Here is a 137,115-nt window from a genome sequence, read left to right as displayed (position 1 = left end):
ATTCAGCCTTATTTGAGGGTTTTCTAGCATGAACCGCCTTTTTAAGGTCATGCCACAACATCTCAATAGGATTCAGGTCAGGACTTTGACTAGGCCACTCCAAAGTCTTCATTTTGTTTTTCTTCAGCCATTCAGAGGTGGATTTGCTGGTGTGTTTTGGGTCATTGTCCTGCTGCAGCACCCAAGATCGCTTCAGCTTGAGTTGACGAACAGATGGCCGGACATTCTCCTTCAGGATTTTTTGATAGACAGTAGAATTCATGGTTCCATCTATCACAGCAAGCCTTCCAGGTCCTAAAGCAGCAAAACAACCCCAGACCATCATACTACCACCACCATATTTTACTGTTGGTATGATGTTCTTTTTCTGAAATGCTGTGTTATTTTTACGCCAGATGTAACGGGACACGCACCTTCAACTTTTGTCTCGTCGGTCCACAAGGTATTTTCCCAAAAGTCTTGGCAATCATTGACATGTTTTTAGCAAAATTGAGACGAGCCTTAATGTTCTTTTTGCTTAAAAGTGGTTTCGCCTTGGAAATCTGCCATGCAGGCCGTTTTTGCCCAGTCTCTTTCTTATGGTGGAGTCATAAACACTGACCTTAATTGAGGCAAGTGAGGCCTGCAGTTCTTTAGATGTTGTCCTGGGGTCTTTTGTGGCCTCTCGGATGAGTTGTTTCTGCGCTCTTGGGGTAATTTTGGTCGGCCGGCCACTCCTGGGAAGGTTCACCACTGTTCCATGTTTTTGCTCTCACTGTGGTTCGCTGGAGTCCCAAAGCTTTAGAAATGGCTTTAGAAATATACAGTTAGTACACAGTGAAACGAAACAACTTTCCTCCAGGACCAAGGTGCTACATGCAACATAAATTTACAACATAAATTAACATAGACACTAAACTAGCTAACCAAGAGGCCTAGTTAGCTGGCTAGCAGAGACAGGACAGGGAGACCTAACATAAATTACAAAATAAATTAACAAAAACTAACTAGCTAAGTATAACATTTTTATAGACAACATAAAGTGCACGTGCAAATGTGCAAACAAGAGCAACAACAAAGTGACAGTGAGCAACCACGACATAACAGAACATAAAATATGGTGTTGAGGTAGTGGGTTTTGCGGTCCGATAAGGCACAATTCCCAAACCAGACAGTGATGCAGCCGCTCAGGATGCTTTCGATAGTTCCTTTATAGAAGGTGGTCAGGATCGGTGGTGGAAGCTGGGCCTTCCTCAGTCTTCTCAGAGAGAAGAGACGCTGTTGGGCTTTCTTGTGTAGGGAGCTGGTGTTGAGGGACCAGCTGAGGTCCTTCTCTAGGTGGACACCCAGGAATTTGGTTTATTCACGAGGTCGCTAATTAATCTGACTGTGTTTCACTGCAGTAATTAGCAGCTGCCCAAAGTGTGAGAATAAGTATTGGAAATATTTATAACCATGAAAAGGGATATTAAAAGAATAGAAAGAGGAAAGTGACAAATTGGAGAAAAGTGTTAAGCTAATTTGTTTAATTCGGAAAAGGCTAGCTAGTGTTTTTAATGCCCTTGCTGTTAGTGAACCAACAGCTCTAAGGCATAAAATATTGATTTGGCTTGGAAAAAAAGCGTATTTTAAAATTAAAACCCCTTTAATTTTCTAAATGGAAAGTGAAATGGAGGGATAATGTGGGTCACTTGATTGTCGGTGCTGTTATTTCCACATGGTGTTTTTTTTGTGTGTGCTTTGAAGTAAACTAGTTATGTTTTGTTGCTTTTTTTTCTATAATAGTCATAATAATAATACAGTGTTCCGCAAGTTCCACAAGACGAGCAAAGATTTTTAATAAATTTCGACTTAAAAAACGAACATTGTCTTGGTTCACACATACTCTCTGGTCTTTAGTGTGTGTGTGTGTGTGTGTGTGTGAAGCACCCCCTCACACAAACACTCTGATCTACACAGAAACACTGCTCTGTCGCGATTTTTTTTTTTTGCAAATATTTTATTGAAAAAAGGAAAACAATACAGTACTTGCAGATACAGACATACAATTGACCTCTTCATTTTTTTAAATAAATTAATAATAATAATATATAAAAAAAAAAAACTAAACAAAAACACTCAACAAAACACAAAACACCCCTTTCCAAGGATTCATTAAACACAGATAAAAGCAATGGTGCCAGTTTACCAATAAATGTTTTATAAAATTCAATTGGAACCCCTTTTGGGCCTGGGGCTTTATTAGACTGCATAGCTGTAACAGCATTTGATACTTCTTTTTTCTTTATATATATATATATATATATATATATATTTTTTTTTTTCAATTTTCTCCCCTAATTTAGTCGTAGCCAATTCCTCCCCATCACTAGGGGGCTTCCACATTAAGGCTGCTACTACCACTCAGCCGGGAGGGCCGAAGACTATCCCGTGTTTCCTCCGAACCGTGTGACGACAGCCGACCGCATCTTTTTGAACTTCTTGCTCACGCACCATTAGGGGCATAGTAACACACTATGAGGAAAGTGCTAGCCGCTCCTTCCGCGTGCGCGAGCTCACAGACTCCCCTGATAGACATGGCTGTAGAGCCGTGATTAATGTGGGAGCGCAAGTACCTCTCATCCCTCCCCCCTGAGAGAGCTCGGCCAATCAGCTCTCTTTGTACCGCCGGCTGTGAGAGGAAAACAGCATCAACCGGGGCTCGAACCAGTGCTCCCCGGATCATAGGGCGAGCACTTTACCACTGCGCCACTCGGAGGCAATTTGATACTTTTTCAACGAAAAATGGGGAGTCCAATTGCCAGGCAATATTAGTATCAATAAGAGGGTTTAAAAGATTATGAAGAAATTCGTTCAGTTTAGCTTTGTCCATAGGAAATTCTGACTTATATAACGAAGCGTAAAATGCTTTAAGGGTAGAATTAATTTCCAAGGGATCTGTGGTAATCGTGTCATAAGTGTTTTTAATACTAGGTATTTACTGCGAAGTGGCTTGTCATCGTAGCTGATGTGCCAACAAGCGACTCGCCTTGTCGCCATATTCATAATATGAGCCACGACTGCATAGTAACAAGCACTCTGCCTATTTGGTTGACATTAGATTAAATTCTGCTTGCAAATCAAGACTTCACTGCTTCAGTAATTCTGGAGAAGGGTTGAGTGCATAACTTTGATCAAGGTAACTAATCGCAGATGTAAGTTCTTTAAGCCTGGCATTAATCTTTTTATTAGCAAGAACAGAATAAGTAATTTGACCTCTTAGGTAGCATTTAAGTGTCTCCCATAGCAGAAAATATGAGACTGAATCGTTTCGATTGAAGGACAAGAACTCTGTACAGCTGTTTTATGCGCAGTCTGTTGCGCTTGAGGACACGGTCAACAGTAGAGAGACTGACACTGTCGATACCCTCAAAATGCACATGGTCCTCAATGATCCTCTGCTGAATTTCACGCAGTTTAATGGTGTTGTTCTCACAGACCATGTCGACAATTAGGGTCTCTTGGTGTGGGAGAACATAGATGTCCTGCCACCCCCATGTGGCAGTCTTTCAATTCTACAAAAAGAGAACATGCACTTACAAAAATACATAGATGGAATAGGCCCACAAACAATCAGACCAACCCTTCATTACAATACTACAGTACACTGGCACAGTGATGTACTGAAACATGTTTACTGTGGTACAGTATATAGTACAGTCATTGCACACATGTAATTGTTGTCAACATTTACATACTATAATGTCAAAAAAAGGTAACTACCTGTTCTCTTCTCTAAATCTTCGGATTGTGGTTGACACAGTGAATCTACTGATGTTTGGTTGTACCCTTAGTCTGTCCTGCTTCATTGTCACACCATGGACAAGGACATGGTCAATCACAGTAGCTCTCGTTTCATCTGATATTACTGTTCTTTGTCCTTGCTGACCACCTCGACCTGCTCGACCTCCTCTCACACGAACTCCTCTTCTTAGATTTCTATGGTGGTGCCTCACAAACCAGTGCTCTGGCTTATATGTCCCCTTACATCATTAGCCACAAGTGTTATAAATTTTGAGATGTTGTGTTCAACCGGTGACACCTAAGCTTTAATTGTGTTTGACTTTTGCCATCTGTGCTCACCATTATGCAACACAAGTGCATCACAATGACAATGTGTTGACAAGATGTGTCTAAACAGGTGAAAAGTGCTTATGGTTTTGCCATAAGAGTGACCGATTCAATAAGTGGGTTCAGGCTACTGAAAAATTGGTCCAGACAATAGGGTTTAGTGTTTTAGCAATCAAGAAAAACTGTTATACTTGCTAAAAAATCTACTGTGATGATGAAGATGTAAGTCGCTCTGGATAAGAGCATCTGCCAAATGCCTAAATGTAAATGTAAATGTAAGATGACTGAGCTTGTAACACTCTCTGTCACTCCTGTCTCAATGACCATTGTCCTGTTGCACTCACATCCATCATCATCAAGTGCTCTGAGCGGTTAGTCATGAGACACTTTAAGACCCAGTTGCCTTCAAAATTAGACCCATTGCAGTTGTCAGTTCAGCATTCAATACAGCTCCTCCGAGGAGATTGACCTCACTTGGTCCTTCAACACCAGCTCCTTGCACAAAAAAATCCCCAAAACGTCTTCTCTTCCTGAGAAGGCTGGGGAAAACCCAGCTTCCACCAGCGATCCTTACACTCTAAACAGTCACGTGTGTAATCCCTATTTATTATTAATGTGACAAAATGTATTTTTCAGAAATGTATTTTACTTAACGATGTACACGCGTTGCAAGAGCTCCGAAATGGCACAATTCCCAAACTAGACAGTGATGCAGCTGCCCAGGATGCTCTTGATAGTCCCTCAGGATAGTGGAAAGGATCGGTTGTGGAAGCTGGGCTTTCCTCAGCCTTCTCAAGAAGAGAAGACGTTTTTGAGCTTCTTTTGTGCAAGAAGCTGGTGTTGAGGGACCAGGTGAGGTCTACACAGAGGAGCCGTTGATGTTTAGCGGAGAGTGGTCGCTCTGTGTCCTCCTGACGTCAACAACCATCTCTTTTGTCTTAGCAACGTTCATGGCCACGGTCATGTCATCAGCAAACTTGATGATGTAGTTGAACCTTGTGTGTCGCTACACAGTCGTAGGTCAGCTTGGTGTTGGTAGGTGTAGGTGTTGGTGTGGGAGATGCTGTTTGCTATCAGCACTGACTGAGGGCTTCTGGTCAGAAAGTCCAGGATCTAGTTACAGAGGGATGCATTCAGGCCCAAAAGACTCAGCCTTCCGGACAGGTGTTGGGGGACGATACTGATACTTGTGGGAGTATTGACAACTGACAACTGCAATGGGTCTAATGTGGAGGGCAACAGGGTCTTAAGATGTCTCATGACTAACTGCTCAAAGCACTAGATGATGATGGATGTAAGTACAACAGGACGGAGAAAACTTCTTTGGAACGGGAATGATGGTGGTAGACTTGGAGCACATGGGAACTACGGCACAATCCTAGCCGTAGAAGAATATTGTTTGATGACTTTTTTCCTGGGATTAAATCGAGACGATGACGAGACCTCATGCATATCAATAAAGTGACAGTGACGGAATCAGCATGCAACATTGTTGACGGAAAAAGACGAGACTACCTTGTAATTTAAAAGAGAAAAACTAATAAAACATTTGTCTTTATTTTCATCAGCATTTAATTTTCGGGCCAATCCGCTGTGATATGGTGTTTATTCATTATGGCACAAGCAGTAGTGTTTCTGAGTCACGGCGCGCGGCCTATCAGGATTAGTTTGCGCGCACAGTGAGCTTTACAAGCTAAGCCCTCTTTATCATCACAATAGATTTTTTTAGCAAGTATTACTATAACTAAAAATAATAGATGATATTTGAGGCCATTTTTATAAGGCGCCATATACGGCTTAAATCAAACTTCACTCAAACACACACACAAACTGTGTGCACAGAGAGTTTGTGTGTGCGCCTCATAGGTGTGTGTTTCATGGGTTTTATGTGTGTGCATGAGTAAAGTTTGATTTAAGCCGTATACAGCGCCTCATCTCTTCCTTATATTGAACCAGAGATAAAAAGCAGATGTGTAGTAATAGAGGGTACACAGTGTGGGCACACAAGGAGGAGACGCATCAAGGTATACCATAAAAATTACCCAGTTTCACAGCCTCTCTGTGGTAATTATGTCACCACATGATAACATAATGTTATGTATTTTATTTGATTTTATAGGTAAATCAATGCTAAAATCATTATTCTAATAAGTAAGCAAATGGCTGTGACCTATAGGAGCTACAACAGTCCAAGTGTGTAAATTCATAAAAAATAAAAAAAAAGGTTTTCAAATCACTGTTCAACCTGCTCCTATTGTTTTGTAGTTAAAAAAACATGGACATGCAGCAGTTGTTGTGACAGTTAAAAAGAAACATAGTTAGCTGTAAACATTAGATGAAAAGATACATTTTAAAATGTTAAGCTAATTATTTTGTGAAAAAGCTTTAAAATAGGCTTTTGGCTAAACTAGATTGACTGTAGGATTAATTAATAATAATCTTATTGTTAATTAGCTCATTGACTAAAACTAGACTAAAATACTTATGGGGTGCTCTGACTGAAACTAGACTAAAATGTCCAGACTTTTAGTCAACTAAAACTTAACTAAATAAAAATAGGATAAGATTGACTAAATATGATAAAAACTATCAGGGACATTTATCTCGGGACTAAGACTAAAATTGAAAATAGCTGACAAAATTAATACTACTCTACATAGAGTTGTCCTCACATCAACTGTGGTGAGACACAGCACCTGGTCTTTGGGAGAAGGGTAGGTCTTCCTTGCCGTCACGTCGTTCTGCATGTCGAACCGAGGGTAGAAGCCTTTCGGCGCATCTGGAAGGGAGCCATTAATGTAGGTGATGATGTCTTGTAGTTGGTGATGGCTTGTATGCCTTGCCACATGTTGTATGTCACCGCTGTCCCTGAAGTGGTTGAGGATTCTCTGGGCGTGTGTGCGTTTCGCCTCTCTGAAGGCCCAGAAACGTTTGGCCCATGCTTTTCTTAGGGCCACCTTGTTTCTCGCTCTGATGGCGGTGTCTTGGGTCTTCAGAAGTGCATGAACCTCTGCAGTAATCTACGGTTTCTGGTTGGTCGTGAGATGATGTTCGTAGAGACACGGATGCCATCGGTGCACTTGAAGTAGCTGGTCGCTGATAATATGTAGTCCTTCAAGTCAGTGAAGTCGCCTAAACATTTTCCTGTCAGTGTTCTCAACATTTCTCAATGGCTACATTGTGCCATTGAAGATACAACGATTTGGTTTTGGTTGGGAACTGCCGGTCACTCCCCTGTCGATTAAGATAAACACCTCCTCATGTTTACTTAAGCTAGTCCTGTGCAGCACGCTGGCGGGTCCACCACCAGCAACATCACGATGGAAACTCCGCATGCACTGTCAGGCATAGCAGACTTGTGGGACCCAGGCCGGCAAATATTATACAATGGGGGCTGGTTGTCCTTCAGTGACCTCTCTAAAGATGAAAGCCAAAAAGTGGGCCCTGCGGCCATTTATGATGAAAACAAGATGAGCGGGCCCAAGCACCCGTGCCATCGCCACTTGGGCGCACCTCACAACAGCACGCTTAGACCTCTTAAACAAATATGACAAAGTTTAAAGCATCATCATGGAAGGAAATTTTTTTTGGTGCACCATTGATAGTTGTCACTCAATGTAGGCCAGGTTTGGTGGAGACTGAAATTTTGTAGGTGCTTTAGCAGGTCATTGTATTTGTAGTGTGTGTGTGTGTCTGTGTGTTCAGGATGTATGTTTATTTCTGGAACTGTCAGATTATCGCTGCTGTCTGACTTATGCAACCTTTACTAGGAGCAGAAGGAAATTAATTAACATCCAATCTCTTATATCCTGCACACATTGCTCAACTAGTAAACTGTTTTTTCTCATCTGGTTTTGCTGAAACGTATACTCGTGTGTCATCAGCATAACAATGAAAACTAATACCATGTTTACGAATTATGTTGCCCAGAGAAAGCAGGTAAAGGGAAAAAAGCAGTGGGCCTAAAACAGAACCCTGTGGAACACCAAACTCAACTTGAGAACATGAGGAATGGTCACCATCTAAATCTACAAATTGATAACGATTAGTCAAATAGGATCTAAGCCATAAGAGGGCCATTTCCTTAATTCCTACTAAATTTTCTAATCTGTGAAGGAGAATACTATGATCAATAGTGTCAAATGCTGCACTGAGGTCGAGTAACACAAGTATAGGAATGCAACCCTGATTAGAGGCCACTAGGAGGTCATTTACTACTTTAACAAGTGCTGTCTCTGTGCTGTGATAAGGCCTAAATCCTGACTGATACAGTTTGTTTATGCTATTTCTATGTGGATATGAACATAGCTGCTGTGATAATACCTTTTCCAGAATTTAAATTTTCAAAAGCTGACAGGGGTCAAGGTCAGGATTCTTGATTAGTGGTTTAATAACTGCTAATTTAAGGGATTTAGGAACATACCCATTGCTAAGTGAACAGTTAATTACTTTCAACAGGGGTTCTGTTATTGCTGGAACTATCTGCTTGAGAAAACGTGTCGGTATAGGATCTAATTCACAGGTTGACGATTTTAAAGAAGAGATGAGTGAAATTAGTTCTCTCGCTTCAAGGGGAGTAAAGTACTCTATGTTCTGATGTGATGTGATTAATTTCTCATCTGTATCACTTAAATTGTCTGGTTTAAAAGCCTGAATGTTTTGCCTAATATTTATGATTTTGTTATTGAAAAAGTTCATGAAATTCTCACTACTGTATGTTGTTGTTGTGGAGATTTCTGCAGTGGTCTTGTTTTTAGTTAATTTATCTATGGTATTAAAAAAAATCTAGGATTATTTTTGTTATTTTCTATAAGAGAGGAGAGATTCATTGATCTACAGTAGCAGCACTGAGAGCTTTTCTATAGTTCAGGATGCTCTCCTTCCATTCTATTTGGAATACTAACAATTTAGTTTGATGCCATTTGCATTCTAATTTCCGAGCGGTTTGTTTTGGAGTGCATGTGTGGTCATTATACCAAGGAGCGGGTTTCTTATCTCTAATAATTTTTCTTTTAACTGGAGCTACATTATCTAAGCTATAACGAAGTGTTGACTCTAGATATTCAGTCACTTGATTGAGTTCTGTGGAGTCAGATGGTGATCCAATCAAAGTTGATAACTCTGGAAGATTATTGATAAAGCTCTGTGTGGTATTTGACGTGAACATACGTTTAAGGCGGTAGCGCGGTGCTGTGCATACTGTACATTATTACTATGACACACTTTAATCGAGACAAGAGATAGCTTCAGACTGTAATTATGTTTCTTATACTTAATCCGAAGGATAATATTAAGTCCAAAGTGTGACCTGCTTTATGAGTGGGTCCTACTACAAACTGATTTACTCCTACTGAGTCCAGTATGGACATAAATTCTGTTCTCCGAGGGTCTTCTGGACTCTCAAAATGAATATTAAAATCTCCAGTAATTAACGCTTTGTCTACAGAAACGACAAGTTTTGAGAGGAAATCTGCAAATTCACAGAGAGTACGGCCCTGGGGGTCTGTAAATGATGAATAGCGAAATCGTCTGAGCTGGCTTTATATTACTATAGAGAATTTCAAATGCATTACATTTAAATCTGTGTTTTTGTACGCCAGATTATCGTTGTAAATAACTGCGACGCCTCCTCCTCTACCAGTTAGCCGAGGCTGATGTATGTAGCTGTATCCAGGAGGACTAGCTTCATTTAGAGCTACATACTTGTTCTCTTCAATCCAAGTTTCTGTTAAACATAATATATCAAACTCCTTGTCTGTGATAGTTTCGTTAACAGAAATCTAATATTTAACAGTCCCAGCTTCAGATCAGTGGTGCCGGCTGCGCATTTAGTATGATCCGAGTTTGTGGTATCTATGTTAATTAAATTACTAAAACAGACGTTCTGAGCCTTTCTAAATTTGTGATTAGTCCGGGGAACAGACACAGTCTCAATATAGTGAACCCTGAGTGACGACTCTATGCAGCTAGCAGATGGTTGGTTTAGCCTGTCTGTCTGCTCCTTAGCCTGGACCCTGGATTGTCACAGATTAACTATGCCTCCTCTGAGCTATAAGCTATACTACAAGAAATGAGAGCAGCACCTTCCTGAGTGGGATGGACACCGTCCTGCCCTAACAGGCCAGTTTTGCCCTCAAAGGTCTTCCAATTATCTATGAAGCCCATGTTGTTTTCAGAGCACCACCCGGACATCCAGCGGTTCAGCGACCATAACCTGCTGTAAGTTATGTCACCACGTCTCATTGGGATGGGACCAGAGCATACTACTCCATCGGACATCGCCTTCGCTAATTTAAACACCTCTATAAAGTTATTCTTACTAACCTCTGACTGACGAAGGCGTATATCGTTAGCTCCAGCATGTACTACTATCTTGGAGAACCTGTGCTGTCCTAGAGCCCTAAGATTACCTGCTATGTCCGGTGCTCTGGCTCCCGGGATACACCTAACCACTGCCGCTGGCGCCCCTAAAGGTCTAGCTAATTTCACGTGTCTCATTATAGAGTCTCCTATAACCAGAGCTCTTTCAGGTTTCTCAGTGGGTGCATCACTGAGGAGAGCAAACCTGTTGGACACGTGAAGCGCAGAAGAGGTGTGCTCCGGTGGGCTAGCCTTAGCGTTAGCTTTGGCTGAACGAGTATGCCGCCGAGTCGTCACCCACTCGCCCCGCTGTGAGGGCTCTAATGCCGGAGTCGGGGGCTGGTTATCTCCGCCTGCGGCACCCAGACTGTCCGCTACAGGAATAACGCTGCTCTCACACTCTCTAACCCTCTCTAAAGTCTGGATGCGCTCCTCTAACGCTGATATCTTCTCCGTCAGAGTGCTCACTAACACACACCTATCACAAATAAAATTATTACTAACGACGGAGGAAGAATGTCTAAACATCCTGCACTCTACACACTGAACAAGCTGAATATTGGACATGATAACGTACCTGAGTCGGAGTTGTTTGGAGCTGAATTCCGTTTGTTGTTTTTAGACAAAGAAACTCGCGCGTTCTCCAAAAAGCGCAGAAAAAGGCGAAGCCAAATAGTGTGAGATGTAAAAACTAGTTGCTATTAATATTATTATTGTATAAATGAAAAAAAAATAATTTCCAGTGCTAATAATTTCCAGTAATTATCCTAGCGCTCAATCTTGACCCTACCGTGTCTGCTGAATTAATAAACATAGCTTTCTTGAAAGACTTACCCTCCTGTGTCAGTCCGATTCTGTTACAGACTCATTAATCCTGGAGAGAACAAACTGATGCCTGAGGCGTCAGTCTATAGTTATATAGCGCCAATCAGCGTTAAAACCAACAAATGCACAAACCCAAATGCTGTCCCTGTTCGCCGCGACGGTAAAAGTAACATACCGCTTGTCCACCTACTGTATTTGGCAGATGTAAAGCATACATGTCTGTTTTTTGCGTTAGTCCATTTTTATTTTATTTTATTATTATTATTATAACAGCTCAACGAGCAACATGTTTGTGCACTTTTTAAACATTTTAGTTCTGTTTTCGAATAAAGAGTTGAAAATCAACGCTTTTCGGGTTTTATACGATTAATCGGGAAAGAATAATCAACATATTAATCAATTATTAAAATTATCGTTAGTTGCAGCCATAGTTTCCATGTTCCATTCAGTTTAATTTCATGTTGGTTTGTCATATATTGCATTTTTTTTTTGCGACCTCTATTAACTAAATGTCCCAGAATCACTGAGACATTTAGTTAATACAGGCCCTGTATTAACAGTATGAATTGAGATCAAAGTTTATTTAGGACTGAAAATATTTCTAGGTCAGAGTAGGATCTACTATAAAAGTTGTTCAGGAAACTTCCTACTTTTTTTTCTTTTTGCGAGGAGTACGACTGTGCCAAGGAAAGCATGTAACGTCACTTTTTTATGACACTGAGAGGAGCAAAATAGGCTGCACATTATAGTGGGTGTTGTAATTTTTACAGGTTTTTGTAGTTTTAAATAGTGAAAAACAACTCCAGTTGTGTAAAGGCACACATACACTAAATATAGATGCGTGATTTGACATCTTGATGTTGTCCTAATTAGACCGCTCCAATCACAGCTGTTTTAAGACCCTATTAAAACTGTGTAGGACTGTCATATTCTGATCAAAATGATTTCAAAAAGAAAGCAGGTGGAGGCAAACGTTTTGCTTGCGGAGGAGGCAATACAATGTAAAGAAGTATTTAAAGCAAAATTTTGTCCTATTCTTACCTCTAAATATAAAAAGTGAGTGGATGGCAATTTGTGAAATTAAATTAAATTAAATTTTATTTGTATAGCGCTTTTAACAATTGTCATTGTTGCAAAACAGCTTTACACGATAACAAAAAAATTATTTAAGTTTGTATGGAATGTGAATGTGTATGAATCAAAATGGTCAGATAGTCCCTGGTAAGCAAGCCAAAGGCGACGGGTGGCAAGGAAAAACTCCCTGAGATGGTAGTAGGACGAAACCTTGAGAGGAACCAGACTCAACAGGGAACCCATCCTCATTTGGGTGAAACAGAAAGCAGTAAATGATCTGCATTTATACAGTGTGTTAGGTGGCAGACAGTTCAGCTATAACAGTTGATGTTAATTGATGTTAATATGGAGTCCAGGTAGTTATTGGAGACTCAGGTAGACTTGTAGGAAATTCCAGCCCTGAACTATCGAGCAATTGGTCCACGTCGGTTTGTTTCGGAAACCAGGTTTCCAGTAATCTGCAGAACGCACACTCCGATGGACTGTTTATTGTCGCTGGAGATTTCAACCATGCACGGTGGTTTAGTGGTTAGCACTGTCACATTGCACGTCCAGGGTCCTGGTTCGATTCCCGGCCAGGCTTGATTCCCATCTCTGTGTGCATGGAGTTTGCATGGAGTTGTTTCTCCCCGTGCTTGGTGGGTTTCCTTCGAGTACTCCGGTTTCCACCCACAGTCCAAAGATATACAGGTTAAACTAATTGGCATTCCCAAATTGCTTGTGGTGAGTGTGTGTGTGTGTGTGCCCTGCGATGGATTGGCACCCTGTCCAGGGTGTACCCTGCCTCGTGCCCTAAGCCTCCTGGGATAGGCTCCAGGTCCCTGTGACCCTGAATACAGGATGAAGTTGTACAGTATAGAAGTGAGTGAGTTCTACGATTCACTGTTGTATTAGATTAAATCACATATGTGTTGGAATCATTTGTTATATGAAATAGATTCTGTGTTTGCTTCATTTGTCTGTAGAATTGATTCACTAATATGTCAGCTTGATGGGTTAGTGTACTTAATTGAATCTCGCTTGTATTGGTTTAATTTCCTTATGTATGCTCATTTTGATTTATACACATTCACATTTCATAAAAAATCATTCTTTTGATTGTGTAAAGCTGCTTTGCAATAATGTTAATTGTTAAAAGCGCTATACAAATAAAATTGAATTGAATTATGTATTGAATGCAATCATTTTTGTGGATTTTGATTTACTGTATCTTCTCTTAAATTGATTCACGAGCATATTAGAGTGAGTAATTTGGGAAAATTCTGTAGTGAACAGGGTTGAGTCCTCTTCAGTGTATCACCTTGTCACTGATTATTTTCCAAAAACTACACAACCACAACAAACAAGGGTTGTTGTGAATATGAACCCAAATCGAGAGGTCATTGCTGCTAACTTGTGTTTATCAGCTTCATCATCTGAGGAGAACCAAATCAGTTGCTAATGTCAGACTAAAAACCTTTTATCTTTGTCACTTGTCTGGAATGAAGCTCATCTTGCCAGGACACCACTTTCACCTCTCTCTGGTCTGCAGGATACACTCTGGGGCACTGTAGTTGTATGCAGAGTCTGTGTTGTGTACGTGTTGTCCTGAGCGTTGGTCTAAAGCCAGAATCAGTACAAAAATCAACATCACTGAAAAAAATTGTTTAGTTAATGATGACACATGCATTGATACAGAGTCATGTGGCTCTTTTTATGACAACATAAAAATAACTGGACTTTGCATGCACAAATATTTCATTTTTTGTTCGATTTGCAATCTAAGTTGTATTTACTGCAGTTAGCCAGAGTGTTGTGAGCTTGCTGTTTTTTGAGCTTGCTGGTGGTTTTACACAGTTTATGCTCATGTGACTTGCTAAATTTTTTAAATTAAAATATTAATTCACATTTTTTTTAACACAACAACTTGTTCTGTGTTTTCCAAAAGCTAATTTTGCATATGCAGTTATATTACAGTTACAGTAATTTTATGCTTTGTTAATAATTAGTTTTTTTGTATGATGCACCTCCAAGGAGGTTTCCCTGCATGTGCGTGTGTGTCGTACCTGATGAAATGGCACCCTCTCCAGGGTTTATCCTGCTCTGTGCCTGAAGTCTCCAGGCCTCCCATGACCCTGTACAAGCGGTTTAGAGAATTATTTAATAAATTAATTGCTAGTGCATGTACAGTCCATCTGGAAAGTATTCACAGCGCATCACTTTTTCCACATTTTGTTATGTCACAGTCTTAGTCTAAAAGGGATTAAATTCATTTTTCTCCCTCAGAATTCTACCTACAACACCCCATAATGACAACATGAAAAAAGTTTACTTGACATTTTTGCAAATTTATTAAAAATAAAAGAATTGAGAAAGCACATGTACATAAGTATTCACAGCCTTTCGCCATGAAGCTCAAAATTAAACTCAGGCGCATCCGGTTTCCCCTGATCCCCTGATTCTGCATCATTCATTCATTTATCTCATTATTATCTAGACACATTTTTCTCACACATACACATTTTCATAAATTTTCTTTTTTAAATGTTTTGAGACAATGACCATTGTTAAAAGCGCTATATAAATCAAATCGAATTGATTAAATTTGCAAATAATAAACAATGTACAGTACAGTCTTGAAAATTTTTTGGTAAGAAAACTAGTAAGAAGTAATTTACATAGGCTTTCTGACATTTAACCTAACTGTTTAAAACTCACCTGGAGAACGTCTAACAGGACGTGACATGGGTGAGAGTTGTGAATAATAATAATAATAATAATAAAAAAATAAGAATAATGTTCTCTTCATAAAGCACCTTTTCTTACCCCCAAGGTAAGTGTGCACTATGAAAAAAAATTCTGACAGGAAAAACTTGCAGGTAGAAGTAAGGGGAAAGTGTTTAAGGAAGAGATGTTTAAGAGGAACAGGAGGGTGAATGCAGCCATGAATGTCTTGAGTTATGGAAAATTTTTGTGTGATGCAGATTTTGGCTTTATTTTCTGGGCGTATTCCTAAAGCAAAGATTCACGACTTATTTAAGAAACTGTGGGTGTGAAGTGTCCCACTGCAATGTCGAAGGAGAGAAAAAAAGGGAGGGAGTTAGAGGGAGGAGGAAGGGAGAGAGGATGTGAGAGGAAGTCTAGAGAAAGGCATGTGGATCTCCGAGAGCTGGGAGTCTTGACACATAGGTTAAAAAGGCAGTATGTGTTTCCTCTGTAGTTCTGATTCCCTTACACTCAACAACAGTACAGCTGCCTGTCTGCTCTCCTTATTTAGAGAGAGTGGAATGCTATAATCAGGATGCTCTCTCCATGTTCCTGAAGCTTTACTAGCTTTGGGATGCAAAACCTCTTCATGTTTCTCAGAGAATGCTGAGTTCACTGGAAACTTAACGGATGAGACGTTAAAGTGTGCAGCTCCGTGCAGCTGTATCAGCTGAGAGCCACTTCTTCCTGTCAGTTTTGATCAATTTCCTATCATTTTTGCAGAGTAACTGCATCCTTTCTGGAATCACCCTTGGCCAAGTCATTTGGTTCACATATGATGCAGCTAAAACACACATTTTAACATAAGTTTTTTGACAACATAAGTGTCACTTCACCACATTGATCATAGACTCCATATTAGGAGTAGAACACACTGCACCATGCCCCTATAGAGAAATAATTGTCTGCAAGATGATGTGATAAAGCAGCATTCCTGTTACCACTCCAAAGTTGCATAGTTTCATTTTATTGCATGTCCCAAAATTTTTTTAATCCTCTTATAACACAGCAGTTTACCACCGTTGCATTTTTATTTATAAATTAAGTGAGATGTCAGTTTAATCAATTAATTGGTTACTTAATTAACTTTAAGTAACTTAAAGCTACTTTTGATGTTAAGAAGCTAGTTATGTTCTAAAAGCTTCATCTCTTTTTTTTTCTTTTACAAAGCTGAGATACTGGAGACTCCTTTTTTAATATTAAATAAAGGTTTAATTGCTTTTAGAAAACCTCACCATATAAACAATTTCACACTTGTTAAACATTCTTTTACATGACGTATGAGTCCCTGTGAGTGAGCTGTTACTATAGATGTAATCAAGCGTGTTATTATAAAAGTGTTGTTGTTTGTCAGCACTATTGTCAGCTCTTTCTGACCAATCAGAGTCTAAGCTTCAACAGTGATACTACTATAAATCTAATCAACATACCATTTTGATCGTTTGATAGGTAATTGGTTTTAGAGATCTGAAATTTGTGTGTCTTGCTAAATGAGCACGATGCTGCTGTTGTCATAGCAACGGTACAAATCAAGTGGGTGTAGGTTACATTTGGCATGACGTTTCAGCAGTCTTGGATGGAGAAAGATTTGGATCTGGCTGTTCAGACTGAGAGGACGTTATCAGGCACTCTGTCTTTCTAACTAATAACTTGATCACTGACAGCAGTTTTCTTCTTTGCAGGTGTTGATGGATCCAGTTGTTCTGTAGGTCTGTAGACGTGATTGCAATGGCGGAGGCAAGCAGCAGTAACATCGGAGGTTCCCACACTGGGTGGGTGACATTCAATGACGAGCCACTGCACACAGGTATGTGACTAGTCGGTAGATACATGCTAAAGAGGCTACAACACAAGCTGGTGTTAATTTATGATTATAAATTAACTTGTGAGTGAATGAGTGAGTGTAAGCAAGTAAGCAGTCCTTGTCTGAAAATTTTGTGAAAATTCAACATTAGCTCATGTTTAGGCCTGCATAAGTGTTTAATTGTGAATCATTCTCACAGCATCTCTGTGCTGTGTAGACCCATGGGATCACTTAGCTTAGCAGTTAGCTTTCTTCTCAGCAAAGAATAAACATTTGATTAAGACAGTTAAATATTTGTTAACCGTAACAATATTTGCCTGCCCCAATTTTGAGTGTTTGATGGAATAAAACCTTCCACATTGTCTAAGGATTTCTAAATCTTTTAGCATTAAAGCATCAACCTAATATTGTGTTTATAATATAAAAACTGTGAAAAATGATTCTGCTGAGAAGTGTTGTACTGAACAGATATTTTATTACAGGTGCAATTATGCAAAGTAAACTTCATTAAATATGAAGAAAGAAATAAAACACTTCTGGTAATGCAGTTAGGAAGAAAATAACTTCTGGCATGATTATTAGCATAAAAGTGAGGTGACAGCTACCAACCAGTGATGGTAAAGGCTATGAAGATGCCTGACGCCAATCTGATGCTCACTTACATCATTAAAGGTGATATAAAACACTTGGAGAATAGTACCTGCTAGTATTTGCTTAGCCCTACAGGCAGCCAGCATTAGCATGTCCAGTCAGCTTGTGAGGAGGAGAATGTGCTTTTGTGATTAATCATTAATCAACACCCTCAGATCAATCAGAATCAGAAGGGTAAAAGGCAAAAGTCACAAAAATGAGCTTCAGTCTTGAGTAGCTGCATCTGTGCAGTTTAATATATATTTGTGAGTCTCGTCAGCTTGCTGTGAGATTTCTGCTGTCTGAGCTCACTGCTCTGTCGAGGCAGAACCATGTGGGAACTCCTGCTAGACCTAACAGCAAACTTCAGTTTCCTGTTTACTTTAACCTCTATATAGGGCTGGGCGATTAATCGAAAAGTAATCGAAATCGACAATTAGAACCTATAATCGATTAAATTTTCCCAGGTCGATTATTTCGGTCACTTTCCCTTTAAAAACATTACCGCGTGTGGAGTCACGTGACCCCGCTCCGTTACGTTATTTCGCCAACACGTCGAGCATGGAGAGCTTAAACACAGACAACTGAGCAACAAGAGCAGCTTGTACCAAAGAAAAATGCAGTCTCCGTTATTTGGACACATTTTGGCTTTAGTAAGGATGACACTGAACAAAATGAAGTCAGAGTACATACTGTAGAAAAACAGTTTGACGCCCACAGTCACGTGTTATGAGGGCAAAAAAATAAATAAAATAATCGTTTATTAATCGTAATTGAGTTAAAATGGTTAATTAATCGAGATTTTGATTTTAGGCCAAATCGCCCAGCCCTACCTCTATATATTTGTTTGTGTGTGTGTGTCCTGCTCCCCAGGCAATCACAGCAGCATGCGAGTGGCTGGTAAAACTCAGCCCTTAGCTGATTCCCATTGGGAAATCTCTGTCGCTGGCCCAGTGATGCAGCACAGTAGCTGGGTCCAGTTTGATGAGAAACCCTGGACCTCATCTTCTCCTCCTCATCATCCTCCTCTTCCTCACCCACCATCACAGGTGAAAGGTATGACATGTCTGTGTACAGCACTGGACTTCTGTTTTGTATATATTATAATGTGCACTATTTCACTAGCTTTCATGCAAAGTAATTTCAAAACACACGATTTTGTCAGTCTTGGGTATATGGTTAATATCAAAACACATGCTCATGTGAAGCTAGGAGATCATATTATAATGGTAATATCTATATATTGCTTCTCTCAGATGACATGAAATTTATATTAAAAACAAAGTTGGGCTGTATTCCTGTTTATTTGTTTTTTGTTTAATTCTTTAAATATATTTTATTTAAAACAATATCAAGGTGAGCAATATGGAAGACTCTAAGACAAAACAGCAAGAAATCACAAAGCACAATGCTTGAAAATCATGCAAAAATAGTGACGGTTCTAAAAAGCTAACACTAGAGCCTCGTTTTAGGATGGTTAACTAAACACGGAAATCTACCAGTACAGACACACACAAGGGTTATTCTGAAAGCACAAGCATCTTGATTTGTCTCAGGTGACTAAATATATAACATGAAAAGGATTGATTTGTTCTTAAAGGTCCTACACATCCCATTTTTCATTAAATGTTAATATGATCTTTAGGGTTCTAATGAAAAGTTTGTATTATACGTTAATAAAAAATTCAAAAGGATTGTGTAAAAAAAACACTACTTTTAACTGGTAAAAACTAGCTCTGTTCTCAGCAACCTGTTTCAGTACATGCTCCTTTAAATGCTTATGATCTCTGCTGAGCCCGCCCCCCCCAGTTCTGTGGGGCGTGTCTTCACAACACACCTGGGGTATAGCCACGGAAGTGTAGTCCAGTGCGGGCAATGCTTTGGACTGCATTACCCACAAAGCATTGCCCACAACACAGTGCTTTGTGGGTAATGCAGTCCAAACTGGAAAACGCTGGATTATGGAGCCTGAGCCTGTATTCTTCAGGCGTTTTTGGTTTGATTTAAGTACGGAACCTACGCGGAAGTTTGTAATATCGCCTGACAACGCAGAAATTAAAAGAATGGACATGCATCGACTCGATTTGTCTTTCTCATTACTGCATGGGCATGAATTAACGGGCTGTTGCGCTGCCGCGAGCAACAACAACAAAAGCGGAGAAACTTACTGAGAGAGATACGGACGCGATATGTTTACTGATGTGTTTACATGACTTCTTAATCTTCGACAGACATCGTTATAAACCATCTAACGTAACAAAGGTAAGCATAATATAGTTTTCCGACTACGTACACAGTTTGCAACTAGACAATCACCTTAATTCATTGTTTATTATAAACGGGCGATTAGGGATTATATAGAGACGGCTGTACATAGAGAAGATGACATAACCATGTTCTATGAGAGTGTAAGTTAACTTACACTCCGCATTCATCGGGATTATTAGAAAAGGCGATCTGCAAAGAGTCATAGTAAAAGGAATTACTTACCGAGCCTGGTGAAGATGAAGCAGGAACATGAAGCGTTAGTACAGATCCATTTTTCAGGAGCAGCTTCCTAGTAAAACCTGCTTTATATTGAGCCGCGTTTATAAAACAATCTGGTGAAAAATGATTATCGCAAAAATGAACGCATTTAGGTAATCAGCGGGGACGTTAGCTTCAAAAACTAAATTCAGCCACTGTGTCCTCAGTGGCTCACATACCTAACCCTAGCTAGGTACCTTAGGTCACTAACCCTAGGTAGTGAATGACGACTGCTGTGTTCGCTATTATACCCAACAACTGTACACAACACTCGCTTAGGCGCCATTTTGCTCCAGCGACGAAAAACAATGGCCGACAGCTTCTTCTCACTCGGGGCGGGTCTTTGCTAAAACACCAGTGTCAATCAACTAGTGTAGGAGCGGCCTCTTGTGGTGTGGCGTCATACGGCAAGGCATTTGTGATTGGCCTGATTTCAGAAGGGACATGTTATTGTAATAAATGAAAAGAAAACCACTGGGCGGCTCTTTATCATCGTAGAGTGGTTGTGTACGCACTCTCCTAACACACAGTTCAGTCCAAACGGCTTAAAAAAGTGCATGTAGGCCTGTATGACCCCTTTAAGGACCAAGCGCACATTACATCTATTACAGTATATATTTATATATATATCATGAAGCAGTTAAAAAAAATAAATAATTTAGCACACTCATGCTCTGTCGTCCAGTAGCTTGTCAAGAGTAATGCTCTTAAGCTTTTCCCTCAGGCAGTTTAGAAACGACTGCAGACGGAGGAATAAACTTAGCATGGCGTTAATGTGAACGCTTTGACTGCCTCAGCAATACTGAGCTCTCTGAACAACTTGGCAGCCTGGAGGAGCACCACGGCTTCCTCTGACGCACCAGAACAGCCTCTGTCACTTAAAATAATATTCATAAAATAAAATAACATTTAAAAATCATTTGTTAAAAAAAAAAAAAATTATATATTGTTTTTTTATTTTTTCAGAAAATAGTTTTGGGTCGCTAAGTTAGACATTTAAATTTTTTAAAACATTTATAGTTTTCAAAATTTATTTTGCATTTAATATTTTAGCTTACAGCATTTACATTTTCTAATGTATTACGGTTATTAGAGCTATATTTTCCAAAGACTGAACCGAGTAGGGCTTGTAGAGCACTGTGTAGACCCTATGAAACCATTTTGTATCTTATTTAGCGATCAGAAAAGCAGTTATGAAACTGTTGGTGCATGCATTCCACAACATCACAAAATACAAGTAAAATAAAGAATAAAAAAAGGTATTTTAATGAATTGGCTCTGCTTTTGTGATGTATTTCTTTCAGAATTGTATTGGTGTCAGATAATTTTTTTTTGTTGTGTAAAAACATACTAAAAATCATCGGATCGTAGCAGGTCTCAGGATTAGGCAAATACAACTTTAGACGAACAACAAATAAGTTTTTTTTCGCTTAATTTAACCATTATTTATTGAATTAAAGTCTTTTTTATTATTGGAAATTTAAACAAGTTAGCTGACTTTTAAGTTCACTGTCAGTCGGAACACTTTTGTCCGGTTCTAACAACTTGATATAATGGCCCCCTCGGTGGCTCATTGTGTCCTCTCTGCGGGGTCCATGATACAGTAGAGTAGCTATCAGGGTTTTTGTGGCTAACTTTGATAGATGCTCGGCGAGGCATGAATATATGTCTCATACAATATGTGTTGTACGGAGTGAATTGACTGAAAGGGAACAAATAATTATGACTATAACCTCTGTTCCCTAAAGGAGAGGAATGAGGTACAACACATTGCTGCCCCGCCTCACAGTTACGCTCGACGAAGAGCAGCTGTCGAACTGAAAGTCAACTGTGGTGACGATGGTTTATAGGTGTAGGCGGGGCTACACCACAGGTTTGCCTGCATTTACGGCGTGAATAAAGGTAGCTTTAGCCAGGGTACGAGAGGGTGTGATATCCCATACAATATGTTTTGTACCTTGTTCCTCTCCTTCAGGGAACAGAGGTTATAGTCATAACCATTCGTTTTCAAAGTGGCTCATAAATGGTTTGCAGACATTAAAAAAATCCCTTTATGGAATAGTGAATATTTTTTAGATGAATAAAATACAAGACCTCTTTTTTTCAGTAAGCACCCACTGGTGGCAATGCTCCCTTCCACTTAAACAGGATCACTCACCTAGCGAGAAAAGAGCTAAAGGCTATCATAGGCATGGGAATCATTCATGTGAGCACCACTGGAGTTAACACCAAAAGTGCAATGAATGGAGATGGTTCTAATAGTATTTGGCATATTTTTGACGAAGTATCAAAAATAAAACTTAGATAATTTATAAATATTTATATATAAATTATATAACTATATGTTCCAGAACATATGCTGGTTCCTGCTTACATCAGTCACATGTGGGATCACATGGATGTTTTTTATTCCAAATAAAAGTAGAAATTTAACTACTTATGTTATTTAGCAGAAAAAGAACTAAAAGGAAATATATTAAATAAAAAAATAATAACACATCAAACTAAAAAATTATCTGCAATTATCTGACATTATACTTCGTCCAGAATAACATTGCCCTAAAATTGAATTTAAGTAAAAAAAAAAAAAAAAAATACAATAAATAGAAGTAAAAATAACATTCAATATAGCACACAGTTACACATTGCAATGAAAATAATTTATATACTGATATTGCACTTGGACTGTAGTGTAAGACAATAGAAAGAATATTGCACAAATGTACTGGTAGTCAGATATTGCACTTGGAACTTATCTTGAGTTGTGGGAACAGTAGTGTCATACAGTATTTTGAACAGTAACTACTGACAGTCCCTATCCCATAGTAAAAATGTTACAGAGATGATTTATACAATTTAATCACCATTGGGAAAACACCTGGTCATGATCGGAAATTGCTCCTCTGGTCGGAGAGAACACTGTACAGTATAGCGGGTGAGAAGGATTGTTGAAGATTGTGTGTATTTTGGACAGAATCCAGCTCTATGCCCAGGACAGATCCGACCCTTGTAATGACATTGTCCAGTCTGTTTTTGTTTGCTGCTTTCATGTTGCAGCCCCAATAGACCACAGCATAGAAAACGACACTCGCCACAACAAAGTCGTAAAACATCCGAAGAATGGTATTGCAGATGTTAAAAGATGTGAGCCTTCTCAGAAAGTACAACCTGCTCTGTCCTTTCTTGTAGAGTGCCAATGTGTTAACTGACCAGGGCCCGGTTTCTCGATAACGCACACTATTCGCGTGCTAAGAAGACTCTTAAGATATATCTTACGTTAAGTGATAACTTTTCTAAGTGTATTTCTCGAGCTGTCTCCTAGGAGTCTTCTTAAGTCACTGCCTCTTACGTCCGACATTACAAGGAGCTGTCTACAGTGAAGGTCCTGAATTGGCTGACATCGATTGCTCAGGAATCGATTTTTGACTCCTTTTGCATGACAGCGTTAAGAAAGACGGCAAAAAAAAAAAAAAAAATGGCTGTGAATGATGATAGAACAGCTACACATACACTCTGCTATGTGTTATCTGTGATACTGACAGGCCGGGGAAAAAAAAAAAAAAAAAAAAAAAAAGACATCACTTTCTATGCAAATTAAACATTGCACTAAATTCTTTTAATAGCGTTTATTTCGACATGGGTTAACTTATCAATAGCATGCGATAATAGACAAATATATAAATTAAATCACCAAACTGTCGCTTATATTTTCATGTAACCTATGGCGGTGAAACGAACCGAGTATACAGTACAACCATAGTTGATTGACAAACAGCTGACAACACTCTTCTCCAGCTTCAGAAACAATGTGAAGCATGTCAATTGTTGGAGTTTTATAGAACACTATGGAATGAATACGATGAGATGACAGAGTGGAGGTTAATACCCCTATCTCACCTACACGGTTTAGCAACATGTTTAACATGCGAAAGCTCGCGGACCTTGCAGATCTTCGCGGAACGTCAGGTGGTCACTAGAGGCGGCTCACGGTGCCTAATACCCCTATCTCACCTACTGTATGTGGCTTGACTCACGATGAGATGCGATGTTAGGCACCGTGAGCTGCCGTGATTGCTCGCCAACGCTCCGCGAAATTCTGCAAGGTCCGGAAACTTCCGCGAGGACCGACAAAAAATTAAACATGTTTAATTAAACGGATATAAAATAAAATAAAATTCATAAACAGGTCTAAAGTATATTCCATCATTAATACAACTTTGATAACGTTCCATAATGTGCTTCCATACGCCGCTGATTTATAAAGACTGCTGCTCAGGGCCGGCGACTAACGTCTTGAGCTGAAACTACGCTAAAAATGAGTTATGGTTGGTCCAGACCACCCTTACGAACGTGTGACTTAGCTAAGAGATTAAGAACGTAAGAGCGTTTCGGGAAATGCGCCATAACGTTAAGAGAGAGGTTAAGGTACAACTTAAGAACTACTTAGCGATAAGAAGCTTTCGAGAAACCGGGCCCAGTCCAGTATGTTATCCAGATGCACTCCCAGGTATTTATACTTAGAGACCATGTCCACTGTCTCTCCCTGGACAGATATAGGAGTCAGAGGGTTTCCACTTTTTTTAAAGTCGACCGGCAGGTCCTTCGTTTTCTTGATGTTCAGTTGTAGGTGGTTACGATGTATAGAGGGTGAAAAGAAATGGAGACAAAACAGTCCCCTAAAGAGCACTAGTGCTGCAGATCACTGTGTCGAACACACACTTTTGTAATTGGACATACTGAGGATGGCATGTCAGATAGTCCATGATCCATGTGACCAAGAGAGTGTCAATTTGCGTGATCCTTAGTTTTTCCCCCACTACTGCCGGTCGTATGGTGTTGGAGGCACTAATAAAGTCAAAGAACATAATTATAACTCTGGTTCCAGGTTTTTGGAGGTGAGAGTAGGTTCGGTGGAGCAGATGTATAATGGCATCATCTACTCCCAGGAATGCCTGATAGGCCAACTGAGGGCAAGAGAGGACTTAATCTGGGGACGAAGTGTATCCAGGATAAATCTCTCAAACACCTTCATAATATGTGATGTTAGAGCGACGGGCCTGTAGTTGTTCTGGGCAGAGGGTCGTGGTATCTTGGGGACAAGCAAAATGCAGGATGTTTTCCAAAGGGCAGGGTCTTTCTGTAGAGACTCAGGCTGAAGAGGTGCCGTAGGACCCAACGGAAAAACCCAATGGCCATTCTTCCATTATGCACGCTATGCCTTTCCTCTGGCCGCTTTTCTCCAGTTTTAAATTCATGTCAGTTCAGTCACCTAGGATTGGGGGCACAGGACGGTCAGGGATTACACTGGTTCTAAGCTTGTATTTACTCAGGTCTCCAGTAGAACCTGAGTAAATACAAGGTTTTTAGACCAATTCAGGTCTTTGACCACGATTCTGCACCACTGATTTGCGTGCCAGTATTACCAGGCTTTCGGTGTCGATTAACGCGACACTCTATTAATTTTAACCCAGCGTGTGGGAGGCAGTTCGGTGCTGGCTGGTGAGGGAGCCTCTAATTTTCTCTTTTTCTGGCTTTAAAAGCACAGAAGCCTATTCTTTTGCGAAGTGGGGATGGAAGCGGGATTTTTCTATTTTCCTGTCTCAACTAAAGCGTGTTTAATGAGCACTTCAGCACGCTCACCATTTCTTGCATGTTCGAGGCTGACTCATGCCCACATGACTTATGCTGTTCGTTCCTCATTTGGCAGCACTCTGAGCACATACTCCATCATCACATTTACATTTACATTTAGGCATTTGGCAGACGCTCTTATCCAGAGCGACTTACATTTTTATCTCATTTATACCCTCATCTATATATCTATAGCAGTTGAGGGTTAAGGGCCTTGCTCAAGGGCCCAACAGTGGCAACTTGGTGGTTGTGGGGTTTGAACCTGGGATCTTCCGAACCGTAGTCCAATGCCTTAACCACTGAGCTACCCCTGTCACCCGCTCAGCCACCTCGAATGGCATGAGGCACTGCAGCTAAATCCACCTGAGTCAGTCCAGTCCCGACCTGGGCGCGACCTGTAGGTTTCTAGGTCCATTGTAGGTCCACTTGTGCAACTCCAAAGCAGCTTGTTTACTTGAAAGCCCATGTGTCATGGCATGGAGGGTAACCTCTTGCGCTAAGAGATGTTAGAGGTGGGAAAGCTTGGTTGCTGTAGCCTGCAAACTTTGCGAGAGCTGTTATAAATTCAATTCAATTCAATTTTATTTGTATAGCGCTTTTAACGATTTACATCATCACAAAGCAGCTTTACACAATCAAAAGAACTAAGTTTGTATGAAATGTGAATGTGTATGAATCAAAATGATATGATTGTCCCTGATTGTCCCTGATGAGCAAGCCTAGGATGACGGCGACAGTGGCAAGGAAAAACTCCCTGAGATGGTAATAGGAATAAGTCGCTCTGGATAAGAGCGTCTGCCAAATGCCTAAATGTAAATGTAAATGTAAGAAACCTTGAGAGGAACCAGACTCAACAGGGAACCCATCCTCATCTGGGTGAAAACAGATAGCAGGGATTGATGTGCATAATAATATGCGTGACTGGAAGTTCAATATAGGAGGAGATGTGTAAGATTAAAGTCCAGTTTGTTCCTGGAGGCTCAGGTAGACTGTGAAAAATTTCAGTCCTAAACTATTGAGCGACTGAAGTCACAGGTCCTCAGAGAACAGCAGTCTGCATCAGTCGAGGACAGGACCACCTTCATGGAAAGGTGAACTAACCCCGGTCACCACACGCATTCCAGGCAGACCACACGGGGGCATCCATGTGATAAGATCTCCAACCAGAAGCAGGACTCCAGGATGAGTTAGAGAGGTCCAGCGGGCAGAGGGGGTCTGGATCACTGGCAGCTCAGGAGCGACATGTATAGCTCGACAGAGAGATAGGTAGAGGAAAAAGGAGAGAGGGAGAGAGAGAGAGAGAGGAGAGAGCAGAAAAGGAGAGAGCTGAAGAGATGGAGAAATAACAGTTAGGTATGGTCACAGTCGAACAATGTAAAAAGTGAATGTATATTTAGTGCAGAGTGCAAGCAGAGACTCCGGCAGGACTAGCTATGACAGCATAACTAAAAAGGGAGAGCCAGAAGGAAACACAAACATGAGGGCTTCCAGAGATGTAAGGCAACCAATCACCTCATAAAAGCACCTGCTGTTGGATGCTTGTTTCAAGTATTCCTCTGGGGACTACTGTGGGCCTGGTTTGGTTCTATCTGCCTGCATTCTCCACCAATGTAACGGGTCTGACCCACAGACACAACAAACAGGATGCAGGGGTCAGCATGTCAACAACAGTTCTCTATAAGTTTTATAAGTAAAATATATGTAGTTCTCAGTCTAAATTAAGCTCAGTAATGGCCCTTTGCATTCAATGTTCTTGAATGACGCAAGTCTGTGGTTTGCAGCTCAGCAGGCGCGGTGTCATCAGAGATGCACAGGTTGGTGCAGAGCAGATGAAATCAGCGGCGATAAGCAGGAGGTGCAGTGGACAGTGGAGTGCATGCAAGGGAGGGTGGCTTTCTACAAACAGTATTCGGATGCAAACATGTCTAGGGAGACAGGAGACACGTGTAAGGTCAGGTTCAGTTGCTTTCTACTCACAGACCAGATGGAAGCGATGGGCTTTTTTAAAGGCACCGTGGATGCTGGAATCTGCAGTTGTTGATAAGCCTCCAGCCCAGGTGAGTTTCGTTGGCCCATTGCCTCATGGTGCACTCCGCCATTGGTGCAACCTATGCGATGTGCATAATGTGTGTGTGCAAGAGTGGCCCACCATCACAACGGTTATGAAGTAATAATTACAAGTAACATTTACGTAAAATTATACTTCAACATAATTACACTTGTAATAAAAACTCTAAAGTTTTTTTCTTGATCACTACTGCGTTTACCGTCTAGTTGCCAACGTCAAGGAATATGAACATCCTCCAGGAATTTCACTGAGAACTGCCATAGTGAGGAGTGTAAGAAGGTGGTCAGAAGAAGCCACTGCTACATTACAGGATTGTTTCGAGGCTACGGACTGGGAGGTTCTCAGTGCCACATATGGCGAGGACATTGATGGAATGACGGACTAAATCATGGAGTACATTAACTTCTGTGTTGACACATCTGTACCGATGAGAGATATTCGCTGTTTCCCCAACAACAAACCCTGCGTCACCAAGGACATTAAAACGTGTTTAAATGCAAAAAAAGTTGCTTTTAGGTATGGTGATAAGGAAGCAGTGAAGAAGGCTCAAAAAATGCTACTGTAACTGGTAAAATCAAGGAGGGGAAAGAGTCATACAGGAGAAAACTGGAACAAAGGCTGAAACAGAACAACACGCGAGAGGTGTGGAGGGGCATGAGGAGCATCACTGGCTATAAGACAAGCGGCCAGGCTATTGAGGGAAATGTGGAATGTGCAAACGACCTCAACATTTTCTTTAATAGCAATGGTGTACTGTAGTTAAGTGGATCAGGTAAAACATGGCCTCAGTACCTCTTTAGCCTGAGCCTGTCTCTGCAAAAAGTACTTGCACTGTGGAAAACCAAAACACCACGTCCTTGTGCCCAGAACGACTTCAGGCCTGTTGCTTTGACATCGCACATTATGAAGGTGTTCGAGAGACTGATCCTGGATACACTTCATCCCCTGGTAAAGTCCTCTCTGGACCCTCTTCAGTTTGCCTGACAGCCGTTCATGGGAGTCGATGACGCCATAATACACCTGCTACATCGTACCCACTTTCACCTTGACAAGCCTAGGACCACCGTAAGGATGATGTTCTTTGACTTTTCCAGTGCCTTCAACACCATCCAACCGGCAGTACTGGGGGAGAAACTAATGAACATAAACATTGACACCCGCTTGGTTTCGTGGACCATGGACTATCTGACCTGCCGTCCCCAGTATGTCCGACTACAGAACTGTGTGTCCGAGACTTTAATCTGTAGCACTGGAGCTCCCTAGGGGACTGTACTGTCTCCGTTTCTTTTTACCCTATATACATCTAACTTTAGATATAACTTAGAGTCATGCCACCTGCAGAAGTTCTCTGATGACTTTGCGGTTGTTGGGTGTATAAAGGAGGGTGACACCTCGGAGTACCAGTCTGTAGTGGATGACTTCGTTTCCTGGTGTGAGCGTAATTACCTATGACTGAACATCAGGAAAACAAAGGAGATGGTTGTAGACTTTAGGAGAAGCAAGACCCCTGTGACTCCTATATCTATAAAGGGGGAGATAGTGGACATGGTCTCTGAATACAAATATCTGGGAGTCCATCTGGACAACAAACTTGACTGGTCACTCAACACAATGGCACTCTACAAGAAAGGACAGAGTCGGTTGTACTTTCTTCGAAGGCTCAGGTCTTTCAACATCTGTAACACCATTCTGCGGATGTTCTATGAAACTGTTGTGGCAAGTGTCATTTTTTTACGCTGTGGTCTGTTGGGGTGGTAACATTATCATCATGTGTCTGATAAGAACAAACTGGACAAGTCAATTAAAAAGGCCAGATCTGTGCTAGGCATGGAGCTTGACTCTGTAGATGTAGTAGCGAAGAAGAGGATTCTATCCAAAGTACAATCCATTTTAAACAATCCTTCTCACCTGCTATACAGTGTCTTCGCTGAACAGAGGAGCAGTTTCAGCCAGAGACTGATTACTATCAAGTGTTCCACAGGGCGCCACAGGAGATCCTTTCTCCTAATGGCCATAAAAGTTTACAACTCTTCTCTGTAACTCATACACACATGTATGTGGATTTTTCACTAACTGTTATACAACAGGACATTACCCATACCATATTAATAATATGATAACTGCAATACTACTTCCCAATAAAATATGTCATAAAAAAATCATATTCTGATGGTAATTACTGTTTTAGGAACTTTTTTTAAGATTATTATTATTTTTATTATTATTATTATTTATTACCTTTATTACCTTCTCTTAGTTAACAACTGTGAGCACCTGTAACAGAGCATAAGCAATTTCCCTCTGGGATTAATGAAGTTATTTGAATCTTGAATCGTGAATCTGAAAACCTTGTTTTTTTTTCAGCCATTCAGATTTTTTTTGGTGTGTTTTTTAAGTCCTTTTCTTTTTGCATGACCAAATTTCAAATAAACTTAAACTGTCAGACAGATGGCCCCACATTTGCCTCTAGAATACTCTGGGATACAGAGAAGTTTATGGTTGGCTCCATGACTGAAAGGTGCCCAGATCCTGTGGCTGTAAAAACAAACCCAAATCATCACCCCTCCACCACCATGTGGTATAACACGTTTTTACAGAAGTATTTGTTGGTTTTTGTCAAACATGTGACTAGGCATTAAGTCCAAACAAGTTTGGTCTCATTTGTCTATAGGACATTGTTGCAGAAACTTTGCACTTCATTCAGATGAAGTATTGTGAACTTCAGTAGTGCTTCCATGTTCTTGATGTGTCCATGAGGTTTCTCCTGGCAACCCTTTCCGAACAAACATTTTAAGCTAACTTATTGTGTCTTTTTCTGTTCCGTCATGGACTTTAACATTAAACAAGCTCAGTGATTGTTGTAGCATCTAAGATGTACTGTAGCTCTTGGGTTTTTTTGTAATTCTGTGAGCATTGCATGGTCTTTCTCACTGTAAACTCCAAATTCTTTGGAACTGCTTTTATAACTCTTTTTATATTGAGGTTCAGCAAAAAATGCTTTTTTAAGACAGAAAAGCATTTTCTTTTCTAATTCCTTATGTCTTAAACCTTAGGACTACCTGGCTGCAATTTACCGTCTTGAATTCTAAAAATAATATATATAATAAATAAAAAAGCTTGGTGAAAAAAAGTTATAGGCTATAGTGTTAAAGTTATAGATTGCATTTACCTTTTACTTATTTTTTCATACTGTACAAAAATCCAAAAATACAGCAATGGGAAAAAAACTAAACAAATCTTTAACAATTGTGTGTCAACAAAATGAGTTAGGAAATCAGAAAATTTGTCATTTATTTAGCTAGCATATAGGATAAATAGCCAAATAGCTAATGTTATAGTCAAATCTTACATTATTTTGATCTTACAATATTTTGTCGGTCTAAATCACCTGATCTAGCAGCTTGAATTTTACAAACACAAAACACACCATGTGTTTGATTCACTTCCTTTAATCGAGTTGATTCAGAATCATGTCACTTTCTCAGTAAGTTGACTTAGAAGTTAAAAGAGTGTGAATGCTCATAGAGTGTGAATGCTCTGTTCTGCCTAAAGAATCACACCAAGAGGTATAACATACCAGGGTACCATTTTGTGAAAAATACATTATTTATGGTTTCAGTAATGACACAAATAGAGCCTGCGGTTTGTAAAGTTCCTGTGCAATATTTGTCTCAGTTATTAAAGCCAGACTGAGAGATCAGGCTCTATTACATAGTAATTCAGAACCAAAGTCCTCTTGTGCAATGGCGTTTACAGCGGTGCTAATTAATAGTGCAGATCTGATTTGTTATAGTAGCATGTAATCGCCTCGATACTCATCAGCACACGTTCCACTCTCTCATCTGGGATATGTAATCTGTTTGATCTGAGTTGAAACACTTGTCTCATACAAGAATATTTAATAGTCTATTTTTGTAATTCAATGTTTATACCTGCTTGTTATGGAAAACACACACAGTGTATGCATTATTGCATGGTTTCTAAGGCTTTAACAAACACATTTCAAGTCTTTTGTACAGTTTGTGTGGTTGTGTATTTAAGATTGTGGCATGTTCATTAACAGTACTGCTGATTGGTGTTGATTAATTTTCTGACAGCTGTACAGCTGCACATTACAGAATCATACTGTATTAATGGGCTCATTATGTATGAGACGCTATGGTTTACATAGTAACAGCTCATTCACAGGTACTTGTACAGCAGATACTCTACAGTACCTTTACGTTATGTAAGGAAATGTTTGTTTAAAATCTATGGAAGGCATCTCCTGTGTCAGTAGGTTTTATGGGTTGTGGTTTTCTGATTATGCAGTTTTTAAAAGAGAGGGGAATGAGTATGGTGAGGCTCCCCTGTTAATCGCTGCTATAAGAAGAGAAAAGTTAGCTAAAATCATAGCTACACTCAACAAAAATATAAACGCAACACTTTTGTTTCTGCTCCGATTTTTCATGAGATGGACTTAAAGATCTAAAATTCATTCCAGGTACACAATATTACCATTTCTCTCAAACATTGTTCACAAATCAGTCTAAATGTGTGATAGTGAGCACTTCTGCTTTGCTGAGATAGTCCATCCCACCTCACAGATGTGCCACATCAAGATGCTGATCTGACATCATGAGTAGTGCACAGGTGTACCTTATACTGCCCACAATAAAAGGCCACCCTGGAATGTGCAGTTTTTTGCTTTATTGGGGGTCTGGGGACTCAGAACCGGTCAGTATCTGGTGTGACCACCATTTGCCTCATGCATCTTCTTCGCATAGAGTTTATCAGATTGTCAGCTGTGGCCTGTGGAATGTTGGTCCACTCCTCTTCAATGGCTGTGCGAAGTTGTTGGATATTGGTGGGAACTGGTACACGCTGTCGTATACGCCGGTCAAGCACATCCCAAACATGCTCAACGGGTGACATGTCCGGTGAGTATGCTGGCCATGCAAGAACTGGGACATTTTCAGCTTCCAAGAACTGTACAGATCCGGTCAGTATCTGGTGTGATTAATAATTTTTTAAATTAGACTCTAGGAAGAATTCAATAAATTCTGTCATATTTACTGTATGAACACCACCAAGTACTGCTGCTGCGGCACATTGCACATTCTACATACTTAATGGAGTTTATATCTTTTTATTTTTATTTTTTTTACCAGGAATGTCCCATTGAGATACATTATCTCTTCTTCCACGGAGTCCGCAGTGCTCAGTACTAATCGCTTTCTTGCATGAAGGGAAAGCATTTTTTAAAATGGTAATAAAAATCTAATTTAGGACGAAGCTTTCTCAATATACTTTCTATATGGGCTCCAAATGACAACTCATCAAGCCAGATTTTAAAATATTTGCAAGAAATTAACCTTTCTAATTGTGTGCCATCTAATGTTAAAAGAGTATGAAAGAGCATGAGGGAGTAAAAATCATACATTTAGTATTTTTGGCATTTAACACCAGTTTTAATTTGTGAAGGGTCGACTCTAAAGAGTTGAAAGCACGCTGTAAGGAATCCATTGCTGCTTGCAATGATAATGCAGTCGCATAGAGAATTGTGTCATCAATTAAATTAAATTAAATTTTATTTGTATAGCGCTTTTAACAACTGCCATTGTCCCAAAGCAGCTTTACACAATCAAAAGAATTCTTTAAGTTTGTATGGAATTTGAATGTGTATGAATCAAAATGGTCAGATAGTCCCTGGTGAGCAGGTCGAGGGCGACAGTTGCAAGGAATAACTCCCTGAGATGGTAATAGGAAGAAACCTTCTTAAGTAGGAGGAACCAGAATCAACAGGGATCCAATCCTCATTTGGGTGAAACAGAGAGCAGGAATTGATCTGCATTCATACTGTGTTTTATCAGCATATAAATGAGTTTTTGCTGGGTCTAAACCCATGCACATATTATTTATGTAAATGAAGAATAAAACAGGCCCTAAGAGAAAACCTTGGGGCACACCAGTCTTTCCTGTAAGTAACGTAGATCTAAAATCTTCTAAGATCTAAAACCAGTCCAGAATGGTGCTACTGTACCAAAGCCTATAGCCTGTAATCTTTGTAAAAGAAGACCATGGTCAACAGTATCAAATGCTTTTGTTAAATCTATAAATAGTGTAGCATGTTTTTTTGTTGTTGTCCAAAGCAGTGATTATATCATTTGTGACAGAAGTTACTGCAGTTATTGTACTATGGCCTTGTCTAAAACCAGACTGACTAGGGAATAAAATATTATTTCCAGACAAAAAGTTTTTAAGTTGTTTATTTATAATTGATTCAAATAATTTGGCTGTAACAGACAACCTGGAGATAGATAGGAGATAGACGATAATTGTCTAAGCAGAAAGAGTTGCCTCCTTTTAATAATGGGAGGACAAATGCTGACTAAGTATTTTAGCCAGACAGAGTTTAAGTACTGATATTTAAGTACAGTTAGTACAAATCTTATTGATAAAGCTGAAGACTGAAACATCCTGTAACAGCCTGCTGATCTGCTCCTGCAAAATTTAATCAGCTTCTTATTTTTTTTCTTTGTTTCTGTTTTAAGGTAAAAAAAAATTATATATACTGTGGAACCTTGTGGAAAACTTGGTCTAAATTTAAAAACAAATTTTAACGTGATAAACGAGTCACTCCCTGTGCGTTTGTGTCACTCGTAAAGTCATCATTCGTGTGCGCGTGTGAAAGTTGACCTACACAGTAGGCCCCCTCCTTTCCCCCTCTCCTGTCTTGTCTTACTTTGGCCATGATTCTTCTCAAATGTAAAATGCAGGCTAATTCATTTTATTTTTAATTTATATTTAGTTTTAATTATTTTTATATGAAAATTTCTGGGTTGAACAAATCATCTTTCCTTTTTTGAATTACCATTATTTCTTATGGGGAAATTCACTTTGATATACAAACACAAGTTTTTTTTTTGTTCTTTATTACCATGGCAGCCGCTCATAAAGAACAACAAAACAATGTTTTACATTTAAAGAAGAGAAAATTTATTATATGTTAAATAAAAATATATATATATATATACTGTACACTACTCAATATATAGGATATAAAGGATATTGTTATTTACATGAGTGCTTCTCCTATTTGCTCGGAATTTGAATGAAGTAAGTAAAAGTTCCCTTTGATATTACTTATAATGTATGAAAAGAAACACCATTTTCATTAGTTTAATATTTATTACCCCCAAAATTTAGACAATAACAGGGATAGCTCCATATGTCAGTAGCGGGTGTTTCCACCATTTGCCGCAGTGACAGCTTGCCGGCGACATCTCAAGCTCCTCACTAACCTCATGATGTTGTTTTGAGGCTATGCATTCCTCTCTTTCACAAGTGCTACACATAGTTTTGCCAGGTCACGTGGGGGTGGGTTACGATCATCAACTGGTCACTGGTAGACCACTGCTGCATTGTCCAGGTCACATGGTCTTTTGCCTACTGCAAACGTTCACGGCGGTGTCTTGATGTCAGTGAAGTCACCTGCAACAGTCGTCTGGCATTCAAGCCAAAGCTGTGGAATCGGTTGCGAATGGTTTGTCTGGAAACCCTAGTACTCCTCTAATCTTGTAAACAGGCATGCAGCTGTGTGGCATCTGAGTGCATAGGTCCCTAGGTACTGGTTATCGTTGCGTTCTGTCACTCGTGGGGCTCCACTCCTGGGTCTGTCATGAACTCTGCCAGTAGTTCTGTGTCTTGATGCAAGTTCACAAGCAACATCTGACTGCCTGTCACCGACCTGAAGGCGCGCCATGGCCAGGTAGCGCTGCTCGTCCTAAGTAAAGTTGTGTGTTCATGGCTGTTTGAATGATGAACTTGAAATGACTTACTGACACTACCAGCTTTTTATACCCACAGAATGTTAAAATTGATGCAACATTGAAAAAGGTTGTCTTTTAGGATTGGCCCCAATATAAGGCACACCTGTACACAATGAGACTATTACATGAAAAATCCCGAAATGAGGTGTGTCATCACACCATTACAATGGCCTCCCTATCCCAAAAATGTCTGAAGTGAAAAAAACACGTATGTATGACATCCACTAAGTCTCTCACAATATCCCTAACTTATTGTAAGTAGTGTATATATATAAAGAATGGCGTCAATCTCCCACCTCTGTCAATGTTAAAAATGTGTGGATAAACATTACTAAAAAGTAAAGCTTTGTTAGGAGAGTTTCTGTCTAATAGGGGCAGTTTCATGTATGATGCGATAATATTTTCTTAGCTGAAGTTTATAACACCATTGCCGTTTGTGTTTATCAAACATAATAAATAGCGTATTTCACTTCAACTTTTTTTACTTGTTTCAAAGAATACAGTCACTGTCAAGCAAGTGGAACACAGACAGACTGAAAGTTTTGCTGCTAAGCTAGATTAGCAAGCCAGACAGACTAGAGAGAGTACTGCTTTTCCCTGCTGATGTTAAACTGGGAGCGGAGAAACAAGGTTCCATTGCAGCTTGTAATCGAAGTTTCCAACACTGACACCTGAGTACATGAGTGCAGCATTAAAGCATATGTTTGGATACAGAGAGCTTTTTTCCCCTTAGCACATTCGATCTGAATAGATTTAGGAGTTTTGACCCTTTAAATATAATGTTTTTATTAATGTAGGTTGTGATTTTTACCTATGGGATTCTGCTGAATTCTCAACTCAGCGTATCACAATGTTTTGAACAGCAGGTCTGACTAAAGTTACAGCTCATCGACAGCCTTGTTTAACAGACACTCTAGATAGATTTTAGTTTTAAGTTTTAAGTTACAATTCATATGTGGTTTTTTTTATATACCTTTGTAAAAGTACATGCTGTTATTTTAAATTAAGCAACTTTTAGCTGGCTGAGCGCTTCTGTCACGATTGATGTGACCTCTTCATGACTCAGAGCCACTTCCTGGGTGTGAGAACCGAGTGTTTGCTGATGCTACTTCATGATTCATCATTGCAAAGCCCCTAAGGCTGGAGCGAACTGCAAGCACATAGCTGGAGTAAAAGTGTGAGTGAAGCTGCCAGTGAGGGAAGGAGAAAAGGCTGTCAGCTTGATGTAAAAATGATGGATGATCTGGGGAGCAGAAATTCTGCTGGCCTCCTGACAGCTGTTCCTCAGACGCGCTGCTCGGGCTGAGCAATGAGCACCGTGGAGCACCGGTGTGCTGATTGCAGTTAGAAATCTCTCTCACGCACACAGAAGTAATTCACCACAGAGCTGTTAGCATTGAGGAGCCATCCATCTGCGCTTACCTCAGCCGCCCGCCACACGCTTGCTCACAACAGAGTTTCTATGGAGACAGAAGTCAGGCAATGCGCATTGACAAGTTTTATTTATTAAAAAGACAGCCAGAGTCATTCCTCCTCCTGGCAGAGACACCATTGCTGTCAAGGAAGTGACTTGAATGAATTTAGTGTATTAGTTATTATACTTATTTTTTTTTATATCTGTGCTACACAATTCAAAGTTCAAAATTTAATTAAGAGTGTCCCTGTTTCTCCAAATTATCATGATCTGCCAAGATTGCAGATGTTTGCTTCTTTTATTTACAGACTGTATGTCAGATTTCACCCAAAATTCTGTGACAAATACACATGTACATTTTGCCTCATGTTTTGTTAAGCCATGTCATCAAATGTTAAGAAAACTATTTCGTTGTAAAGTTGACATGTTTTATGCTGTATCTTTTTATGGCACAATAACATTACTCAGAATTTGGATCAGAGCCTGTTTGTTTATTAATCTAAATGTGCTGACTTTGTTTCAATTAAACTTTGATTTGATTCAGTCTTGATTAGTTAATATCCACGTAGCTTTTATAAATTTTATGTGCAGCTCAAATGAACGATTCAGCGTTTGCTTCTAACCAACTGTGAGCTCACCTATTTTACTCTAAGCTTGTATAAACTGGTCATCCATAGAAATAAAAAAAAAGTTTTGTTTGTACATAGGACAAAACTCGCTCTTTCAATTTTATCTCTACATTTTTTACTGCAGCGTTTTATCGCCGGAAGGATCTTGAAGAGGCCGCCTGCCCACGCCACAATACATTGGAGGACCCAAAACCCATCTCTCAAAACTTTTCTGTCTATATGTCTGACTGTTTGTCTGTATGGTTGTATGGTATGATTGTCACAGCATCACAAACTGATTGGATAAATCTTTGGCAGTACTTTGGTATTTCTCTGGTAATCTGGCACAAAGCTGCTCATAACTTCAGTTCTCTTTAACGTTTTGATTTAATTTACTGTATGGTGCAGGTTTAACTTTAGGCAGATACCCGAGAGCGTACTTCACATGCATCAAACTATGGGCGCACCTTAAATTGACTGCTGGACAGAATTTATTGAACCTTTTTTAAAGTCCTTTTAAAGTCCTTGCTATTTGTGTGTGTCAATGTGAGCGAGTTCATTCTCCTTTGCTGCACTGACAGTAGAAATTGGTCTGAAATGCAGAAAGCTGGTACCTAGCAACAGGTGAAATCTTTTATTCAGCATTTATATTGCTGCGAAGAGCTTTGGGCAGGATGTTCAGCTGTGTATCAGAGAGAGAGTCCACCAGCTGCATCCAGCTCCATTGTGGCTAAAGCCAAACTCCTTTGCAATTAAGAGGTGACTGAAAGCTTAACATTATTTAACAGGGGCTGTCCATGAAATCTGTGACATGAGGGTCTAGGAGCTCCAGAAAATTTAATTTTTATGGTCAACCAGAAACGTATGCTTAACGACAAGTGGAACATGTAACAGGAACATGAAAACAAGTGAATTCATAAAATGTCAAAAGTAATATTAGCAAAAGCATAATCGCATAATCATTATCACATTAATCACAAGCACATTTTCATAAGAGATATAAAAGGAGAGACTTAATTTAAGTGGTTTGTTTAAGGTAAATGACTTTAAACGTACATGTTCTCCATTTGCAGATTCATCCGTCTGCCTAGAGGATGAAGGAATAAACATGGACATACTCAACTGTACATCCAATGTAGCACATACCAATCGCCAATCAATCACCAGCACCAGCCGTTTTGCCAGCTGGGTCACTTTTGATAATAAGGACGAGGTTGAAGAGCAAGTTTGTAAGCATAGCCCCAAACTCTTCAATATTAGAACTGGTACCCTGAACAGTTATCATTTGCAGGACACTGACAGCAATTTGATTGTGTCGTCCATCCAAAACCAGAGAGCAGACAGACCTATTCTGGATTTAACCCCAGATGGGATTTATTCTGTGTTCGTCCTTGAAAGTCCCCTGTTAAACAGCAGCACTCCTTACACCAAGAACAATCCATTTCTGCATGAGGATTTTTCAAACATCCAGCCCTCTCCTATTAACCCGTCCTGTGCGTATTTTAATAAAAGTGCAGTGACCTCATCTAACAACTATGAAACCCAGGAAACACCTCTTGCCTTATTGTTTGATTACCCTGTCCCTAATCTTGACACCCACTCTTTCCTTTTCCTTTCAACTACAGGGAATTGTGGGAGTTATGGAGGTACTTACACCTCAGGTATTTCTGAAAGTCTGGATCAGTTAAAAAACATGCAGATCTTTGACACTAACCAGGAACCTTCTCAGTCAGACTACACTATGGATGCCAGGGATGACGAAGAAACCCTGTTTAAACCAGCTCACATGGCTCCTCAAGATGGCTGGCCCATGCTCCTGCGCATTCCAGAGAAGAAGAACATCATGTCCTCTCGGCACTGGAGGCCGATCTTTGTAAGACTCAGTGATGCTGGTCAGCTAAGGCTCTACTATGAGAAAGGCCTGGAGAACCACTTTAAGGAGATTCACCTCAGTGGCCAAGTCGAGATTTCTGAACACAAAATGCAGCACTATGAAGAGAACAGCCGTGTTCATACTCTCAGCCTGGACCAGGTGGTATACAAGGAGAAGCGTAAGATTCAGCCAAAAATCACAGTGGTTCATCTGCCTGTCAAGGAGCAACTGTTGAAGCTTGGGACCACAGACTACCAGGATTTTCTAAGCTTTAGGTATGCTTTGCAGGAAAAGCTGGCAGTGTTGTCTGCAGATTTGGATGTCGTCAACTCATCTTTGCCTTACTTTGAAGAGGAGATTCAGGTTGAAGTTGTTGATAGCTTTTATGGGGTTCTGTCCAAAACAGACAACCGTATTTTAAAATATTCGGTAATGACACGGGTTACTATGCTTGCCTTTTTAATGGGCTCACCCCCCTGTAGCATAGGCCTCAATGACGAAATGGTGAAAGGTAAAGAGGTGGTGTCCCGGCATGACATAATCCCCAACACTACCACACACTGGATCTGTCTGTGGAATTGTAGACTGCACGAGTGCGCAAACAAGTCAGAGTTTACAGAGTCCAGGACTATCTCCTTTAAGCCCCCATCAGGACAAAGATTTGAGCTTCTGTGTTTTCGGACAACATATGCTGAGAAGACTCTGCCCTTTACCCTGACAACGGTTATCAGCATTAAAGGTCCCGAGGTAGAGCTACAGTCCTGGCTAGTGATGTCAACGGGGTTCTCATCCAATAGAGACCCTTTAACACCAATTCCATGTGAAAACGTGGCAATCCGTTACCCTATTCCTGAAACATGGACAAAGAACTTCTGCAGAAGTGTGACAGGAGAAAAGTCTTTAAAGGCACGCTTTAATAAAGGAGCCAGCTTTGGTTTAGCTAGCACCTCAGAGTCAGAACCGGCTATGTGGGTTACCCTTGGCACAGCAAAGTACGAAAAAGCCTTCAGATCTGTGGTGTGGAGAATAAGTCGCCTGCCAGACAAAAACTCAGGTAGAAATCTACTTCTTCCAAGCTTTACCTAGGAGGTACTTATAGCTCAGGTACAGTAATTTAATAAGATTAATGTTTTGGTTAAGGTTTGCCTTTGTTTATTTAGGGTTCATCATGTAAAAACAAATCTCTAAGCCCTTACAGAGATTCTGTTTTTACTGTAACTTACCTGTTACACTTTTGAGTGAAAATCAACTCAAAAGTGTAACATGTTGCCATCTACAAAAATGCCTTAAATTCTGCTAAATCTGAATATTACTCACATTTAATAAATCATGATTTTAATATCAGAGCACTTTTTTCTACTGTCCAAGGACTTACTAAATCATCAGAAACCATCTTCCACTTTACTACTATATCCCAATGTCAAGATTTTTTGGATTTTTTGCATGACAAAGTCGATACAATCCATAAACATTTGACTACATCTTCTATAACACACATTGACTGTAATTGGATTAATAACTTACATACATTGCCGCTTGCTACACTTTCTGATTTTATTTTACCATCAGTTCAACAAATCAGTAATATCATCATTTCAGCACACCCATCTACTTGTTCCCTTGATCCTCTCCCCACATTTCTTGTTAAATCATGTCTCTCCACACTTTCTCCGGTTCTCACTACCATAGTTCATTCTTCATTGTCTACCGGAATTGTCCCATTATCACTTAAAACTGCTTCAGTTACACCTATAATTAAGAAACCTGGTTTGGATCCCAAAGATTTTAATAATTATCGTCCCATTTCTAATTTACCATTTACTGCTGTAGCGTTTTAACAATGATAATGACCATGAATAGCTTCCGGCATTCTTCATCATTAATACGTAGGGTTTACATAATAAAGACAACGAATGACGGTTGCATTGTCCACCAATTAATATAGACATTTTAATGTGAACACAATGCCAACGCATCCTTTATCATTAATAAATAATTTTAGCTCTGGGTCAGAGTTGTATCGAATCTTTAACGATTTGGTTTAATTTGATTAATTGAATCAAAATTTATAACGTACACTATATTGACTACCCGTCCAGCGTTTAGCACAATTTAGTGTATCTTACCAGTTCTGATTATCACATGGCCAACGGCTATAACACAAAATCTAGTATTTAGCAATTTATGAGCAAGGTAACACGATCTGGGCAAATGTTTAGACTTTAAAATACATGACCAAGACAACAGTACTTTATAAAGAAACGAGAATTTATTTGACTAATCTACGATACATGAAACTACACTACTTGAACGCATGCACACACACACACACACACAAACAGTTTGGCAAGTGAAAATGAATGAAGTTATTCTAGTACTGGTTACTAGATCAACGAAAGTCACAAGAGCAGAGTCTTGGGTTTATTCTTACGGTTTAGTTATGAAACGAGCACCAACTTCAGCAAGGTATGCAGCTTTGTTTGTTTACTTGCGTTATGTTTCGTTCTCATCCTTTGGTTCACCTCCAACGAAGGGAATCACGGCGTTGCTGGTTGGTTGGTGCGCTGTTGTAGAGATGACGTCAGTCGGGAAAGCCCTTCGGTGAGGCGTTGGTTGCCTGGTTACCGATGGCTGCGCTCTGGAACTTCTCCTGAGGTTTCCTTCGTTGCGGGACTTTGGAGTTCTGGCACGAAGTCTCGTTGAGCGTTCTTGAAGAGCGGATGACGCCTGCAGCAGTGGCGCAGCGCCCGCAAGGGCGAAGCCCGGGCTGCTTGGAAGATGTTGTAGGTTGCAGTTGTGATGATATCTTCTCTTCTTCTTCTTTTACTGTGGACTTCCTGAGGGTTTTGGTCCTTTAGGGGTCAATCCGTCCCACAGGTGATCCATCCAATCGGATGTAATTGCAGGGCTTAGCCACGCCTCACGTGGTTCCTCCTTCCATGCATAAATTAGCCAGGTGTTTCGGCTGTCACGTGTGACCCATCCGGTTGGAGTTTTTAATACTTTATAAACAGTAATTTTGCATGAGCTCTGTTTATGCTACCAATTACCCATGTTCACCAACATTCTTGAAATAAAGCCAGCTTTAGATTGACACCAAACATTACATATCTTACCCTCTCATTCCTTCCTTCATCTAATGAAAAGGTTTGTAAATGCTGATTACACCTTTAAAGTTATGCAGAATAATCAAACATATACACAGGAATAAAAGGAACTGAGTAAATATATGTAAATACGTTTTGCCCTACTGGCACACTTTAAAGATGTTTAAAATGGTGTCCTTGCCGTATGCCTTTGTTCATGGAAAGGCATGTCTTCCAGAGGTCAAGAGAGTGTCCAGGTGTGATGAGGCCCCTTCCTCCCCAGCTCGGGGTGGAGCTGTAAAACTGTCTTCTTTGTTTACCGGATCGCCGATTTACACCCTTGGTTTTGGGGTCTACTTCAAAGCATCTGGCCTTGTGGAGTTTCTTAGTTTTACAGACGTCCCCCTTAAGATAGCAAACCAGATAAGGTTATCAGGATGGTGCCATGCATGCTGGAAGAGGGTGTTCAGGAATGTGATCCATTGACTGTTCTCTCTATGGGAGCCCTGTTATTCGCTACACTGCCAAAATTCTTGAACGTATTGTTACTGCACAGCTTCAGGATCATCTTCAAAATAACAATCTGTTTGAGCCTTTCCAATCTGGTTTTCGCTCTAAACATAGCACTGAAACAGCCTTAGTTAAAATCACCAATGATCTCCTTCGTGCAGCTGATTCTGGTCTTTTTTCCATTCTCATTCTCCTTGACCTCAGTGCCGCCTTTGATACCATCTCGCACCCAGTCTTACTCGAGCGCTTGGCCGGCATTGGGGTCACTGGTACTGCCTTAAAATGGTTTACTTCATATCTCAGCGACAGGAAACAATTTGTACAAATGAAAAATATCAAGTCATCCTCATCTCCATTACATCATGGAGTTCCTCAAGGCTCAGTGTTAGGTCCTCTTTTGTTTATTATTTACATCCTTCCCCTTGGTAATATTTTCCGCCATTTTGGAATTCGCTTTCACTGTTATCCTGATGACATTCAAATGTACATTTCCACAAAACCTAGTATTTCATCATGCCCCACTGCACTTATTGATTGTTTACAGGCTATTACATCTTGGATGACAAACAACAAACTCAAATTAAATGGCAATAAGAGTGAAGTTCTTCTTATTGGTTCCAATTCTACACTTTCCAAATCTCCACCTATCAGTATAAGCATTGAAAATTGTCTAGTCCCCGTTTCCTCTCGGGTCAAAAGTTTAGGTGTAATACTGGACTCTACTCTTTCTTTTTCCTCACATATTAACAATACAGTTCGCATAGCCTTTTTTCATTTACGCAATATTTCTAGACTCCGCCCATCACTCACTCAGCATTCAACCCAAGTTCTTGTTCATGCCCTTGTTACCTCACGCCTCGACTATTGTGCCCTTCTTCTCGGTTTACCCCAAAAGCTTCTCCAACGACTTCAAAATGTCCATAACTGTGCTGCAAGAATCATTACTCTCACAAAATCAACTGAACATATTACACCAATTCTCATTTAACTTCACTGGCTCCCAATAACCCAAAGAATTCAATACAAACTCCTTCTTCTTACCTTACCTCCTTCAGTTAAAATGGTTAAAATGGGAGCCAGGGCGTTTAGTTACACTGCCCCTAAACTCAGGAACGCACTACCCATTCATATTCGTCAGTTGGATTCTATTAACATTTTTAAATCATAACTTAAAACTTACCTCTTCAAATCTGCTTATTCATTGTAATTTTATTTGTTATTATTATTTTTATTATTATTATTATTTTATTTAGTTTTTCCTCCCTAATTTTTATGTATTGGTGTTTTATTGCATGTTTCTACTGTAAGGTGTCCTTGGGTGTCTTGAAAGGCGCCATCAAATAAAATGTATTATTATTATTATTATTATTATTAAAATGTTTTTAGAAAACCTTTAAATGGCAAAATTCACACAGAAAGAAGTTCCAGCAAAATAGCTAACCACTCTACGAACCCCCAGTGAACCCTTAAAGAAATTATAGAGGTTGCTTGACAAAAAATTGTATCTATAATCTTAAATAACTTTTTTCTTAAACTAATGGAGAAAAGGTCTGATATTAAAATTAATTAAAATTTTCTTTAATGATTCACCTAGTGCAGGCGTCGGCAAGATGTGGCTCTTTCATCTCCCTTCTGCGGCTTTATGTGGCTTTGGAAAATAAATAATGAGTATTTAAATAGAAATTTATTTTATCTTACTTTGTTAGTTTTTTCAAATGTAATTCTAAATTGAATTATGTTGATCTTGTAACATAAAACATGTTACACTTCTTGTCGCCAAAAAAATACATTACAACTGCCGATGTGCGACACCCATCGGCACGTGATTAAAAAAATATAAATTCGAACCCTAAGCTGCATTCCATTTACAGGGTGCTTTCTACTTCCTGCTCCGTTTGCAATTAATGATGGTGAAGGGAACTTACCTCGACAAAACTCCAAAAAACACCATTCAGAACACTCTGCGAAGTCACCAGCACTGACGTCACATTCTCTGTATTTTTTGAGCTCCATTTTTTTTGGGTTGACAGCTGACTGGACGCTCCAGTAAAAGACGTTTGCGTTTGCTGCAGGTGGATAATTTAAGTTTGACTTTTTATTTTATAAATATGAAGAGGACAAATAGACATTGGGTATTTTATTTGAAAGTAGCCTTCAAATGGGACGGTGGTGAAATGGTGTTCACTGTCGCCTTGCACCTCCAGGGTCCAGGTTTGATTCCCTATGCTCTATGCATTGTTTCCTCTGGGTAGTCTGGTTTCCTCCCACAGTCCAAAAAAATGCTGAATGGACTAATTGGCATTCCCAAATTGCTAGTAGTGTGTGAATGAGTGTGTGAGTGTGTGTGCCCTGCGATGGATTGGCACCCTGTCTAGGGTGTACCCCGCCTTGTGCCTCCTGGGATCCCCTGAATACAGGATAAAGCGGTGTAAAGATGAGTGAGCGTGAGTAAGTAACCTTCAAACAAGCGTCTTTCTTTTTAAAGTGATGATGTTTCGATATTCAGCACACAACTCTTCTCTAGCTCCCCATGTAATAAATTTGTCTTTCATCCATGACCAGGGTTTTATATTCTATATTCAGATTGTTGTGTCAGTATAGACATATGCTATGTTCTAAACAGCTTGCATTTACTTTTAGAGTGTAACAACAGAAAATTTTCAACAAGCACTTTTTGTGTCTGGAAAGTTGGCTCAGGATCATAACGTCATGCTGCAACATGGAACTCTTGCAGTCTTTTTCTACCACAAGTCTCAGTCCCTGTTTTATAGGAACATTACCAGGCACACCTTTCAGTTTGTCCTGTGCTAAAAACCCTGACTCTGCTCTTTACTCACTCGATTATTATATTATGAGCTGAATCAGAGCATGGAAAACGGTGCATGGATTGCATGGTGATATTTAACCATTTGTAATTAGAGATTATAGATAAGCAACAATTGTGAAAAACGCACGTCAAGATGGTTTCTATCCATCTGCTTGGTCACAAGCTTAATTGTCTATAGTTTTATTGTTTCTATAGAAAAATCATATTTACAGGGACTTGTACAATAGGCACTTTGCATTACAGAATAAATTTTTTTTATTGATGATATAATGAAATTTATTGTAGAGCGCTGTTTATTTAGTATTTATGAAAGGAATCTTCAGCTTTTCTCTGTGTTTATGACTGAGAAGTTAACACATTGTGGCTTTTGTCTGTAATTAGTTAGTTCTGTGTGTAATTTTTTTTTGTTATGTTAGTTATATATTTTATTCCTATTAAAAAAATTGGGAAACATTAGCCAGGACATTAAATTTAACTACAATAATTTTGGTACGTGTGCCATCATTCACCAGCACTGGGTCACCCTCACACCTTTTTCTGCCGTTTGGAGCTTGGATCTGACCGTGAGGTTCCACACAACTTCCAGAGCTTGTTGGAGGTGGAGTTCGACATGCCTGCTGCTTCAGCCTCAAAGACCACCGTCCGCTCTCTGTCTGTCCAAGACAGGGCCGAGCTGAGGAAGTGGGTCACTTACAAAGCACACTACTCCTACCAGGTACTTTAGTCACGTACGTGTGTGCAGTTGTTCATGTACATGTGCGTGTGTGTCACAACATCTTAAACTAATTTTTTATGACTCCACTCTTTTTTTATGTGTCCATTGCTTTTATAGGGTCACCTATAGAAATTCTTTTTACGTACTTTGACATGTAGAGTTGATATACACAGTGATTTGACATCACCATGTGTTCATCCTGCACTAATCTCGGCTAACATACTGTAGGATCATCTCCACACAGAAGCCCTCCTGTAAAGAAGAGATAAGAAGAATTATGCAGAGCAGTATCTAAATCTAAATACTGCTCTGAAAAATTCTTCTTATAAAGCTGCCCTTTGAAAAAACAGCAGTAACGATCTGTGTGTGTGTAACTGATCTAAACTAAACCTAACTTACTGCAGCACAAACCAGACAATGTCTCTGTAGATTGGTTTAGAGTGTACTCACTATGTTTGAGTGATGTGCCTTTTGGGAACAAATCACTTCCTGCTGAAGATCATCAGCCGTTTGACAGACAATGAAAGACGGACAGTCACCCTCCAGCAACCCGCTGTCTCAGCTGCCACAGCCGTTTTTCTTCTGCAATCCAAATATGTCATTATGGTGGCTGGAGTTGTCCCCACAAACATCTGCTCCCATTACAGCTCATCAGATGTGTGGTGAAAACAGCACGTCTTCACAGGAGTGCTTCAGGAGCTGTATGGAGGTGATCCTCTGTTAGCTGAGATTAGTGAAGAATAAACACCTGGTGATGTCAAATCACAGTGTATATCAACTCTACATGTGAAAGTAGAAAGAATGTCCTAATAGGATAAGGGTGAGCCCATAAGCAATGGACACAAAATCCCAGAGTTATACATTTTTAATGGCTAAACCAAAAAGTGTTCATGGATGTAAGCCACAAGGTTGTGTTCAGCTCAAACTGAATCAACAGGAAGTCATTAGTAAATGTTGGAACATAATCTTTTAGTTAATTGAATATGCTGTTTTTAAAAAATCACCTTTTGAGTGTCAATGTGATATATGACCTGTTATTTAAATAAAAATCTTGTTAATCTTAAAACCAGTCAACCATTATGTTCAGATAAACGTTGATATACAACAGCAAAGCATTGGAATTCATTTCCAAATAGTCATTGAACACATTTATTAATTTACATTTAGGCATTTGGCAGATGCTCTTATCCAGAGCGACTTACATTTTTTAAAATCTCATCACATCTGAGCAGTTGAGGGTTAAGGGCCTTGCTCAAGGGCCCAACAGGGACAACTTGGTGGTTGTGGGGTTTGAACCTGGGATCTTCCGAAACGTAGTGCAATGCCTTAACCACTGTTAATCTTATGGGCCAAATGTTAAATGTATCTATGATGTATCCTGTATGTCTCACTTGTGTTCTGCAGGTGGAGATAACACAGAAGAACAAGAGGACAGCAGCGAACCTGGAGCAGGCGGGGCCCTGCACTCAGCAGTGATGAGGGAACTCCCCACTTTCTTTATGTTATTAGGGTTTAACGTTGCACTTTGGACAAAACACTGAACTGTGATGTTAAATAGGCAGGACACCTTGGAAATTGAAAATAAAACAGTAAAACTGGGGAAATGATTTGCACAGGTTTAGCTTTATATCTAAAAACAAACAAATAAATATTTAATGACAGTTGATTCCATTTTCAGTTCTTTATCGAAGTAAAATATACAATCTGCAGTAATCTACAATAATCTTGGAGTCCTACGCAAGCCAGCTTTAGTCTTGAATGCTTGATTTTAAGTCTAATGTATGCATTGTGTTGTATTGTAATTTTGTTAATAATGAAACCTATCAAACATTAACATCATGTGTGATTTTTATCTGACAAAAGAACTGGAGCATCACTTAAAAGTTGTACCATAAGGAATGTTTACTGTTCAAATAATGGTTTATTGCTTTATATATTGATTGTTTGATCACTTTTTTTACATGATTTCTGGTACTACATTAAGTCCCCTAATTTTTTCTTTCATTAAGGACAAATAATTCAACGTTATAATTAACAACAGACAGATGTGATTAAAATAAATGAACACCTGAATTAAAAAATTCTTTTTACAACATTTAAACAGTAGTTTCTTCTTTGTTCACCAGCATCATTTGCGCTCACTTAATCAAATGATGAATGATTTGCTCATAAATTCAGTAATGTTTGTGCTACTGAATAGCACCGGAATCAGTACATCACACTTTCTTCAGGAGACTTCCTAAGTAGGGAAGAAATGTTCTGTCCTAAAGGCTGTTAGGACAGCTGTCTTTGTCAGCTCTAACTTTAGACATAGTGTGTTTGTTGGTCTGAGCAAGATCAAGCATTATTACAGAGAGAGAGAAACTATATAATGTAAATGTTTGCAGTAACATCTTATTGATATGATGTGGAAGTTTATTAATATTTGGACCCATCTATCAAAATAATATCCAGGATCTGCATGTTTATATATTTATTTTATATATATATATATATTTCATATTTACATACATAAATATTTAACATTAACAGCGCCTCGCACGTGCATTACAGATTGGTAATAGTGTGTGTGTGTGTGTGTATATATACACGCGTAAGGTTAATACAGAACAGCACTTCAAATGAACACAGTACACTTCAGAAGCTTCAGTACATAGAGAGGTGTAACACTGTACAGTGGTATGTGTGTATTTGTTTGTGGACTCATCAGAGTGCTCGAGGCAGGATGGTGAAAGGCATAATGGGATTGCTGGCCTCCAGCTGCAGTGCAGTAAGGAAGCACTCAGAGGCAGCGGCCATGTTGCCCTGCGCCTGCAGCACTTCAGCGAGACTGTGCCAGCCTGCATGAGACGAGGAACACAGCTGTACGGCTTCACACAGAACCTTTTCCGCCAACGAGAACCTTTGCAGCTGGTACAGGATCACGCCCTGTACACATGCACACACATGTTTATTTATCAGAATCGGTGTCACTGCCTACGGGGGTGATGAAGCTCGAAGTGTTACAACAGCCAATCAGAACACTGATATCTTACCAGTCTCTGCATACTGCGGATGTGGGCGGGGCTTATAGCCAGTGCCTCCTCATAGCAGCGCTTAGCATCCTCTAGATTTCCTCTGAGCTCAGCCACTTGGCCCTTCATGAACAGGACATTATGGGATGTTGGGAACAAACTTGCTGCCTCCTGAGTGCATGCCATTGCCTCCGCCGGCTTCATCATCCCGATATACACCTCCGCTACACACAAACACACACCAAACAAACCATTACCATGTCTGGTAGACTAGTAACCTTCATGTTCATTGGCTCTGGGATGTGCTTAACATTCACATAAACATTGTATGATGATACTTGGATGGCCAAAATATTATGTCGGCTGACAGTTTAACACACCCATTCCACATTGTGAGTGGGTGTGTGTAAACCGATCAGACATAGCAGTATGAGCATCCGCCTAATAAATTATTATTTATTAGGTCGTAACCCCCGCCCACCAAAACAGCGATGCACTGTGTGTTCCGTTAAGGCAGACCGCATGAGAACATGCTACACAGGCTGCAGTTTTGGAAGCAATCAGCATGTGTGTACCTGCATGTAGCCAGATCTGAGCGAGGGTCATCCAGGGGTGCAGGGGTCCATGTTTGGGAGTGCTGCTTTGCAGAGAGGAAGCTTCTGACAAAGCCTGCTCCACCCGTGATGCTGCTACTGACGGTGCATGCACTGAGCCTGACACACACACACACGAATACAGAATGAAGACTGAGTTTCAAACAATTCATTCACAGTATTTTATGTGAAGCAGACCAATTGTTAAGCAAACAGACTAAAGTGAGTGAAGAATTAAACTTTTAAAATCACTTGTTTGACTGTCAGGAATTTAGGCAAAGGATTATGGTGCAATAAATTAGTTGGAAGAGTTTATATCACTCAAACATGGAGTGTGTTCAAATTGTCAGGATTTAATTTACATGTTTGTCAAATGTATTACTGTATCTCACTGCACTGGAGTAAAATCAGCAGCATGTTAAGGCATTGCCTAAAGCATTTCTCAGAAGGGTTTTAGAAATAAATTAAGAACATTTCAGACACAACAAGCTCAACTGAGAAACAATGAATCAGTGCAGTTAACAAAATGAAGCAAAGCTAGCATGGTTACATTACTCACACGGGGAGTTACTTAGAGGAGAGTAAATCTAAGGCTGTGATTCAATTTTAATCAAAATGCAAACTTTCTCCACACTGCAAAGAATCATTAACAAAGTGAGTTAACACACGCACAAACACACACACACACACACAGAATGTGTTACTAGCAGAGGAGAGGCGTCGGCGAGGAAAGTGGTCACAGAAAACATGGCCAACTGGGTCACTCCGGGGCAAAGAACAGGCAGAATAGAGGGATGAGAGAGGAAAAAAAGGAGAAGATGGAGATGAAGGATGTAACAGAGAAGAAGAGGAAGCAGAGGCTAGAATAAACACATACATTACAGAAAATAAATGCCCCAGAAGTAAGAGAGAATACCTGACCTAACAATAAACACTCAGAGAGAGAGAGAGCACAAAGAGACTCACGCTACAGATCAAAGAGTAAAGCACCTGAAAAATAAACTATGATGCATAAACTGTTGTGTGTGTGTGTGTGTGTGTGTGTGTGTGTGTGTTAACTTGCCTGTCTCTGGGTCACTAAAATCTGGCAGTGTGACAGCATTAAGTTGCCTCCGATCAGCCACAGCCCTGTCCAGAAGACTGCTGCCTCGTCCTGAATCACTGTCCATAGATACACACGTAAACACACACAGAATATAACTCTAGTCGTCTAAACACGCCATCATCCCATAAACAATTTAAATATACAGTGGAACCTCGGATTACGAGTAACATGGTTTACGAGTGTTTTGCAAGACGAGCAACAATTTTTAATAATTTTTTACTTGAAAAACGAGCATTGTCTTAGTTAACGAGCACCGAGTATCATGTTTCACGCATGCGCTTCTTGTTTTAACAACGAGCGTCACGTCATCACAAGTGAGCCAACGGTTTTTCTCTTTCTTGCAGCAGAATTGTAGGTAATCGTCTCTCCTGCTGGGTGAATACACACACGCGCTGTGTGTGTGTGTGTGTGTGTGTGTGTGTGTGTGCGCGCGCGCGCGTGCACATTTTACACACATACACCCTGCGTGCACAAACGAAAACCCTTATCTGTTGGGGTTTAATTTTGCTTTTTTTTAAGGTAAAGTACAGGTTAATTTGTTTTAGTTTTACTTTATATTTTGTATTAATTATATTTATGTATTTATTTTTTTGGCCTGTAGAACGAATAATTTAAGTTTCCATTATTTCCTATGGGAAAATTTAATTTGGTTTATGAGTGTTTTGGAATACGAGCCCACTTCCGGAACGAATTAAGCTCGTAATCCGAGGTTCCACTGTACATTATAACAGTAGAGTTCATGCATATTTAGTAACTTTCCTTGTGTGTGTGTGTGTGTGTGTGTGTGTGTGTGTGTGTGTGTGTGTGTGTGTGTGTTACAAACCTGGGGTTAGTAAGGTTGTAGCAGGACTTCCAGATTTGGAGCATGTGTTTACAGGTAAGCAGAGCTTCTTCTGGGCCACGACACAATGTCTCCAACTTCACCTTAGTAAAGAGCAACCTGAATACAGAGTGAGAGAGAGAGAAAATATGTCAACCTAGAAACCCAAGACATGTTTAATCTCTGCTCTGCCCTCTAATGTCCCTCACAGCCTTTACCTGCAGATGTATGAATGGAATAAGACAGGTGTATTTGTGTTAAAGAGAACATTTATGCAGCATCTGTCACATGTGTGTGTATGTGTGTGTGTGTGTGTATGTGTGTGTATGTGTGTGTATGTGTGTGTATGTGTGTGTATGTGTGTGTATGTGTGTGTCTCTCTCTCTCTCCCTCACATGAAGTTCTCGGGGTACTCGCTGAGGGCCATCTCGATGATGTTGAGGGCATCGTGGTAGTGCTTCTGAGCGGAAAGAAGCAGAGCCAGGAGGTGCAGCGAGTGAACATCATCACCCTGCAGCTGTAGAGCCTGACGCACATACCCCAACGCCTCAGGTATCTAATATACACACATGCAGGCACACACACAGAGCAACAATTCCTTCTTAAACACCACTTCCACCTTCATCCTGAAAAAAAAAACATTAACCAAAGACAGAAGAACACGCGCACACACACACACACATATCTATACACATATATATGTATATATATTACCTGGCGAGACACTGCAAGCTGCAGAGCCAAGTAGAACACAGCCAGGTGATCTGTAGGAGCGAGAGACTGAGCTCTGACACACACACACACACACACACACAAACAGATCAGTCCACCAGAGCACAAACTTTATTTTCTACATAATTAGGCTATGTTATATATACTCCTTCCTCTACACCACATTACCTTCTATTACCACATTACTCTCACACTGACTCCTTTACTTATAAACATCTAATGAGCTTGTAATAAACACGTAATGGCACCTTTGAAACGCTCCCAGGGCTTTCTTCTGATACTCCTCCTGTACACTCCTCAGAGACGCTGCAGACATACACACAGTACACTGGATCAGCTGATTTTTTTTTTTTTGTGTGTGTGTGTATTCATATTTTTGTATAGGGGTATGTGTGAGAGAGTGTGTGTGTGAGAAAGTGTGCGCGCTCACCGTCTGTAGCCTTGAGGCTGTAGACGAGGCCAAGTGCGAGGTAACCTTTTGCCTTGAACTCTGCTGCTTTATCTTGCATGTCTACAACCATCTGCGCGAAACACTCCCCTTCATCCAGCTATACGTGCACACACACGCATTAGTGAACAAGACTTATTCTCTTCCTTACGTCAGTGCACTATGTATTAAGCAAGAATAGATTTGGGACTGACCCAGTGCAGGTTTCCTATACACAGCTTTACAGCAAGCAGCGGGATGGTAGCATCATCAGGTTTCAGCCGCATACACTCCTTCAAAACCTTCACTGCCCGTGCAGACTACACACACACACACACACACAATGTAGGCTTTATGTGTCGCATAATCACTAGAAAACACAAACTGTGTTTTATAAACACAGAGTGTTCATTCCCTGGGCATGTCTGTGTGTTGTTACCCATAATGAATAGGTGTTTAGGACACAGCCGAAATTACACACCTTTCCTGCTGCCATCAGTGAAAGCGCCAGCTGGTACCACAGGTGGAATTCCTCAAATGCAAACTTCATCGCTCTCTCCAAGCACTGAAAACACACACACCCACATTTTCCAGTTTTAAGGGCTTGTTTTTAACAAGTGTTGTTGCAAGTATAGTAAATGGCGGAGCTTTACCTCAGACAGCATTTCATATTGTCCACGTCGTCCCAGTGCGATAGTGAGCAGATCATACACTACAGACGCACTCTGCAGACTTAAAACCCGATCAGCACTGTGTTCAGGTATACGACTCAACACTGCATCTCTGTTCGCCTGCGTATACATACATACATATCACTCTGAGGCATTGTCTCACATCCCTCTTTCTCATTTACGGTGTTCCGCTGTCACTGTGTAAGTATTGTATATATAGTACCCACACCGGACTTGCATAGTATCTACAGTATACCTACACTGTGCTCACACAATACACAACTGTACTTACACACTCATCACGCATATACAATACCCACACAGTATGCAACTGTACCTCACAGTACTTACACAGACAGCACTAAAACAGTACCCACACTGTACTCACGGGGTATGCTATCCACATAGTACCCACACTGTACACACACAGCCCCCATATGGTACTCACACACGTACGTACTCATACAGTCCCTACACAGTGTACCCACTGTAATGATCACCCAGTAGGAGACTGGGTTGTTACCCCCTCATCCACTATTCCCCTTCATATTTCCTTTTTTTTTCCCCTCTCTCTCTGATGCACCTTATGATGTGTGGCTGCCCAAACTGTGATTGAACATATCCTCGGATTAGAAAGGTTGGACGGGGACCGTACTGTGAGTTAAGTGTGAAGTAAATTTTTATTTGATGCTTCAAGTAAAGGATGCTTATTGTTTTCACCACAGACTTTTAGGACTGTTAAAAACTGGAGCATGTCATAGCGGAAAATTTTTGTGGGCGCAGCATGTTGGCATCTCATTCACGTGCAACGGAGCCCATTACCACTTATTTTTTCTGTTTGGATTTTCTTAAGTCTCTCTCTCTGTGTGCAGCGGGACCGTATATGTGTGTGGCGTCAGAAGGAGCGTGGTGCAGGAGATTCCAGAGACTTTCAAATGCAATGTTAGAACTTTGGAAGTGGAATGGAATGCACGCTTTTGATTGGTAGACACAACAGTGCGGCTCCCCATCATTGAAGCCTACTGGAGGAGAGAGCAAACAACTAAACTGTGCAAGCAATCTACAAGATATAAGTAGCAGTACACAGCCGGAGAGAAGGGACGAAGGCACTTTGTGGTTAAATAGGTGTATCCAAAAAAAACTCTCTCATTTGGTTTAATTATTTCATGTTATAAGTTTCTAAGTTACTAAGTTTCACTAGTAATAATGTTTACAATTACCTAGCATTGTTTACCATGTTTTAGATTATGCTGAGAAATACTGTATGCCTAATGTTAATGTGATATTGTGATAAGCACAGTTAGATAATTTTTACAATTATTTTTATTTCATTTATTCTGTTTTCTCCTTTCTTATTTTTCTTACTGATACTTATACGTGTTTTCACTTTTTCCAATTGATCGGTCTAAAACACTTGTGATGTCTAAGTGCACTGATAAATTTGCTTATGGTCTTGGTTCTCAAAGGGAATACAGACATGATTGGTGCGGCATAATGAACGGGAGGGAATTAGTGGAAAATAATAGGAAAGTACCTATTCTATTTCATGCTTTTCTTTATTGACAATAAAGATCGGACACTCGAAACTAAACACTCACGCAAAGAAATGAATCATTAATACATGTAAATTAAAATAACATCAGAGAAAAAGTGGAACCATAGTGCAACAATAACGGTTTAATGTCGGCATGTTAATTGCAGAGGAACAATATATAAGGAAACATTCGGTATTATATGTGTAATTTCATTTATTCCTATGCTGATGTTTCTGTATTTTTATTAAAAATGTATATTTTATCAGGCAGTACTAGTCTGGCATTTCCAGTTTCCAGTGTGGCAACAAAGTTGCTTTTTGATCTTTCAGGCGCTGAACAGAAGGGAAGATCAATATCGTTCTACGCTTTTTGTTATAGTGATTTTGCTTTGTCCAATACTGGTGAGGCTTTGACAATTCAGCGCCTTGCAGCTTGGTTTACAGAACAGCTTACTACAACAGCTGGAAGATCAGGGTTCTTAGTGCTTACATAGACACGATACAAAGTCCCATTATATATTTACATCCACGCCTGAATATTTGAATCCTTTCACCACAGAGTTTCTAATACCTACGAGGGTACCCGCACAGTTCCTTCATAGTAACCCACACAATACACAGTGTACCAGCACAGTACCTACACCAGCACAGTACCCACACATACCTCATTTCCACTACACTGGTTCTGGTGCTCGGCCGGTGCTGGACTGGGAACCACCGAGAACCGGCCCGCATTTACACTAGACAGGAGCTCAGCGGGAGCTGCATGATAATACGTCACAGGCCACGCGCACTAAACAGAAACGACCATGGCTGAAGTCAGTTTACTGGTTATTTAGCTTATACACTATTTGGTCGGTTGTTCGTGTGAAGCCTGTGACGATTAGTTCTTCTCTTATTTCCTTATACACTTTTTTAAATTTCTTAAAGCACTTTCCAATTTCTGCTGAATCTCGGCAAATGTCCAAAAATGCCGAAAAAACGCTTTTGTTTCGTCCGCGCTCCACATTAACGGACTTTGGGTCTCTGCCATTTTTTTTTACATGGAACGGAACCGGCACGGGAACCAGAGCAGTGGAAAAGGGGTAACAGTGTACCAGCACAGTACCCACACAGTACCCACACAGTGTACCAGCACAGTACCCACACAGTACCCACACAGTACCCACATAGTGTGACTCACCATAGATTCACTAATCAGTAACAATAGCAGAGCTTCTTCTGTGTTTTCCTGAGGACAAAACAAACTGAAGAGAGAAAAACACAGAGATAAATCACTAATTTGTGATTCTGAATTTGTGTGTGTGTGTGTGTGTGTGTTTGTATGTCATACTTCTCCCCTGTGTAGATGCGTGCTCGGCGAGGCAGTGTGTATTCAGAGTGTGTGTTTGTACACTGTGGTTCGTCAAGAGGAGACTGTGCAGGTGGATCCTCCAACGGACTCCAGTAACTTTGTTCGCACATCCCTCTGAGCAGGATCTCCGCCAACTGCCGCGCTATGGTCTAAACACACAAACACACCAAATAGTGTCATACGAACAAAAAGAGCCAGTACGAGAGAAGGAAGTGAGACAGACAGAGAGGAAGACATTAAAACAAAGGGATAACGACAGAAAGACAATTGGAGAGAGCTAGACAGGGGATGGTTACAGAAAAACAGCTAATTGGATACTCAATTAATTGGATTACAAATGCTACAATTAGTCAAAAGCACGTTGTATGTACGTCCATCAGCTTTTAAATGTAGCTTAAGGTTGTTTTGAGAATGTGGTAACTAACAATCAACATAATATAAGATGAATAAAGAATATGTCTTTTAATGTACTTAAAGATAGCAGAGGATAATTATGGGTAGTTGAATTGAAGTTAACTCTGTGGTGGAGGGGTGTGGTCAATTAGTAGGGGCGGGGTCTGTGTACACAAAGAAGTGTACACAGACATACAAACACACACTGACCATACGAAGGTTCTGTGTGGTTCTTGTTTCCACAGCACGTAGAATCTCTCGAAACCGTCCAACACCATGCGTCAGATTACTGAAACAAAATACAAAATGTCAGATCCAATCACAGTAAGCCACAACCTAAAAAGTAGAATAGCCTAAACCAAACAACACACAAAATCACACCCATTCTTGAAGTGGATAACGTGAGCACGTTGGAGTCCCGTCTCTAAAAAGAAGCCAAGTTCCTGTTCCTGTGAGATGGGGCCAGGTTTGGGACTGCGGTTCTGCATTCCGGCACTTAGAGCCTGTGTGTATCCGGAGAACATCATTATCATCACCATCATCAATATATTTACACACATACACATTGTATAAATTATTTGGGATTACTGAGCAACTCTAAAATGATTATACTTTTAAAGCACAAGGGAACTGAACGCCCATAATGGGCAGCAGTGACCAGGCCAGAGGTGTTAACCCTTTAATCTAAGCATATTTGTTTTTAACTTGAACAAAAGTACCTTTTCAGCTTCCTGTAGGTAGAGCAGAGCAATATCTCCAGACTTCTCATAGCAGGTGATTATCTCCTGATCTTGCTCAGTGCTAGACGTAGAGGTGGACACCTTCTCCAGACATAAACCTGCAGGAAGTATAACTGATAAATAAATTAATTCAAATTTTATTTGTCACATACACAGTCATACACAGTACGATATGCAGTGAAATGCTTGTACGACTGCTGGTGACCTTAAAAAGGAAATAAAAAATATATATAAGGAATAAATATTAATAAAAAAGAAATGAAATAAAAAAGAAAATAAATGTAACTAGTAAAATAAACTGTACAAATAAGGGCATAATAAAAATATTACAAAATATAGAAATATGGGGGGGGGATATTAAAAATATTACATATATAAATTTTTTAATGTTTTAAAGTGGCAATAAAATGTTTTAAAGTGGCAAAGTGTCATGTGCAATGGCAGATATATAAACATGTATTGTATAAAGTGACTCATGAAAGCTACAGTAGTCCTTACAAGACAACCTTACACACCAACCTCACGACCCCACCATTTTCATCATACAGTTGTGTGTGTGCGTATATGTTCATGCATGTATAGACTCACCCTTGGTGGCATAGGCTTCAGCGATCATGGCTAGGCGGTAAATTGGAGCGCTGCTCAGCTGCATATCATCCAAGTTCACTTGGCTGAAGTAATTAAGAGCCTCAGTGCAGTCGCCTTCCACATAACACAGCTTCCCCATCAGCACATTGGCCTCCTGCTGCAGTTCTGGCTGCGTCCCAAATTACACAATACACACCATCAGTGACAACTAAAGAGCTCTGCACCAACCCTAAACCAGACAATTACTAAGTGTTTCCCAAATCACACATTATTTGCTAAATCGTGCAGATCAAACAGTATGGACAATATTTCACCACAAGTCTCGGTTTGACCTGAACAGCCCTCATATAATATAAGCTGTTTGAACGTAGTATATATTTGTTAAAGTTTTATATAGCAGGTAGGTATTGTTATAAAATAGTTAATATTTTTTGCTACTCAATTTCTTTACGAGTTTTTGTAGTAAAAATATCATTGCAGATTGATTTGCCTGATTGTACAGCTTTAACTACTACTCCAACTTTGGTAATGTAAAATTAAGAAATTAAATATAAAATGATATCTATTATGTAAGCTTGCCCCCTGCAGTTGACCTGAGGTGATGTCCACTAGCCCACTCCCTCCCCATCTCATGAGTTAGAAACCTTCCCAAACCTCCACTTCCTCGCTCCCAAACTAGAACCTGGGCAGTAATGAAGTTATGAACCCACACTGTGACATAAAAAAATGCAGCGTGCAAACAAACCACTAAAGAAAACGATCGATCGATTTTGACAGAAACCATGACAGACAGGCTGAAGGAGAGGAAGATTTTCCTTGTGTCTTTGGTATTCTGACCTGTAATGTTTTCTGTACCTGAAATAGATTGTGCTGTGACAGTACAGGTATTTTAGCTTCCAAATGTAAGATGATTGTGAAGTGTAGTCTGCAGTGTGGTTGACCTGAGACTCAAAGGTTAGGCTTAATGAAGAGTGTGTAGTTTACAGTGCACTCTAGTTGAACTGAGACTCACCCGGAGGTTCCCTCGCTGTAGGGCGTTAGTGAGGTGTGCACGAGCCTCAGGCAGCTGGGGACGAGCTGTTCGGGGACTGAAGTTCTGCTTTAGTGTATTCTCCTTCAGGTACTGCTGCAACTTCATTTCACCTAATAACATCTCACCCACATCATCTACACAAAGACACACACACACACGTAATCATTATAGCTTTAATCTCACAATCAAACACCACGCTTTAAACCCTAGTATATTTTATATACAGCAGGTGATTCTTCACTCAGGACACAAACTACATAAGCATAACATGACGTCATAAAACCGGAAGTACTGAGAGCTACCGAGGTTTCCTGGTTTTTGAATTTATTTTACATTAAACGCGCAGATCCCACCTGCAAACCAACCACATATACATCTCGTCATGTCGCTGTATTAAATTCAGACACGACGACATGTATACATTTATTTAGACTCTAAACACTACGTCAGCACGCTAACATGCTAACATGCTAAAATCACATACCGATTGAAATGAGTTTGGCAGAAAGCTGCCGTACGAGCTCAGGGATTTTGTCCCACTGTCCCTCTGAACGACATCTCTCTATTTCTGTCTCTATCCGCGAGCCTGATTTTCGAGCTGTCATGGTGTTTATTTAGTGTTTATATTCCGTGGCTGAAACCCGGAGCCGCAGTAAGCTGCAATTGCGCTGCACCTCCGCACCGCTTGTGGCGCTAACGACTCACACCGATGCTTGAGCCAGGTGCGGTGCATTGTGGGAATGACGGTCTCGGTACGAGAATGCTAACATGCTGACTGACTCAAAGGAGAAGAAACGATAAAACAGGCAATACAACTCATTTAAAGAAGGTTCGTAGGATTTAAATATATATACCCCCCCCCCCAGTTTCTCACAACTGCAGCTACTGTGTAAACAATGCTCTGCTTCTTTAAATTTTTACGTTCAGTTATGAAGGTGACCGAGTATTGTAGAACTTGATAATTTTGTTACGATTATTAAAATGTTAAATCTTGTGAAATAATGGTTCTTTTTGCCACAGAACAATTATCGTGTTATTATAAATGAGCCGATTGTGCTGTTTATGTGTAGGTTTTTATAAATTAAAGTTTGCTTCTCTTTTTCTTCGTTTAATGTAAATCTTAAGCTCTCATGTGTTCTAGATTTATTACACGTAAATATTTCGTGCCTTGAGACTGATGATTACGGCTTACAGCTCATGAAATTATAACATCTAGTATCTCAAACTATTAGAATTTTTTTGAGTTCGAGTAAAGTACTATTAATACTGTATAAATACCATGTATTATGTGCAGTACACGCATGGCGAAGGCTGCTGACTTAATAGTTATCCATAAGACGATCATTGACATCCTCTACAGGAAGGATAAGCCAACAGAACTTGCTGTAATGAAGTACATTTATGGAAAGTTAACTGGAAAGGAAAAGTGGTAAGAAAAGGACACAAGCTATGGGAATGATCGCAGGCTTAAGAAGATTGTCGAGAAACTTGATTCAAGAAATTGGGAGAGCTTCACCAGTAGTGGAGTGAGGCTGGAGTTAGTGCATCAAGAGCCACCACACAGACATCTTCAGGTCTTTTCTAATGAAAGAACGGTTTTGCAGACATAAAGTGAATAAAAATAATAAAATGAGGAAATTAATTTGACATAGATTTCAAGCTTTAGTTAAAACAATCTTGGTTTTTGACTTCTGTTTACATTTTTCTGGAGCCCCAACAGCCTTCTCTAACTTTTTTTCGATCTGTTTATCTCCTCTCCCTTTTTGCTATAGTTTTTTTGAAGAGCCAAGATTAAGGTGTTCCCGCTCTGTTCCTTATCTGTTTTCAGGATGTTCCTGACTCTGCCTCTACTGCGGAAGGGAATTCCCGGCCGGCAGTGGATAGGAAAATGGCGCAGGCCACGGCCAGTCACATGGCAGATGAAGCGCAACACAGTTGAGCGACTGGAGCGCGAGGCTCAGAATGAGTATTGGCTGAGTCGACCTTACCTGAGCCTTGAGCAGGAGAAAGGCCACGCCCATGCTCGCCGTATGCGCACCTGGGAGACCATCCGCCACACTCGCTTGTCCACCTTCCCCCAGCACACATCCCTTTCTGAACACCTGCAGCACCTCAACATTACCCGGACCTGGAGCTAACACACACACAGAATATTTCATGAATAAAGTACTGGTACACTGTTTGCTCTTGTTTATACTTCTTTGTCCAAGCAGCGCACAAACAAACACATTCTTTAAATTTGTACAGCTTATAAAAAGGACTAATGTACTTTATGAAGCATTTACTGTGCTGAGGTTAATAGCTGCATTATTTAATGATGTGTATTATTTCATTTTATTATATAAATACATTACATATACATTGTGTATACATTTTATATAAAAAAAAATATAAGTGATGGACAGATATTGGACTAAGCACCCCCCACTCCCACACACAGTTTTGCTGTCTTTTATCACAGCTGTCACAATCTGTAGTATTTGTAACTTATATTCCATTAGAAATAAACCAATGTGGATCAGACTGAACACTGCTGAGAGAAGTGAAAGCTAATACACGTTCTTTCTACAGGCTATACCGCGCCTGCGCACTAGGGGGCAGTAAGTAAGCGAGCACACGCACACTACATGTCCGTTTAAGATTTGAGCAACTGATGAACTATTGGGCTAAAAGATTACTAAGAGGTCATAATGAAAGAAGGCATCCTACAGTTAAGTGCCTTACCATTTGTTGGGAAAGTGCGAAGGCTAAGGTGGAATGCTTTGCTTGGGCAGCTAGTAAAATAGCAATTGAAAAGAAATTGCAGGAGAGTAAGTTCAGTTCACTGTTCCTTTACTACTTATAGACTTCTATATACAAGGAGAAATAAAAAGACATAGTGGAAAAGGAAACTGGGCAGAAAAAGTGGAGGACAGAATAAGGTCTATGCATAATTCCTTTATAGCTGCATATATGGATGGCTCAAAAGATCCTAAGAGTGGTTTTACTGGTTTTGCATTCACTATTCCAGAACTAAAGATAAATTTTAAGGAAAGAACCTCTGATCATCTGACAGTATTTACTGTGTAAATGTTAGCTATTTTAAGGGTATTACAGTGGGTAGAGTAAAGCAAAATTACCAAGGTTTTAATTTGCTCTGATAGTTTATCATCATTACAGTCTCTTTAGTCTTTATCATCTAATAACAGACTTAATATTGTTTATGAAATATATAAAACAGTATACAGTTGTTATACTGTTAAACTGCAACATATTAATGCAGCGGTCAGATTTTTGTGGATTCCGACTCATAGGGGGATTGAGGGAAATGAAACGGCAGATATGTTGGCTAAGCAAGGTTTGAAACTTGACAGAATTATGGGAGTGGCAGTAAGTAAAGCTGAAGTTAAAAGTAAAAATAAAGAATAATACTATGAAGACATGGTAGAGACAATGGGATGAAAGGAAAGAAAGGGCGACACTTATACAATATTATGCAAGAAGTAGGGAAAATAAAACCTACAGGTTGATATACTAGAGAAAGTAGTATTATCTCGAGGTCGATGTTAGGACATACAAGATTAAGTAAAACTATGTATTCATTGAAAAAGCAACCTTCAGGTATGCGTGATTGTGGAAGGGGAGAAGAATCATCTGAACATGTGTTTAGTGAATGTGTCAAATATGAAAATCAAAAGGATAAAATTAAAAGAGGAATTAAAGAAGTTTGGGGAAAACATGTTGAACCTTAAAAATCTCTTTAAAATTGGAGAGCAGATAATTGGAGCTTTGTTTAAGTTTTTGGAAGAAAATGGTTTAATGAAAAGAATTTAATCAATTGGTGAATTTATTATAAAGTTAGAAAGAAGGTAAAGTAAAGGTTTTCCCTTTTTTTTGGGATGATTTCTATCGGGATAAGATTCTTATATTTCTGGCCCACACTCCAGCACAGTAGGTGGCGAAAATGCACCTTAAATGCCGGTTGCCACCCGCCAATTAAAAAGACAACGACGAAGAAGAAGAAGAAGAACACTACATGTCCCATGAACCTGTGCGTTGGAAGAGCTCTGTATCCATGACAGTGTTGTTATGAAGCTAATTTACTCAGGGTTATATAAACGCAGCTATCATTCACTGGTTCTTTTTCTTCCATTCTCTCTTTTGTGATTTTCAGATAAACTCTAGCATAATAGTTTTCGTTTCCAGAACGCAGAATGAAGCTAAATATACTGTAGCTCAGCTAGCTCGACCATTACCTGTCCAGGCGGTTAGCCGTCTATCAGGCTAACACTGCAGGCTAAAGGAGGTTAGCAACTCAGGCAGCGCGCTAGCTCGGATTAACGCCCTATCGCAAACAATCACTCAGTTCTCAGTGATGTAAAACCGGAGAGGATGCGGGAGCGGCAGCTGGAGGCGGAGAAGCGGCCGCGGGGAGAGCTGATACACACGGCGAGGAGGAGCAGGAGGAAGCGGGGATAATGATCTCCAGATACAGCCGCAGAGCCGTGAAGCAGAACCTGCACGTGTAAGAACATCAGTGTGTTAATGTCAACCCTAACACCTCTGTGTGTGTGTGTGTGTGTGTTAATGTCAGCCCTAACACCTCAGTGTGTGTGTGTGTGTGTGTGTGTTAATGTCAGCTCTAACACCTCAGTGTGTGTGTGTTAATGTCAGCCCTAACACCTCAGTGTGTGTGTGTGTGTGTGTTAATGTCAGCCCTAACATCAGTGTGTGTGTGTGTGTTAATGTCAGCCCTAACGTCAGTGTGTGTGTGTGTGTGTGTGTGTGTTAATATCAGCCCTAAGATCAGTGTGTGTGTGTGTGTGTGTGTGTGTGTGTGTGTGTTAATGTCAGCCCTAAGATCAGTGTGTGTGTGTGTGTGTTAATGTCAGCCCTAACGTCAGTGTGTGTGTGTGTTAATATCAGCCCTAAGATCAGTGTGTGTGTGTGTGTGTGTGTGTGTGTGTGTGTGTGTGTTAATGTCAGCCCTAAGATCAGTGTGTGTGTGTGTGTGTGTGTGTGTGTTAATGTCGGCCCTAAGATCAGTGTGTGTGTGTGTGTGTGATGTTAGGGCTGACATTAACACACACACACACACACACACACACACACACACACTGATGTTAGGGCTGACATTAACACACACACAGTGTGTGTGTGTGTGTGTGTGTGTGTGTTAATGTCAGCCCTAACGTCAGTGTGTGTGTGTGTGTGTGTTAATATCAGCCCTAAGATCAGTGTGTGTGTGTGTGTGTGTGTGTGTGTGTTAATGTCAGCCCTAACATCAGTGTGTGTGTGTGTGTCTTAATGTCAGCCCTAACATCAGTGTGTGTGTGTGTGTGTTAATGTCAGCCCTAACACCTCAGTGTGTGTGTGTGTGTGTTAATGTCAGCCCTAACGTCAGTGTGTGTGTGTGTGTGTGTGTGTGTGTGTGTGTTAATGTCAGCCCTAAGATCAGTGTGTGTGTGTGTGTGTGTGTTAATGTCAGCCCTAAGATCAGTGTGTGTGTGTGTGTTAATGTCAGCCCTAAGATCAGTGTGTGTGTGTGTGTTAATGTCAGCCCTAACATGTGTGTGTGTGTGTGTGTGTGTGTGTTAATGTCAGCCCTAACATCAGTGTGTGTGTGTGTGTGTGTGTGTGTGTGTGTGTGTGTGTGTTAATGTCAGCCCTAAGATCAGTGTGTGTGTGTGTGTGTGTGTGTGTGTTAATGTCGGCCCTAAGATCAGTGTGTGTGTGTGTGTGTGATGTTAGGGCTGACATTAACACACACACACACACACACACACACACACTGATGTTAGGGCTGACATTAACACACACACACACACACACACACACACACTGATCTTAGTGTGTGTGTGTGTGTGTGTGTGTGTGTGTTAATGTCAGCCCTAACGTCAGTGTGTGTGTGTGTGTGTGTTAATATCAGCCCTAAGATCAGTGTGTGTGTGTGTGTGTGTGTGTGTGTGTTAATGTCAGCCCTAACATCAGTGTGTGTGTGTGTGTCTTAATGTCAGCCCTAACACCTCAGTGTGTGTGTGTGTGTGTGTTAATGTCAGCCCTAACGTCAGTGTGTGTGTGTGTGTGTGTGTGTGTTAATGTCAGCCCTAAGATCAGTGTGTGTGTGTGTGTGTGTGTTAATGTCAGCCCTAAGATCAGTGTGTGTGTGTGTGTTAATGTCAGCCCTAACATGTGTGTGTGTGTGTGTGTGTGTGTGTTAATGTCAGCCCTAACATCAGTGTGTGTGTGTGTGTGTGTGTGTGTGTGTGTGTGTGTTAATGTCAGCCCTAAGATCAGTGTGTGTGTGTGTGTGTGTGTGTGTGTTAATGTCGGCCCTAAGATCAGTGTGTGTGTGTGTGTGTGATGTTAGGGCTGACATTAACACACACACACACACACACACACACACACTGATGTTAGGGCTGACATTAACACACACACACACACTCACACACACACACTGATCTTAGTGTGTGTGTGTGTGTGTGTGTGTGTGTGTTAATGTCAGCCCTAACGTCAGTGTGTGTGTGTGTGTGTGTTAATATCAGCCCTAAGATCAGTGTGTGTGTGTGTGTGTGTGTGTGTGTGTGTGTGTGTGTGTTAATGTCAGCCCTAACATCAGTGTGTGTGTGTGTGTCTTAATGTCAGCCCTAACATCAGTGTGTGTGTTAATGTCAGCCCTAACACCTCAGTGTGTGTGTGTGTGTGTTAATGTCAGCCCTAACGTCAGTGTGTGTGTGTGTGTGTGTGTGTGTGTGTGTGTTAATGTCAGCCCTAAGATCAGTGTGTGTGTGTGTGTGTTAATGTCAGCCCTAAGATCAGTGTGTGTGTGTGTGTGTGTGTTAATGTCAGCCCTAAGATCAGTGTGTGTGTGTGTGTTAATGTCAGCCCTAACATGTGTGTGTGTGTGTGTGTTAATGTCAGCCCTAACATCAGTGTGTGTGTGTGTGTGTGTGTGTTAATGTCAGCCCTAACGTCAGTGTGTGTGTGTGTTAATATCAGCCCTAAGATCAGTGTGTGTGTGTGTGTGTGTGTGTTAATGTCAACCCTAACACCTCAGTGTGTGTGTGTGTGTGTGTGTGTTAATGTCAGCCCTAACACCTCAGTGTGTGTGTGTGTGTGTGTTAATGTCAGCCCTAACATCAGTGTGTGTGTGTGTGTTAATGTCAGCCCTAACGTCAGTGTGTGTGTGTGTGTGTGTGTGTGTTAATATCAGCCCTAAGATCAGTGTGTGTGTGTGTGTGTTAATGTCAGCCCTAACGTCAGTGTGTGTGTGTGTGTGTGTGTTAATATCAGCCCTAAGATCAGTGTGTGTGTGTGTGTGTGTGTGTGTGTGTGTGTGTGTGTTAATGTCAGCCCTAAGATCAGTGTGTGTGTGTGTGTGTGTGTGTGTGTGTTAATGTCGGCCCTAAGATCAGTGTGTGTGTGTGTGTGTGATGTTAGGGCTGACATTAACACACACACACACACACACACACACACACACTGATGTTAGGGCTGACATTAACACACACACACACACACACACACACACTGATCTTAGTGTGTGTGTGTGTGTGTGTGTGTGTTAATGTCAGCCCTAACGTCAGTGTGTGTGTGTGTGTGTGTTAATATCAGCCCTAAGATCAGTGTGTGTGTGTGTGTGTGTGTGTGTGTGTGTTAATGTCAGCCCTAACATCAGTGTGTGTGTGTGTGTCTTAATGTCAGCCCTAACATCAGTGTGTGTGTGTGTGTGTTAATGTCAGCCCTAACACCTCAGTGTGTGTGTGTGTGTGTTAATGTCAGCCCTAACGTCAGTGTGTGTGTGTGTGTGTGTGTGTGTGTGTGTGTTAATGTCAGCCCTAAGATCAGTGTGTGTGTGTGTGTGTGTTAATGTCAGCCCTAAGATCAGTGTGTGTGTGTGTGTGTGTGTTAATGTCAGCCCTAAGATCAGTGTGTGTGTGTGTGTTAATGTCAGCCCTAACATGTGTGTGTGTGTGTGTGTGTGTGTGTGTGTTAATGTCAGCCCTAACATCAGTGTGTGTGTGTGTGTGTGTGTGTGTGTTAATGTCAGCCCTAAGATCAGTGTGTGTGTGTGTGTGTGTGTGTGTGTTAATGTCAGCCCTAACATCAGTGTGTGTGTGTGTGTGTGTGTGTGTGTGTGTGTTAATGTCAGCCCTAACGTCAGTGTGTGTGTGTGTGTGTGTTAATATCAGCCCTAAGATCAGTGTGTGTGTGTGTGTGTGTGTGTGTGTGTGTGTGTGTTAATGTCAGCCCTAACATCAGTGTGTGTGTGTGTGTCTTAATGTCAGCCCTAACATCAGTGTGTGTGTGTGTGTGTTAATGTCAGCCCTAACACCTCAGTGTGTGTGTGTGTGTGTTAATGTCAGCCCTAACGTCAGTGTGTGTGTGTGTGTGTGTGTGTGTGTGTGTGTTAATGTCAGCCCTAAGATCAGTGTGTGTGTGTGTGTGTTAATGTCAGCCCTAAGATCAGTGTGTGTGTGTGTGTTAATGTCAGCCCTAACATGTGTGTGTGTGTGTGTGTGTGTTAATGTCAGCCCTAACATCAGTGTGTGTGTGTGTGTGTGTGTGTGTTAATGTCAGCCCTAACGTCAGTGTGTGTGTGTGTTAATATCAGCCCTAAGATCAGTGTGTGTGTGTGTGTGTGTGTGTTAATGTCAGCCCTAAGATCAGTGTGTGTGTTAATGTCAGCCCTAAGATCAGTGTGTGTGTGTGTTAATGTCAGCCCTAACATCAGTGTGTGTGTGTGTGTTAATGTCAGCCCTAACATCAGTGTGTGTGTGTGTGTCTTAATGTCAGCCCTAACATCAGTGTGTGTGTGTGTGTTAATGTCAGCCCTAACATTAGTGTGTGTGTGTGTGTGTGTGTGTGTGTGTGTGTGTGTTAATGTCAGCCCTAACATCAGTGTGTGTGTGTGTCTTAATGTCAGCCCTAACATCAGTGTGTGTGTGAGTTAATGTCAGCCCTAACATCAGTGTGTGTGTGTGTGTGTGTCTTAATGTCAGCCCTAACATCAGTGTGTGTGTGTGTGTGTTAATGTCAGCCCTAACATCCGTGTGTGTTAATGTCAGCCCTAACATCCGTGTGTGTTAATGTCAGCCCTAACATCCGTGTGTGTTAATGTCAGCCCTAACATCTGTGTGTGTGTGTGTGTGTGTGTGTGTGTGTGTGTGTGTGTGTGTTAATGTCAGCCCTAACATCTTGATTGTGCTTCTTACAGAATATTCAACTGTGGATATGTGTATGTCCTGTCACATTGTTATGAATACATAGCTCTGTGTGCGCGTTTGTGTGTTTTTAGTCGTGGGGTTTCACACACTGCCTTTGATCAACACCCCCCTCCTGAGGAGGCAGAGTCAGAGGACAGGCCTCAGTCAAGGACACTACAGCAAGTTGCATCCACCTGTAACAGGTAACCATACACCAGTCTGTCTGCTTTTCCTTCTTGTGATTTCGCTCTCTCTCTCCCTTTCTCTATGGCTCATATTACTTATTCTTTCAAAAAGGTCGGTGTGTCCATCAGTGGTTGCTGTGGAGACGAGCAGTGCTTGGTCTGAGATTGACAGTTGCACAGGAACAGAAGTGAGCACTGAACGCAGCTCTGTCTACTCCTGGGCTTATGATGTGAGTCACATACAAACACAATTACATAATAGGCATGTATACATAGATACACGTGTACTTAAAATTCTTTAAGACATTGTTGTTTTTTGAATGTCCTTTTTTTCAGTAAGGACAGTCAAGATAATAATAAGAATTCTTTTTATGCAATGAAATTCCTGTGTAATTCATTATTTGTGAATTATTATTTTTGAAAACCTGCAGGATCTGGCTGAGTGAAAATCGAAAAAGATATCCGTAGAACTCTGGTGTCACTCGCTCAATCCATGCCTGCTTAATTGCATCCTGAAATCATGTATAGAAATGTGTAACAGAAGTTCACTTCTATACCCGTCACCTGTTTTGTGCACAGGGAGAACCATAATAGATTAACGCATGGCAATGCCTTAGGGTCCCATATTATGCCTTTGGGTCACACACACACACACACACACACACACACACATACACACATATAGTATACCTGGGTGGGCTGCCCAAGCATATTGATTGGAAAAAAAGGATGTCACTCTGTACTGCCGAATTCCAAGCCATATATATGCTTTACAGGTAGTCCCCGAGTTACAAATTTCTGCAGATACAAACGAGCCGCAGTTTACATATAACAATTGCAGAACACACTGTGTGTGGGCCGGAGGTAGCTTAGTGGTTAAGGCATTGGATTATGGTTCGGAAGATCCCAGGTTCAAACCCCACAACCACCAAGTTGCCACTGTTGGGCCCTTGAGCAAGGCCCTTTACCCCTTAACATCAGATGTATAATTAGGTAAAAATTGTAAGTCGCTCTGGATAAGAGCGTCTGCCAAATGCCCAAATGTAATGTGCGTGCGCACACACACACACACACACACACACACACACACATTAACGGATAGACCGTTTTTAAAACCGTTTAAAAATTAGCAAGGAACATTCCTAGTCACACTCATGTGAGCGCATACTAACAGGATCACTGCTGTAAAGTAAAACAACAACAAAAAAACAAATTAAACAGCTCCTCACCTTTGAAAACAATCGCAACAGAGAGGAGTTTGTGTGTTTGTTTGGCAACTTGAGAGAAGGAGGGCTGAAGGGGGGCTCGCTCGCGTTTACGGCCCCCTTCTCCCAGGTTGCCAAACAAACACACAAACTCTCTGCCTTACACAGACACAAACACACACACGCACACTCAAAAACACTGCAAGCACTAAGACCCAGCAGGGTCAGGCTTTACAGCTTCCCCACATTGTGTGTGTGTGTGTGCACAAATGAAAACACTTATCTGTCGGGATTTATTTATATATTTTTTTAAGGTAAAGTACAGGTTAATTTGTTTTATTTTTACTTTATATTTTGTATTAATTACATTTATGTATTTATTTTTTTGGGCTGAAGAACGAACAATTTAAGTTTCAATTATTTCCTATGGGAAAATTAAATTCGGTTTACGAGTGTTTTGGAAAACAAGCCCGCTTCCGGAACGAATTATGCTCGTAATCCGAGGTTTCACTGTACCTATTCTAATTTATGCTTTTCTTTATTGACAATAAAGATCGGACACTCGAAACTAAACACTCACTCCAAAAGAAATGAATCATTAATACATGCAATATACAATACAATACAATAACATCAGAGAAAAAGTGGAACCATAGTGCAACAATAACGGTTTAATGTCGGCATGTTAATTGCAGAGGAACAATATATAAGGAAACATTCGGTATTATATATGTAATTTCATTTATTCCAATGTCTATGCTGATGTTTCTGTATTTTTGTAAAAAAAAAATATATATATATTTTATCAGGCAGTACTAGTCTGGCATTTCTAGTTTCCAGTGTGGCAACAAAGTTGCTTTTTGATCTTTCAGGCGCTGAACAGAAGGGAAGATCAATATCGTTCTACGCTTTTTGTTGCTGTGCGGTATTTTGCGATGATCCCTAAATTATTTGTTGCGCCGTATAGAATAATGGTGTTTATGCTTTTAAACATGTATAATTTAAGGCGGATGTAGCTTAAAGACAATGCAGAGAGGAAATATATGTGGGTATCTTTTTTGCGGGTTTATTCACGCAGCTATTGAATTCGGAGATGCGAATATCAAACTAACTTTACCGCGGACACAAACAGGTGTTATTGGCTAAAATGCCCCCCTGCCACGGATTGCCCTCCTACATAATCTCTATCAAATATTATATTAGGACATACATTCAAAGGTTTATTATAATCAAATATATTATTACTATTATAATTAACCCTAGGCACGTGACACACTTCGAGACGATTAATACAAATCCCCAAAAATGATTATTTTATGGCACATTTATTTTGCAGGGGTTTGTCAATGTACAAATAACTAATTATTTATCACAAATTACACTAAATAAATATTGTTTGTGGTGAAAAATTACAGGAAACGATTTTTATTATAAAATAAGCAATATAAAAATATACATGTAGTATATGAAAAAAATATATATTTTTTTATATTTTATATTGCTTACTTTATAATTAAATTCATTTGTTATAATTTGTAATTTTTTAACCATAAACCTATGAATTTAGGTGGGCAATCCGTGGCCTAGGTCGGGGGCATTTTAGACAATAACACAGTAGCGTACTGTATGTAGTGAGCATAATAACATCAATGGATACATTTGTTACGTGTAAGCAGGTGATTCAGCAGGTGATTCAGCCCTATCAGCCTAATCAACCAAAAATCCAGCCGAAAGGAATGAAGCCTATGTTGCGCTTGGATTCAAGGTGGGGATAGGGGCAGAGGAGAGACCTCTGTGTGTTTTGTGTCTTAAACCGCTGGCAGCAGACAGCATGAGACCCAACAAAGTAGGAAGACACTTAGAGACAACACACCCCAGTCACGTTAATAAGCCACTTAACTTTTTTGAAAGAAAGCTCTAGATAAGTGACAAAGCCTGTTATAACAATTGCACGTGTATTTTATCTGTTTTGAACTGGGTGTTATTTGATCTTACTGGTTTAGAAATTGATTTTTCAATAAATAGTACGCTTGGCCGTTTTAGTTATCATTTTGTTGACAAGTGGGGCTTGAAAAGTCGCCCACTGCCTTAAGTGGGGAATGACAGAAAATGTGTACTACTACTGTGTACTACTACTACTACTACTACCACTGTACTAGACACAGTTTATGGTAAAGTGAGACCCCTTGTATGGATAATGGTCTTGTAATCCCTTCCAGACTGATGAACATTCCAGTCAATGACATTCTTTCTCATCTGTTCTTGAATCTCTTTAAATTGTGTTGCTTTTGACATACATCACTTTTAGACAGATTAATTTCTTGATTTATGAGGTCTGGCAGTTATTAGGCCTGGGTGTGGCAAGTGAAATTTAACTCAGCTTTCTAAAAATCACAGTTTAGTTATGGTTAAGCAAGTTGGGAACAATGACAAGTTTGGGAACAATAGCTTTTTTCCCAAAAAGAAATGATATCTTCATTTAAAAACGGCATTTTTTTTCTTGGGTTATCTTTGTATAATATTAAAATTAGTTTGATTTAAATCATTGAAGTGTAATAAATATGCAAAGGAGAAAAGGAATTAGGAACTGGACAAATATTTGTGTGTGTGTTTTTTTTTGTGTGTGTGTGTGTGTGTGTGTAGGAGTTTGATAAAGCGGCATCTCGTCAAGTCCAGCTGCTGTTTGAGGAGATAGATGAGGAGCTATATGAGGGGAAAGGAGGTGTGCAGCAGGATGAGTGTAAAATATGGACATCAAGATTCCCTCATCTACGGTATACACACCACTACCTTACCCACGCTAATTTCACACGCATTATCACTACACACATGCAGAGAAACACACACTGTACAGTATTTTGTGTACATTAACATTACTAACTCTGTCTGTGTGTGTAAGGATTCTGGGAAAGCAGTTGATGTGTCCTACAGATGAAGGCTTTCAGTGGTTTTCCGTGTCATCTCAAAACAGCAGTTTGGGGACTCGCGTACAAAGCACCGGCAATGAGTGAGTGAGGATGTGTGTAAGCAATTGTATGCATGTTAGTGTGTGTTAACTTTGTCAGCTATATTCAGTTTTAGTCTTTAGTTTCTGGATAAATGTCCCTGTTAGTTTTTCATCATATTTTGTCAATCATATCCTAATTTTGTTTAGTCAACTAAAAGTCTGGCCATTTTAGTCTAGTTTTAGTCAAAGGAACCCGTAAGTATTCGAAAATGTAAAATTTTAGCAATAAGATTATTATTAATAACCCTACAGTCAATCTAGTTTAGCCAAAACCATTTTTTAAGGTTTTTCACAAAATAATTATCTTAACATTTAAAATGTTTCTTATCATCTGATGTTTTCAATGATATTTATTTTAACCACCACAACAGCTGCTGCATGTACATATTTGTAACTACAAAACAATAGGAGCAGTATGGACAATACATAGTTAGAATTTTTTTTTTTTTTACACACTTGGACTGATATACTGCAGCTCCGATGGGTCGCAATCATTTGCTAACCTGTAAGCTTAATGTTTTTGGCAACGGTTTAACTATAAAATGAAATAAAATGCATCACATTAACGCGGTAACATAATTACCACAGATAGGCTGTAAAAATTGATGATCTTTATAGTATGTCTTAATGCGTCTCTTCAGGTTTGTGGTATTTTTTCCAACAATTGTGTGCCCACACTTTCTCCTCCGATATTGCTACATATGAGCTTTTTTTCTCTGCTTTCTTCAAAGTATGAAGAAAATGGGCCCAGATAACATCTATTCTCTTTCGTCTGAGTAATACTGCTGTCATGACAAAGAGTTAAAGATGCCTGAGCTTGTAACACCCCGTCACTGCGCATGCAAACTACTCATTATACACCGTACGCGATGACCTGGAAAATACCTCTGCTTATGCTATAATGAATGAACACCGTATCGCAGCGGATTGTGGCGAAAATTATATGTTGACGAAAATAAAGACAGATGTTTTATTATTTTTTATTTTTTTAAACCATGTTTTAGTCTTGTTTTTTTTTTTTTCGGTCAACAATATTGCATGCTGATTTACGTCATTAGGTAAACTAATATTTTTCATTATTATTTTCGTTTACAAAATTAACACTATTGTGTGTGTTAGTGTGAGAGAGTGACTGTTAGAGTGACTGTGTGCTGGGGTGCAAATGATTAAACTATATTGGTGACTAAAATCAATTATCATATCAATTGGCAATGAATTGAATGTTCTATTTGTTGAAGACATCATCGTGTGTCTTATGAGAACTGTGATAGTTCTGACATGTGAAGTGAGTAATAATGTATTAAAAAACACCTTCATGAGCAAAAATGTCTTAAGTGTGGGAACATTTCACTGCTAACTCAAGCAAAACAGCCACTAGAATCAGAGGAAAAAACTTTTTGCTGGTGGGGCTGTGGCCAATACATGAAAGTCAGGTAAGTTGAAAAGAATTCATACCTATGAATAAGGATTTTAATTCCAGTTCTCCTCAATAAACCTTTTAAAGTGAAATAAATACACTCGAGTGTCATTAGACATGGTTCTTGTTAATTTTCCAATTTACTTTTTTCAAGGGTAAAGTGCAGGTTAATTTGTTTTATTTTTACATTATATTTTGTATGAATTATTTTTATGAATTATTTTTTTGGGGGGCTATGGAAACAATAATTTGAGTTTCCATTATTTATTATGATACAAATTATGCTCTTAATCCTAGGTTCCACTGTACTTGTGTTATCTTTGTGTAATATTAAAATTAGTTTGATGATCCTAATCATTTTGGTGTGACAAATATCCAAAAAAACTAGGAACGGACAAATATTTTTTCACAGCACTGTAGCTAAATAAGTGGTATTGAGTAATTGTGCCACTTGTTTAATCAGTTATCAAAATAGTAATTATTTGCAGCCCTAGTGTGTGTTTGTGTGTTTTTGTGCACTCATTACTGTATTTCTGCAGGTGCCAGTGTACCTTGACTAGCACCACGTGTACCTGCGTGCTCACAGCTGTTCTATTGTCTCCACTGTGCTGTAATGTTTAAGGTTGCTATTCAGTTGATGTAGACAGAGAAGTTTGGCTGCCTTGTGCATTGACTGAATTGACTGAAATTTTTATACAACTTGTACTGTATAGGGTCAGTCTATCTCAGGACACACACCCACACACACACTACGGGCAATTTGGAAATGCTAGTTACAGTATCTTTATCAGTCTTTGGACTGTGTGTGGACATGCACACAGACCCTAGGCAGAAATCGAGATGCAAGGCAACAGTACTAATCACTTCGCCACGGTGTAATTTTCTATTACAATAATGTATAATAACAATAGTCTTTAAGCCAATAAGTCACAGCAAGGCATGTCAATAAAGCACATGATTTGCACAGCAACTAACTTACATACATTTATTCTGTGTGTGTTTTGTATGCGCATCAGGCTGTGTGTGCAGGGACATAGTGCTGCACTGTGTATGGAGGTGGCACACATTGCTGACTCCTGTAGTTCTCATGAAGACAAGTTACATAGACTAATTGAGGAAGAAGAAGGACTGATCGAGGAATACCTGGCCTTCGACTGGAGGGATCTGTAAGTGTGTGTGTGAAGAGGAAAACATGCTAAGTAATGTGTGTGTGCGTGGGTGCGCAGAAGTGCTGTGCAATTTTCTTTTGTCAGGCACTTAAGTTAATTGAATCAGTCGGTTTTCTATTTAGAATCAATCCACACTTTAACTATTTAGATAAAATTTCAAATGTTAAATTCTCAAAAAAAGTGCAAGCTGCTTCTATGAAGTTGAATTCTGTATCTTTTGCAGGTAAAATTTGAAAGCGCACTGAAGGTAAAAATCAAGCTTCAACAACAATCAAAAACAATTGTGCTCTAACTTGTAAAGCTTTGTTTGCTTTGTGACACCATAATAATTGTCACAATTCCATCCAGTTACATACTGGGGGTAGGATATTACCGGCCAAGAGACTGGGAAGGGTATATTCTGACTGCCTTATTTCTGAATGGCTGATTCAATTGCTCTGGAGCTGCATTTAGAGGCTTGTTTTTGCTTCATTTATATTGTTAACATTATTCCTTGTCATATTTTTATATTTTCAGCGACATAAATGAAATTCTGCTGTTTGTTTCTTAGTTTCACATTAAATACATGATTTAAACTATATTACATAATTAATGTAACGTGATTTACAGATATAATTTGCATTTATAAGCCTCTCAACATTTGTGAAGATCCCTGCATTTGTATCTGAATTTTTGAGACATTCCTGATGCTCTTTTTTGAAGGGCATTCCCTGCAGCCTATCATATGATGCATGTCCTATGCAATAAAATCTGTTTCCTATTAATCCTGTTTTGAAAAATAGTTTTTTAAAGGTAGGTCAGTCAGAATAGAATTTTTTTTTTTTTTATGTAGATTGGTATTTGATCTCAACATACATTCCAGATACAAGTTATTAGTATAATATTAAAGCATTTAATATGCATTATGTAATTATTAAAAATAAGGTAGGGAAAGTCTTAACAAAAACCTATATTGAACAATATATATATATATATATATATATAATATAATATACACTCAACAAAAATATAAACGCAACACCCTTGTTTCTGCTCTGATTTTTTTATGAGATGGACTTAAAGATCTAAAATTCATTCCAGATACACAATATTACCATTTCTCTCAAACATTGTTCACAAATCAGTCTAAATGTGTGATAGTGAGCACTTCTGCTTTGCTAAGATAATTCATCCTACCTCACAGGTGTGCCACATCAAGATGCTGATCTGACATCATGAGTAGTGCACAGGTGTACTGCCCACAATAAAAGGCCACCCTGGAATGTGCAGTTTTGTCTCACAGCAAAATGCCACAGATTCCACAAGGGGGAGCGTGCAATTGGCATGCTGACAGCAGAAATGTCAACCAGATCTGTTGCTCGTGCATTGAATGTTCATTTCTCCACCATAAGCCGTCTCCAAAGGCGTTTCAGAGAATATGGCAGTACATCCAACCGGCCTCAGAACCGCAGACCACGTGTAACCACACCAGCCCAGGACCTCCACATTCAGCAGGTTCACCTCCAAGATCGTCTGAGACCGGCCACTCAGACAGCTGCTGAAACAATTGGTTTGCATAACCAAACAATTTCTGCACAAACTGTCAGAAACCGTCTCAGGGAAGCTCAACTGCATGCTCATCGTCCTCATCGGGGTCTTGACCTGACTCCAGCTCGTCGCCGTAACAGACTTGAGTGGGCAAATGCTCACGTTCGATGGCGTCTGGCACGTTGGAGAGGTGTTCTCTTCACGGATGAATCTCGGTTTACATTGTTCAGGGCAGATGGCAGACAGCGTATGTGGCGTCGTGTGCGTGAGCGGTTTGCTGATGTCAGTGTTGTGGATCGAGTGGCCCATGGTGGTGGTGGGGTTATGGTATGGGCAGGCATCTGTTATGGACGAAGAACACGGGTACATTTTATTGATGGCATTTTGAATGCACAGAGATACCGTGATGAGATCCTGAGGCCCATTGTTGTGCCATACATCCATGAACATCACCTCATGTTTCAGCAAGATAATGCACGGCCTCATGTTGCAAGGATCTGTACACAGTTCTTGGAAGCCGAAAATGTCCCAGTTCTTGCATGGCCAGCATACTCACCGGACATGTCACCCGTTGAGCATGTTTGGGATGTGCTTGACCGGCGTATACGACAGCGTGTACCAGTTCCCACTAATATCCAACAACTTCGCACAGCCATTGAAGAGGAGTGGACTAACATTCCACAGGCCACAATTGACAATCTGATAAACTCTGTGCGAAGAAGATGTGTTGCACTGCATGAGGCAAATGGTGGTCACACCAGATACTGACCGGTTCTGAGTCCCCAGACCCCCAATAAAGCAAAAAACTGCACATTCCAGGGTGGCCTTTTATTGTGGGCAGTATAAGGTACACCTGTGCACTACTTATGATGTCAGATCAGCATCTTGATGTGGCACACCTGTGAGGTGGGATGGATTATCTCAGCAAAGCAGAAATGCTCACTATCACATATTTAGACTGATTTCTAAACAATGTTTGAGAGAAATAGTATTATTGTGTATCTGGAATGAATTTTAGATCTTTAAGTCCATCTCATGAAAAATCGGAGCAGAAACAAAGGTGTTGCGTTTATATTTTTGTTGAGTGTCTATATTAACATGTTAAGTTATTTACTACTTCTTTGTCTTTCGGCTGTTCCCTTTCAGGAGTCGCCACAGCAAATCATCTGCCTCCATCTAACCCTATCCTCTGCATCCTCTTCTCTCACACCAACTAACTTGATGTTCTCTCTCACTGCATCCATAAATTTCCTCTTTGGTCTTCCTCTAGACCTCCTGCCTGTCAGTTCCAACCTCAGCATCCTTCTACCGATATGTTCACCATCTCTCCTCTGAAAATGTCCAAACCACCTCAATCTGGCCTCTCTGACTTTATCTCCAAAACATCTAACGTAGGTTGTCCCTCTGACAACCCACGTTAGATGTTTTGTCCCTCTGCAATAGCACAACACACCTGAAACTTTTCTCCACCCATTCCAACCTGGCTGTACCCGCCTCTTCACCTTATTTCCACACTCTCTGTTGCTCTGGACCTAAGTACTTAAAGTCCTGCACCTTCTTTACCTCTGCTCCCTGTATCCTCACCATTCCTCTTGGGTTCCTCTCATTCACACACACACATATTCCATCTTACTGCGGCTAACCTTCATTCCTCTGCTTTCCAGAGCATACCTCCACCTCTCCAAATTTTCTTCCACCTGTTCCCTGCTCTCGCTACAAAGCACAATGTCATGTGCAAACATCATAGTCCATGGAGACTCCTGTCTAACCTCATCTGTCATCCTGTCCATCACCAGAGCAAAGAAAAAGGGGCTTAGAGCCTTGATGCAGACCCACCTCCACCTTGAACTCTTCTGTCACACCTACAGCACATCTCACCACTGTCTTACAGCTCTCATACATGTCCTGCACCACTCTAACATACTTCTCTGCCACTCCAGACTTCCTCATACAACACCACAGCTCCTCTCTCGGCACCCTGTTGTACGCTTTCTCTAAATCTACAAAGACACAATGCAACTTTTTATTACCTTCTCTGTATGTTGTTATTTACATAAAGTAATAATTATATTATATATATTATATAATTGTTATTAATGCTAAAATTAAAATCCCCAACAAACTATTCAGAAAGAGAATTTATATAAAAATGTAAATTGTTAAATTACCTAACTACCTATAGAGACAGAGAGAACAAACTAAGAAAAATAAGTATGTACATGTCCATTGATTTAAAGACAATAATTATTTTTATATAGTTAAATCATAAATACACACAATAAAACATAAACTGTAGATTTGCACTTGATAAAGCAGCATAGCACACAAACACTTTGTGCATAGCATAAAAAAACTGTTAAAACAACAGTTAAAGACCTTAGTAAACAGAGACTACAATTAATGTTAAATAAAGCTACAGTTGTTTTATAATAAGTGATTGTGTTATACAGCAGAGGAATGTAGAGAAGTTGTGTATTGTGTATTTAATAAACGGCACCTTTGATGTTTTTTACAGTCCTGCAGTATTCAGACTTTTAAAGCAAACTTTGCATTTATATACTCAGAATTTATTATTTTCATTTCAATACCATCAAATTTCTTTAAAACAAATATAAAGGTTTGTAAAATCCCTATCCCTTGTCCCTATCCTTAATAATCATTAGTGTTTCAAAGTTAAAATATTTATCTAATTCTGTAAAAAAAATCTGAACTACAAGATTTTGTGTAAATTATTTAATGAACCATGACTGCCTCAGTTGTTGGTATTTCTTTCAATATGATGACCCATTTCCGAAATAGTGGTCCAGGATTGCCCCTCCCTCATGACATTTTGTGTGCAGTGGTGATGTGTGGGTCAGAATAAGAGGACATGCTGAGCAATATTTGTGTGTTTGTTTGTGCGCATGTCTGCAGTGATGATGAGTGTGTATGTGTAAATAGGAGGACACACTCTTTGCCACCCGTATCTCCATATCGCTGCCGGAGGGAAGCGGTGATTGACTTCCTGTTTGATGATGTGTGGAAGGAGATGATTGGCTGCATGGAGCAGCTTCTGATAAGACTGTGGGAGGGATGCAGCTCAGGTAGATCTGTCTCTCTTATACACACATACATTTTGTATTTAAAAAAAAAACCTATAGCAAGTAGGCAAAAGTTTGAATCCTATTTTTTAGTATTTATTACATTCTTGTTATAACCCGAATGAGAGAGACACCATGGCAAAAGATGAGGCGCTGAAGCAGTAACATGCCCAGGGGCCTGCTATACTGTAGTGTAAGGTGTTTACAGCAGGAGCAGATTTATAAAAGATCTAAATTTGTTTGAGCTGGGATTCAAGTGCAGTACTGTGATTTAGAATGAGACCAGAGAGAGGTGGAGTGAGTAAGTCAGACATAGAACTGCTGGAGTAATACCTAATCAGGCAAATAATAAAAAGCATGCGGTACGGAATGCCCCTTAATCTGTGTTTAGAAAGCCAAAACAGTGAAATTAGCAACTGATCCTATGCCTCAGAGTCCCATCTTTCTTTTTCTTATTTTTTTCTTTCTTTTTCCACAATATCACAATAAATAAAACTAATTCATTTTGAAACCAAGTAATGACAAATCATTTGGTGATGTGTTTTTCCTCCAGATGAGGAGAAGAGTTCAGCATCTCTCAGTCCAGCTCATAATCAATCCCATAATCTCTCAGGGCTAAAGTCCAGCACTTCCAGTACTCTGCCACGCCTCAGTCCTGTGCCGCAGGACACGCCTAACACCTTGAACACTCTGGTTAGTGCACTACAGTACTGTTGATGAAACACCTCCATGCCTCAAACACACGCGCGCACACACGACTGACACATGATTAGGGGTTTGGGTTAGGAGCTGTGCATGTCTGACTGAATGAAATCTACAGAATTACAGCACTAAGCAGAGCGACATCAGTAAAGGGACAGTAAAAAAAAAGACTATGTGGAGAGCAGTCAGTGTGTTTTCTTGTGCTTGCCTGTGTGTTTGTGCGTGCATATGTGTGCGTACTGGTTGTGAGTGCAACTCTCCACTTCTCCTTGGGTGCAGTGTGAGGGAAAAGTGACGGTCCTGGAGCTCTGCTGCAGGCTATGTGAGCTCTAAACATCTTCAGACTGACCCATGTTTTGTTTAGTGTTGTATTCTAGTTATGTTGTATAAGATTGTTGTGTATTATTGATGCTATTGTCTTGAGATGTGAAATTATGTTGTGTAGTGTTGTTACGGGAGTGTGTCTCTGGGTGGCGCAGGCGGACAGGCGTGAGTCTCCGGGTGGCGCAGGCGGACAGACAGGTTGCATTACTATTTAAATGCCCTATATTATATACCCTATGTGCACCCTATGCAGATAGTGTATATAATATCCAGACTGCACTGGTTAGCATTGCATTTCGGGCTTCTTCTACACTTCCATTTTTTTTATTGAGTTGAACATTGGACAAACCATCGTTCAAAACTTCTCTAGTACCTGCATTGCAGCATTTTAAGTAAAACTTACTGTGGTTCAACACCTATTAGCGCCAACTCCACTCCTACCGCCAAACCCTACCGCCAACTAGTGGCTTGGAAGGATAATTGTAGACAGACACGTCAATGCACAAGTATAAAGTCTCAGTGTAGATTTGTGTGTGTGTAGACACACACACACACACACACACAATCTGCTTTTAGTATTAGACTCTTCATTAAACTTTTTTATTCTCTTTCACTTGTTTCAACTTGTCCTCTCTCTGTCTTACTCTCCTTCTCCTGACTATAATTTTCTCTCCATCTCTCCATTTTCATATTTTTTTTTTCTTTTTGAAGAGCACAAAGACGAGGGATTCAAAGTCGAGATGGAAATCCAAAAAGCAGAGAAGAAAATCTACTGTATGTAACTGCTCTAAGAGAGAATGATCTACACACACACACACACACACACACACACACACAGAGAGCATCTCTGTGACTTGTATTTCTATAAGTTGTATTATAATAAATATTAGTAATTTGTGTGTCCATGTCATTATTCCTAAACTTGCTACATCCTTGCTGCATTTATAGACATTTAACTGTTTGTCTCTCTCTGTTTCCCAGCCCAGTCCGGTATTTGCAGGAACGGCAGCAGTGCAGCATCACACTTTGAATGAGCTGATTGTGGTTCATGGTCTTCCTCTCCAGCAGCGACACACAACTGCACAGGAGCGCACTGGACAGTAATATACATACACACACATATTTATACACACACACACACACACACACACACACAGACACAGACTGAATGCCATCTCTCTCTATCTCTCTAGTGACTCAGAGGAGAGGATGTGCCTTTCTAAGCCCCGCTCTCACCGCGCACTGGAACAAAGCCCTTCCCCTTTACCCCGCCCTCCTCCATCATCACGGAGACGACCCCTACCTCCTCGCACACTCCTCCCCCTGGCCCAGTCTAGCACAGCAGGAAACATAGAAGATGTTATCAAAGGGACACGTCTGTGAGACACATCTCTCTGTCTGTCTGTCTGTCTGTTTACCCATCTGTCTGTAACCGTCACTCTGATTTTTAAACACCTCTTCTCACAGCCAGCAGCCAACTTACATACATTTATTCTGCGTGCGTGCGTGTGTTTTTCAGAGCCCCAGCTAGTGAGCGTCTTTCCTTTTCTGCAATGACTCTCAGTAGAAACACACTTCTCCCCCCCATTGGTACTACAGACAAAGAACACACACACTCTGGACATCATGTACACCTCTCTCAGGTAACACACGTGCACACACACACACACAGATGTGGTGCATATTGGTGTGCAAGGATTAAAGTTAAAATAGTTTTTGTGTGTGTAGCATCACAGAGCTCCTTCTAGTCGCGCTCATAGTGCTGTAGCAGATGAAGCTGGCAGCCTGCTGGCCTTCTCCAGACCCAACACCACACACACTTTTAGGGTAAAAACGTGTATACACACACACACACACACACACACACAATTTCCAGTTTCAGGCGTGACTTCTAGTTTCAGATCAGACGTGTACTTTATCTTTTTTCCACTAATGATGATATAGGTCCATCCAATACTTAACCCAGTCAAAAAACAAGCTTCTGTCATGAGTAGCGGGAGTTATCAGTGCAGTGACTGTGTGTGTGTGTGTGTGTGTGTGTGTTTTAGTCAGATACACCTCATCGCCGCTCTTTCACTGTTCTGGACAGCAGTGGACAGGCGAAACCAGGCAGAGCTTCTGTGGGCACAGGTACACACACACGTGCATGCAAACCAAGACCATACCAATCCAGTACATATATAACAACCCATGTATGGTATTATCCTCTCCTTGTGTTTGTGTTTTTAGATTCTTTGGGTATTGGTGTAACAGGTATCAGTTTGGGAATTAGCAGCTCTTCCTTCCTGGAGTCCTATACCACTCATACCCTTGACCACTTCCCAAGTAAGGATGGGGAGGAGCTAGAGGGTAGAGCCCCACCTCCTGGTCAGTGACGGATGTTTTATCACCCCACATTTCGTTACAGTTTTTATCACTTTGTGGACGGTTTTATCAGTGTATCTTTCTCTCTAGCTCCTCTAGTTCCCGTGTCTCTTCAGTCACACAGCAGAGGAGGCCTGATGACACGCAGCAACAGACCTTAACAGGACTTTAACAGACACGCGCGCACACACACACACACACACACACACAAACACACACACACAGAAAGAGCAGTTCTCAGCAGATATTTTCTATCACCTTTGTGTTATTATTGTTCTATTATTATTATTACTATTATTATTATTATTATTATTATTATTATTATTATTGTAGTTAAAATTTCTAGAGTCCTATTTTTGTACAACTGCCAAAGACAACAATACACATATACACACACATACACAGAGTGCCATAGTGTTTTTGGCCATATCGTTTCATACCTTTTTGGTTCCAGTGCGATATTAATGAAACTCACCCTCACTGCAGGTCACATGACTTACGAGCATTCTAGGGGGGGTTTATTATACTTTTTTTTTATTGATTTTTCTTTTTTTTTCAGGACAAAGCCTTTGTGATTAAAGCCTTAGAGCTGCAAGCCATACTATACACACAGACCTTTTAATATACATACATACTATACACCACCTTTTAATGTTTAAAGGACAAAAATAATAATGGTAATTTGCAGAAATTATGAAATAAAAGTTTCTTTTCAAAACTTCCTTTTGAGTATCTTTTTCACTGCCATTTGTCCACTTCCCCTTTCTCTTGCCATATCCAAGTTCTTGCTTGTCTGCTGCATCTCTGCAAGTTTTCCTCCTCCATTCCCCTCATGCATTTTATTAACTTTACCATGATACTATCTTGTGTCCAAGTCTGTGTTGTGTTGCGTCTGAGAGTGTATTTATCTAATGTGTGTTGTCTCTAAGGTTCTGTAAGTTTCGATGCCTGTCAAAGTAACCACTCACTCCTGATTTGTATCATTGCACACTGCAACAGACAGAAAGCAGCAATTCTTTTATTTCTTCATTTTTTTTAATCAGTTTGTGTATGCATGTGTGACTGGGTTGAGGGTTCATTTATCCACTTCCTCAGAGACTGCCAAAAACAGACCTACTATAACACCTCCAGCATTCTTCCACACTCTACTGTTCTTCATCAAACTTACTGTAATTAGGAATGGACACCAAAATTTTACATTACAACATGTTTATTACAATAAATACAAGAACAATAAAACAGACACTACAGATTCCTCACCAAAAAAAAAAAGGATGGGGTTAGATTATTATTATTATTATTATTATTGATTTATTACTTTATTTAAAATGTTAAGCATCTGCCATACAAGGAAAGTGCTTAATAAGAGAGAATGAGAGACTGCAAGTAAAAAAGCAGAACAATCCTCAGGTGTGATGTAAATAAGATAAGCTGTGGTCATATGTTTGACAGTTGTGTTTATATTGGTGGAAAAAAAAAATTAAGGACAAACAGGACTAAGTATAAAACTTAAATACTTTTATGACAACGACTGAATTGCTTTGATACCATTGACTATCAAAGTCCATTGTAATTCAGCACCAAATATTAATATTAAGTGGAAAACTTAATCAGCGTCAATTAGCCAGTAAGTACACAACCTGCTGATTACACCACCCAGAGTAAGGGCGCATGTGTGTTGTATTTTAAAAGGCTTGACTATGATGTGCATTTCGTAGTAGGTGGGAAAATGACAAAATTGTGTTTTATTTTATTGATTAATTTTTTTACCACCTCCATGATGCAGTATAGTCTGTCTGCCATTGTCCTGCCCACTTCTGGATGTTTCCTTACTGCCAAAACCCACATTCAAAGCCAGTCACAAAATCACTTCAAGCAAGAAAACACATCTGATGTTGTCTTCTTAAACAACATTTTGTCTCTGAATTGTCCTTGTTGTGGTTTACAACTAACACAAGCTACAACCCTAACTAGCTTCTAACACAACGCTGAATCCCAAATCTTTCTCTAACCCATGAACAAGGACTCTAGTTTGTGTATGGAACAAGTAACTACACCCTACATAGCATAGTAGCTTTCCATTTTTCCCAAGTTACTTACACATGATTTTATGATAGGCGTAAAGCACAGCATAATATCCTCTAACTTGCAACAGAAGCATTGAATAATCTAACACTAATGCTAGCAAACAACATCAAATTGAATTCACAAACTGCAAACTAATATCCTTATTACCTTATTTATCCATTTTCACATGCTAGTTTCTCTTGAATAAGTTCACCACAACATACATACATACACAGAGGCGATAAATTGCTACGATACTCTTGTCTGTTTGAAAAAGCAGCATCTTTCTGTTATTTTTTTGCTGTCTTTTTTTGTTGACAAAATTACTAACTTGCAGCTGTTTGTGCAATCACTGAAAAAAGAGCAATTTAAATAGCTAAACACAACCAATATAAGTGATTTCTCCAAATTTAGCACAAATGGCCTCTTTTGGTGATTAATGCAGTCTCAGAATTATTTAACACCTGAATAAAATCCCTTAAACTAATTTGTAAATCAAATAGTGTCTCAAGAATGCCTGAGGCAAGTAATTAGGTGAACTTGGTTAGAACACATCCAATATCTTGACTAGAGAATTATTGGAGATGTTTGACTGCATGTCAGAAATGGCCTAGAGAGTTGTCAAAGAGATCATTGTCTTGCACAAAAATGGACAAAGATATAAAAGATAGAGCAAAGGTACTAAATGTTCCAAAAAATACAGTAGGAAGCATATTTTGCAAGTTCAGAGTTAAAGGAACATTGGCTACACTACCTGGACGTGGCAGAAAGAGGAAGCGATCACCTTCTACCACCAGATTCCTGATGATGCAAGAGTTGAAAAATCCTCAATTGACTGCCAAGGGCCTACAGAAAGATATGGTGACAGGAGGCACTGAAGTTTTCTCTGTACTATAAGGCGCATACTGAACACTGAAGGTCACTAGACATCCTCCACTTTTAACACAGGAAAACACAGGGGTGTTTCAACCTAACCCTGCAGCAGGCTGTAGTATTTACATGCCTCAAATCTACCACTATTTGGAATTCAGCCTGTGTTAGAAGCTACATACAGTGCATCCGGAAGGTATTCACAGCGCATCACTTTTTCCACATTTTGTTATGTCACAGCCTTATTCTGAAATGGATTGAATTAATTTTTTTCTTTAGAATTCTACACAAAACATCCCATAATAACGACATGAAAAAAGTTTACTTGAGATTTTTGCTAATTTATAAAAAATTTTTTTTTTACATAAGTAATCACAGAGTTTGCAAAATTGAGCTCAGGCGCATCCTGTTTCCCCTGATCATCCTTGAGATGTTTCTTCAGCTTAATTGGAGTCCACCTGTGGTAAATTCAGTTGATTGGACATGATTTGGAAAGGCACACACCTGTCTATATAAGGTCCCACAGTTGACCGTTCATGTCAGACCACAAACCAGGTAGAAGTCAAGGGAATTGTCTGTAGACCTCCGAGGCACAAATCTGGGGAAGGTTACAGAAAAATATCTGCTGTGGCTGTGACATAACAAAATGTGATGCGCTGTGAATACTTTCCGGATGCACTGTAGCTGTATAGCTTGTCATAATCTTAAATAAAACAACTTAAATACAAAAAGGCCCTTTGGAATTACTTCAAATAAATTATTAATAAGAGGTGTTTAAATTTACATAACATCAGATGTTTTTTCTTGCTGAAAAGGCATCTGTGAGTTGTTTTGGATTTATATTTTAACAGCACATAACAGCTCTCTCCTCTGTACTGCGGTACATATTAATCTACTTTCTCACATGTTGTGATCAAAAGTGTAATTAACATTTGTTGAACATCTGAAACATGGAGTGATACTTGTGTTTGTAATTGTTTTACCAATACCCGAAGAATTTATAAACACACACACACACAGAAATACAAATAACACTCCATGTACCTGGTGTTCTACAAATGTTACAGTCTCACCACTCGTGGAATGCCCCTCATCCAATCAGATTGCTTGGTTGAAACTAACTGTTGTATAAATAGGTTTATATTTTTTATGACATAAAACAATTTTAAGGGTGTAAACATGCCAGGGACCTAAAAAATAATTTTAAAAAATAACATTTTGAATGATACCCCAAGCACAAAAAACCGTGAAGACAAATTATTTTATCATGCAGAATACAATACTCTCTCTCTCTCTCCTCTCTGCCTGACCGAGTTTCTTCCCTTCCTGTCGTGTGCGATTTTCCTATCTATCTTTTCTTATGACATTCTGTCTCATTCCGAGTCCTCCATGTCTTACTCTGTAGTCATAGTGATATTGCAGTCCTGTTTAAACTCCTATTAACCACATCATTACAACAGCAACAACAGCTGAGTACCCAGTGTGTCTTCTGTGTGAATGTTTCTCAGCAGTCTCTCCTGGTTCGCACTGTCTTACTGTTGTATTTAAGCGGAATTGCCCATCGTCTCATCAGATAAACATCAAAAGTATATAGTGTCCCTGCCTCCAGCCCTCCCACTGTTTCCGTAGTAACAGCACGTCGTGCGTCAAGTTCCTGGAAGTATTTACAGAGCACACGTTGATCAGGAGGGCGGGACTCTGGTGCTAAGCAAGGGTCTGTATCACTCTTTTGTTCATGGGGCATCACTCGGTTTTTACCTGTCTCGCTCTTTTTTTCACAAGATACCTTTCTTTCTCCACCCGTCTCACCCTTTAGTCCATGCCATACCACTCTGGTTTGTCCTGTCTTACACCTCCGTCCACCACGTGTCACTCTGTCTCCACCACTCTCACTCATTTGTCCATGGTGTATCACTCCATCTCTATCTGGCTCACTCCTCTGTATAACCTGTATCACTCCATCTCCACTTCTCTCACTCTGCTCGTCTGCTCTGCGTCTATAGAGGCAGTATAATCCTCGTTCTTCGGTTCCCATCCATGCAAGGGTTACAGAGGTGCAGGTGCGCAATGTGTTAAAACTTTTAATGGTGAGGGTGTGTGGGAGTGCTGGTGCCCCCCGGCGGTGGAATGCAGACGCTGCCTGCATTTTTACACACACAGTCTCTTCTTTCTCTGCTGCATGTGTGTTTCGGGCAGAGAGTTGAAGCTGGATCAGGTAGGATGAGAACCCCTGCAACCAAATTTGGATAAGTTTGTCTTCTACTTTCTGTGATGTCAGCTCATTTCCTCGGGCTGAGACTGAAACATAGAGTGTGTGTGAGAGTGTGTGTGTGTTGTTGCAACTCAGCAGTGTGAGCAGGCCATTCCTCTGTCCTCCACGTGGCCGGAAAGAGAAACTCCTTTTCTCATCTGCCCCTGAACGCAATGTGAGCCACTGTACCTGGCCCTCTCTCAGTGAGGACACGCTATGTGTCCATGGTTCTCTGTAGGGCTCTGTGTGCACCCGCAGTTCTGCAGAAGCGTGTGATTCTGCATGTGTGCGTGCAACCGCTCCTGTGTATGCTGCACTGGTGCCATTTATTCTGTCAATAACGAACACATCAAAGTAATACAGTGTGTTTGGGAGAAGGTCAGCGATGGTACAGACATTTTCTACATCTTTACAAACACACACAAGCTTGTCAAATCTGTCCAGTTTGACCATTGTCTTTTTCTTCAACTTGACTTTCATCTCTCCTTTCTCCTCTTGGGCAGCGCAAAGGCTCCTGTAGTTGTGTTTGCGATTTATGGTAACGCAGTGCTCATACAGCCGTTTATTTGTGTGTGTGTGTGGTGCTTCAGTGACAGATGGACTTGGGCTCCAGGTCAGTGTTACACTGCTCATCCCCACTCCGAGCAAGTGCACTCTGTAGTCAAAAGGCAACTCTGGAAACAACCCCCACAATGCAGGTCCTTTATGAACATATACTTGTGCATGTGTATCTTCCTGTGTTGATTTTATCCTCAGTGAATAGACCGAGACCAGGTGAAGCGCAGGACCTTGGTAGGTGTCCACAGTGTTGCCTGCGTAAGTGTGAAGTGTCTTCTCACCTGCTGATTTTCTCCACCACACTTCAGGTTCGCTCTTCTTAAAGCTCCCTGGAAATCATATGGTCCGTTATAAAACTAATCAGACAAAGTTAATCTCACACACATCATTACATGCAGAGTGAAGCACCCTCAAAGGCATGCACACTAAAACTAATCTGCTCTGTGTTCCACTTTTAACGCATCCTTGTTTTTAAAAGGAAGCTGTAAAGCTAGGCTCCCCAACAACTTAAATGACCTCCTTGTCCACTCTTACATAGATGAGGACGGCTTAATGACCATCATCTATTGAAAAGATGAAAAGTGAAAAATATATAAGGCCACCATATAATATACCCATTTTATTCTGACTGATGGCATGCTTATAATAGTTATAATTGTACTGTATGTAGACATTTGCAGCCCAAAGGATGAGTGTCAGTGTTTTGTAACTTGTCTTAACACTGCACATTAATGCCTTGAGAAGAAACATGTTGTTAAGACAAGCAATTACACTTTTTAAACTCATTGGGATTTCAGCTTTACTTTTGCAGATTGAATTCTGTGAGTAAACATTTCACAATCAAAGTGCATAATTTAAATTAGCAGATTCAAATAAAGAAAATAAAATGATTCTTGCATTCTTTATGACTTTAGAATCCCGATGCAGGATTTTTAGAGCTAAGCACCAATTTTCAAAGACGATTGAAAAACAGACTCTCTCTCTCTCTCTCTCTCTCTCTCTCTCTCTCTCTCTTACAGTACTGATCCTTGGCAGGTTTGTCTTTCAGTGTGGTTGCAGTCAGACTCCACTCTATGCGTCCTGAACAGGGAGAAACTGTGAGCATCAGTGCTGTCGTCTTCTTCCTCAGTATAAAATGGAACCTAATATAAAACCATGAATATAAGCATGCAAACGTTTTAGCAGATTCACACTTAAGAATAAAATAAAAATAAAAATGATAATCTCACTGTTGTATCAGTTTTTATGTAAATTACAGTTTGTGATTTTTTTTTGTTTTAAAGCAGCACTGGGTGTTAAAATGTATGCTGAGCACATAAATAAATGATACATTCTAATATGTTAGTGTTTCCATAGTAACAGCTTATTCTCACACATGCACGCATACACACAATGCAGGCGGCACCACCATCTTTGTCTTCAACTGCAATAATTAATAAATAATGTCTTTAATTTACCTAGGTCAAGAGTGTGTGAGTGGTATATTTAAGTGTACAGAAAATTTGACATGGTTTATCAAAGTTGTTGCTAAGATGATGTTTTACCCTTTACCATGTCATGTGAATTATCAATAGTTTTCTCACTACTAAAACTATTCAGCAGATCCATCCAGCAGATTGATATTCACAAATTCCATTGCATTTATCATTCTGCACAAATAGACATACTGTATATTCGCTGTCTTAGTTTTTAGTTCCTCAGTATTCTGATGTAATGGAAATGTGGGAAAGAAGAAAAAAATCATAAAGCACATAAATGGAAAAGTTTGATTAAAGAAAAAACAAATCTGACAAAAGTATAAATAAATTAATAATTTAAAAAATTTATTTTTAATGACTTTTTATTGCACTTACAAAAATACAATTTACCTTTCTTCATTTTCCTAAATAAATATAAAAAAAAACAACTAAACAAAAATACTTTGAAACAAAGAACACCAAACCCTGTCCCACACGGCTCAACACAACCAACAAACATATTACATAACAGTAACAGGTATACATTTAATCAGGCAATACCTGTAAACTAGTAAAATAGTAAATAAAGGATTGCCAATTGTGGAAAAATTTGGCTGTACATCCTCTCAACGTGTATTTAAAAAAAACATGACATCTTTAAGCCACTGGGAGATAGGAGGATATTTAGCAGACTTCCAATGCAACAATAATAGACGTCTCGCTAATAAGGATGTGAAAGCTACGTATGATATACTTTTGTGTAGAATTAAGTAAAAGTGAGTGATCAGGAATTCCAAATATAGCAATCAGAGGACAGGGTTGGGGAGTTACTCCAAGAACAGTTGACATAATAGCAAAATAACCTGTCCAGAAACCTGCCAGCTCAGGACACAGAAAAAACATGTAACTAAGGTAAGAAAACTTTACCTTGCCACATGGCATTTATCACATTTGTTTTCCACTTCCTGATACAATTCAGAAAGTCTGAACTGTTGAATAAGTCCAAGATGAGCACAAGAGGTGGAAGACCCTACCCTCTCTATAGCCTGTTCCCAGGACTCCTCATGTATTTGAATTCCTAGTTTTCCTTCCCATGTACACTTAAGCTTAACATTTGGGTGGTTACTAAGAGACAGAATAGTATCATAGAGTTTTGAAATGGTTCCTCTATGATAAGGGATAATAAGGGAGTCGACTGAAATAAAAAAAGAAATTTTGGAACATTTTAACAACATTAATCGTACCGATTAATGAAAGGGTGAGATTACCCCATCTTTAAATATTAGATGTAATCCTTGATACTGTATAAGGGGAGTAAAATGAACTGATTTAAGGCCAGATAGAGAACGAGTCACGTTAATCCCTAAGTATTTAAACCCCCGATGGACTAAGATGAAAGGGTAGATCGGACTGACGAAGATGACCTGCAGCCGTATTAATGGGAAAACACTCACTTTTCCCCAAATTTAATTTATAACCTGCAAACGAGCTGAAGTTCTCCAGAATACCTAAAACAGCAGGGATGGAGAGTGCAGGATCAGTTATATATAATAACAAATCATCTGCATACAATGATAACTTACAGTATGTTCGTTACGGATTACGCATCCATTACGGATGATTCCCTTGAATACAGAGGAAGACCCCAATGTGATAGACAGAGGCTAGATGGCGATGGCAAAGAGTAAAGGTGACAAAGGGCAACCTTGACGACATCAGAGCAAAATAATCAGAATAAACATCATTAGTATGAACACTGGCTTTAGGGGACGAATAAAGAAGCCGAATCCAAGAAATAAATTTACTACCAAATCCAAATTTCTTTAAAACTGCAAATAAGTACTTCCAATCCACCCTATCGAAAGCCTTTTCAGCATCTAAAATCACAAGTTCAGGAAGTTCAGATGAATGTTTCGAGTAAACAACATTAAAGAGTGTACGAGTATAAAAAAACAATTGACGTCCCTTTATAAAGCCATTTTGCTCTTCAGATATAATATAAGGAAGCACATCCTCTAGGCGAGATTCAAATACTTTAGCCAACACCTTTGCATCGACATTAAGCAGTGATAATGGTCTGTAGGTACCACAAAAGGTTGGATATTTGTCATTTTTGAGAAGGAGCGCTATAGTGGCTTGTGTGAAAGTTGGTGGTAATGAACCCCTTTCCAAGGATTTATTAAACACAGATAAAAGCAATAGTGCCAATTTACCAATAAATGTAAATGCAAAGAAATTCGTTAATTTTAGCTTTGTCCGTAGGAAATTCAGATTTGTATAACAAAGAGTAAAATGTTTAAACGTAGAATTAATTTCCTAGGGATCTGTAGTAATAGTGTCATAAGTGTTTTTAATACTAGGTATCAAACGCGAAGTGGCTTGTCGTCGTAGCTAATGTGCCAACAAGCGACTTGCCTTGTCGCCATATTCATAATATGAGTCACAACTGTGTAGTAACAAGCGCTCTGCCCTTTTTAGTTGACATTAGATTAAATTCTGCTTGCAAATCAAGACGCTGCTTAAGTAATTCTGGAGACGGGTTCAGTGTATAACTTTGGTCAAGGTTACTAACCACAGCTGTAAGTTCTTTAAGCCTAGCATTAAACTTTTTATTAGCAAGAACAGAATAAAAAATATTATGATTTCTCAGGTAGCATTTAAATGTCTCTTATATCAATGAATATGAAACTGAATCGTTTTGATTGAGGACAAGAACTCCTCAAAGAACTTGAAATGAATCCACAAAATTCTTTATCTGCCAAAAGAAGAGAGTTAAATCTCCAAAGTGGTGGGCTACGTTTATAGGTAGAAAGTTGAATATCCAATAGCAGAGGTGAATAATCAGATATTACAATACCAGAATAGTCAAAAGAATTAACACATGAATTAAGAGTTCTGTCAATAAAAAAAAGTAATCAATCCTGAAATAAGAATGGTGCACCTGGGAGAAAAAAGGAATTTTTTTTGATTGAAAGGTTGCGAAATCTCCATGGATCAATAAGATCATTTCATAAAATCAGAAAATATTTTAGACATAGATGATTGAGTCACATTACGGGGATTAGATCGATCCAAGATTGGATCAAAAACACAATTCTCCACCAAGTATCAGCAAATGAGTATTCAAGAAGGGGATGTTACTCAGCAATCTTTTAGCGAATTCAGCATCATCAAAATTCGGGGCATATACATTTACCAACAAAACTTTTTTTTGCATTAGGGTACCAGCAACAATAATGTATCTACCATTCCTATCAGCAATAACATTGGTCGATGAGAATTGAACCTTCTTATTAATAAGAATGGCAACTCTTCTAGCTTTCGAATTGAAGTTTGAGTAAAAGACCTGACCCACCCAAGGGCAATATAACCTAAAATGATCTTTAATGCGAAGGTAAGTCTCCTGGAAAAATTCTATATCAGAATTTAGATGTTTCAAGTGTGTAAAAAACCTTATATTTCTTAACAGGGTTACCCATACCTCTAATATTCCAACTAATCAATTTAAGAGGCATGCCAATCTAAGATCCATGCCTGAATCTATATTGCCATTAACCATTCAAAAAGGAAAAAAAAAAACACAACAACCAAAATGCCAGGGGTCGTAAAGAGCCGAAATGGGATCCCCCCCCCCACAAATACCCCTGAACACAAATACACCCAAAGTCTCCACATAACTACAAAACAAAGGAGACAGCAGTGTTTCCCAAAATGGTGATAATGATCCACCAAAGTGAATGGACTAACCAGAGACCAAACAAAACAAACAAAAGCAAGAGAGAAAAAAACCCCACCGACTTCCACCCTGTATAACAATAAACACTTTATGTAAAAAAAAACTCACAGTACAAAATATTGTTTCCTTAGAAGGTGAACATTCCAACAAAACAACAAAAGTGGTCACCTTAATACCACAAATCACAGATGGTGTGAATAATAGGTGAATACAGTAGCAAAATACGTAATAATATAAACAAACAAGGCCTGTGCAAATAAATGCAGTAAGCATAGAAAAGACTGTGTTGGACTGATCCGAAGTACAAGAGTACGATATATGATTCAGTCTCATTATCTAACTAAAGCGCAGGTAGCATTAAGCCTAATGAGACCTTAAACACTTAGCAGCATTACAGCACCAAACTAAAGGGCTATTAAGGGTCACCCAGAAATCAAAGTTTTGACATAATCACTGGCTTCCTCCGCTAAAACAAAGTCCTTCTCAACACCCTTATATATGATGCGAAGTCGCGCTGGATGTAAGAGGCCATACCAAATACCTTCAATGCCACGGAGTTGCTGCCTGACTGTACTGAATGCAGCCCGAGCCCGTGCTATCTTGGCAGTGTAGTCAGGAAGGACTGAGATGGTCTGGTCTCCAACTTCTATCTGTCGTTCTATAGTGCGTCGTAAAATGTCAACACAGTCAGTGGGGTAACAAAACCTGCATACAATGGCTCGTGGACAGTCTTAGTTGTGGGTTGGAGGGTCCTGTGGGAACGATCCAAAAGCAGCTCCTTCTCTAGATCTAATGCTTCCTTTAGCAAGGAGGCTACGGCAGCAGTGGTGCAGGTGTCAGGGCCCTCTGGTACTTCCACTATCCTAACATTGTTACTCCGCGTCCTAGATTCGAAGTCTTCACATTTATTTTCCAGCTTGGCTACGTTAGCTGTGAGGCACTTGATAGTATTTTTCATCTCAGATATGTCATCAGAGCACACAGTAAGTGCATGCTCCATCTTCCTGACTGTACCTTTTAGCTCGGACACAGTAGCATCATTAGCAGCTTTATCGATCACCAGCTACGTCTTCACCGCTTGCAAGTCGAACTTAACACAAATGAAGAACAATTTTAATCAAAAATGGCGGGAGCTCCCAAACTCACCTCCTGCTCCATTAAAGCCTAACCGGAAGTCCAAATAAATGAATAAATGAACAATTCTGGTGTTTAAGTGTGGGGGAAAAAATCTGTTCTTTTTTTATTATTCAGTGTATGTGTGTGTGTGTGTGTGTGTGTGTGTGTGTGTGGGAGGGGGGGGGGGGGGGGGTAAGGAGACTGATTAATTAGACTAGATTGGATTGACATCGATGTGTTAAAGATAAACACTGCAGAGATCCACAATGCCAGCAGTAAAACACTAAATGATATATTCACTAACTTTGAGGCAGTGTGTGTGCGTTTTGTTACCGTCGTGTGTGTCCTCTACTCAGGTGGACAAGTGTGTTTTTGCCTTCACTCAGCCAGGTAGTTGTATGCAGTGGGACCTCGTTTTCAGTCGAGAAACTGCAGTATGGGACGAGCATCAGGGCCAGACACATTCTCCACAGTACACTCATTATTTTTACATCAGGTAAAGATCTGGTAAGAAAGGGAGAGAGAGACAGACAGTGTTACAATATGTAGTGAAATGCTTAAACGACCGCCCGTGACCTTAAAAAAAAAAAAAAAAAAAAAAACAGTTAACAAGAAATAAATAGAACAAAATATAAAAAAAACTTTTAAAAAATATATAAGAAATATAAAAACTTATCTATACAATTAAAGAAAAATATAAAGATGAATTTAAATGTAAATGACCAGGAAGTGTGCAAATATGCATGTGTGTGTATATGTTTATGGTCCATAAATGTTCATAACCTGTGCAAAAGTGCAAATGTGCATGAATGTGCAATGTGCAATGAACCATAAATGTCCGAGGTATGAGCAACTGTGCATGAGTGTTTATTATTGTGCAAAAACGCAGAGAGGTTTAGTCCTGTAAAATGTCCATAACTGTGAACTGTACAATGTGCAAAGACTCAGAGATTGTTTAGTCCTGGGTATTGATGTGGTTGAGAGACTGTATTGCCTGCGGGAAGAAGCTCCTCCTCAGTCTCTCTGTGTTAGCCTTCAGGGAGTGGAATCACTTTCCTGACGGGAACAGAGAGAACAGTCCATTGCTGGGGTGGCTGAGGTCCTTCATGATCTTCCTGGCTTTGGTCCAGCACCGCTTGCTGTAGATCGAGTGCAGTAGGGAGCTCGGTCCGGATGATGCGCTCAGCTGAATGCACCACCCTCTGTAAAGCTCATCTGTCCTGCATGGTGCTTTTCCCAAACCAGGTTGGGACAGGTCCTGCGTGATGTGAACACCGAGGTATTTGAAGCTGTTCACGCTCTCCACTGGGCTCTCGTTGATGACAGGGGTCTGGTAGTCCCTTTCCTGCTAAGTGCTGAAGTCCACTATCAATTCCTTTGTCTTACTGACGTTTAGAAGGAGGTTGTTGCTCTGGCACCAGGTTCCCAGATTGCTAATCTCCTTCAGGTAGGCTGAATGTTGTCAGAGTTCAGACCCACCACGACGGTGTCGTCAGCAAACTTAATGATGGTTGTGGAGCTGGTAGTGGCCACAGAGTCATACGTGTACAAAGAGTGCAGCAGGGGGCTTAGAACACCACCCCTGGGGGGCTCCAGTGCTGAGAGTGAGGGAGGCTAAAACATGTCCACCCATCCTTACTGCCTGTGGTCTGCCAGTTAGGAAATTTAGAGCTCCACTGGCACAGAGATGAGCTGAGTCCCAGATGCTCCAGCTTGGTGGTAAGGGAATTATGGTATTAGAGATCCAGGCAGTACTGTAGAACACTGGGGCAAAGCACGACCAGATCATCTGTTTACTGCGGGTGTGCTGTGGTGTTTGGCGTGGGGACATTGACAGTGGATTTTTGTGGGCTCAGGGTTGCAGTGTGATCTGGGTATCAGAATTGTTTGTCCAGCACATCCCTTGGGTGCTCAGTCAGATTCGGATCTTGGGCTCTTTGCCTGCTGGAACCAGGCCAGGTGGGCTGGCGTTTGCTCCCTATAGGCATAAATGAGACTTGGGTGTCTAGAATTCCGTGCCCAGTTCACTGGATATTTGATAATTGTGTTATAAACATGTTAATGTTATTTGGTTATATGGTAAAATTTATTCGTTTAGAGTGCAGGTAGTTTACTTTACTGCAAATAAAAGCAACACTATGGATTTAAAAAAGGTTATGAACAAACTGTCAAAAAATATAGAAAACCTTTTTTTACTGTCACAAAACACTTCTTCTACATGAATGGACTATTTCAGTGAACATGATTTGATTATGTATTTTCAAAGTTCTGCAGTAAGACATCTCACACTCCCCTGAACCTTATGACACTGGACTTGATGTGGCCATGGTACTCAGTATAATATACAGTGGTGTGAAAAATTCTTTGCCCCCCTTCTGATTTCTTATTCTTTTGCATGTTTTTCACACAAAATGTTTCTGATCATCAAACACATTTAACTATTAGTCAAAGATAACATAATTGGCCTCCGAGTGGCGCAGTGGTAAAGCGCTCGCCCTATCATCCGGAGATCGCTGGTTCGAACCCCGGGTGATGCTGTTTTCCTCTCACAGCCGGAGACACAGAGAGAGCTGATTGGCCGAGCTCTCTCAGGGGGGCGGGATGAGAGGTACAGCCAATCAGGGGCGTCTGTAAGCTCGCACACGCGGAAGGGGCGGCTAGCGCTTTCCTCCGAGTGTGTTACTCCGCCCCTAACGGTGCGTGAGCGAGCAGTTCGAAAAGATGCCGTCGGCTGTGCAAAATGTTTTTAAATATGGTTTTTATTATTTAGGGATTAAAAAATCCAAACCTACATGGCCCTGTGTGAAAAAGTGATTGCCCCCCTTGTTAAAAAATAACTTAACTGTGGTTTATCACACCTGAGTTCAATTTCTGTAGTCACCCCCAGGCCTGATTACTGCCACACCTGTTTCAATCAAGAAATCACTTGAATAGGAGCTACCTGACACAGAGAAGTAGACCAAAAGCACCTCAAAAGCTAGACATCATGCCAAGATCCAAAGAAATTCAGGAACAAATGAGAACAAAAGTAATTGAGATCTATCAGTCTGGTAAAGGTTATAAAGCCATTTCTAAAGCTTTGGGACTCCAGCGAACCACAGTGAGAGCCATTATCCACAAATGGCAAAAACATGGAACAGTGGTGAACCTTCCCAGGAGTGGCCGGCCGACCAAAATTAACCCAAGAGCGCAGAGACAACTCATCATGACTCCACCATAAGAAAGAGACTGGGCAAAAACGGCCTGCATGGCAGATTTCCAAGGCGCAAACCACTTTTAAGCAAAAAGAACATTAAGGCTCGTTTAAATTTTGCTAAAAAAACATCTCAATGATTGCCAAGACTTTTGGGAAAATACCTTGTGGACCGACGGGACAAAAGTTGAACTTTTTGGAAGGTGCGTGTCCCGTTACATCTGGCGTAAAAGTAACACAGCATTTCAGAAAAAGAACATCATACCAACAGTAAAATATGGTGGTGGTAGTGTGATGGTCTGGGGTTGTTTTGCTGCTTCAGGACCTGGAAGGCTTGCTGTGATAGATGAAACCATGAATTCTACTGTCTACCAAAAAATCCTGAAGAAGAATGTCCGGCCATCTGTTCGTCAACTCAAGCTGAAGCGATCTTGGGTGCTGCAGCAGGACAATGCCCCCAAAACACACCAGCAAATCCACCTCTGAATGGCTGAAGAAAAACATGAAGTGTTTGATGAAGACTTTGGAGTGGCCTAGTCAAAGTCCTGACCTGAATCCTACTGAGATTTTGTGGCATGACCTTAAAAAGGCGGTTCATGCTAGAAAACCCTCACATAAAGCTGAATTACAACAATTCTGCAAAGATGAGTGGGCCAAAAATTCCTCCAGAGTGCTGTAAAAGACTCGTTGCAAGTTATCGCAAACGCTTGATTGCAGTTATTGCTGCTAAGGGTGGCCCAACCAGTTATTAGGTTTAGGGGGCAATTACTTTTTCACACAGGTCCATGTAGGTTTGGATTTTTTTTCTCTCTAAATAATAAAAACCATCATTTAAAAACTGCATTTTGTGTTTACTTGTGTTATCTTTGACTAATAGTTAAATGTGTTTGATGATCAGAAACATTTTGTGTGACAAGCATGCAAAAGAATAAAAAAATCAGGAAGGGGGCAAATAGTTTTTCACACCACTGTAGAACCTTGCATGACGAATAAAATTCAAATTGTATTTGACATGTACACAAACATACACAATGTGATATTCAGTGAAAAACTTATTTAAAATAGGAAGATAAAATAGAACACAAAGATTACATTAGAAAATGTAACATTTAAAAAGTTTTAAATATAGAAGGGTAGAAATATGTGTATGGGTATAACAGCAGTAGTGTAATTGAAACATGAAGTATAAAATGAAATGATCTGTGTGTGGGTCAGCATGTTTCATATTGTCCATGTTTCAAGGTCAGCATGTTTCATATTGTCCATGTTTCAAGGTGCAGTTCTAGGTGCAGTTTCAAGGTGCAGTTAGTCCTTATTTAATGTGTTTTCTACAGGTTTTTAATCTCCTCCTGGTAGGGCTTCTAGTTGCCCACAACAACTGTGTTGTCTTGGTGGTGAGTGTGGAGGTAAAGTAATCATACTGTTAAACAGTGAACTATAGCAGACAAAAAGCATTTTAACATAATACACCTTCCTACAGATGAGTTAGGGTTGTATGTTTGTAGGAAATGGTGAAATGGTATCATCGGTTGAGTGATTAGGACAGTATGAAAACGTTAAAGGGTCCAGAGAATCAGGCAATGAGGAGATGATAAAGTGTCTAGCCAGCCTTTCAAAGCACTTTCATCATGTCATCACTCCCAAGGATAACCTTAACATCTTCATCTATGCTACCTTCAGCTCTGTCTCCCGTCTTTTTTTTAGGCCTTGTTTACACAGGCGTTAAATCTTTGGATAAGCGAACATGCTCTGAACTACAGTACCTAGATGTTTATATTGCGTTTTGTAGTGGCGCTCCATTGAATAATACACTGGCGTTCATTTGGCTGTGTCTAATGCCAGCCTGCAGCCCAAATTGTAGTTTGTGTGTTTACCTGTGGAGGCAGTGTCGGGAACTGGACATGAAAGCCCTTGTGGTTTGAGGTAATATGGACCAGTTTGCTATATTAGACATTAATCTTCTTGTTTTAAAAATTCTTGCAATACGGCAACGTAGGGAGAGAAAAAAAATTGTCGCCGTTACTGGGTTCACCATCAGACTGCTGATTAAAGTAAGTATTTTTGTGGTTTATGAAAAAATGCGAAAAATTTCCACACAAGTTTTATTTTTTTAAACATTTCATTTAGCTTTTTTTCTGCATTTCCCTATGTATAGCATGTAAAATAATAGAACATATCCGGTCCTCCGAAGCATAAATGAACACGAAGAAAACGCACTAATAGCGTTTTCCTTGCGTTTGTTGGGATTTCTTGAGCGGCAAGAAAAAGCTGCATGCAACGTTTTTTTGACAAGCCGGACAAATGCACGTCACCAAAGCCCGTGTGAACACTGTCATTGACGCCTCACCGGACGCTATGAACGGCAGAAAAATGCTTGATTTTAACGCCCGTGTGAACAGGGCCTTAGTGCCACTGTTTAAAAGAGCATCACTGATCTCACCACTGTTTTGAACACCTTTTCTTTTATTCTCCCTGATTTCACACTCTTTTATAACATAACTCACCTGACACTTCACCCATTCCAACCTATTTTCCACACTCTCTATTGACCCTAAGTACATCCACTTTGGTCCCTCTCATATTCAAATTCAAAATCAAATTTTATTTGTCACATACACAAACATACACAGTACGAAATGTAGTGAAATGCTTATACGACTGCTATTGACCCTAAAAGAGAATTAAAGTTTACAAATAAGAAATAAATATGAATAAAAGAAATACAATAGAAATTAAATAGAAAAATTAAATTAAACTAGGAAAAATAGAACTAAAAATAAAAATAGAAATATACTGTACAAATTGAAATATACTGTACTGGGTGTGCAAATATGCATAGAACAAAGTGTCTTTGTGCAGAGGTTATTAAAGTGTCTTTCTGCACTGGTCCAGGATGTAAACATTAGCCTTTGTTTGTATTTTGGCATGAGGAAGATGGCGGCGTGGTCGGATTTACCAAACGGTGGACAAGATTGTGCCTTGTAGCCGTCCTTGACCGTTGTATAGCAGTGGTCCACTCAGTGTTGCCAACTTAGCGACTTTGTCGCTATATTTAGCGACTTTTCAAATCCCTCTAGCGACAATTTTTTAAAAAGCGACTAGCGTCAAATCTGGCGACTTTTTCTTGTGTTACTGGAGACTTTTGGAGACTCTGATGTGTCTGTACTGACTCTTCTCAACTTGCCACAGCAGCTGCCGCCGCCGGCCCCTCCCCCATCCCAAAGCACTCACAGACAGGCCTGTCCTCTCGCAGGAGTCCCCCCCAGCTGCAGTTACAGCAGGAGATGCTCACTCCTACGAGTCTTGACTGCAAATTAATTGCCCATGCGCGAATCCGCCGTTAAGTGATCCCGCCTTGACGACTTTTTTTTTTAAAGCGCCTAGTGACAAATCTAGCAACTTTTGGACAAACCTTAGCAAGTTTCCAAATGTCGCCAATACTGTCCTGTAAGCACGAGGTCTTGCTTTCCCGGTACAGTTACTCATCTCCCTGTGTCTGCTCTGATCAGTGAGCGCTAGCTCCGGCTGAAAGGAGCAGCATATTCCCGTGACTGCACAGCAGCTAACATGGATGTGAATGAGCTGCACATGTGCAAACGGTGTTGCAACGAACCTATCACTTACCTGCTTCTCCTTTGCTTGAAATAAAAATATTTAATTTGACTATTTTCTTTTTTTTATTATTATTATTTTATTTTTTTCTTCCGATGCACTTATATTACTCACTGTTACAAAGCTTAAGTACATAATTATATTGGACACATGAGGAAGGATTAGGGAAAACACGCAAAATGCAAATACGACGTAATTACTGTACGTCATCAATATGCAAATATACGCATGACGTCATCTAGCGACATTTGGCGACTTTTCGAGCAGACTTTAGCTACTGTCCGTTGAAAATAGTTGGCAACACTGGGTCCACTGTCCTTTCGCCCCTGGTGGGGCAGGTGATGTGCTGATAAAAGTTCGGCGCTGCGCGTTTGAGGTTGGCACTGTTAAAGTCCCCTGCCACAATAAGCGCAGCGTCCCGGTGTTGTGTTTGGTGCTGTGTGAGTGCCTCATGCAGCTCGCATAAGGCAGTGTCCGTGTCCGCTTGTGGTGGAATATAAACGGCACTATTTATGACCGATGTAAACTCCCGAGGAAGGTAAAAAGGACGACACATGATGGACAGTAGTTCCAGGTTTGGTGTGCAGGAGCATGTGAGAGGAACAACGCTCGCTCTGTTGCACCAGCTGCTGTTCACCATTAAACACACGCCGCCTCCCCTTGCCTTCCCCGAGTCCCGTGTCCTGTCCATGCGGTGAACCGAGAAGAACTCGGCCGGCTGGATGGCGTGGTCTGGCACTGCTGGGTTCAGCCATGTCTCGGTGAAGCAGAGGAGATTGCAGTCCCGAATGTCTCTCTGGAACTTTATCCTGGCCCTAAGGTCATCGAGCTTGTTTTCCAGTGACTGGACGTTGGCGAGCAGGATGCTAGGCAGAGGTGTGCGGTGTGCACGGGCTCTCAGCCTGTTCCTGACGCCGGCTCGTTTCCCTCGGGGCCGCCGCTTCGCGTCGCGTCGTTTGTTGTCCCTCAGGATCTCACTCGGCCAGCTCAGATCCGGAGTTAAAAACGTTGAATTGTGAGTACATTGTATACCAATAGAAACAAGAGTGTCTCTATCATAACTAATGTACTCCATGGTGGTAATTTTGCCGGTTTTAAAATGCTGTAAACTAACTTAAAGAACAAAAACAAAGAAAAGGTGGTCGGAGCAGTCGTGACGGCAGCCGACCTCACTGGCGCCATCTTGGAATTCATATGGAAGACATTCCGTCTTGCTGCGGCTAATCTTAATTCCTCTGCTTTCCAAAACAAACTTCCACCTCTCTAGATTTGGGACCACCTGTTCCCTGCTCTCGCTCCAAAGCACAATGTCATGTGCAAACATCATAATCCATGGAGACTCCTGTCTAACCTCATCTTGGTGATCCTGTTCATCACCAGAGCAAACAAGAGCTGATCCATGAAGCCCACCCACCTCCACCTTGAACTCTTCTGTCACACATACAACACATCTTCCCACTGTCTTACAGTTCTCATAAATGTCCTGCACCACTCCAACCTACTTCTCTGCTACTGCAGACTTCCTCATACAATACCACAGCTTCTCTCTTGGCACACTTGTCATACGGTTTCTCTAAATATGTAAATCACAATGAAACTCCCCTTAACCTAGCTTCCACTACTCTTTCCCACAGCTTCATTATATGGCTTATCAGCTTTATCCCTCTGCAGTTGCCAAAGCTCTGCACATCTCCTTCGGCACCAAGGGAGGTCACGTGATCCGAACCAAGATGGCAGCTAGAAACCAAAAAGCTTTTTTTTCCAGACATTATGCTTCCAGACTTATCTGCAGAGTTTGTGCAGAAATGGCAAGCATTTAGAGCGTTGTGCAAGACTATGGTGGACCGAGATATATCCAGCTAGACTCCGCCGTTTACATAATGGAAAGATTATTAAATATTATTTGAGTTATCCGGTGAAATTTGGTTTGCACGCACAAGGCCATTTTGGCTGTATACTTTATTACTGTGGCGCCAGACCTGCATAAGGCCTTGTTCACACGGGCTTTAAAATCGAGCGTTGTTTAGGTGTTCGTAGCGGAACAAGCGCTGAGGGTTTTCTACACATAGAAGTCAAAGAGTGTTCACACGGGCTTTGGTGACGTGTGTTTGTCTGGCGTCAAAAAAAAACGTTGCATGCAGCTTTTTCTTGCTGTTCAAATCCCAACGAACGCAAGGAAAACGCTTCTAGTGCGCTTTCTTCGGTTCATTCGGAGGACCGGACATATCCTGTGATCCTACATGCTATACATAGGGAAATGCAGAAAAAAAGTAAAATAAAATGTTTAAAAAATAAAACTTGCGCAGAATTTTCTGCATTTCTTCATAAACTATAAAAATTAAAAAAAACTTCCTTTAATCTGACGTTGTGCAGTCAGAGGGTGAACCCAGTAGTGGCTGCAATTTTTTCTCTCCCTACGTCGCCGTATTATGAGAATTTTTAAAACAAGAAGATTAATGTCCAATATAGCAAAATATTCCACACCTCAAATAAAACGACGCACCATAAATGTTTAGGACGTTCAGAGCGCATTCGTTTATCCAAAAATTTAACGCCCTTGTGAACAAGAATACATTTTATCTATCATCTCCTATTTATTTACTTATTCACTTGTGGCGGGACACCGAGGGTTTAAAGAAATGCTACCTAACGATTACGCCACCCTGGAATTTCACCAGGGAATATTAGAGAATATTTGTTCTTAGAAACAGCACAGGTTCGTTCTCAGTGAAGCGGCAGGATACACATATAGAAACAAATGAAATTTTATTACAAGACATAAAACAAAAGAAAAAGAGCAATTCCATTTTAACATAAAACATGCAAGTGATAAACAAGATGTGATGAACATCACACAGGAATGACTGAAATATCCCAAAAAGAAACTGAGCTCAGAATACAACAGCTGAGGCGTGACAGCAGGCAACAAGGGGCACAACTAGGCCTCCACAGCACCTCACCAATCCTTACACCTGTGTAGAGACACTCACATGCACACACGCACGTGAAACGGAGACCGCCACCAGGACTACACCCCACCTCAGGCACTCAGCTCCTGTAACCACAAAAGTATGTTATACAGTTCTTTCAGTGTTAGCACAGACACCCTGATAGAATCAGTCACTCTGACTGAAATCAGTACCACACTTCACACGTAAACTAGGAGCTCAATTAATAAAGGAAAAAAAACAAGAAAACAACCCAAGACACTTAAAACACAAACTATGAGAAAGAATAAAACAATTTACAAAACCCAATGTTGTAGTAAAATAATAAACAACAAAAAGAAAAGAAATCAAAATCACAACTAACAGGTACACAGGTACACCACAAAACAGGAGTCCAACACTAAATACACAACTAAAATATGTTTTAAAGGAGAAAAGCAAGAAGGATGTTTATAAAACCAAGCGATTATCTCCCTTTTAATAGTAGCAGTTAGCTTCCGAGCAAAGCAGTTAGCTCCCAGCTAACCACAGCAGCCAGCTCCCAGCTAACCACAGCTCCCAGGCAAAGCAGCAGTTACGTTAGCTCCCAGGCAAAGCAACTCCCTCTGCACAGAAAATAGTTACACATAGAATGTGGCTGACCAGTCTATGACCAAATTACAATCTAGGCCGCTCAGCCTACACTCCACGCTTACCAAACTAAATAAAATACATACCATGCGAGTAGAATCTCTTAGAACCCAAGCAAGCAAGCCAACAACTCGCCGGAGAACAGAACTCACACTATCTGGGAAACAACTGCACTACCAAGATGCCTCTGAACCTGAATAAACAGACAAACACAGCTAAACATTTGAGCAAATATGAGAACTACGGTACTTACAATGAACTCTTACCTGTAAAGGGATAACCTCAGGCCACTGCCAGCAATGGCACTTCATTGAATGTGTCACACTAAGGAAGAAACACCCTACCATAAGCTACAGACTACCACAAGCAACCCAACCAGCTTCACTCCACCTACCTGAATGATGCAGGGATGACGCGAAGGCGGAGGCGGGACCTATAACCAAGCCTACCCTGCCATCAAACCTATATATCTTTCCCCTGCCCCCCCCATTGGACAACCAACAACTAAGTAGCCAATTAAGTGCAAGTAGGTGAAACCTCAACCTGCTACACACTGTTTTTTATGTCTTATTTAATTAATCATTATTTATTATTAATATTATTAAAGTTGGACTTAAGGTTTTATTTACAAGGAGTTTTGAGACAATCTCCTCTGAGTGCCGTTTTTCTGGTTGGTCTGTCGAGAAGTTGGGAAAAGATTTGAGTGACAAGTTGTTTTTTGTGTTATTTGAGCCCTACCTTTTGGGAATAAGGAGAGGGGGGAAGGTTTTGAATGTGTTTAGCGAAGCTGATCGTACTTTAGATGTATGTTGTTTTAACTTTACTTCTATCAACTTACAGCATCCAAATACTTTATACTGCACTAACATACATGTATGTCCAACCTGACTAGGTTGGTGACATGGAATGTGAAGGGCATGGGCAATGTATAAATGTAAAAATTTTTAAAGAAGGAACAGGTGACTATTGCACTTCTACAAGAGACACATTTGTCAGATATGGAACATTTACAGCTCAAATAGATTGTATTGGTCAGGTATTTTCTAATTTTTTATCGAATAAACAGGGAGTTGCTATTTTGATTCATAAACTTTTCTTTCATCTTAGAGCAGAATGAACAGGATCCGGAGGGCAGATTTATTTTAATCAACGGTCACATCTGTCATACACACTCGCGGCGCGACTGGCACTAGGACCCGGAAGTAGTACGGTCGCAAACCAGAAAGCATAAAAGGAGACAAGATGGCACTTCACATCGATCAGTCATTGAGTTCACCCATGTCGGTTTAGAAGGTTCGTTAGCCATTTTGTGAGTACTCACTTTCTTAGATTTACTTTCTGATTCGAGTGTGTAAGACTAAGATAAATTTGTGTTTTCCCCTTGCTCCCCTTTTTAGAGAGTCCTTTAAATAATTTGCGTGGTTATCCTGCCTACTCGCTTGCTTCCGCGATTGGGTTTACCATCCGTTCAACAAAGGGCTAACCGCTAATCGCTCTTCTGGTCAACCCAGGTTAGTTTGTGACAGAATGACTGAGCCATGAGCGATGTGGTGAACAGCCATGCTGAGCTAATCACCAAGCTAACCGGAGAGATCGCTACTTTTCACCAAGACATCGCAGCCTTGCGTCGTGAGGTGGCGGAGTTTCGGAAGGAGAACGCAGCCCTTTGCAAGGCTGTCGCTAGCGTGGCTAGCCGGTCTCCCGTCACGGTGGCCACAGCTCCAGTTCCCCCCCACCCCACTCCCCAACTTCTGATGTTTTTCTTTCTCTACCGGATAAATGGGATGGCACGGGCGGGAGATGTAGTGTTAGATCTGGTGTTTGAGTTTAACGCCACCAAATACTCCACCGATTGATTGCGCATTGCTCTCCTCCTCTCGCTGCTATCAGGGCAGGCAGCTGAGTGGCCCACGGCAGTCCTTCATTCTGATTCAGACACCGTCCATTCATACAATGAGTTCACCTGTCAGCTAAAACTTACCTTTGAACACCCGGGCGGGCAAGGTGAAGGCCAATACGAAGTTGTACCATCTGCGGCAGGGTGGATTGTTCGTGAGCGGTTACACCGCCGACTTCCGCACTCTCGCCGTACAGACCTCCTGGAGGGACTGATCCAACTCGCCCTTCGGATCGTCCAGCGCCTCCTTTCGCACCCAATGTCAGCCCCCAGAACCCTGCCGCCAACATCCACTTTTTCCTACACAGCACCTTGACCATCAATCTCCTTCACCCCTGCCACCCCCGGAAACGTTGGAAAATCGAGGTGTTATCCCAGCCTGTTCGAATTACATCCGTAGACGGTTAGCCCCTTTCATCCACTATCACCACCCAGTCTCAACCCATCACCCTTACCATCGACCAACATCAAGAACAAAATCAGATTCCATCTCACCTCCATCTCATCACCTCCCATCATTCTTGGATACCCCTGGCTGATTCAACATGATCCCCTCATCTCTTGAACGCAAAACCGGATTCTACAGTGGGGCGCGACAATCAAATTGAATTGACAATCTGATAAACTCTATGCGAAGAAGATGTGTTGCACTGCATGAGGGAAATGGTGGTCACACCAGATACTGACCGGTTCTGAGTCCCCAGACCCCCAATAAAGCAAAAAACTGCACATTCCAGGGTGGTCTTTTATTGTGGGCAGTATAAGGTACACCTGTGCACTACTTATGATGTCAGATCAGCATCTTGATGTGGCACACCTGTGAGGTGGGATGGATTATCTCAGCAAAGCAGAAGTGCTCACTATCACACATTTAGACTGATTTCTGAACAATGTTTGAGAGAAATGGTAATATTGTGTATCTGGAATAAATTTTAGATCTTTAAGGCCATCTCATGAAAAATCGGAGCAGAAACAAAGGTGTTGCGTTTTTATTTTTGTTGAGTATATATATACACTACCGTTCAAAAGTTTGAGGTCACTTTCTAACTCCATGATCGTTCCTGATGTTTATTTCTTTCTACATTGTAAAGGAATGCTGAAGGCGTCCAAAAATGCATTAATCTCCTTTGAACAGTTGATATTAAGATGTTTCTGCTACTTATGCTCTGTAAAGACTTCATAACACCTCTAATCTGAGGTGCTGTTAATTGGTCATTTTTCAGGCTGATAACTCTAAATGAACTTCTCGTCTGCGGCAGAGGTAGGTTTTGGTCTCGCCCTCCTGGCCTTCATGAGAGCCAGTTTCATTATGGTGCTTGACGGATTTTGCAAATGCATTAGACAATACTGTTCTTGCAAGAACTATTACAGAAAGGCTGACCTCTGTGTCTTAAAATAACAACTAACTTTGTTACTAAACTAGTTTTTGTTGTTTTTACTAAATTCCTACCTAATTCCATATGTGTTATTTTATAGTTTTGAAATCCGCAGCATTGTTGTAGAATGTAGAAAATAAATCACAAAAAAAAATAAAAAATTGCAAGTGACCCCAAACTTTTGAACAGTAGTGTATGTATGAATTAACTCTTGTCACCTGATGAAACAATCTTTTATAATTATTAATAATTCACTCTAAGCTGCATGAATGGTTAATGGAGAGCCATGATTTTTGATTCTTTACAATAAACATAATTTTCCCACAAGACTTAAGGCTTAACTTATTGCATTACTAAATAAATCAACATTTTTATCTAATCTCTTGAATGCATGAATGAATGAATGAATGAATGAATAAACTAATGAATGAATGAAGTACATTACTTCTTGGCTTTCAACGAAGGCGGTCGCATCTGCTCTCCCTCCCTTATCTCTCCCCGCTTGCTTCTCTGTCTGTCTTGTGAATACTATTCAGAGACTCTCTTCGTCTTGCTCTTGAAAATATAAAGGAATATGGATTTGATCAAGTGGTCTCTGAATGCAATTGACACGATCTTCTCGACGAGAAATGTGGGTTCTGGGGAACCTGCTTGTCCTGCTGGGACGTTTGCTGCTGGATACACGATGGACGGTTGGGAGAAGTGGCGCATTGTGTGCCTGGCCGCACTGTCTCTGGAGGATGTTGAAGATATCTACCTATTCGGAACCCTGATAACAGGGATTCTGCTGATTGGATTAGGTGGGATACTTGGATATTGTAAAATTTTAAAAGCACTCAGTCTCAACCCCAAGAGACTGGCTGGCTGGGAAATAGTGGTGACGAGAGCTGTCAGTAATCAGACTGTGGTACTGGACCGCAAATTGGATAACATCTTGGTGAGACTAGCAGCTATGCAACGTGATTTGGACAGACCTGGAGACCAGTGATGGACATTAAATATCTGTAAAATTGGCAGATATTGATCGAAACCTGGAAAATATGTTTTTCTTTTTCGGCTGCCCCTTTTCTTTCCAGCTACTGCATTTCAAGGCCGTGGCTGGAGACATAACTAACTCCCCGAAGACCAAGATAACGAGACGCTCTGGAATCCTACTCCTCCCCCCTTCAAGGACACCTGGCGCAGACTATTATGGGATGTTACAGGCTTACAACTGACACGCACGCACTCACAGAACAGCTACAGATAGACACTCTACCTTCCCCATATCCAACGCCTTCGTGTGCTTATTCCCTTCAGTGTGGGTAGGCGGAATCGGGACCAGCGCTCTCTAGCTGCAGGGACTGGAGCTGTTTGCCTGCATTGGACATTTCCTATCCCCTGTACCCTCATCGTTGCAATGTTTATGTCTTGTGTTTACATGTTTTTCTGTGCTTGTTGCTGAGTTATTTTTTGTACCCCTGATCGCACACTGCCCTTTTCGAAGGACAGTCTGGGAGGGGATTTTTTACCCTCGTTATCCTAATGTATCTTATTCCTTATTTTCTATGATGGCGCCGGTTAGGTGGCTGCCGTCGCGACTCTGTGGTCGCACAAAATCATTTCACTGCATATTGTACTCTGTATGATTGTGTATGTGACAAAAAAAAATTTGAATTTGAATTTGAATTTTTTTGCAACCACTTGTCTTCACCTTCTGATACAATTGATACGACTTTTATTTAAAGCTAAAGTTACTTTTAAAATGTTTAAAATTTTCAAAAACCCTATTTTGGTTTGTATAGACATTAGTGTTTATCTCAGAAATAAAAACTTTTATTCCAGTACCTCTGATAATTTGAATTATTGTAAGGGAATTATATTATAAGAAATAATGGTGACTCAAGAGACTGTTTGTGAAGCTGTTTAATAATACCTATAAATGACACCTGCTCTCTGGCTCAGTGACAGCACCAAAGCAAATTTGCAATCATGCAGCTTTAATCCATTATGTTATACACATTTGAGCTGTTAATTAAATAACAGCAAATCTGGTGGTATTCAGATATGACAGAATATCCTGTGACCCACAGAAAAATCTATTCTCCAAATTAAAAACAGTGACTGTCTTGATTGACACACATGTAATGAGGGTGAAGTGTTTATTCTGTAAAGATGATAAAGTGGTTAACTGTGTTATTTTCCGTGAAGTTCATTAATTAAACATTATGAAATAAAGTAATAACTTCAACGTCCATCCTGTTCTTGTTTGGAGTCGGTAAAACTTGACTTCCGTTGTAATTAACTCAGACTGCGCAAAAGGTGTGCAAAGCTGAGCTACTCGAGCGCTCCTGGAGGGCTGTGATTGGTTGAATGGTGAGGTCGCATCTGATTGGCTAAAGAGTACGGGTGACATATTTTTGAGACTTTGCTGGCATGTTGGAGTCAGGAAAGTCTTAAACACCTACACACACAAATCCAGCGATATTCACACACGTACATCGATTTTTACATCCACAGCCCATAATGCACTCGTAAATTTTAAACATTTAATTTATTTTTTTTTACACAGCTGTACATATGTGAATTGTATATTATGAATATTTATATTTTTTATGCACGTGAATGTGTTTTTTTGTGAATATATATTTTTTTGTGCACGTGAATTGGGTTTTACACATGTGAATTGGGTTATACACGTGAACATCGGGTCTTTTGTGCAAATTATTTATGAGACCAATCTGCCTTCATATATTCTTGTCTTCCAGATACATTAACTGTGTAAGATCTTATGAAATTGGTCTATGATTTTTTCTGATCATAATCCTGCTTATTTAGGTTTAACAGAATTTTCGACCCTAAAATCATTGCAATTTAATAGTACTCTCTTTAATGACAATTAATTTTGCCAGCTCCTTAAAGAAAATCTATCCCAATATTGGCAGGATAATGAATTTTGTCCAATAAATAGCTTCACTAAATAAAGTATTAGGCCAACTTAAAAGGCCACATTATTTCTTTTACTACTTGGCATGAAAAACAAAAAGCTGAGAATAGGAAAAATAGAAGAAGAGATTGTAAATTTGTAAATTGTAAAATTGTAAATGTTTCATAAAACTCATGCACCTACATAAAACAACTGAAATCTTCACAAACTAAATTCTTCAGATCTATATTGAACCTGGAATATTTAGAATATGTACAAAGAGGCTCACTAAACAGTCACCAAACAGGCACTAAACAGTCCACAACAGTCACTCTCTTCTTTAGGATTTAGGTTTCAACTGGGGTCATGTAAATGTATGTCCCCCTGAATTGCAGTCGGGTGGATGTGGTTAAGTAACAGCTGTGAAAAGAGAAAGTCTAATGTGTAACAGTAAAGTGTTACCAGCTGAACCAGCAGGTAAAATGTGTAATTTACATTTGGCAGACGCTTCTATCCAGAGCGACTTACATTTTTATCTCATTACACATCTGAGCAGTTGAGGGTTAAGGGCCTTGCTCAAGGGCCCAACAGTGGCAACTTGGTGGTTGTGGGGTTTGAACCTGGGATCTTCCGAACCGTAGTCCAATGCCTTAACCCATGAGCTACCCCTGGCCCGTAATGATGTAATGTAATGATTTCATCCATTGGCCTTTAATTTTCTCCTCTTTTGTGTGTGTGTGCATGGCTGGACTGGCCATAGGGCATACCGGGCATTTGCCCGGTGGGTCGTTGGTGATTTTCGTCTTTTGTGGGCCGGCCGCCGATGTTTTTTTTTTTTTGTAACGTTATAAACTATTAAAGGTGGCGGATTGGCCGATTGGTCATGATCGACTCTGGGCTGGACCAATTACAGCCGAGGAGATCAGATGCACCCGCCCCCTTGTAACGGCTCAGCAATCACATATCATTGCCAGTGTTGCCAACTTAGGGACTTTGTCGCTATATTTAGCGACTTTTCAAATCCCTCTAGTGGCAATTTTTTTAAAAAGCGACTAGCGACAAATCTGGCGACTTTTTCTTGTGTTACTGGAGACTTTTGGAGACTCTGATGTGTCTGTACTGACTCTTCTCAACTTGCCACAGCAGCTGCCGCCGCCGGCCCCTCCCCCGTCCCAAAGCACTAACTCCTGTCCTCTCGCAGGAGTCCCCCCCCAGCTGCAGTTACAGCAGGAGATGCTCACTCCTACGAGTCTCGACTGCAAATGAATTGCCCATGCGCGAATCCGCCGTTAAGTGATCCCGCCCTGGCTTGTAAGCGGGATGTAAATTTAAAATATCCTGTTCCAATGCATATAAAAAAATGTTCTTTGTCTAAAATAAATTGCTGCACAAGAATAAATCGCTGCATTTGACTCAAACAGCCTCATTACTTACCTCATCCACTGTGTGTGTGCTTCTTTGTGACTTTAGCATAAACATATAGCTCGCTAGTTCATCATGTCTCAGTCAAAACTATACTCTCAGAAATTCAGAAAGGAGTGGGAATCAAATCCTGAATTCAACGGATGGTTGAAGCCTTTTATTGGGGATAATACACGAGCATACTGCCTGTATTGCAAGACTGATTTTTATGCCAAACTTTGCGATATAAAAAAAACACATGTCAACTCAGAAACATACACAAAAGTCTTACAATAGTTTCACACAAAACAAACTGCCATTTATGGTAAAAAAAAAAAAAAAAAAACTCTTTAAAAAAAGCTGAAGCCACCATGGCATTAGTTATCGCTGAACACTGTTCTATGCTGGCATGTGATCACATTGGAGAAGCAGGTAAAGCTGCTTTTTTTCACACTGTGCAGCGTGCATTATGCAAATTACGCGATGACGTCATCTAGCGACTTCTACGACAGCCAATAGCTACTTTCCTTACGGACGAGTTGGCAACACTGATCATTGCTGAACAAAAATGGAGAACAAAAAACGCAAAGGAGCTGGAGGAGCCTTCAGGCAGATGCTGCCAAATGTGCTAAAATATCACAGTTGTTTGGTGGCTATAGTGGAGCTTCCATTTCAGTAAAATTAGCAAGTGATGGAGGCCAGCAGCCGCACGTTGAAAAGGGAAAGGGGAGGCAGGAGGAGGAGAGACCCGAGGCGGCCGCCGGTCCAAGTGGCAGAACTGAACCTGAGGAAGCCCAAGTAAAACCAAGTAAAACCATTAAAGAAAAACTAAAAGAAAAAAGTAGGTGTAGCTTATTTTCGTTGTGCTTGCTAACTTTTTACAGTTAGTTACAATAACTCCTACTGTGTACTAGTTAGCATGATGAGTTTCTATGCTGGTGCTATGATGTTACTGAGAGTGAATTATTGATAAGGTTAGTTCGTATGGGTTGCCAAACGTACAAAAAAACGTAATCGTCCCGTATTCAGAGAAAATATTACGCGTTACGTATTGAGGTGAAAAGGAACGCGATTTGTCCTGTATTTCAGCTAAAATAAAAAAACAAACAAACAAAAAACACACAAAGCTGGAGTTATCCTGTGACTTTACGCTGCAGCTGCCTCGGCTTCTCTCATTCTCTCATTCTCTCCCTCCTTCTCCTGATAAACCGATCAGCTGTTTGCTGGAGCCACAGCCATAAAAGCTGCTAGTCATGATCGGTTTGGATATGTGAGAGAGAAACATAAAGCTGAAACCAGGAGATGTCCTTGTTGAATCATCAGAGTTGATGATGGAGAAACAGGTTTATCTTTTAGGTGACATGAATGAGTTGAAGGGAAGTTATGAACTGTTTCTGAGAGACAAACAACACCAGGATCCTTTTCTACATAGCTGACAGCTGGTAACTGTGCAGGGGCGGGTCTAGCAAAGTTTTGCCAGGGGGGCAGGTAGGGCATTAACAAAGGAAAGGGGGGGCACAAAGAAATACTTTTCTTTCTTATTCTCATTTTAAATGTCTAGCTTTTAAATAATTATCTGAATCTTACAACCAAAGTGGTCATTTGATGTTAAATGCATAGAAATCCATTATCGTTTATAGTAAATATTAAGTCTAAAAATATTAAGTCTCTGTAAGCCCAGTAATCTTACCATCAGTCTGAAATTATGTCGAAGAAAGATGTTGAATCTATTTAATTATTGTAGAAAAATAATTGATTTCTGTGCACATGTGTGTTACAATTTAGCTGGTTGTGGCAGCCCAGGTCTCTGGATGACACTCCAGCGATCGTGATCTCTGTGTTTTGTTGTGTTGCCATCAAAAATTCAATTAAGTGTTATTCTTTCTCAACTTTCTTTCTCTGTCTCCTTTCACTTTTAAAAGGTTGCCATGTTTAAAAAAATATTTTGTGCTGCCATGCTGTTTGTTGATGTGGTAAATAAATAGTTTATGAAAATATCACTAAATCTGTAATTTATTAATTTTAATACTCATTAATGATCATGTCTCACCTCTAGTATTCTGTCTTAATTTCAGGTTTCCACCATGTGTTGTAGATAGTTCAAGAGGTTAACTCGACCAAGCAATCTTTTGTTTTCCGCTAAGTACTGTTTAGAATACCAGAATAGGGAGGATGGTGTAAGTTTAAGTTTATTAGATCGATACATATATACCAACAGGACAGTGTACATCGCTGTCAGAACAGCGTTTGTTTTCATTCAAAGGCTTTATGGCTTTGCCAATAATACCTAGTGGGCCGGTCTCTAGTCAAAATGCCCCGATTTTTTTTGTCCCAGTCCAGCCCTGTGTGTGTGAGAGAGAGTGAGAGAGAGAGAGAGAGAGAGAGAGAATTCTGCTGAAAAATGTTGAATCAGTGTTACCTGTTAACTGTCCCAACCCTGTTTCCTGGCTAGCAGTGGATGCTAAGAGAAGTCAAGTCAAGTAGGCTTTATTGTCACTTCAACCATATTCAGTTAGTACACAGTGAAACGAAACAATGTTCCTCCAGGACCAAGGTGCTACATGCAACATTAACTTACAACATAAATTAACAGAGAAGCTAAACTAGCTAACTAAGAGGCCTAGTTAGCTGGCTAGCAGAGACAAGACAGATAGTCAGATTGGCTATTTAGAATATATATATATTCTAAATAGCCAATAAGCATTTGGAGCCATCAAAAATATTTTAGGTGTTTTCAAACCCTAAATTGTCTCCCTAGCATGTCTAGAGATGGAAAGAGTGTGAGACTGAAAGTGAGACATTTTCCATCTTATGATTAAAGGATGTAAAAAAAAAACATTTGCTTTAATTCAGATAGAATTATTCATTTGAGGATATAATATATTTCTGTTTTATCTTTCATTCTGTGAGTTAAAGCTAAAGTGTCTCTGATCTAATTTAATAATCACTGCTAAATACTATATATAAACCTTAACCCTGTATTTTCTGCTTTATTGACTAAAATAGGGATCCCCGTGTATGCAAGAAAGATATTAACAAGCATGTATCTTTCCACTTCTTTCATTTCATCCTATTCCTCTCAATTTTTTCTGCATAATGTTTATTCATGGATTAATATCTACATCTGCAGCTTTTTGTGTCTGGAATCCAAATCCCAGTGCAATGAAAATAGAACCTTTAACGCAAAGAGGGCTGTTTTTGACCCTATAGCTCACAGAACAGTTTGTTGTGATCACGAACTCTGGGAAGCTATTCAGGTGTTGCTTTGTCAAGGATTTTGTCTCATGAGACGAAGATGAAACTTCTTTTGTTGAAGTCCCCCAACAAAACAAAGAGCAATCACCACAGTAACGACATATACTGTAGGATGAGATTGTTGTGTTTGACTAACAGAAAACCCCCTTTCTCTCTCTCTCTCACACACACACACACACACACACACACACACACACACACACACACACACACACACACAGCTGCTCCAGTTACAGCCATTGAGAGAGACATTTAAGGGTGTAGGAGAAACGTTAGAGAGAAAGACAGGTAAAGTGATGGTGTGGGAGAACAAATATTAGAATAATGTGGGGAAAAAGGAAGGAAAACAAAATAAAGAGAAAGAAAAGAAGAGCATAATTTAAGCCCTTAATAATGACCTAAAATTAATCTGGTTCCTAAATAAGGCTTTTGGTATTAGGTACAAAGGTAAATGTTTTCATATTGATGGCTGCAAAATACTTGTTACCTTTGTTCATACCTCTTGTATGCTTTTATTCTGTAAAAGTTAACATCCATTGATTAGTCTGTGATTTGTCCATGGATTATGATAAAGTGATTGGTTTATTACAGCCAAGGCACAAAACAAACAGTGTGTTATTTCGCTACTCAGATACACACCTTTTACACAGAGGTTTTTGTGAGATAAAGGGGTGGATAAATTAGGCGATTTTATTGCAAATGTCTATACACTCCATAAATAACTCCCACTCTCTCGGTTTCTCTCACTCACACATACAAACACATGCACACACAAGAGATCCATCTGTAATTTAAAACACTCTTATTTTTTACCTTCTTCCTTTTTCTCTCTCCATCTTTTTTTTGTTTACTCTGTTCAGGCTTCCTTTACTTCTCTTTCTGTGATGTTGAGTAACAGAATAGTTTCACTGTGCTTAAGAGATCAACTAAGCTGGAGGTTTCTCAAAATTAAACTGATTTATATTTGTCCAATTACAATGATTTATGTTGCGGGCACACACAAATAAGTTCACACATAGACTTACCTCAGATAGGATGTAAAGTCAATGTAAAGAAAATCCAGGATTCCCCAAAAAAGTGAATAAATGCGTGCAGTACGTCACTCCATCAGCTCAATATGTCTACAACTGTCTTACTATCACTGGTTCATCTGTCTTTTTCTTTTCCTGTCTGTCTTCCTGTATCTTTTCTTTCAGCATAGATCAGAGCTTGATATGAACTCACACATTTGTGATCTGATCGTTGTGTGTGTGTGAGGAGAGAGAGTGAGATATAGAGAGAGCGCTTGTGTCATGAGCAGGGGGAGTAATCAGTGCAGTGACTGAGTAAGTGTGAGAATGTGTGTGTGTGTGTGTGTGTGTGTGTGTGTGTGTGTGTGTGAGTAAGGGGACAGGAGGTCTCTGGGGGGGGGGGGGGGGGGGGGGGGTGATGTGGCAGATTGTGTGTGATAGGAAAGAAAGAAAGGGTGGTTGAATTTGTAGATGGATTTGTGTGTGTGTGTGTGTGTGTGTGTTTACGCGAAGGCATGTATTAATTAAATGAATGTATTCAGAATCCCTAAAGCATACATTAATTATTCCCTTAGTAAGATAAATGTGTGATTAAAATATATATAATTTCCTTACGCAAATCCAAAATTTAGAGCTTTATGATAAAACACCTTAACTACAACTTTAGCATTAGCTGACTTATGTCATTAGGTTAACAATGAAATATTTATCAAAATTTAGGGATGTTAATGACGGTAATGTTGTAGACTTTAGAGACTTTGTAGAGTTGTTTGTGGGCCTTTTTATTTCACAGTGCTATGTTCAGCACAGTTTCAGCACCACACAATGTGCACAGTTTGTTCAGCACTATGTACTGTGTCAGACAGAGATACACACTCCACCATCACTAAATTTCTCCTGCCAGATATCAGTTATTTTTTTTGTCCACAGATTCTTTTTACACTTCTTTTATGCTTTAAAATGGCTCATATAACAAATTAATTATAAACAAGAAATAGCAGCAAAAGCGGTTGCGTCCAATAAAAAAACTGTAAAACCTAGAATGTTTATAATTAAGTTTCACGTTTTTGTAGCATATAGGTTTATGCATGAAACCTCACCTTCCCTACCTCCTACTCTAAGGCCTAAATACCCCCTTTCAAAAAGTGTGTGTGTGTGTGTGTTTGTTTGTGTTTGTTTGTGAGTGCGAGTACATGCTCTATAGGTCAAGTAGTTTTCTATGTATATTGAATGTGTGTGTAATGGTGATTCCTCCCCTCTCGGCAGTACAGTGTTATTTCTCCATTTTCTCCCACACCCTCTCCATCCTGCTGTTCAGAGAAAGGCCATCTGCACTTTTTGTGTGTGCGCGTGTACATGTGCGCATGCATGCAGTATGTTAACACTGTGCTAAAACTCCACTCCATAAGCTGTTCTTCATCACTTCAGCACAATGTACATTGCCTGTTTGTTTTGTAAAGAATTAGTTTCACAGAAGTGTTTTTATGTTAATAATGTATATATTTTTTTCTCTATAATTATATATATGCATCAGATCCCAGAGGGTGTAAACCTGTAGTCTTTTTAATTAGAACTTTTAAATAGTCCTTGTCATGTTTGACACAGAAAATATTCACAGTGTTTATACAGAGACAGGATGGCAAAAGTCCAAACCAGAGAACTTGGGCCTTCACAAAGGCAGGTTAATATGCAGGTAATGAATTAGTAAAGCCAGAAATATATTGAATATGAATTATAATCTCGGAAGATTGTCCGAGATAAGCTTAAGCTGAATTTAGAGAGAAAGAGTTATTGCTTGTTGTGCCTGCCAAACACTTACCATCCGGGCCTGATGTCTGAATATCTCTGTTTATTCTCAGCAAAGAGAGCACTTTTAAAGTGGTGCTGTGTCCTGAACATCAAAAGAACCAGTCATTAACATGTCAGTCATAAAAAGACCTGCAGAAAGACAGGTGATATGAAACACATTTGCATTCTCCTGGTTAATCAAAAGGGTTCTAGCGGGAAAAGAGAGGAATTTAAGAAATTCAATTTTATTTTTCAATTCAATTTTTTTTTATAGCACTTTTAACAGTGGTCATTGTCTTAAAGCAGCTTCAGAAAATGAAAAGAAAATGTATGGAAGTACGAATGAGTAAGAAAAAATGTGTTTAGATATTAATGAGAGTGTTCCTGGTGAGCAAGCCAAGGGTGTTGGCGACAGTGGCAAGCAAAAACTCCCTGAGAGGCAATAGAAAGAAACCTTGAGAGGAACCAGACTGAACAGGGAACCCATCCTCATTTGGGTGATAATGGATAACAGGAATTATATAACAACATCATGTGTGTTAGGCTGCTGAAAGTTCAGTATAACAGAAGTTGTCTAAGTTATCATGGAGTCCAGTTCAGCACAGGGATGAGTCTGCAGGTGCAGAGGACAGAGGGAGGTCTGGATCACTGGAAGCTCAGGAGCAGTATGTGTAGATCCAAACCATCATAAAGCAGAATCCAGCTAGAGGTGGTCCTTCTCTGGGTGCCTCAAGATCCTTGCAAAGTTGGCCTCTGCCACTGAATCTAGCACAATCTCCAGGTGCCTTGGGATGGGTAGAGAAAGAAAGAACAGGTGGAAAAGAGTTAGCCTAGTTCCTGTTTAGGATATTAGCAGCACTAGATAGGGTGTGCATTTAGATATACAGGAGTATGAGATTATGGAATAAATTATGCATATGTCAGATTAAAGAGATGTGTCTTGAGTCTACTTTTAAACTGGTAGACTGTGTCTGAGCCCAAACATTGACTGGAAGGCTATTTCAAAGCATAGGAGCTAAATATGAGAACGCTATACAGTATTAGAATAGCTTAGAATGTTCCTAAGCTTGGCAGTATTTCTAAGGTGAAAAAAGGCTGTTTTTGTAATATTGGAAATATGATTTTTAAAGGATAAGTTATTGTCTAATATTACACTCAGGTCTTTTACTGTCGAGCTGGTAGTAAAAGTACATCCTTCTAAATGCAAGCTGAATTGTAACAGTTGTGTGTACTGGTCTTATTTGAATTCAGTAAGAAAAAATGATCGGTCATCCAATCTTTTATATCTTGGACATTTATTGATATAGACACCTTGGGTACTTCGTCTTGTTTTGTTCAAATGTTCAACAGGGTATCATCAACATTGCATGTGGTCACAGTGTTATAGTAAACAGTACGCGCATGCACAGATGTTAATTATACCAGTAAGAGACACTTAGACCCAGCAGGAGAGACGATTACCCACAATTCCGCAGCAAAGTAAGAGAGAAAAAACGTTGGCTCAGCTGTTTTTCAAGTTAAAATTTATTAAAAATCTTTGCTTGTCTTGTGGAACACTCACAAACTGTGTTACTCTGTATCCGAGATTTCACTGTATATGGAGAACAGCAAAGGTCCTAAAACTGACCCTTGTGGGACTGTATGTTTTACTCCTATTACACCAGACCGTTTTTAATTCAGATCTACAAAATGGTATCGATCAGACAGGTAGGATCTAAACCATTTTAATGCCTGTCCCTGAATACTGATGTGATTTTGTAAGCGATCTATTGGAATATTATGATCTATAATTCAGCACTAAGATCAAGTAAGATGGTATCGAGATGCAGCCTTGGTCCAAAGATAAAAACAAATAATTTGTGATTTTAACTTGTGGAGATTCTGTATTATGATAGGGACTGAAACCTGACTGAAATGCTTTGAGGATATTGTTTTCCTGCAATAATGTTCATATTTGAGATGCCACCACCTTTTCAAATATTTTCATATACTGTAAACAGAAGGTTTGAAATCGGTCTTTCATTTGTTATTTCATTTTGGGTATAAATTAGATTTTTTTAGAGGCTTAATAACTGCCAACTTGAAAGATTTAGAGACTTGACCTAAATATAGTGATGAATTAATAATGTTTAGAAGTGGCTCTCCAGCTGTATGTATTACTTCTTTTAGAAATATAGTTGGGATTAAATCTAACAGGCACGTTGTTGATTTAGTTGTGGCAATAAGTTTGTACAGCTTTTGCTGTCCTATACCTGTAAAAGCACTAAAAATCTAAATGTAGAGCTGGATTGGAACACGAGATGCTGTTAGAGGTTAAACATCCATTATTTTCATCCTGATACTATAGATTTTTTCATTAAAGAAATTTATAAAGTCCTTACTACTAAACTGTGATGGAGTTCTCTCTGCAAATATCTAATTAGTTTTTAGGTTTTGTTAGTCTAGCCAGTGTGCTAAAAAAGAAACTGGGATTTTTTTGGTTTCTTGCTATCAGTTGGCTTAGCTGCCCTAGCAGCTTTTAGAGCCTCTCTATAGCTGGACTTCTAATTTATTTTTTCTCCACTTTAGCTCGAGGTTACAGGTTGCTCTCTGAAGGACGTGCGTATGACTATTGAACCATGGTGCAGGTGTTTTTTTCTTTGACCTTTTTTAATCTGACAGTGTCTAATGTGCTGGTAAAAACAGTGCCTATGCTATTAGCTAATTTATCTAGATCATCTGCATTTAGGGGTCTAGTAATGTGTAGGGACAGATCCGGCAGATTACTTGTGAATCTGTCTTTGTGGTTGGATTAATGTTTCTACTAAATTGATAACATGGGAAGATATAGCTAATCTGTTCTACAGGTAGAATACATACTAAAAGGTGAAGATCTATGATATCATCACTTTGAGGTAGAATCTCTATATTAATGACATCTATACCATGGGATATAATTAAATCTAACGTTTGATTAAAATGATAAGTTGGTTTATTTATGTTTTGTTTAACCCCAGTTGCTAACTAGTGCTACTAGTTAGTACCAGCACAAACCTATGATGGGTGCGCATGTGCATGGTTATCTCAGGACTTCTAACACCTGCAGTATTTTTCATTTTAATTACTTTTTTATCATTAGAAAAAAGGATCAGTTAAAATAAAAATAATCATTCACTGACACTTGATTTTATTGGGTAAATTTAAATAATAACAGTTGTATTCTTGGTTATAGATTATAGCCACTCTGTAACTAAATCCTGGACCGGAAGGCCTCTGTCAGTACGGATCGGGAACTGCCCTTCCAGCACCACCACACTGAGTACTGGGGACTGCAGGGCTGTGTACTTAGTCTCCTGCTGTTCACACGACTCACTCATAACTTTGTTCCAACCACATCATCAAGTTTACTGATGACATGACCGTAGTGGGTCTCATCAGCAAGAACGATGAGTCAGCATACAGAGAGGAAGTGTAGAGGTAATGAACTGGTGTAAAAACAACAACAACCTGTCTCTGAACATAAAGAAGATAAAAGAGATGGCTGTTGACTTCAGGAGAACATGGTGCGACCACTCTCCGCTTAGTGTCAATGGCTCCTCTGTTAAGATCGTCAACAGCACCAAATTCCTGGGTGTCCACCAGGGGGAGAACCTCACCTGGTTCCTCAACACCAGCTCCTTGCACAAAAAAGACCAACAATGTCTTTTTTTCCTGAGAAGGCTAAAGAAGGCCCAGCTTCCACCACTGATCTTTACCACCGTCTATAAGGGACTATCAAGAGCATCCTAAGCAGCTGCATCACTGTCTGGTTGGAAATTGTGCCAGCTCGGACCACAAGACTCCACAGCGGATAGTGAGGACAGCCAAGAAGATCATCAGTGTCTTTCTTCCCTCTATTAAGGACATCTACTCCACATGCTGCATCCACAAAGCCACCAGCATTGTGACTGATCGGAAACACCCATTACACACACTCTTTACCCTCCAGCCATCTGGAAAAAGTACAGATGCATTTGGGCACTAACATTAAGACTGTGCAAAAGCTTCTTTTCACAGGTCATCCATCTTCTCAAACAGAAGGGATTGGATTGATAAACACACACATACACACACAATCACTCAGATTAACTTAACTACCTCAAAAGATTGACACTGGACTGATAAATTAACACACGCGCAAACACACTGATCAGCAACACTCAAACAAATTGTACACACCAACCTATAAATGCTCTTTTGCGCATAAAGCAAGCGTCATTAGAGAGGTTCCCTGTTATAGATCCAGAGACTCTGTCCGTGAAAGAGCAGTGATTCCGTTAGTGTGTGTGTGTGCGACTGTTGTTAGAGAGTTTCCTTGTTAAAGAAGTCTTCCGACAAAGCAGTGTTCCAGATAGTGTGTGTGTGTGTGCGTGTTTGTGAAAGTCGTCTTACACAGTAGCCCCCTCCTCCCTCCTCTCCTCTTGCCTTCACACATATACTCACACACACATTGAATTATACAATATTCATTACTTGTTTATTTGCACAACTATTTTTTTTATCTTTTCTGCTACTTATAAGGAATGTCTACTGCTTACTGTTTCTCCTCCTTCTACTCCAACTCATAATGTATAATGTACCACAATGTATTGAAGTCATGTTGTCTCATTGTCCTTTTGTCACTCGTTTCCACATTTGCCTGTGCACTGTGTTGTCTCTTTTGTATAAAACTTAGATAGTTCTCTGTTACCTTAAAATGTCAATCTGTCTTGTCTCAGCTAGCCAGATAATTAGGTTTTTGAGTTAGCTAGTTAGTTTTTTGTTAAATTTGTTAAACTTTGTGTTGTCTTGTCAATATGTCTTTTCATAGCAAGTCAGCTAATTAGATTTCATAGCTAGTTAGTTTTGTTCATTTATGGTGTTAATTTATGTTTGTATGTAGCACCTTGGTCCTAAAGGAATGTTTTTTATTTTATTTTACAGTGTACTAAACTGTATATGGTTGAAATGACAATCAAAGCCTACTTGAACTTAAACTTGAACTTGTATATCAAAGCGAATTTACTCATAAAAATAATGGAAACTCAGACGATTTACTCCACAGCCCAAAATATTTATATAAAAATCTTCTTCTTCTTCTTCTTTGTCTTTCGGCTGTTCCCTTTCAGGGGTCGCCACAGCGAATCATTTGCCTCCATCTAACCCTATCCTCTGCATCCTCTTCTCTCACACCAACTAACTTCATGTCCTCTCTCACTGCATCCATAAATCTCCTCCTTGGTCTTCCTCTAGACCTCCTGCCTGGCAGTTCCAACCTCAGCATCCTTCTACCGATATATTCACAATCTCTCCTCTGAACATGTCCAAACCACCTCAATCTGGCCTCTCAGACTTTATCTCCAAAACATCTAACGTGGGTTGTCCCTCTAATAAACTCATTCTTAATTCTATCCATCCTTGTCACTCCCAAGTAGAACCTCCACATTTTCAGCTCTGCTACCTCTAACTCTGCCTCCTGTCTTTTCTTCAGTGCCACCGTCTCTAAGCCGTAGAGCATTGCTGGTCTCACCACTGTCCTGTACACCTTTCCTTTCATTCTCGCTGGTAATCTTTTATCGCACAACACACCCGACACTTTTCTCCACCCATTCCAACCTGCCTGTACCCGCCTCTTCACCTCCTTTCCACACTCTCCGTTGCTCTGGACCGTTGACCCTAAGTACTTAAAATCCTGCACCTTCTTTACCTTTGCTCCCTGTAGCCTCACCGATCCTCCTGGGTCCCTCTCATTTACACACATGTATTCCGAATTGCTGCGGCTAACCTCCATTCCTCTGCTTTCCAGAGCATATCTCTACCTCTCCAAATTTTCCTCCACCTGTTCCCTGCTCTCGTTACAGAGAACAATGTCATCTGCAAACATCATAGTCCATGGGGACTCCTGTCTTACCTCATCTGTCATACTGTCCATCACCAAAGCAAACAAAAAGGGGCTTAGAGCCGATCCTTGATGCAGACCCACCTCCACCTTGAACTCTTCTGTCACACCTACAGCACATCTTACCACTGTCTTACAGCTCTCATACATGTCCTGCACCACTCTAACATACTTCTCTGCCACTCCAGACTTCCTCATACAATACCACAGCTCCTCTCTTGGCACCCTGTCATACGCTTTCTCTAAATCTAAAAAGACACAATGCAACTCCCTGTTACCTTCTCTGTACATCTCCGCCAGCATCCTCAAAGCAAATACTGCATCTCATGTACTCTTTCTAGGCATAAAACCATATTGCTGCTCACAAATGCTCACCTCTGCCCTTAACCTAGCTTCCACTACTCTTTCTCACAGCTTCATTGTCTGGCTCATTAGCTTTATACCTCTATAATTGCCACAGCTTTGCACATCTCCCTTGTTCTTAAAAATTGGCACCAATACACTTCTTCATTCCTCTGGATTCCTCTCACTCTCCAAGATCTTGTTAAACAAACTTGTCAAAAACTCTACTGCCACCTCTCCTAAGCACTTCCATACCTCCACAGGTATGTCATCAGGACCAACAGCCTTTCCACTCTTCATCCTCTTCAACGCCCTTCTTACCTCACTTCTACCAATATTTGCTACTTCCTGTTCCACAACAGTCACCTCTTCTACTCTTTGTTCTCTTTCGTTTTCCTCATTCATCAACTCCTTAAAGTACTCCTTCCATCTTCCCATCACCCTCCTGGCATCTGTCAGTACATTTCCATCTCTATCTTTAATCACTCTAACCTGCTGCACATCCTTCCCATCTCTATCTCTCTGCCTTGCCAACCTGTACAGATCCCCCTCTCCCTCCTTACTGTCTAGCCTAGCATACAAGTCCTCATATGCTCTTTGTTTGGCATTTGCCACCTCTACCTTTACCTTACTCTGCATCTCCCTGTACTCCTGTCTACTCTCTTCAGTCCTCTCAGTGTCCCACTTCTTCTTAGCTAGCCTCTTTCCTTGTATACACTCCTGGACTTCCTCATTCCACCACCAAGTCTCCTTGTCCGCTTTCCCCTTACCTGATGATTCACCAAGTACCCTCCTACCTGTCTCCCTGATCACATTGGCTGTAGTTGTCCAGTCAACTGAGAGCACCTCCTGACCACCCATAGCCTGTCTCAACTCCTCCCTAAAGACTTCACAACATTCTTCCTTTCTCAGCTTCCACCACTCTGTCCTTTGCTCTGCCTTTGTCCTCTTCGCCTTCCTCACCACCAGGGTTATTTTACACACCACCATTCTGTGTTGTCTGGCTACACTCTCCCCTACCAACACTTTGCAGTCACTGATCTCTTTCAGGGTACAACGTCGACACAAGATGTAGTCAACCTGAGTGCTTCTGCCTCCACTCTTATATGTCACCCTATGTTCCTGCCTCTTCTGGAAGAAAGTATTTACTACTGCCATTTCCATCCTCTTTGCAAAGTCCACCACCATATGTCCTTCTACATTCCTGTCCTGAAGATCAAACCTGCCCATCACATTTTCATCACCTCTGTTCCCTTCCCCAACATGTCCATTGAAGTCTGCACCAATCACCACTCTTTTACCTCTGGGGATGCTCTGCATCACTTCATCTAACTCACTCCAGAATTTCTCCTTCTCTTTTAACTCACATCCTACCTGTGGGGCATAACCACTAACAACATTGAACATTATCCCTTCAATTTCCAGCTTCAGACTCATCACCCTATCTGATACTCTCTTCACCTCTAGAACATTCCTTACAAACTTCTCTTTCAGAATAACTCCTACTCCATTTCTTTTCCTATCCACACCATGGTAAAACAATTTGAACCCTGATCCTAAGCTTCTAGCCTTGCTACCTTTCCACCTGGTCTCCTGGACACACAGTATATCCACCTTTCTTCTCTGCATCATATCAACTAACTCTCTTCCCTTCCCTGTCATGGTCCCAACATTCAAAGTCCCTACTATCACTCCTAAACTCTTGCCTTTCCTCTTCTTTCTCTGCTTTCGAACACGCCTTTCTCCTCTCCTTCTTCGACCAACAGTAGCCCAATTTCCACCAGCACCTTGTAGGTCAACAGCACCAGTGGCGGTCGTTGTGAACCCGGGCCACGACCGATCCGGTATGGGAATTATATTCTTGATTCGCATTATTGATTTGGCAAATGTTTTACGTCTGATGCCCTTCCTGACACAACCCTCTGCATTTATCCAGACTTGGGACTGGCACAAGAAGACACTGGATTGCGCCCCCCGTGGTTGCATTTATAATAATAATTAATATAATAATAATAATAATTTATATATAAAAATAATAATACAAAATATAAAGTAAAAATAAAACAAACACATATTAACGCAAAGTGCAGGTTGTTTTATTTTTGCTATATACAGTAAAACCTCCGATTTCGAGTAACGCAGTTTGCGAGTGTTCCGCAAGAATAGCAAAGATTTTTAATAAATTTTTACTTGAAAAATGAGCAAGTCTTGGTTTACGAGTACAGAGTATCATGTATCACGTATGCGCTTCTTGTTTTGATGCTGAGTGTCACCTGGTCACAACTGAGCCAATGTTTTTTCTTTCTCTTGTGCTGCGGAATTGTGGATGATCGTCCCTCCTGCTGGGTCTTAGTGCTCATCTCTTACTGGTATAATCAACATCCGTGCATGCGTGTACGGTTTACTATAACACTGTGACCACATGTGTGTGTGTGTATGTGTGTAAAACATATTTTATTTTGTGTTTGAAAGCACGTGTGTACAGTGCTAGTGTACTGTTTCTATATACAGCGCGCGTGTACTGTATGCACGCGTGTAAAGCAAAAGAAAGTCTAAAGGTTAAAAACCGTCATCCTTACTGCCTGTGGTCTGCCAGTCAGAAAATTGGAGATCCACTGACACATTGATGAGCTGAGTCCCAGGTGCTCCAGCTTGGTGGTAAGTGTGGAGGGAATTATGGTATTAAATGCAGAACTGTAGTCGATGAAGAGCATTTTCACATAATTCCCCCTCCGAGTGTCCAGGTGAGTGAGAGATGTATGGAGGAGATGAGAGATTGCATCGTCCGTGGAACGGTTTGTACGATAAGCGAACTGTAGTGGGTCTAGTGTGTCTGGTAGTGAAGAGATGATGAAGTCTCTGACCAGGCGTTCAAAGCACTTCATCACTACTGAAGTAAGGGCTACAGGGCGATAATCATTGAGGGAAGCAGGATGAGGTTTCTTTGGGACAGGAACAATGATGGACTCTTTGAAGCATGTGGGGATCACCGACTGAGATAAAGAGATGTTGAATATCTCAGTGAACACAGGTGCTAGCTGGTCTGCGCAGGCTCTGAGAATACGACCTGAGATGCCTTCTGGTCCTGCTGCTTTCCTGGTGTTCACTCTCTTGAAGGCTCTCCTCACGTCATGCTCTGAGATGATGAACGCGCTTCCGGTGCTGGCAGTGACTTCCTGTCTGCAGCCGTGAGCGCCGCTAGCATTAGCATCGTTAGCGTCTTTAGCTGCAGCCTCGAAGCGAGCATAGAAAGTGTTCAGCTCATCTGCCAGAGACACGTCTGCGTTTATCATACCGGATGTTGGTGCTTTATAATCCGTTATTGTTCTTAATCCCTGCCACAGGCTCCTAGAGTCACTCTGTTGGAGTTGTGACTCTAGTTTTCTCCCGTAGCGCTGCTTCGCCTCTTTCACCGCCTTCCGGACGCTGTATGACGCAGCCTTGTATGGTTCCATGTCCCCCGACGCGAGTCCCGTGTTGTAGGCAGCGGTGCGAGATCTCAGAGCGTCGCGGATGGTTTTATCCACCCACGGCTTCTGGTTGGGAAACGTTTTAATAGTCTTTTTTTCTACGGTATCGTCCGCTAGTTTCCCGATGAATCCCACAACCGCTTCCGTAAACACGCTGACGTCACCATCGGAGCTGTTTCTGAACATGTCCCAGTCTGCGTCATCGAGTGCGTCCTGTAACGCGGCCACCGATTGGTCCGTCCAGCACGCGACCTCTCTCTGAACCGGAACTTCCTGTTTCAGCCTTTGTTTGTATTTTGGCATGAGGAAGATGGCGGCGTGGTCCGATTTACCAAACGGTGGACAAGATTGTGCCTTGTAGCCGTCCTTGACTGTTGTATAGCAGTGGTCCAGTGTCCTTTCGCCCCTGATGGGGCAGGTGATGTGCTGATAAAAGTTCGGCGCTGCGCGTTTGAGGTTGGCACTATTAAATTCCCCGCCACAATAAGCGCAGCGTCCCGGTGTTGTGTTTGTTGTTGTGTGAGTGCCTCATGCAGCTCGCATAAGGCAGTGTCCGTGTCCGCTTGTGGTGGAATATAAACGGCGCTGATTATGACCGATGTAAACTCCCGAGGAAGGTAAAAAGGACGACACATGATGGACAGTAGTTCCAGATTTGGTGTGCAGGAGCGTGTGAGAGGAACAACGCTCGCGTTGTTGCACCAGCCGCTGTTCACCATTAAACACACGCCGCCTCCCCTTGACTTCCCCGAGTCCCGCGTCCTGTCTATGCGGTGAACCGAGAAGAACTCGGCCGGCTGGATGGCGTGGTCCGGCACCGCTGGGTTCAGCCATGTCTCGGTGAAGCAGAGGAGATTGCAGTCCCGAATGTCTCTCTGGAACTTTACCCTGGCCCTGAGGTCATCGAGCTTGTTTTCCAGTGACTGGACGTTGGCGAGCAGGATGCTAGGCAGAGGTGTGCGGTGTGCACGGGCTCTCAGCCTGTTCCTGACGCCAGCTCGTTTCCCTCGAGGCCGCCGCTTCGCGTCGCGTCCTTTGTTGTCCCTCAGGATCTCACTCGGCCAGCTCGGATCCGGAGTTAAAAACGTCGAATTGTGAGTACATTGTATACCAATAGAAACAAGAGTGTCTCTATCATAACTAATGTACCCCATGGTGGTAATTTTGCCGGTTTTAAAACGCTGTAAACTAACTTAAAGAACAAAAACAAAGAAAAGGTGGTCGGAGCAGTCGTGACGGCAGCCGACCTCACCGGCGCCATCTTGGAAAATGGTTATGGTCACTGAACCGCTGGATGTCCAGGTGGTGCTCCGAAAACAACGTGGGCTTCACTGATAATTGGAAGACCTTTGAGGACAAAGCTGGCCTGTTAGGGCGGGACGGTGTCCATTCCACTCGGGAAGGTGCTGCTCTCATTTCTTGCAGTATAGCTCATAGTCTCAGAAGAGGCCTAGTTAATCGGTGACAATCCAGAGCCCAGGCCAGGGAGCAGACAGACAGGCTAAACCAACCGTCTGCTAGCTGCATAGAGTCGTCACTCAGGGTTCATCATATTGAGACTGTGTCTCTTCCCCGAGCTAAAAACAAATTTAGAAAGACTCAGAAAGTCTGTTTTAGTAATTTAATTTACATAAAGACCACAAACTTGGATCAGGCTGAATGCGCAGCCGGCACCTCTGATCTGAAGCTAGGACTGTTAAATATTAGATCTCTCGCATCTAAAGCAGTTATAGTTAATGAAACTATCACGGATCAGGAGTTTGATATACTCTGTTTAACAGAAACCTGGATTAAACAGGACGAGTATGTAACTCTAAATGAAGCTAGTCCTCCTGGATACAGCTACATACACCAGCCTCGGTTAAATGGTAGAGGAGGAGGCGTCGCAGTTATTCACAATAATAATTTGACTATTGTACAAAAAAATGGACACAAATTTAATTCATTTAAAATTCTTTATAGTAACATAAGTGTATTTAACTATATTAAGTCAGCTCAGTCGATCCCGCTAATTGTCATTTACAGACCTCCAGGGCCGTACTCTGAATTTCTTAGTGAATTTGCAGATTTTCTCTCAAACCTAGTCGTTTCTGTAGACAAAGTGTTAATTGCTGGAGATTTTAATATTCATTTTGAAAACCCAAAAGACCCTCTGAGAACAGCATTTATGTCCATACTGGACTCGGTAGGAGTAAATCAGTGTGTGGTAGGACCCACTCATAAAGCAGGTCACACTTTAGATTTAATAATATTATTCGGATTAAGTATAAGAAATTTATTCACAATTCCACTATCTGAAGTTATCTCAGATCACTATCTTGTCTCAATTCAAGTGTGTCACAGTAATAATGTACGCACAGCGCCACGCTACCGTATGAAACGTACATTCACATCAACTACCAAACAGAGTTTTATCAGTAATCTCCCAGAGTTCCCAACTTCGATTAGATCACCGTCTGACCCCACAGAACTCGATCAGGCGACTGAATATTTAGAGTCGACATTTCGCTATACCTTAGATAATGTAGCTCCAGTTAAATGAAAAATTATTAGAGATAAAAAACTTGCTCCCTGGTATAACGATCACACGCGCACTTTAAAACAGACCGCTCGGAAATTAGAATGGCGTCAAACTAAATTGCTAGTATTTCAAATAGCATGGAAGGAGAGCATCCTGAACTATAGAAAAGCTCTTAGTGTAGCTAGAAGAACATATCTCTCCACTCTTATAGAAAATAACAAAAATAATCCTAGATTCTTATTTAATGCTGTAGCCAAATTAACCAGAAATAAGACCACTGCAGAAATCTCCACAACAACATCATGCAATAGTGAGGACTTCATGAACTTTTTTAATAATAAAATTGTAAATATTAGGCATAAAATTTAGGTTTTGAAACCCGAACAATGTAATTGATGCAGATGTTAATCTAGCCCTGTCAGATCAGAACCTAGAATACTTTACTCCCCTTGAAGAGAATGAACTAATTTCACTCATCTCTTTTGCAAATTCATCAACCTGTATATTAGATCCTGTACCGACACATTTTCTTAAACAGATAGTACCAGCAATAACAGAACCCCTGTTGAGAATAATTAATTCTTCACTCAGCATTAGTTATGTTCCAAAATCTTTTAAATTAGCAGTTATTAAACCGATAATTAAGAAACCTGACCTCAACCCCTGTCAGCTGTCCAGTTACAGGCCAATATCAAACCTCCCCTTTATCTCTAAGATTCTGGAAAAGATAGTAGCGGAGCAGCTATGCTCATATCTACATAGAAATGGCATACATGAACTGTATCAGTCAGGATTTAGGCCTCATCACAGCACAGACAGCACTCGTTAAAGTAGTAAATGACCTCCTATTGGCCTTTCATCAAGGTTGTGTAACCATGCTTGTATTACTCGACCTCAGTGCAGCTTTAGACACCATTGATCATAGTACTTTTCACAGATTAGAAAATGTAGTAGGAATTAAGGGTACAGCCCTCTCCTGGCTCAGATCCTATCTGACCCATCGTTATCAGTATGTAGACTTAAATGGTGATTATTCTGCATGTTCTCTAGTGGAGTTTGGCGTTCCGCAGGGTTCAGTTTTAGGTCCACTGCTTTTTTCCTTTTACATGCTTTCTCTGGGCAACATAATCCGTAAGCATGGTATTAGTTTTCATTGTTATGCTGACGATACACATTTATATGTCTCAGCAAAACCTAAAGAGAAAAAACAGCTTACTAAAATTGAGCAATGTGTGCAGGACATACGAAATTGGATGCTAATTAACTTCCTTTTGCTAAATCCGGATAAGACAGAAGTTCTAGTCATAGGACCGCATACAGCTAGGAGTAAAATTTTAGATCACACCGTAACTTTAGATGGCCTTTCTGTTCCATCAAATGCAACAGTGAAAGACCTTGGTGTGATTATTGATTCCAGCCTTTTATTTGAAGCTCATGTAGATAATATTACCAGGATAGCATTCTTTCACCTCAGAAATATTGCCAGGATAAGAAATTTATTGTCGCTAAACGATGCAGGAAAACTAGTTCATGCTTTTATCACCTCTAGGTTGGACTATTGTAATGCCTTACTGTCTGGTTGTTCAGCTAGATACATAAATAAGCTTCAGCTAGTCCAGAATGCAGCAGCGAGAGTCCTCACTAGAACCAGAAGATATGAGCACATCACCCCTATCTTATCTTCACTGCATTGGCTCCCTGTGAAATTTCGCATTGATTTTAAAATACTACTCTTGACATATAAAGCATTAAATGGTCTCGTGCCGCAGTACCTGAGCGAACTGCTAGTGTCTTACGATCCGCCACGCCTACTTCGATCAAAGAATGCAGGCTGCTTGTCAGTACCGCGTATTATGAAAAATACAGCTGGGGGCAGAGCTTTTTCTTACAAAGCCCCAAAATTATGGAATAGTCTTCCAAATAGTATTCGGGACTCAGATACAGTCTCAGTGTTTAGGTCCAGGCTAAAAACCTATTTATTTAGCCAAGCATTTTTATAAATAGATTTGCCATAGGTAAAGGAGCAGATCTGGGGGACTCATGGACGCAGAGTATTATGGTGAACTGGTATGTTTGGATGCTGTCTTCCTCACTCTCATTGATCACAGAGGTTTGCTGACGGTGAGGTGATTGTTTGCTTTACATCTCAGGAAGCCCTCATGTTTGTGTTTCCTTCTGGCTCTCCCTTTTAGTTATGCTGTCATAGTTAGTCCTGCCGGAGTCTCTGCTTGCACTCTACAGTTAATATACATTCACATTATACATTGTGTGACTGTGACCATACCTAACTGCCATCTCTCCTCTTCTTCTCTTTCCCCCCTCTTTCTCTTTCCTCTCTCTTTCTGTCTCCCCTTTCACTCTTTCTCTCTCTCTGTCGAGCTACACATGTCGTTCCTGAGCTGCCAGTGATCCAGACTCCCTCTGCCCTCCGGACCTGTCTGACCCATCCTGGTGCCCCGCTTCTGGCTGAAGATCTCGTCACATGGATGCTCCGTGTGTCTCTCTGGGATGCGTCTGGTGTCTGGGAATGATTCTCTCTACCTAGAAAATGGTTCTGTTTCTTACAAGTCTACCTGGGTCTTCAATAACTACCTGGACTCCATATTACCATCAATTAACATCAGCTATTATAGCTGAACTGCCTCAAACCCTACACACTGTATAAATGCAGATCATTTACTGCTTTCTGTTTCACCCAAATGAAGATGGGTTCCCTGTTGAGTCTGGTTCCTCTCAAGGTTTCTTCCTATTACCATCTCAGGGAGTTTTTCCTTGCCACTGTCGCCCTCGGCTTGCTCACCAGGGACAAACTGACCATTTTGATTCATTCAAATTTACATTTCATACAAACCTAAATAATTCTTTTGACTGTGTAAAGCTGCTTTGCGGCAATGAAAATTGCTAAAAGCGCTATACAAATAAAATTGAATTGAATTGAATTGAATTATATACAAACATTTGTGGTGGCTCAAAAATAATAAAACAAATGGCCCATAAGAGGGATACCAAAAACATTAGGAATGGCCAACACTTTAAAATATCCTTAAAAAGAAGAAGGTAAACCGGCAATTCAATTTAATTTTATTTGTATAGGCTTTAACAATTGTCATTGTCGCAAAGCAGCTTTACACAATCAAAATAATTATTTAAGTTTGTATGCAATGTGAATGTGTCTTCTTTTTTGTCTTTCGGCTGTTCCCTTTCAGTACTTAAAATCCTGCACCTTCTTTACCTCTGCTCCCTGTAGCCTCACCGTCCCTCTTGAGTCCCTCTCACTTACACACATGTATCATGTATACTGTCCTGCTGCGGCTAACCTTCATTCCTCTGCTTTCCAGAGCATACCTCCACCTCTCCAAATTTTCCTCCACCTGTTCCCTGCTCTCGCTACAAAGCAAAATGTCATGTGCAAACACCATAGTCCATGGAGACTCCTGTCTTACCTCATCTGTCATCCTGTCCATCACCAGAGCAAACAAAAAGGGGCTCAGAGACGATCCTCGATGCAGACCCACCTCCACCTTGAACTCTTCTGTCACATATACAGCACATCTTACCATTGTCTTAGCGCTCTTATACATGTCCTGCACCACTCTAACATACTTCTCTGCCACTCCAGACTTCCTCATACAAGACCACAGCTCCTCTCTCGGCACCCTGTCGTACGCTTTCTCTAAATCTACAAAGACACAATGCAACTCTTTATTACCTCCTCTGTACTTCTCCACCAGCTTCCTCAAAGCAAATAATGCATCTGATGTACTCTTTCTAGGCATAAAACCATATTGCTGCTCACAAATGCTCACCTCATGCAATGTGAATGTGTATGAATCAAAATGGTCAGATAATCCCCGATGAGCAAGCCGACGGCGACAGTGGCAAGGAGAAACTCCCTGAGATGGCAATAGGAAGAAACCATGAGAGGAACCAGACTCAACAGGAACCCATCCTCATCTGGGTAAAACAGAAAGCAGGAATTGATTTGCATTCTTACTGTGTGTTAGGTGGCAGGCAGTTCAGCATAACAGTTGATGTTAGTTGATGTTATTATGGACCCCAGATAGTTATTGGAGGCTCAGGTAGACTTGAAGGAAATTCCAGTCCTGAACTATCGAGCGACTGCAGTACACCAATGAGTCAAGTCCTCAGAGAAACAGCTGTCAACATCAGTCGAGGCCATCTTGGATTCAAGATGGCGCCGGTGAGGTCAGCTGCCGTCACGACTGCTCCGACCACCTTTTCTTTGTTTTTGTTCTTTAAGTTAGTTTACAGCGTTTTAAAACCGGCAAAATTACCACCATGGAGTACATTAGTTATGATAGAGACACTCTTGTTTCTATTGGTGTACAATGTACTCACAATTCGACGTTTTTAACTCCGGATCCGAGCTGGCCGAGTGAGATCCTGAGGGACAACAATGGACGCGACGCAAAGCGGCGGCCCCGAGGGAAACAAGCCGGCGTCAGGAACAGGCTGAGAGCCCGTGCACACCGCACACGTCCAGTCACTGGAAAACAAGCTCGATGACCTTAGGGCCAGGATAAAGTTCCAGAGAGACATTCGGGACTGCAATCTCCTCTGCTTCACCGAGACATGGCTGAACCCAGCGGTGCCGGACCACGCCATCCAGCCGGCCGAGTTCTTCTCGGTTCATCGCATGGACAGGACGCGGACTCGGGGAAGTCAAGGGGAGGCGGCGTGTGTTTAATGGTGAACAGCAGCTGGTGCAACAGCGCGAGCGTTGTTTCTCTCACACGCTCCTGCACACCAAATCTGGAACTACTGTCCATCATGTGTCGTCCTTTTTATCTACCTCGGGAGTTTACATCGGTCATAATCGGCGCCGTTTATATTCCACCACAAGCGGACACAGACATTGCCTTATGCGAGCTGCATGAGGCACTCACACAGCACTAGACACAACACCGGGACGCTGCGCTTATTGTGGCGGGGGACTTTAACAGTGCCAACCTCAAACGTGCAGCGCCGAACTTTTATCAGCATATCACTTGCCCCACCAGGGGCGAAAGGACACTGGATCATTGTTA

At 40.5% G+C, this 137,115-nt stretch overlaps 5 protein-coding genes across 10 annotated transcripts; 3 read left to right on the top strand and 2 right to left on the bottom strand.

The window, feature by feature from the left end:
* The first annotated feature begins 16,817 nt into the window (after positions 1-16,817).
* LOC128535648 (stonin-2-like) lies at positions 16,818-48,103 on the top strand. Its single transcript, XM_053509685.1, has 5 exons — positions 16,818-16,900; positions 18,401-18,583; positions 38,659-40,512; positions 46,394-46,596; positions 48,001-48,103. Exons 1-5 carry the CDS (start codon positions 16,822-16,824, stop codon positions 48,070-48,072), a joined length of 2,391 nt encoding a protein of 796 aa, XP_053365660.1. The 5' UTR covers positions 16,818-16,821; the 3' UTR covers positions 48,073-48,103.
* Positions 48,104-48,708: 605 nt separating this feature from the next.
* Positions 48,709-60,340, bottom strand: ttc7b (tetratricopeptide repeat domain 7B). Of its 2 annotated transcripts, XM_053509684.1 has the most exons (21): positions 60,085-60,340; positions 59,580-59,734; positions 58,568-58,736; positions 57,959-58,077; positions 57,621-57,742; positions 57,450-57,528; positions 56,826-56,995; positions 56,676-56,739; positions 53,941-54,078; positions 53,769-53,852; positions 53,503-53,607; positions 53,291-53,408; positions 53,109-53,166; positions 52,843-52,915; positions 52,524-52,684; positions 52,132-52,248; positions 51,267-51,364; positions 50,908-51,063; positions 50,186-50,323; positions 49,632-49,834; positions 48,709-49,524 (listed from the first exon to the last, which is right to left on the bottom strand). In XM_053509684.1, exons 1-21 carry the CDS (start codon positions 60,203-60,205, stop codon positions 49,303-49,305), a joined length of 2,670 nt encoding a protein of 889 aa, XP_053365659.1. In that variant the 5' UTR covers positions 60,206-60,340; the 3' UTR covers positions 48,709-49,302. The 2 variants fall into 2 exon arrangements, with proteins under 2 accessions (XP_053365659.1, XP_053365658.1); XM_053509683.1 differs by lacking the exon at positions 50,908-51,063.
* mrpl57 (mitochondrial ribosomal protein L57) lies at positions 60,335-61,782 on the top strand. Its single transcript, XM_053509686.1, has 2 exons — positions 60,335-60,429; positions 61,429-61,782. The coding sequence occupies exon 2, from the start codon at positions 61,430-61,432 to the stop codon at positions 61,736-61,738; it is 309 nt and encodes a 102-aa protein (XP_053365661.1). The 5' UTR covers positions 60,335-60,429; position 61,429; the 3' UTR covers positions 61,739-61,782.
* A 1,829-nt stretch (positions 61,783-63,611) lies between these two features.
* fam149b1 (family with sequence similarity 149 member B1) lies at positions 63,612-84,490 on the top strand. 3 transcript variants are annotated; one of them, XM_053510009.1, is made up of 16 exons: positions 63,613-64,104; positions 68,881-68,991; positions 69,086-69,203; positions 72,822-72,952; positions 73,078-73,185; positions 75,619-75,768; positions 80,239-80,381; positions 80,932-81,071; positions 82,116-82,178; positions 82,386-82,504; positions 82,598-82,783; positions 82,924-83,047; positions 83,133-83,231; positions 83,453-83,534; positions 83,634-83,771; positions 83,859-84,490. In XM_053510009.1, the coding sequence occupies exons 1-16, from the start codon at positions 64,058-64,060 to the stop codon at positions 83,927-83,929; spliced, it is 1,830 nt and encodes a 609-aa protein (XP_053365984.1). In that variant the 5' UTR covers positions 63,613-64,057; the 3' UTR covers positions 83,930-84,490. The 3 variants fall into 3 exon arrangements, with proteins under 3 accessions (XP_053365985.1, XP_053365984.1, XP_053365983.1); XM_053510008.1 differs by having other exon boundaries at positions 63,614-64,104; positions 80,212-80,381; XM_053510010.1 differs by lacking the exon at positions 83,133-83,231 and having other exon boundaries at positions 63,612-64,104; positions 80,212-80,381.
* Positions 84,491-88,129: 3,639 nt separating this feature from the next.
* ndnfl (neuron-derived neurotrophic factor, like) lies at positions 88,130-106,643 on the bottom strand. 3 transcript variants are annotated; one of them, XM_053510266.1, is made up of 5 exons: positions 106,601-106,643; positions 106,473-106,530; positions 96,157-96,327; positions 90,532-90,656; positions 88,130-89,843 (listed from the first exon to the last, which is right to left on the bottom strand). In XM_053510266.1, the coding sequence occupies exons 3-5, from the start codon at positions 96,303-96,305 to the stop codon at positions 88,210-88,212; spliced, it is 1,908 nt and encodes a 635-aa protein (XP_053366241.1). In that variant the 5' UTR covers positions 96,306-96,327; positions 106,473-106,530; positions 106,601-106,643; the 3' UTR covers positions 88,130-88,209. The 3 variants fall into 3 exon arrangements, 1 of the variants encoding a protein (XP_053366241.1); XR_008361875.1 differs by lacking the exons at positions 88,130-89,843; positions 90,532-90,656; positions 96,157-96,327 and adding exons at positions 105,378-106,181; positions 106,293-106,399; XR_008361874.1 differs by lacking the exons at positions 88,130-89,843; positions 90,532-90,656; positions 96,157-96,327 and adding exons at positions 105,378-105,683; positions 106,293-106,399.
* Positions 106,644-137,115: the final 30,472 nt, after the last annotated feature.

The sequence above is a fragment of the Clarias gariepinus genome, chromosome 13, assembly GCF_024256425.1.
Source record: "Clarias gariepinus isolate MV-2021 ecotype Netherlands chromosome 13, CGAR_prim_01v2, whole genome shotgun sequence".
Classification (NCBI taxonomy): domain Eukaryota; kingdom Metazoa; phylum Chordata; class Actinopteri; order Siluriformes; family Clariidae; genus Clarias; species Clarias gariepinus.
Note: the sequence above shows the minus strand (reverse complement) of the source record. Positions and strands in the feature narration are given on the sequence as shown.

Excerpts from the sequence above, each read along its gene's own strand:
- LOC128535648 (XM_053509685.1), top strand. The coding sequence starts at position 16,822 with ATGGCGGAGGCAAGCAGCAGTAACATCGGAGGTTCCCACACTGGGTGG. Across the intron at positions 18,584-38,658 it reads CCCACCATCACAGGTGAAAG|ATTCATCCGTCTGCCTAGAG; the intron begins GTATGACATGTC and ends CTCCATTTGCAG. Across the intron at positions 46,597-48,000 it reads AAGCACACTACTCCTACCAG|GTGGAGATAACACAGAAGAA; the intron begins GTACTTTAGTCA and ends TGTGTTCTGCAG.
- ttc7b (XM_053509684.1), bottom strand. The coding sequence starts at position 60,205 with ATGACAGCTCGAAAATCAGGCTCGCGGATAGAGACAGAAATAGAGAGA. Across the intron at positions 58,737-59,579 it reads TACAGCGAGGGAACCTCCGG|CCAGAACTGCAGCAGGAGGC; the intron begins GTGAGTCTCAGT and ends TTTGGGACGCAG. Across the intron at positions 49,525-49,631 it reads TCCGCAGTATGCAGAGACTG|GGCGTGATCCTGTACCAGCT; the intron begins GTAAGATATCAG and ends GCATGTGTACAG.
- mrpl57 (XM_053509686.1), top strand. The coding sequence starts at position 61,430 with ATGTTCCTGACTCTGCCTCTACTGCGGAAGGGAATTCCCGGCCGGCAG.
- fam149b1 (XM_053510008.1), top strand. The coding sequence starts at position 64,058 with ATGATCTCCAGATACAGCCGCAGAGCCGTGAAGCAGAACCTGCACGT. Across the intron at positions 75,769-80,211 it reads GCCTTCGACTGGAGGGATCT|TGATGATGAGTGTGTATGTG; the intron begins GTAAGTGTGTGT and ends GCATGTCTGCAG. Across the intron at positions 82,505-82,597 it reads GCACAGGAGCGCACTGGACA|TGACTCAGAGGAGAGGATGT; the intron begins GTAATATACATA and ends CTATCTCTCTAG.
- ndnfl (XM_053510266.1), bottom strand. The coding sequence starts at position 96,305 with ATGAGTGTACTGTGGAGAATGTGTCTGGCCCTGATGCTCGTCCCATAC. Across the intron at positions 90,657-96,156 it reads AGTAGAGGACACACACGACG|GTTCCATTTTATACTGAGGA; the intron begins GTAACAAAACGC and ends GTTTTATATTAG. Across the intron at positions 89,844-90,531 it reads ACCTGCCAAGGATCAGTACT|GGAGCTTTAAGAAGAGCGAA; the intron begins GTAAGAGAGAGA and ends TATGATTTCCAG.